Here is a 121,896-nt window from a genome sequence, read left to right as displayed (position 1 = left end):
TCCATTCCGGGGACACTGGAATCCAGAATGCGAGATGGGCTTGGAAATTTGCGAAATTTGTGAATGCCTAGGCTGAAGGCTCCGCTCACGGGGAGGAAAGGACTGGGCGGGCACAGGGGAGGAGGGAAGGAGGAAACCTAGGGGGAGGCGGAGGAAAAGTCGTATAAAAGGCCCCAGCCAGAGCGAGCGCCAGCCACTCCGAGCCTCCTGGAGAAGGCGGGAGCCCGAGCAGGACGCGCCGGTGCTGCTGCGGTGATCTGAGCCCGGCACCGGACCCGGTTCTCTCTTGCATCCGAGGCGAGGACCCCTTGCCCTCTGCTCGACCCTCGAGCCCTTCCACTCGCCGGCTGACCCCTGCAAGGCATGAGCTGCGCGCGGGAGCCCGAGGCTTCAGCGCGGTCATGAGGCGCTGGCCCGGGAGCGGCGGCTGTGCGACGGCAGCCCCCAGGTCCCCTCCGGGCGCGGCGCCTCCGGGATAAGCCCCCCGACACGCGACTGCCTGAGCTGAGATTTACCCCCAGTGCCCCACCTCCGTTCTGCGCGCCTGAGCCCGCGGGCACTCGGCCCCTGCAGCTTCCCGCCGAGACACCTGCGCACTGGACCAGACGGACGCCCAGCGAATCGGACTCGCCTGCCTTCCCAGGCTCTACCCCGCGCCGCGGGCGCCTGAGCAGAGGCGCTCAGAGAGCGGGCGGCCCACCGTGCGGGAGCGAGTGTCAAGACCTTTCTGGAACGAAACTCTATCTTCCCCCTCATACATACGCACGCCAGCTTGAGGGAGGGGCGCACAGTCGCAGACAGACACCTGGCTGGTCCGGCACCCTCTCCGTCTCCAACACCACAACTCCCAACTCCACCTTGTCAATAAAGGTTTCTAAACTCGTCCAGGCACCCCCCCTCCGCCCCCTACCCACAGCCCCGAGACGCAGTGCGCACAGGGCTCGGCCCTCGCCGCCCACAGCGACCTCGGCAGCGGTGGCGCACAGCCCGGCAGGCGGACGCGGACTCTGGAGGGGCGCGCAGGTCACCTCCAGATAGTGACAGCCCCCGGGTCCCGGAGCCCCCATCCGGAGCCGGCTCACCCTAGGACTCGGCGGCGGGGCGGCGCGGCCCGCGGCCCGAAGGAGCGCAGGGAGGAGGGGAGGTGGTTCGTCGGGTGAGTGGCTCCGGGCGGCAAGGGCGGGGGAGCCCAGCGTGGAGGTAACTCTGGGCCGCCACTGAAGCCCTCCTCCTCCTCCTTCTCCTCCTCCTCCTTCTCCTCCTCCTCCTCCTCCCCGCGCTCCTCTGGCGGCCGCTCCCGCTCCAGCTGCGGCGCCGCGGCCACATCTGGGGCGCCCATGTGCGCTCGGGGGCTCGGCTGCGCCCGCCCCGCCGTCGCCCCCGCTGCCCCCTGCCCGCAGGGTGGTCCCCGGCCCGGCCCGGGCCCCTGGCGGCCCGCCGTCCCCGCCGCCGCCGCCGCCGCCGGGGAGCGCCGGGGTTTGCTCCGCAGCCAGCTTGGACGCCCCCGGCCCCGCCGTGGCTCCGCCGTGGTGCGGCGGCGGCGGCGGCGGCGGCTCCTGCTCCCCCGGCCCGGCGCGCCCCGCCGCGCCCAGGGCCAGCCCCGCGGGCTCGGGGAGCGGGGCCCCGGCGGGGGCCGAGGCGGGAGCCGCGCCGCCGGGCTCCCGGGCTCCGACTCCTCCTCCCCCGCCGCCGCCGCCGTCCGCCGCGCCGGGTCCTAAAGCCGCGCGCCTCAGGAGGATGGTACGCCTGGCGGCCGAGCTGCTGCTGCTGCTGGGGCTGCTGCTGCTCACGCTGCACATCACGGTGCTGCGCGGTTCGGGAGCCGCCGACGGGCCGGACGCGGCCGCGGCCAACGCCAGCCGGACGCAGCTGCAGGTGAGTGCGCTGCCGGAGAGGGGCGCGCGTGGCCGCGGGGACCCGGGTGGCGGGGAGCTGACCTAGCTAGCACCTGATGGTAGCGAGGAGGCGGGTCCCCGCCCCACCAAAGAGCATCTGTTTTGGCAGCAGTTTTGCCGGGACCACCGATCTCCGGCTGAGGCGGAGCGGGGTACGTGCCTGGAGGCTGGACCGCTTTCGAGGTCTGGCAGGCACGCTCCTCCAGGTGGTCTGTCACCAGGTACCTGAGGGTGCTAGCTTGAGATGAGCGGAGGAAGTGCGGAGTATGTCTGGGTTTGCTTTGGGGTGCTGCCACTCTTTGGTTACCCTTTGGAGACTGAGTAACCTTACTCTGGGAGGAGGGGGGAGCGGAAGGAGACTTTAGGATAAATCCCCAAACTGGGTTTGGTTGGAAGAACCCCAGTGAATCTGCCCCCTCAGAAAGCTACGCAAAGGTCAGGAAATAATTTCCCGAAGAGAATGGCCAGACATCCCCTGTTCGCCCACGTGGTACCCGTGCCTCCCTTATACCTCCCCAGCCGGGCGGAGGGCGTGGAGTCAAGCCACCGGTTGTACTTTGGCCCGGCGTTACCTGGGGCTTTTAAACTTACAGCAAAGACTTCTTCCAGCATTCTGCCCCTGTTGAAGGTCGCCTTAGGAATGGAATTCTAATGATCTGTGCAGCTCCAAGGCAGGGGAGGGGGACACAACTGGGGAGCGGGTAGTGGGCGTCAGACACAAGAGGAATTCTCTGGTTTCCAAATAAAGGATTGTCCAGGTAGGGATTTCCTGCCGCTGTCTTGGGAAGAAGCGCCTTTCCTTGGCTCTATCAGGCGTGTGACAACTGTCAACTTGGGGCATGGGTAGAAGTCAGCAGGGATTTTCCCAGGAAGCAGCGGGAATTCTCTCCTAAAATCTCCTCCTCAAACCAGCCCCTCTAAAACTCTTTATGTCGAGATAAGCATTATTCATTGTTCCCAAAGGGCTTTAAGACCATTGCCCCTATTAGTTCATTTCTCACATCTTTATGTAATTTGTTGCCTGAAAACCCTACTGTTGTAGAGAGAAGGAATTCACTTAAACACTTCCACAGTGCTTACCATGTGCTAGTTTTAAGTGCTTTACAGAACTTAACCGATTTAATGATGTACTATGCTGTTAATATCCTCCCCTGATAGATGCAAAAACGGAGGTACAGAGGTTAAGAAACTTGCAAAGTTTACACATTCCAAACTCTTGATTAGTTACACCATGTTTTCTCTCTGCCAGGATGTTATAGACTAAAGCAAGGTGATCCTTACACCCAAATGCAAAACCAGGAATGAAAAAGTATGCGCCCCAAAGCCTAAAGTGCTTTTAAATTGGGAACATTTCTGAAAATGTCCTAACTTTATGAGACCCTCTTCTCTTCTCCTGTGGGCAAACAGGTACAGTGACAGCCTGACAGGATTCCTTTGGGGAAATTGAAGACACCCCATCCTGTAGATGGTGGTACACCCACCCGCTCTAACCCTGTAAGAACAATTCCTAATATCTTCGAGATTTCTGGAAGTCACATTTTATACATGATGCTTTCTTTCCTCGTGGACTCATGAAAAGCTGTAAAAACGATGTTCTATGGAAAAGTAAATCTGGCAGATTCCTTTATGAGGTGTCTGCTATCATTAGAATAACCTAGGCTTGGCCTTTTCCGTTTGACTGGTAAGGTGATGAGAGAAGCAGCTGGTGGAAGCGGCAACTGCAAAGCGGAAGTGGATTAAATTCTCAAAAGAGCCTGTGGCTGAAGAACTGTCCCAAGAGGGCAGAAGAAATGGGGGATTTAGAAAGAGTAATGCTCCTAGGAGTATCTTGGGTCGCAAGTAGCTGCTAATCCATCAGCTTTCAGCTTGTTTTGTAATCGTGTTTGGTTATTCTGTCCACTCAATGAACTTATTCAGGCAGAATGATGAGTTTAACAGTTTAGTTCATAATTTTACTCTCTTTTGTAATTTGTTATTATAAAAGTTTTATAGTCTTCCTGACTAAAGTTATTTCTTTGACCCTCTGACTCTCCAAAGGTATTATGATTCAAATGGAGAGAATATATTCCTTCAAGAGAGGAGGTCTGCAAAAGACCTTTATTAGTGTATCGTTTTCAGGGCCCAGGATGTGAATTAGCTAGTAGCAGGTGTATTTGAAAACAAAACTGTGGGTGCCATGTTCTTTCTGTTTACTGGTCATGTTTAACCTATCTTTTTTTTTTTTTTCCCCCCACTTCATTGGGTCTTTGTTGCGGTGCGCAGGCTTCTCACTGTGGTGGCTTCTCTTGTTGTGGAGCATGGGCTCTAGGCGCATGGGCTTCAGTAGTTGTGGTGCTCAGGCTCAGTAGTTGTGGCCCGCGGGCTCGGGAGTACAGGCTCAGTAGTTGTGGTACCCGGGCTTAGTTGCTCCATGACATGTGGGATTTTGAACCCGTGTCCCCTACATTGGCAGGTGGATTCTTAACCACTGCACCACCAGGGAAGTCATAACCTATCTTAACCAACTACATTTAAACTTAAGTTTGCTGCCTCTGGGATATCTTAAGCTGCTAAAATCATTCTTTGTAACCAGAAAGTTCGTCAATCCTTATATTGCATTATTTGTGTTGTTATCTCTGCTTAAAATATTCTGAAATATGAGGTTGGAGTCAGAAATACACAATGGTAGCTTTATTTTCCCAAATTGTAGTGTATTTGGGAACATTTAAAAGAGATGCACCTTTATTTGAGATCTGGCATATCAAGGGCACCCAATAAAATAGTAAGAATAACAATAGTAGCTAAGATTTGTCAAGTGCCTTTTATGTGTCAGACACTGTTCTTAGCACTTTTCATGTATTTTCTTTTTAAATCCTCACAAAAATCTCGTGAATTAGGCATTATCGTTATCCCTGTTTCAAATGAAAAAACTGAGGTTGGGTAACTTGCCCGCAGTTGCAGAGCCGGAAGCTGCTTAATTTGTTGTTGCTATTTTATAAGTGTAAAAATCTTTGAAGAATATTTGTATTCCAAGTTCTTGAGAAAGTCATCCTGCTGGCTACAAAAGAGAAAAAGGCTTTTAACAATTTACATTTTCTTTCTTTTCTTTTTTTCAGGGCTTAGGTTTTTTGGGGTTTTTTAAATTAATTAATTAATTAATTAATTAATTTTTATTTTTGGCTGCATTGGGTCTTTGTTGCTGTACTCGGGCTTTCTCTAGTTGTGGCGAGCGGGGGCTTGTGGCGCACGAGCTCTAGGTGAGCGGGCTTTAGTAGTTGTGGCTCGCAGGTTCGAGAGCGCAGGCTCAGTAGTTGTGGCACCCAAGCTTAGTTGCTGGGCGGCATATGGGATCTTCCCGGACCAGGGCTCAAACCCGTGTCCCCTGTGTTGGCAGGCGGATTCTAACGACTGCACCACCAGGGAAGTCCCTAACGATTTACATTTTCAAACACATCTTGACAGTCTTATTGTGTCAAATATGAACGTACCTATCTATCTATCTATCTAAATTATATATACATACATAAACACACATATATAAACATGATCTAATATGATTTTTTTGGTAGTTTCAACATAGTAGGACATAGGTTTTTTGACTCTGTAAGTGGCTGTCCCTGTACTGTTAGGTATGCTGTTATGAGGTGGTAGTAAAATGCTTTGAACACACTATTTCTATTGGTTATGTGGCTCATAAGAATAATAAATAATGATGTTAGTCTTTGTACTGTTTTCAGTATTTTAAAACATCTAATAAGAAATTTTACAGTGGTCTGCAACAGCTGTATAAAAATGCACAGAAAAATCAACTTTTTTCACTTTCGAATGAAATCTTATCTCCTCTTGTGTCATGTTGATCAGATCTCAGATTAGTTCTTTCATATGTCTTTAATTGATAATAGTAAGAAAACAATTATATATTAAAAAAAGCAGTCTGGAAGACAGAATACCCCAAAATGTAGAACCACAGGCAATGATAAGAAGAATGATAATGATAATAATAGTATCTCTTTTACTTGAAATTCAAATGAGTGTTCCTCTACTAAATCTCAGTCAGATTCAGAAGCATGAATTTCTACAGATTTTACATAGTAAAGTTAGAATTCATTAAAACAATGAGATTTAAGGAAGTGTTAGAAATCATCACATTGATCATTTTTACAATAACATTAAAGCAAACCAACTCTGAAATGTAACTAAATGTCTTTGTTCTCTAATTCCTAACTACCATCTTTATCAGTACATTCCTCCTTCATCCCTCTACTTGCCTTCAACAAAACTGCTTAGCATCTTGCACTCATTGCTTCAGACTCACCAGTTGATCTGAGCTATTAATAGCAGTAAAAGCAGAAGCAACATTTATTTGTACTTAATGCTACTGAGTTTCCTTACAATGACCCTATGAGATAGATAGTATTTATATACCCATTTCACAGCTGATGAAATTGAGACCTGGAGAGATTTGTGTAACTTGCCCAAGGCCACACAACCATGGTTGGCAGGGCCAGGATTCAGACCCAAGGAGGCTGGAGTTCTTGTTCCAGTTCATCAACAAGATGCCTCCAGCTCTGATACAAGTCAACAGCCATTGTGTTTCTCGTTTCATGACTTGCCTTGCCCATTTTCCAGGCAGGCTGTCTGCTTTTATCTCAGGTATTCTTTGTAAATTATGAATAACTGTCCCACTTAGCTATTGCTATATAACAAACCATCTCAAAACACAGTGGCTTAAAACAATCACATTTTATTTGCTCATGAGTTTGTGTGTCAACAGTTTACTCTGGGCCCAACTGGGTGGCTCTTCTGCTGACCTTGCTTAGGATTATTCATGTGGCTATAGCTTTCTGTTGGCTTGATGTGGGCTAGATGGTCTAAAAGGGCCTCACTCCAGACACTATAAAACTCTTAGAGGAAAACATAGGCAGAACAGTCTATGACATAAATCACAGCAAGATCCTTTTTGAACCACCTCCTAGAGAAATGGAAATAAAAATACACAAATGGGACCTAATGAAACTTAAAAGCTTTTGCACAGCAAAGGAAACCATAAGCAAGACGAAAAGACAACCCTCAGAATGGGAGAAAATATTCACAAATGAAGCAGCTGTCAAAGGATTAATCTCCAAAATTTACAAGCAGCTCATGCAGCTCAATATCAAGAAAAACAAACAACCCAATCCAAAAATGGGCAGAAGACCTAAATAGACATTTCTCCAAAGAAGATATACAGATTGCCAACAAACACATGAAAGGATGCTCAACACCACTAATCATTAGAGAAATGCAAATCAAAACTGCAATGAGGTATCATCTCACACCAGTCAGAATGGCCATCATCAAAAAATCTACAAACAATAAATGCTAGAGAGGGTGTGGAGAAAACAGAACCCTCCTGCACTGTTGGTGGGAATGTAAATTGATACAGCCACTATGGAGAAGAGTATGGAGGTTCCTTAAAAAACTAAAAATAGAACTACCATATGACCCAGTAATCCCTCTACTGGGCATATACCCTGAGAAAACCATAATTCAAAAGGAGTCATGTACCACGGTCTTCATCGCAGCTCTGTTTACAATAGCCAGGACATGGAAGCAACCTAAGTGCCCATCAACAGATGAATGGATAAAGAAGTTGTGGCACATATATACAATGGAATATTACTCAACCATAAAAAGGAATGAAATTGAGTTATTTGTAGTAAAGTGGATGGACCTAGAGTCTGTCCTACAGAGTGAAGTAAGTCAGAAAGAGAAAAACAAATACCATATGCTAACACATATATATGGATCTAAAAAAAAAAAAAGGTTCTGACAAACCTAGGGGCAGGACAGGAATAAAGACGCAGATGTAGAGAATGGACTTGAGGACACGGGGAGGGGGAAGGGTAAGCTGGGACGAAGTGAGAGAGTGGCATGGACATATATACACTACCAAATGTAAAATAGGTAGCTAGTGGGAAGCAGCCACATAGCACAGGGAGATCAGCTCAGTGCTTTGTGACCACCTAGAGGGGCGGGATAGGGAGGGGAGAGGGAGATGCAAGAGGGAGGAGATATGGGGATATATGTATCTGTATAGCTGATTCACTTTGTTATAAAGCAGGAACTAACACACCATTGTAAAGCAATTATACTCCAATAAAGATGTTAAAAAAAATAAAATAAAATAAAAATAAAAAATAAAATAAAAGGGCCTCACTCATATGTTTGATGGTTGGTGCTGGCTGTCACCTATGCTCTCTCTTCATCCTCAAGGAAGTTATTCCACATGTCTTTACATGGTGGACTCAGAGCAGCAAGAGAGTAAAGTAGAAATTGCAAGGCCTCTTGATGAACTTGTACAACTTCAGCCACAATCTATTGGCCAAACATATCACTTGGTCAGCTCAGATCCTAGGGGACCAGAAATAGACTCCTCTTGATGGGAGGACCAGCAAAATAACATTGCAAAAGAGCGTGTGTTCAGGGATGGCAGGAGTCATTGTAGCTGTCTTTGCAAAATAGCTACCATACTGACCTTTTATCTCATATACTTTGCAAATGTATAACCAATCTTTCACTCATTTTTTAACATTGTTTATGCTGCTTTGGGCCATGCACAAACTTTCCATTCTAAATATAATCAAATCTGAATCATTTCCATTATGACTTTTTGTTTTCTTGCCTTACTTGAGAGAGGGTTACTCAAATAAGGATTGTCAGAATCTTTAAATATATTTTGTTCTAACAGTTTTATAGTGTTTTTGTTGTTGTTGTTGTTTAGAACTACAATCTACTTTGAAGTTATTTGTGGGTTTTAGGTTTAAAATAAAGATATAACTTTGGTTTTTGTCCAACTGAGTAGCCACTTCTCCCATCATATTTGGTAAATACTCCATTCTATATTTGTTGGTAAAAAATACCAGTTTTATCACATATTAAAATTTTCACATATATGTTAGTCTATTTCTTGACCTTCATTTTTCTATTCATGTACCAACGCCACACTCTTTTATTTCATGTAGCCTCACAGTATTTTTTAATAGGGCAAATGCCCTGTCATTAACATTCTTTTTCTTAGAAATTTTTATAAAATGTTTTCTTTCAAACAGACTTTAGAATTATTTTGTTTAAAAATTCATTGAGCTTTTAATAGGAATTGCTATATATATTGAGGGGGTAAGTTTAGAAGAATTGAGAATTTTATAATATTTAATCCTCTCATTAAGGACATGTTAAGGTATCTATTTCCTGAGTAAAGTTTTAGAATTTTCTTCATCTTTTCACATTTCTTTTGACAAGCTGTTTTCTAGGTTTGATTGCTATTGTGAATTTTCTGTTTCATTTTCTGTTATATTCTCCAATTTGTTAGTTCCGGAATCCAGGAAAGCTATACTTAGCAATATATGCTTACATTTTTCTTGGTGTGTACATGAGAGCTAACAGTATCCATTTCAGTAGTGATATCATTATAGTTCCATGGCATTAATTGAAAACCCTTCTTTTTCCACTTTTGCACTTTAAATAATAAGAATTATCTGTTTCTTATAAGATTGTTAGAATTCACTCATTTTAGCTGTCTTGGGCTTGGTACCTCTTTGGTTGAGATCTCTGATTAATGTTCCATGTTATTCCATGGTCAATAGCCTATTCAGATACTATAACTTTTCTCTAGTCATTTTTGATAATTTATATCTTCTCAGAAAATCATACATTTTACTGGATTTTTACTTTATTAGTATAAAGTTTGTATGTAATACAAGCATATTTTGAAACTATTTCATGACTGCATATTGTTTATGATGTACAGTCTTAAATCTCTTTATAAGACCTGTCAGATCAAGATGGTTAATTATATTATGAAAACCCTTCAAATCTTGATTTATTTATTGTTTACTTAATCTGCTGATTCCTCAAAAAATTTAATTGCATTCTGACACTACCATTGTGGATTTGTTTGTTTCTCCTTATTATCCCCTTAATTTTCGCTTTACTTGTTTAGAATCCATGGTGTTAGGACATAAAATGTCTTTTTTTGATGGTTATATTTTTATCAAGGTGAAATTCCTTTATATGTATCTTTTTATTGACATTTGTCTTGAACACTTTTTTTTGTTTGATAGTAATTTTGCATCTCCTGCTTATTTTTTTTTCTCTTGCCATTCATTATGTGTCTTTTTCCAACCTTTATTTTCAACTTTTCTCTGCCTTTTTTGTTTGAATATCTCTCTTATTAATAACCAATAGCCAGGGCTTCCCTGGTGGCGCAGTGGTTAAGAATCTGCCTGCCAAAAAAAAAAAAAAAAGAATCTGCCTGCCAATGCAGGGGACACGGGTTCAATCCCTGGTCTGGGAGGATCCCACATGCCGCGGAGCAACTGGGCCTGTGAGCCACAACTACTGAGCCTGCGCATCTGGAGTCTGTGCTCCACAACAAGAGAGGCCGCGATACAGAGAGGCCCATGCACCGCGATGAAGAGTGGCCCCCGCTTGCCACAACTAGAGAAAGCCCTCGCACAGAAACGAAGACACAACACAGCCATAAATAAATAAATAAATAAATAAAATATTTTTTAAAAAAATAACCAATAGCCAAATTTTCTTTTGCCATGTAATAGGTCAATGAATATAACCCATTTATATTTATTATGATTACTAATAGATTTGAAGATGTATTTTCAATTTTATTTGGTGTTTTCAAATTTCCAATTTGCTTCATTTTGCCTCCCACCTTCCAATTTATTATCTCTCACTTTGGCAAGAGAGTTAGCCTATGTCTAAATTTCCTCATCTGTAAAATAGGTATACAAAGACTGTTTCCCAGTGTTGTTGTAAGGATTAAAACACTGAATGCATGTAAGTGCTCTGTTAGAACTTGGCACTTAAACATTTAATAAGTATTTAAATATTATTTACTTTGCTCATTACCCCTCAAGTTTGGAAATTGTTCTATTTCTCTAACTCTTAACATTTTAACAAACAGATTTGAACTTGCATTTTTCTATCAATGCTGAGAGTCAGTCAGTATTTATAACCTAAACCTCCCCAAAACAAGATTCTAACATGCTTTTTTTTTTCTCTTGTCTCTCTCTCTCAAATTTTAATCACATTATCTGAACATTTAGTGCTAGATCATTCCTTCGTCTTTGTTTCTTTTTTTCTTCCTTTTTTCTTTCATTCTTTTTCATTATATCTATCTTAGGAACAATTTCTTAGCAGTAGTATATTCTCCCAATACTTATTTAGACTTAACTATAAGATTTATTTATTTATTTATTTATTTATTTATTTATTTATTTATCTATCTGCTGCTGCTTCTGGAATCTCATATTCTCATCTTTTATTTTGCTGGAATACATTCTCAAAAAGTTCTCTCAGAAAGGTTTTATCAAAGGATAAACTCTCTGAGATCCTAAATTTTTAAGCACATCTTTATTTGCTTCTCACATTTAAATGCTAATTTGGCAGTTGGCTATGTTCTATCTTGTTTCCCCTTAGAATTTTGAAGATATAATGCATTTTTTTTTTACACCGTCTCATGTTTCAGTGAAAAGTCTGATGTTATTTCTTTGCAGGTGATTTTTTTTTAACTGGAAGACTTTAGGATTTTTCTCTTTATTCACAATGTTCAGAAATTTTATCTGTTTGTGTTTAGATTTAAGGCTTTAGTTGTTAGTCCTGTTCAGCACTTGGTGGACCCTTTCAATCTGAATCCTCAAGGTTGTCTTCAGCTTAAGAATATTTCTTCAGTAATTTCTTTGCTTATTTCCAATATCCTTGTCCTCTCCTTCTGGAACTCCTATTAGACTTTGAAACTAATGTTGATATTTCAAGATCTATCAGTCTTCCATGTCTCAATTTTTTTCTCTTGTAGTTTTATCTCTTTGCATTTTTCTAATGTGTTTTATGTCTTAGCTTAATCTTCCAGCTTTTGCCACCCTAGTGCTAGCTTTTTCACTCTTTATCAGTTTTCTGTCCTCATCCTTTTCACCCAGCTTCTATAGCTTCTTCTCTTTTCTTCCCTTCTCTTCTCTTCCTTCACCCCTCCCCCTCCTATACTCCTCTTCTTTTTTCTCTTTACATTTTTAAAAGTTTTTAAATTATGAATAATTTACATACAATAAAATGAATGCATCTTAAAGATTCAGTTCCAGTTTTTCACAATTATATACACCTATGTAGCACCATCAAAATTAGAATATAGAACATCTCTATCATCCCAGAAAGGCTTCTAGTGCACCTTCGTATGCAATTTACTCCTCCCACAGGCAACCAGTCTCTGACTCCTATCACCATGGATTAGTTTGCCTCTTCTAAATCTTCATGTAGATGGAATCATACTGTGTGCATTTGTGTGTGTGTGTGTATGTGTGTGTGTCCGGGCTTCTTTTTCTTCATGTAGTATTTTTGACATTCATTCACATTGCTGTGTACATCAGCAGATTTCTCTTCTTTATTGTTGAGTGGTATTCCATTGTATGAGTATGCCACAATTTATTTATCCATTTCCCCATTGATGGACATTTGGGTTGTTTCTAATGGTTTGGATATTATAAATAAGATCATGTTAACTTTCTTGTGCAAGCCTTTCTGTGGACATAGGTTTTTATTTCTTGTGAGTAAATACCTGCTAGTGAAACTGACACAGGCTCAGTTCTTTATATTATTATGGGAATTCCTCTAAAGAAACTCATTTTTTTGGTGATCTTTCTCTCACTTTCTCAGCTCTGTAATGTTTCACTTTCAATTGGTTACCATTGGTTTCATATCTACCAGAAATCATTCCTTCTTCTGTAGATGTTCCCCTTGCAGCTTTCCACTTCTGTTGGGGATTTATTTTCATATTTCGTCTCCTTTTTCAGTAGAATTTGGAGAAGGAAAAGAAGTAAACAAAAATGCTTAGTCTGCCACCTTGAACAGAAACACTATAATTTTATTCCTTCCTTTTATTTTCCTGTATACAAACCAGAAGAAATTTCTATTATTTGTGCAGCTGCTTCATTCATTCTTTTCCAGCCATGTTCTAAAAGGCATTGATTTTTGAGGCCTGGGGACACCGTCAGAAGTCATGAGAACTATCCATTCAGTAAAGAAGAATCTATTGTGGTTTTAAAGCCTCCAAAGGAAAGAATCCCACTTGTATTGATTTGGCCAAAAAGTTCATTCGGGTTTTTGGAAAAACCCGAGCAAACTTTTTGGCCAACCCAGTACCTGTACGAGTACTTTGTAACAACCTTCAATGACAGAACATTTTTTTCTCTGATGTGTCCTTTAAATCTTTTATGATACATCTTAATTTCATGTTTGCTTTTTTTCGTCCCACTATTCATTCACTTTTCAAGAAACATCTCATGCAGGACTTGAAGATTATTATTTAATAGTTCCTCTGTCTTCTCCAGATTTGATTATCTCAGTTTTTTAATTTGTCTTCACTGATCTTATTTTACAACGTTTTAATGGTTTCTGCGGTCCTCGTATTTCTTTCTCATCTGAGAACATCTTTCTTCTGCAATCCTTGGCTCAAGATTTTATGAGTTATAAAGAAAAGGATGGTGATGAAGCCCCTTTCTTCAGTGACAGCTAAGGGTGTCCCTCTGTCTATACTCATCTCCCAAAAGACAGAAGATAATTTAGGGTGTGGGAATGGGGTTGTCCATTTAATTCCTGGGATTGTATGCAATGATGTTAAAGAAATAGCAAGGGAGTGTGTTACTTAAAAAGTCTCATTTTGCATTTTATTTAAACTTTGTCTGTACTCCTCTTCCATAAGAACTTCATAAGATGCCCTGAACATAAAAGATATAAAGCTTAATTTCTTTCTTTCTGTGGTGTATCAGTGCAAAGGTTGGATGGGGCACAATGCTAATAAAATGAAGTCAACATGCTAGTGCCCAGTGTTCCCTTTGGGACTAAGCACTCACGGCCCACTCTAGTCACTGACTTGATAACATAAACTTATGGCTCTTTACCTTCCCTACCCTCTTTCCCTTTCTCCTACCAGAGCTTCCTGGGGGCATCTCCCAAGTATACCACTTCCTCTTTGTCCCAGGGTTTGCTTCTGGGAGAACCCAAACTAAACAAAGCACTACTCAAACATTCGCCATGGGAACATGGCCATTTCTCTAGGTAGTGATGATGTAGGAAAGGTACAGGGTGGAGTTTCCATGAGGCACCTGCTGCTTCTTGTCGCTGTTAACAAAGCTGAAGTCTGTTAGCCTCAGAAAGGGATGTGCTGCAGCAGCAACAGAATCAGGTTATGCCATCTTCTCCCAGAGCAGCTGGGAAGAGAGGAATTCCAAAATTGTAGGAATGGGAAAGTTCAGGCCTAGGGAAAGCCTACGAATTGCTGGTGTTTAGAGAGATGACTGTTGTTTTTCTCCTGAGAGCCTCATCCCGTGCTTGTTTGCTATTTTAAGTGGGAGGATGAGCGACGATGGGAAGTTATCAATGGTGTGTGGGACTGTCTTCTAATGCCTAAAAAAGGCAGAGGCCAGGGTGCTTTGATAAATGTAGCTTTGCATCAACTCCCCAGGCACAGACCAGCATGTGTCACTGGAAAGTTGTTTCTGTAAACTGAGTAGAAGTAAAAACAGTAGGTTAACTACCCCTTCTTCCTGTTGACCTGACCTATGCACATTTTAGTAAACCAAGTCATCTTACAGAGAGCATTGTCTGTGGCTGATATACCTCCATTAGAGAGCAACACCCCTGGGCCCCCTGAAAGGAACAGTGCTGCAGGGCCAATGGAATAGGAGAATTCCAGCTTCAAGTTTGGGGCTCTGGGCTGCCAGACTCACAGTTTGGGGCACCCCAATCCCCAGATGTGCACCAGAAGTGACCTGGAAAAAGGAAGGTCAACTGTGAATTCAATAGGCTACTTCCTACTGGATATCTCATCTCTATTTTTAAAAATAACAAGGTGTGGCTAGAATCTATATGAAGGATACAGGGAGGCTAAAAATGTTGTCATAGGCCACCCAGATGTTACCTTACTCCCACCAGCATCCAGAGAGAGTATTCGCGCCAAAGCCAATGAAACAAATAAAACACATGCCTTGGCGCCCAGCCACCTCTTAGAGATAGCGATGGGGAGACAATGAGGGGGAAAATGGCAGTTGTGTTATTATTTTTTAAAATACAGCTTTACTGAGGTGTAATTGATATACAATGAACCGTGCATATTTAAAGTGAACAGTCTGAGGAGTTGACACCTGTGAAACCATCACCACCATCAAGATGATGAATAAATCTACCATCTCCAAAAGCTTCCTTGTGCTCCTTGGGGATTCCTCCTTCATTCCCCAGAAATCTCTACCACTGATCTGTCTTCTGCCATTATAGATTGGTTTTTGCATTTCCTAGAGTTTTATGTAAGTAGACTAATACAGAACGTACAGTACAGTGAGCTCCTTTGCTCACCATAATGACCTTGGGATTCATCCATGTTGTTTGGTGCATAAGAGTTTGATCCTTTTATTGCCAGTTATTGCTCCATTGTATGCACATACAATATGCTTTTCCATTCACCCAATGAAGCACATTTAGGTTGTTTCCAACTTGGGCCTATTAAAATAAAGATGGTACCAACATTCAGGTATAAGTCCATGCATGAATATATGCTTTCATTTCTTTTGTGTGAATACTTAGGAGCAGAATGGCTGGGTGTATGTTTAGCTTATTAAAAATTGTGGCGATCTTTTAAAGGTACTCACATAGCATGTTTAGGATCTACAACAACCAAAGACACTGTTAGAAAACTTCGGAGAATTTGGAAGTTGAGTCTCAGGATGATATCTTCCTACAGCTAATACATAGGTGTATAATCTATAATATATTATGAAACGCTGAAGGAAGGGGAGAAGATACTCTTTCCTTGGAAAGAATTCTCCTATCTTTTCAGGATTCTCCAAGTACAAAAGTCTCATGGGGCTCAATTCTCCAGGTTATCGTGGTGCTGGTGGTGGTGATGGTGATGGTGGAAAGAAACATAGTTGCTGGACTATGTTTGGAACCAGCTGGAAAAGTCTCCCAGCAGAAGACTCGGCTTCCTCCGTAAGCTGCTGTCTGATGTTCCAAGCCCTGCCTGACTGGAAATTAAGAAAACCAGAAATAGATTTTGTATCTCTCCTGCCTAGAGACTCAATTACATTGTGACCTGGAAATCTGGTATTGGTTATGAGCCCAAAATTAATTGGAAGCCAGGTTTATTGCTGGGAACCTTCAAATTCCAGGAGGGGCAAAAATTACAAAGGGGAGATCTCATCAAGTGTTCCTAATCCTTAGCCCATGAAACAGGCTGCAGAAATGTTAACATGAGCTGACCCCCTGACCACACTAGACATGAGGAGAGTGATGATTATTAGAAACCCACAGAGGATTCTCACTGGAGGGCAAGAACTGTCCTTCCCTTACACATAGGTGGCTCATCCACTGCCCCGAGTTCACCAGGTGCAGTCGTGACCCACAGGTACAGGTGAGAAGCTCGGGATGACTTCTCTGCACTTGCACCCACGGTGTGGTCCATGGAGTAGCAGCGGCAGCGTCTCCTGGGAGCTTGTTAGAAAATAAGAATCTCAGGCCCCACCCAGCACAACTGAATCAGGATCTGCAATTTAATCAGGGCCCCAGGTGAAACGTATACACAGGTTAAGAAGCACTGGTTGAGATGCATGCTTTTCTTGCAAGTTACAAGTCCCAGAAAGCACTCAGTACAGATCAGGTATTATTTAGCTATTATCCAATTATGCTTCACAACAAACTATCCCAAAACTCAGTGGCCTGTAACAATAAACATGTGTTCTCACGCTCGTGGGTCTATGGGTGGCTGGGGTTCAGTAGATCTAGGCGGGCTGGGTTCCAGGCTGAGGTTTGGGTCTGGGTTTCTTCTGTGCATCTCCCAGATTCCTGCAACCAGCAGGCTACCTGTCCTGCATTTCTCTCACGGTGATGAAAAATCACAGAAAGGCAGAGGCAAGCCCGATGGACAAGCACACTCCAGCCTTTGCTTGGGTCACACCTATTAGCATCCCATCAGCCAAAACTAGTCACAAGGCCCAATAAAGTGGCCAAAGGCATGGGCTTTGGATTTGTTTCAACTCAACATCTGCTTCTTATGTGTGTGCCCTTAGGCAAAAGTCTCACACTTCTCTGGGCTTCTGTGTCCTATTCAGAAAAATGGGATAAGGAAAGTTATATCCCTGGGAGTTTATAATGTTGTAAGGACCATCCTTGGTGCATAGGAATGGTTGCTGGTATTACAGAGCAGTGAAACCTTGGACAAGTCACTTCAACTCTTTGCATTTCATTTTCCTTATCTGAAAATAGACATCCTAAAAAATAAAAATAAAAAAATAAAAAGAGACATCCTAATGGGATAATTCTACTGATTTTTGAACTTCACCTTCAAACCTGGTGATAATGATGGTGATGGTGATACAGAAGCTAACGTTGAGCATTTGTTCTGTGCCAAGCACTGCTGTAAGAACTCTAAATGTATTTGCACCTTTAATTCTCATTATAGCCCAATGAAGATTCTCTTCATTTTGCAGCTGAAGAAACTGAGGCAGAGCAATGTCAGGAAATCAAGGTTTAATGTCTGATTGTTCTGAGCACCTCCTATGCGGGGAAACATATCACAGAAGGGATGCAGTCCAGGCTGGCTCCATGTGCTGACACACACATTGTGCCTCATGCTAATCAGCGATGCTTCTAAAAAAGGTTATTCCTGGCTTCTTCTCTCATGTGGGACAAGGAAAGGAAAGAACAGGGACAGCTAAGTAGAAGAGACTGGGAAAGAGCTGGCCTCCTGGCTAAACAGCCCCCTTTCCCACCCCACCCACCATGCGGCCACGTCCAAGTCCACGTCCCGGGAAGCGGATGCCAGATGGACATGCGAACATCTCCAGTGGGATCCAACCATTGCCCAGGGCTGTGTTGTGGAGCTGCTCAGCCTGACTCTGGGCTGGAGTCGGGCCGAGGGGAAGGGTGGGGCCCAAAGGACCCTGTCTTTGAGAAATCACACCCAGAAAGGCCATGGGTTGCTTTGTCAGCACTGGATTCCACCAAAGGTTGTTTCTGAGTCAAGATACACACGTCCCTCTCTTTCCATCTTCCTTCTGAATGGTTTCTCTTGTGCAGTGTTACTGCTTAAAAATCGTGTGTTCCATGGTAGGGATGGAACCGTGGCCGCAAATATGTTATTCATCACCCACTGAGCTTTAACAATCGAAGCCTGCAACCACTTTCCCTGATGAAGGGGCACCCTTTCCTACCTTCCTTTCCCAGACATAACAAGAGAAACAGGACATGCCTGGGGACAGGAGTTTCACAAACTCTCTGAGCTGTATATTCTGCTTTCTAATTATGGTTGCTGGCCAGAAGAATCTCTTCCTTGTGACTAATCAGATTTTCCCTTTCCTCGGTGTGTCACAAAGTCTATTTCCTCAAGGTCTTCTGAGGAACAAGTGGTCAGGGTTTTTAAAATGTTTCCCATAGTTGAGAGGAGTATCATATTTCCTTTTTTGGTTATGGCATTACATTGCTAATATCTGATCAGCTTGTGGGCGACTCTGGTTCTAGATCTTTCTCTGTCATTCTTCCCAAGTCTCTGACTGCCCTGTACCCCCAGTGAATTTTATCCTTTCTTTTGCTTTGGTTCTGACAGAACTTGTCTCATACTTTGGATATGTTCTATAACACCCTCTCTCTTCTCCCTTTGCTCCCCAAATGTTGAGTTGGGACCAGTCTCATTTCAACGATCTTAATAGCTTATTAATTTTGTGATTGTCACAGATTTGAGCACTGACTGGGTAGATCGCTAAAATAGAAAAAATAACTTTTAATACCTTATGACCGCTAGAAACATGAAATCACTATATTATCCCACCATAACGGCAAATTGAAAACAAAAACAAAAACTGAAGACACCAGATGTTGGCAAGAATGTGTAGCACCCACAGGGAATATAAACTGATATGAACACTTTAGAAAGTTGTTTTTCCAGAGTAACTACTAAGACAGAATATATACATACCCTCTGACCCAGCAATCCAATTCTGGGTATATACCCAATAGAAATGTATTCATCTGTGGACTTAAAAACTGGAAAAAGAATGCTCATAACAGTGCTAGTTAAAATAGCCCCAAACTGGAAACATCCAAAATGCCAATCAACAGTAGAATGGCTAGTAAGGCAGTAAGTGTAAACACTGGGAAAGAGCAAACAACTGCACACAACATGTACAACTTCACAAATGTAGTGTCGAGTGGAAGAAGCCAGCCACAAAAGAGTACATGCAGGATAATTCTGTTTATGTTGAATAACCAGGAAAAGCTAATCTATGCTATTGGAAGAGAGGACACTGGCTACCCTTGCCAAGGAAGTAACTAGAAGGGAGTACAAGGGAGCCATCTGGGTGCTGGTAATGTTCTGTTTCTTGATCTGAGTGTTGGTTACACAGGTGTGTTCAGTTTGTGAAATCTCATTGAGCTGTATGGTTACATACGTGCATTTTTCTGTATGTATATCATACTTCAATTAAAAATACAGCAAAGGATGCAGCAGGCAGGGTAGATAGTAGAGAAGAGATGGCCATTTTTCACTGAGAAAGGCACCCGGCAGCCTGGAGTCCACTCCCTGTGCTCCGTCATGTGTGCTACCCCGCAGACTGGTCTCCAAATTTTAATGAGTGTGGACTAGTTTCAGTGTTAGGGGGCATCCTCCTCTGCCTCCGTAGCCCAGGGCTATTGTTGTGACATCAAAGACCAACTGCTGGCTAAGATACAGTCCGTATGAAAAGAGTGACCAGCAAATTTACTGCTTGACTTCACTCCCTTTAAATGGAACTGGCCCCACGGTCCTCTTTCAAAGCTCAGTCGTGAACATATATCTTCTTTATAGGACATCGTGTACAATAAAGCGAGGCAGTAACTTAAATTTTTTTAAAAAAGAATACCTTTGAGAGCACTGCAAGATGGGCATTCCATCACTGTGGTTACATGTGCCCAAACACTCCCGAAAGTCTAACCATTGGTCTGAGAGCCTTCTATTCAATATGGTGACTTTTTTGACTAATTGAGCTATATTTTTATGCTCCAACCCTTTCCCTAGGGTCTGCAAGGTCTTGGGAAAGTCATTCAAGAGAGGGGATCTGCCTCAAATCAGAGGGCCACCTCACCCAACTTGGGCAAAATGGCAAAGTTCATATCCCATTACTCATTAACTTATTTGAAGTTATCCTTCATGGAGTAAACATTTTTTAAGGACTGAGGCCAAACTAAGCTCCTGGATCAGTTCTATGCAGTCCCCCAATATCTACACGGACAGCATTTCTTTACATCACCCTGGTGCGGAAATCTCAGGGAGTTGTTAGCATTTACACATACTAGAACTGGGCAAGGAGGAATGGAGCTGTTTGTACGACTCTCAGAAAAGGAAGCACCTTATTCCCTAAGAGGGAAATATAGAGGGAAAATAACTCCAAGCATACAAGTAAAATGACTTATAATTTAAAGGATGTCTTTGGCTTGACTTGGAGTCTTTCTCCAGGTGGTGGAGACTGAGGCATCTGCAATCAACATTACCAGCCCAAACGGAACCATCCAGAACGGACCTTCCAATATGCGATCACTTATTACAGCAGCGAATCCGTCCTCGGAGGATACAGCATTTTAAAGAATGGCCAAGTCAACCTGGCTCAGAGCTTCCCCTTCTGTTTAATCCATTACTCTTGAAAAGTTCAGCACGCCACACTTTGCTGGAAAAAGGCTAATGACTGCGCAGAACCTTTGCTTTCTGCTCCCCTGGCTGGCACGTTCAGGAAGACATGCCAACCGTATGAACGGCTGCAATCTTCCTGCTGAGATTTTGATGGAGGCCAAATACTCAATTCCAAAGACACCTAGGAAATGAGATCAGTCTCACCTATAAATGAGAATGAGCATCAACTGGAAGACATTGGAAATATTTGGAGAGGCCGTGGAATCCCAAGAAAGTGACTGTCATATTGAACTTCAGGTGGGAGTGATGAGAGCCAGGCTCCCTGGAAGGCACCTGCGCAGGCAGCTTTCCTGTTCCAGGTTCTCCCCGCTGGCCTCGCCGCCCTGAAGCGCCATCCAATGCAGTCCCCAGGCCCCACAGGGCTTCTGTCACTGCGTATTCTCTGCCCCATGCTAGGCTCTGCAATAACCCCAAAATGAACGTCAATGTCCTTGGCCTTAAACTTGCTCAGAAATGGGGAAGGAGAGGAATAAGAGAAGGGAAGTGGGCCTGATTAGACCCAGCAAACTCAATTACAGAATGATGTGGCCCCGAGTCAGGGGAGACGTGTGTGCTGCGGGGCCAGGAAGAGCATGATTCACATCTTCCTCGTGTGAATGAAGGACGGGGATGTGAACACAGGGGAAAACAAAGAGATAGAATCGCAGCTTCAAAGAGCTACCCTCTCATTAAGGAGATGCATCTTTTCCCTGGGCCTCTGAATCGTTGCTCCAAGATTGCTCAAACCACTAACTCAATTTACTTTGCTCGGAGGGCTCCCGGGTGTGTCCGTTGTTCCTTTGGGTTGGGGTTCTTCGTGCCACTTAGGATGGGGTATAAAAGAAGCACTGTGGAAACCTGCCAGTGCAGTGGGGGCTGCGTGGATGCCGGGAGCTGCCAGAACACTACGCAGACTCCCTTTAAAAGAAAAATTTGGCGCCCACAAAACCCCACGTGTTCAGCCTGGAGTGACCTCGGGAGGCCATCTGCGGGCTCCCCCTTGAGATCCAAGGAGAGCTGGATGTTGGCAGGGAAGGGCTATGGCTGTGCCCCTGGAAGTTTCTGTCTTGGTCCTACAATATGACTAGGATGTCTTTTGTGTCGACAGGACATGTAGGCACATGGCAGGTGCTCATGTATACAAGGGTCACTACACACGGCTGTGCACACGCTCAGCGCCCTGCTCTCTGGGCTGAACGGGCTTCTCTAAGCTCAACGCCATCCCCACCACCACGGCGAGGCACTCTGCTTAGGAGGCAGGTTGCAGACACTCACCAAATCCTAGAATTTCGTTGTTGGCAAGAAACCTGGAAAACTGAGTCCTGACATCTCTTATATAAGAGGAATCAAAAACCCAGAGAAATGAAAGGACTTGCCCAAGACCATAATACTCATTCCAGGGTGACTGACCCCGTTCCTCCTTCACAAAGCTGCACAACCCCATTTCTGAACATCTGTAAGAGTTTTCATGGTCTTTTTTTTTGCCAAAGGGAATTGGAGCAAATGTCCATCTCAGATGCCCAGATTCTGCCACGTTACAGCTGCTGTTTGATTGTTAAGGGTGTTGAAAGGAAATTAAATGAACATGAATTGTGTCTCTTATTTCAGAGACAACCAGGTGGCAGTTAAGGAAATGAAATAATGTACATATAAGTATAGGACACGACCCAACTGTAGAGTAAGCATTCCACGATTCCGTTCATTCATTCAGGACTCACATATTAAGTGCCTACTGTATGCAGGTGTTGCACCAGACGCTGGAGATTAATAGAGAACAAGCATATGTTCCAGATGGGGAGATTGAAAAAAATTAATTCATAAAAAAAGTAATTATTATAGATTGTGATAGGTGCTTATCAGGACATAAACGGGAGCAAAGATATAAAATGCCTGGGGGTACCTACTAAAAGAGGGTGGCTAAGGAAGGACTTGGTGGAAAAGTGACACCTAAGTCCTGAGCTGGGGAATAAGAAAGAGCCAGATCTTCAAAGAACAAGGGGGAGAGCAGGTCAGGCAGGTGGAATCACAGGTACTGAAGCCTTAAGGTGGAAAGGACTTCAGCTTGACTAAGGGACAGAAAAGAGACTGAAGAACACCATGTAAGGGAGAAAGTGGTTTAGGAACTTGCAGAAGAGGGTGGGGCCTTGTAGGCCATGGTGAAGAATCTGCCTGTTCTTTTGAGATCAGCAAGAAAGGAGCCATTAAAGAGATTCTGAGTGATGGCTCTGTCTGCTTTGTGGAGAAGGGAAGGAAGGATGCAGACATGTCAGTAGGCAAGAGAGGAAGGGACATGGACCAGGGTGGAGAAGAGTCGATGGCTAACAGATGCAAGACACAGTTCTGACACAGAGCCAACAGGATGTGCTGATGAATCAGGACTTCAGAGTCCCAGATAACTTCCAGTTTTATGGAGGGGGGGGGGGTGCAGGGGGGGCGTACATGTCAGTGGATCTATATTGGACATATGGCATTTGAGATATTTGTGGATGTCTAAGTGAAGGTAATGAGCAGTGAAGTGGTCAAATGGACCAGGAATTGAGACTGGGATGTCACGACCAAAGTGGTAGGAGGAAAATCAAGGGTTGTGTCACAGAAACCAAGGGAGGAGAGTGCCTTCAGGAAAGAGCCCTCCTGTTGAATGCTGTTGTCAGAGCAAAGAAGCTGAGGATAGAGAGGTGCCCGTGGGCAGCATGGCCATGGCTGGCATCCTTGATGAGAGCGGTTTCAGAGGCATTACGGGACCAGATGTCAGCCTCTACTGGGTAAAGGACACATGGGAAGTGAGGAAGTAAAAATAGAAACTAAAGGAAAGTCTTAGGAAAGTTTTGCTCTGAAGGGGAAACATATGGACATGGGATTGAAGGAGGGGTTTTTGGTTCATTTGTTTTAAGATCAGAGATACCAGGGCATCATTGATGCTGATGAAACTGAGCCAGTAGAAAGGGAGAAATTAATGATGCCAGATAGAGAGAGGAGGGCTGTAAATTCCTCAAGAAGGCAAGATTGTGAGTGTGGGAACTGGCCTTTGATAGAAGCAGGGATGATCATTCCATGTAACAGTTGGGATGAGGGAGAAGGTGAGCGATGCCGCTGGGAGTGCAGACCTAGTGGCGGGAACGTGAGCGTTACCATCCAATGGGTGACTCCTGTTCCCTCAATGAATATGCAGTGAGGACAATGAGGAAGAGTAGGAAATTTGGAGACAGAAGGTACTAAGCAGTCATCTTGGATACTGGAGAAGGCGAGGTTCTCAGGAAAGGGCAGTGGGCTTTGGAACAGTCCTGAGTGCTCACTTGAGGTCTGAGAACATGAATCCAAAATGGACCGAGGTTTTCAAGTGGGGCTATTTTATTTTTCCCATCACTCATCTGCTTGCCCACTAACCTAGAGAAGTTGAATAACTGGGTTCAACCAGAACTGAAGTTTTGCTGGTGAATAGATCAGAGGGAGAGAAGGGGGCAAGGAGAGTTGAGGGCAGTTGCAAAGGAATGGTTACAGTAAAAGAACACGTGTTGTATAAGCACAAGTAAGAGAAAGCTGAAGGATGGTGAGAAAATGGTAGTGGAATGAGGATCTCGTTGAGTTTGAAAACTAGGGAAATGAGCTGATAGAGCCTCCGATGTCTTCTTAACAATATCAGCTCAGAAGGGACACACATCACTTCTGCCCACATCAATCATACTTGAGGCAAGGTGGCTGGGAAATTCATTCCCTGGGGGTTGGGGCGGGGGGCTGCCTCTATTTTGGGGCAGGAGCGCCTATGTTTGTTTGGTGGACAATTGGCCCTCTCTGCCTTATTGCTCACGGTGGCTTGTGCTTTCAGGACTTTGTATGTATACTTCTGGGTACCACACCTGGGCCTGGGCTGTCATCTGTTTGCCTTCTTCCTGCCTCACCTCTCGGTTTTCTCATCACATGACCAATAACTGACTATTACCTGCCGTGCAGCCCATCACTTCTCAGAAAACAAGGCCTGAGTCAAGAAAAAACCTAGTCCTTCCCTAGTGCCAAAACCCAGGGGAGAAATTAAGCATGCCCAGAATTTGAAGCCATATTCATCACCTGTAAACAGCTATTTGCACTGTGAATATTTATCCGGATACTAATCAGCAAAACACAGTTTGGGTAGGACTTGTTACAACCCATTTGACAGGGAATACAAGACTTGGAAATTCACAGTATTTCTGCAGTTAGAGTAGCAGGTGCAGTTTCCCTGAATTAGTCAGGTGTTTGAAGGAAAGATGGACTTATTCCCTCAATTATCCAGATAATAGGTTTGCTTTAGTGGAATGGACAGAAGCCTCAGAGCTCACGGTGTTTGCAGAAGGCAATGTTTATCTGTTACCACAGCTGCAGTGGAGGCAGTGCTCATCCCCCACAGGTCCAGAAGAGAGATACCCCCTTAGCCAGTTTAAAAAGGTAACACTTATGAACAAGCGCAAACAGGGTACTTTTCTCTTTTCCTTCACTCACGGACAGGGGAGGTAAACTCAGGCAGAGAGAAAATTGGCCTCAGTCCTGGACTAAATGCAAAGATCTGCTTGCCCCTTCAAAGGTTGAAAAGTCTACAGGAGCAGGAGATGATTCAGAACAGCTTGCCTCTGACTGGTTTGCAAGTGACAGTTTCTCAGCACTGAGAGGACCACCAATGTCACTGAGGTGTCAAGCTCAAGTACGGAGGCTCTGTGTTCCACTACCATGCAAAACCAGCCTTAGCTGATAAAGAGAGTGTGGTTCATTATTTGGACGTTACATATCTTTAAGTTCTACAAATTATGTGGCAAGACAGTTCTTCAATTTCTTTTACTCACAGCAAGAAGATGGGTGAAAAGAATTTAACTACAACTAATCATGCTTCATATAAAAATGTAATAGAAAGGTTAGCATGGAGGTTTATCTCACAGTTCACAGGCACGATATTTTCTAAATACGTCCATAATTCAAACATAAATGAAGAGATAATGAGATTTCCTAAAAATCCCTTGGCCAAGTTTTTTTTTAACTCTCATTCAAGTATTTTGGTGCCACTCATGCATTTCTGGAATGACTCATTTTATATTGAGAGGATGTGTTCCCCTTTCCCAGGCCCCCCAAAACAAATACCAGTGTAAAATCAAAAGAGTGTAAGATGTGTACAAAGGAAAGGTGTGCTTCACCTACGTGTCAGCTTCAGAAGCATCTGCCTTGCCTGGTGTGTATGGGATTAATTTCCTGACGCTTTTCTATTGGAATGCCCCCCTGAGTCACTTGAAATTGAAAATCAAGTCATGTTTCTTTAATCAGCCCTAGGAAACAGTGAAAGAAAGGGGTGGTAGAGAGGTTTCTTTTTATGAAAAGTTTCTAAAATCAACAAAGCCTAGAAGAAAGAGTATGTACAACTTTGGCCCATGAGTCTGGGATTTTAATCTCAGAGAGCATCTGTTCCTCAACATCCAGGTCAGTTAAGTATTTTCCTCCCTGTATTAGTTGTCTCTTGTTCCAATATTTAGCAGCTTAAAAAACAGACATTTATAATCTTAGAATTTCTGTGGATTGGGGCACAGTTTAGCTGGGCACCCCCGGTCCAGGGCCTCTCCCAGGCTGATCCAGTGTATCAGTTGGGGCTGCAGTCATGTCCAGGTGTGGCTGGTGGAAGACTGGCTTCCGAGCTCACTTGTTGGGTGAGGACTCATTTTCTCCATTTTCTTGAGGGCTGTTAGCCAGAGGGTACCCTCAGCTCCTTGCCAAATGGACCTCTCCATGGGGCAGCCCAACTATGGCAGCTGGCTTCATCAGAACCAGAGAGTACTAGCAAGATGAAATCCATGGATTTCTGCTGCCTAATCTCAGTGACCTCCCATCACTTTTGCCTCATTCTGTTTGTTAGAAGCAAGTCACTTGCTCCATCCCACACTCAAAGGGAGTGAACTGCACAAAGGTGTGAATTCCAGGAGATGGAATCATACTCCCCTCCAAACAGACATCGGTCCCTACCTATTTCTCTTGTCCCAATGGTGACAATTCCCCTTCACTCTCTGGTGTGGCGACCTGTGTCTTTACTTTCCCAGATCTCCTTTTCAATTCCAGTGTCTCTCTTCTCATACTCATCAAAATATAATAAATACTCAGCTTCATCTTCTTAAAAGTTGTTGGCCTCCCTGCTTAAGAAGTCCAGTGGTTCCCCCCGCCCCATTTCTTGCCTGAAAACATGTATTGAGGAGCTGCGTATCTGGAATTAATCAACTTTTCTTGCCCTTTGCTTTATAGGCTGTATTTGCAGCCAAATTAGACTCTTACTAGTCCTTGTGCCCTCCCCATGCTCTTTTGCCTCTCTGCTCAGGCTACAACTAACATCTCCCTCTTTCCAGCTGCAAGAAGTCTGGACAAGCCACAAAAACTTTCCTGTGAACTGTCGACATAGAAATGGCTCATTTCTAACACAGCATTGCACATCCATTAAGCGAGGGTTACATTCCTCCTTATGTACAGTTATCTATCTGTCTAATCTATATCTATACAATGCAATCATAGGTATAGATATATGTGTATATATAGTTGTATATATACACATATATATGTATATACACATATATACATATGTATTATACATATATATGTGTATAGATAAAATATACAAAACATCCCTACTCCCCACTCTGCCTGCCAGAATGGAGTAAGGGAACAGGATGGTAACTTACTTCTCTTTCATACCCCACGGCACATACTGTAGCCCCCAGCATATAGCACCTGTTTGGTAAAATCTGATATGTCACTTAGTGTTGTGCTTTCCAAAATGCCTTCCCCACATTTGGGGAGTGGATATTGTTATTTTCATTTTATAGGTAAAGAAACTGAGACCTGGAAGGTTTACCTATTTGCTAACAGCAGACTGAGGCAGAGCCCTGATTAAATTCCCAAGTTCCAAGGTATCACTCAATCTCCCAGTGGCCTGGCCTGTAAGCAGGAAGTGACTAGTTTGGGCTTCTCTGTTCATATTTGTTTTTTTCTTCTAAATGTAAAACCACCTAACTTGACCCGATTTTTTAATGGAACAGTTCAGTCACTCACCAACCCCTGCACTGTAATGAATATCCTACTCTTTGATTTTTTTAACCTCTCCAGGGCAAAGGATGGAGTAGAACAGAGATTTTTTTTCAATAAATAAGTAAAAGACCATCAGGGCAGGAGGAGGGCCTGGATCTGCAATTCTTGTTCTTCTGTGAATTAACCATTTCAACTTACCCAAAAAAGCAATGTCAGGAAACATCATGTTTTAAAATGTCACTTTGTATGTCTCTTGCTGTCCCCTGATTCACTTCTGACCATGAGATGAAGTAAGGTGTCATGCAGCTTGTAGCCTGCACAGGTCAGGAAGGTTCTAGTGACTTAGGATCCCTTTGCCAGATGCCTTGGCAGGAACCACAGGCATTTTTGCAGGAAAGTGGTGTGTGTGTGTTTGTGTGTGTGTGTCTGTCTGTTGGTGTGTGTGTGTCTGTATGTGTCTGTTGATGTATGTGTGTGTGTGTGTGTGTGTGTGTGTGCATGCATGTTCACAGGAGGAAGAGTAATTTAAAAGGGGGACTAAGGCATGAGGGATAATTATTTCTTAAACCCCACTGTCCAGACTCTGTGGGCAACATTCTGAATTCAAAATGACTTTCAGTCAAGTCATCTTTGCACCTGGGAACTGTGAAAAGGATTGAAAGCTTCTAGAGGAAATGAAACTTGACCACGACAGGAAGTGACTTACAGCCCCAGAGGCTCAGATGTATTGACATAAGGTAGTGAAGTAGGAAAGAATTATGGTTTTCAAAAAGAAGTCGCTCTTAGCCTTTCTTTTATTGCAATATGATGTGTGTGTCCTAGAATAAAACCCTCTAACCACAGTGCAGAACTGACATTCATGCAGCAGGGATGGTTTGAATCCCTTGCTTTTGTGCGTCTGACACTGAGGAAAGCCGGAATTTCCTCTACGACTTTTTCATCCTGTGTCAGTATTGTGGTTTCCAAACACCGTGTGAATCTGATTTTCCAAGTTGCAGGTGGGCGATGTGTTGCTTATGGCAGTGGCTGAAAGTGCTGAAGGAATTATCTAGAGTCGCTGGGTTACTCGGAGACTGAGGCTGTGGCTGCCCAGTCCATATTAGAATCTTTTTTTGTACATGAATCGTCAGAAACCTTTATTCTCCAGCACTTCTTCACTCCATTCTCCTTCGAGAACATTTCTTATTGCTCCACTTGAATTAGGGGCCTGATGTCCAGTAGCAGGTGATTATCCAAAAAGCTGAACATGAGCTGTGTAGCTGGTGTATGAACTGACTCAGAGTGGCCATGGCCAACTGGCAAATTAGATATAATTTTGACAAGTGGGTGGATCATTCATCTTAGCAGTGAGACATCTACACGCCATAGGAAGCTATTTTTATGTTACCTTTTGCCTGACATACTGCTGATGTCTGTTTCAGGAGGATCTCAGGTTTAGCGAAAGTATGCTCCATCATTTCCTGGCAGGTGACTTCATGATACACGACACCGTTGAACTTCACCTCTTGAGCCAGGTCCCGTAACCCTAATAATTTCTACCACTGTTCTTCTCATGCTCCCTGGGTGAACTGCATTGATTTTGTTTCCCCTTTCAGCCCACTTCTTTCCCCCTCCTTCACCCAATCCCAGTGTTAGAGGAACAACTTCTGATATCCTAAAGGGATGTCACATGATGACTTTTGATGCCATCCCTTAGATCCCACAAGATGTTTTCCTGTTCTGCATTACCAGCTGTTTGGAAGGAAAAGAAAAAAAACTGTGGAATAAATATATTTTCATCTACAAAGCATAGCACTGGCTTTGAATTTGATGTGAAGATGCAAATGGAAGGCAGGTTAAAAGTATATGACGTAAGGAAGAGGGTTGATAAACATGAAAACGGTAGCAAACCTTGTTATTTCTTAATCTACTTGTATAGGAGAGAAAGCTATTTATATTTGGGTGAGATTGGCTTAACACCATGGGCCAAACTCTGGTCCCAGGTACGTGTGGTAAGCCCATGAGCCCTGGAAAGAAGCTGGCTTTACCTTTATCCAAATATTAGTCATTTCTGGGTGGATTTTTTTAGCATGATTTTTTTGGAAAAGATCAACAAAATAAGGATGCAAAGACCTGGAAGAAAACCCACGTCTCACAGGGAACAGCGTTCCTAAGGCCCTTCCACTCTGCCCACCACTGAGAGGGATGGGAACAGGCCTGAGTGGGAGCCAGCAGTGAACCCGCCCACTTCACAGATGGACCAGGACTTGGGAGTGGGTGCAGCCAGTCCAGGCCCAGCGCCTCCTGCTTCCCCATCCCTGGTTCTGTCCCCTAGACTGCTACCGCCAGACCAGACATGAAGCAAGAGTGGACCTGCTTGAACCCCTCCATGCCCCGAGTGGATGGACACGGAGGGACCACACAGAGTCCATTCTTCCCCAGCAAAGCAGTGATGTGTTCCAGGCAAAAACCCAATCTGGGATGTTTTGGCCCAAAGGAAACATTTGCAACCAAATTATACACCTCAGAAAATAAATGAGCTTTCATTTTGGAAGGAAATCCTGCCAGGCTCTTTATTATTTGCACCACAATCATAAAGTTGGTTTTAATCTCTATAGTGGAATGCTGCTGAGTTGGCCAACTGGCAGGCTCTGGTGGTTTGAGTGGAGACCACTTCACGCTTAAGAAGGCGCGACGGGAAGCAGGGGGACGTCCTTCTCCTAAAACATTTTTCTCAAGATCCATCTTTGTTTTGTTTTGTTTTATTTTGTTTTCTGGTGTGGTCATTGCAACTTCAAAGCCGACGCCTCTTTTCTTTCTCTTTTCCTTTATTCTCATTTTTGAAAATTCCTGGGGACTTCCAGGAAAAAAAAAAAAAAAAAGAATGTAACATTTCCTTTCTAAATTGATGAAAATCCAGGAGTAGGTCCAAGAAAGTCTATAATGGATTTCCATTGATCACTTGAAGGATATCAAAGCTCAGAGAGAACGGAAGGCAAAGGCTTAAGAAGCAAGTTCTCTTTTTCAACCTTAACAAAGAAATCGTGTGATTTAAGCCTGCTGGGAGTCTGCTTCCAGGATTCATGCCATGAAATGACCTTGTCAATACGGGAGCCAGGGGGCTTAGGGCTTCTGGGATGGCCTGGGTTTCAAATATTTTATACCATTATCAGATCAGGTGCAGGGTAATGTGTCCTGATTTCGGGTTTGGATTAAGGAAGTTTCCCTACCAGCGTGTGAGGATGTGGCTATTCCTTTTAGTTAGGAAACTCCCTGGGGAGAGCTCAGACAGGATTGAGCTGACAGAGAATTTTGCCCTTGCACTGAAGATGTTAGGATGCAGTCTTTGCGGGCACGTGTAGTTTCACAGAGCTGAGCAGGAGCTGCTAAGGTGAGCCATGGGCCAGGCTTCCACGCTCACTGATCGGGCCAATCGTGTCAACACAGTTAAAACTCCTGTGTTGTTCCCAAACTTTGCTGCACATTGGAATCCCCTAGGGATCTTTTAAAAGTGCTAGTACCTGGATCCCACCCAGTCACCTTGATTTAAACGGCATGGGGTGTGACCCGGACATCAGGAGGTGAGCAAAGTTTGAGAACTGCCGCTGGAGACTATTAAACCCCATGAGGGCAAGGACTGTCCCTGTCTCCCCTCTGTTGTATTCCCAGCACTTGGAACAGAGCAATTGGCTCTCAGTGATTATATGTTGCATGAATAAGTGAGTAAATGAATAAGGGTTCTGATGCTCATCTGCCCACACACCATCAAAATAAATCCCTGCTAATTAGATGATTTCAGCACATAAATATTTGACATGGTTGAAGGTGGAGTGTGGCTGAAGTTCAAGGTCTTCCTTGCCTCCATCTATTTCACCCTCTGCTTCTTCCTACTTATAGCATCCTGAGAATGATTGTATAACCTCTTCATGGACCACTTTTAATTTCTGCGATCTCACAACTTAGGACCGTTGATGGCTTTGTGTTTTTCATAGGTCAGAAATTTATACCTGAGCCACCCTGCTCCTTGAATTTGCCTGTCTCTCCCTGTAATCCTTTAAGTATCATCCAGGGATGGATCCACACAGGTCTTTGCCAGCCACGCCATGGGGGCATCCTTCACCCAGCAGTTGGAAGTTCAGCACTTGTTCTCTTGTTCTGATGCTCAGGGTTTCCACGTCCCCCTCCCGCAGACACCGAATGCTGGCAGTGGATAAGTCGGCTTTTACTGTAACAATGTTTATGGAGACTGTCAGTTCTTAACCTTAAAACTGAACCATGCTGTTTGTATTTTTCCAAGTGATGGAGAGTGTGAAGGACTAATGAGAACAGAGCGTGAAGAGATCAAACGTGTGCCGGGGAATCTTTGTTCAAGACCTGGAACGAGCAAAATTCTGCTTGGGGCGGGGACGAGAATTCCGAGGACAGGGATCTTTTATTCCTGGGGCTTCAGGCCTGAGATCATGATCCGGCAGAGAGAGAGCAAGGTGTGAGGGAGGGAGGGAACCAAGACTGGGCAAAAGATGCTTCCTTTCTCCTTGGAAAAGCTAGAAACTATTTCCTTTGGTCAGAGAGGGAACAGATCCACTTGTAACAAACTGTCTCCTGACCTTCTGGAGGCTGCTTTCAAAATCAGGATTTTGAAAGAAGCCATTCATAAGTTCATGAAATGGGCCACGGTGGAGAACTTTCTGCTGACAGTGTGCCTTTTCTGTAGGCCCTGGAGAGGGTGTTTGGAGCTTTTAGTGACTGAATACCCAGGGCTCTGGTTAAAAATGGGTTTGGCTCTATCTAAAAACCAGTCCCTCTATGTGCAGACGTGGAGAGTAAATAGGAAAGATTTGGAGTTAAAGCAGATACATGGTGTTGTCAATGAACGAGGGATAAATTTGCTAGCGGAGAGCAAAGCTCTGGTTGCTACATGAGCCTTTCCAGTTGGGGCCTGTGTGGCTTGTTTGAAGAGACCATTTTGTAGGGTTGGATTCCTGGCAGGAGCGGACACTGCCTACAGGGACTTCAGACCCCCAGGGTGAAGGCATCCATCAGGCTTCTGTTTTCTGGAAGATTACCCTGAAGAACCAGGAGCAGGTGTGCAAGTTGGTGAATGAACGCTCTCCCTTCGAGAAGGAACCTTTGGCTTAGACGGTGACTGCTGTGGATGTGTTGGGAACAGATAGATTTTTGCTTCTTCAACTTCACACGAGTCTTTGCTTAAATCTCCCGGAAAACTGCAAGTTAGGAGTTGGATGGTCTCTGATTGATCCTTGCTGATGGGTTTGCGGGTGGAAGGGCTTGATGGGCACCACGGAGCTCTCAGGTGAAAGAGGAGCCATCTGCAAACCATGGGAACAGTCACCTGGCATCGGGGCACCTGGAGAAACTCTTTGTCCGACTCTCCATCTCCCATCATCTCTCTTCCACATGTCTCATAAACTGATGGATAATTTCTCTCTCTTAGGCCTGCCTGAGGGCCCCCTTCCAGGCCCTGTTTAATCCTCTGCCAGCCCCCTGAGCTAGAAAAGTTTATCCAGTTGCCAATCAGGACACAAGCCTGTCCTTCCCCACGGACCCATGCGGCTGGTTCGGAGACAGACACACAGTGAGGGAGAAATCAGCCAGAAGCCCTCTGCTGCCCCATGGGGGGCACTTGCTACCCAAGCGAGCGTGATGAGACAGGAAGGCACGGATACCGGGGAAAGTGGGAAGCCGGTCGAGTTGTGCGGTTCACCCTCCATCTTCAGGGCTTGATCTCTCCACCCTGTGTGTCGGTGTCGAATGTCACTTGACTCGGGGACCCTGTAGGGCAAGGGACTCTGCCCTTCCCCTCACAGTGTCCTCATCATGGGGGGATCCCTGACTGCTCAGAGGGTCTCCCCAGGCCAGACTTGGTGCTTGCGGCTCATTTGCTGTTTCCCTGCTTACATTTCCCCTAAAAAATGTATACCAACCCTTTGAGAGCCCTTCGTTTTCTGGAAATCTTTCCCTTTGCCAAAGCAACCCTCAGAAGAACAGCTCCTAACTACTGCTCAGACGCCCGTTCCTCGTCTTCCCCTGGTTTGAGCTGAGGGTCTCAGATGTCAGCCTGCATCAGAATCACTGGGAGAACTTGTTAAAACACAGGCTACTGGGCCCTACGCCAGAGACTCTGATTCTGCAGGGTGACGGTGGGTCCTGAGAATCAGCATTTTTAACAAGTGGCCAGATGCTGCTGTTCTGAGGACGGCACTTTGAGAACCACTCAGTTAAAGCGATAACTCTGCATTATTACCATATTTTCTCTGAGCTTGGTTAGGAGAGAATGGGCTACTTAGGACATCTTTAAATTAAAAATTAAAACAGAAATTAAAATTAAAGCACACATCTCCATATGTGTATATATAAATATGTGTGTATATTTATACACATATATATATATATTTATATACATGGTTATATACACAAATATATGTTTATATACACTTATGTACACATAAGAATGTGCATTTATAAATAAATATGTATATAGATATATATCTATATAAAGTCTTTGAATTATTTGACATTGAAGAGAAGCAAGTAGACTCAGAGAATGTTCAGGGTCAGAAATGAGTTCCAAAGAGCAAAATACCCGGGTCCCTGTGCTTCGTCTCCTTCGGAGTCTCCTTTTGGCCCCTGCTTCCCAATCCCACTGTCCCCTGAGCTCCACCAGGGCTGCTCCTTGCTGCATTGGCTGGGTGTTGAGCAGTGAATTGGTTCCACCCAGGTGGCTGTCACCATTGGTACCCCCAGCGCAGTCTCCACATTCTCTCTCTGGGCAAAGGGAGGCACCAGGCATTGCTCATGACACGACTTGGGGAGAAGTGACTGTGCCAGGACTTGCAGTCACCACGCAAATGCAGAACAAGCCAGGAACCAAGCCAGGGAGACCTTCCTCACTCCCACACCCCGAGACCCAGATGTGGTTCCAGACAGGTAGGGAGAGTAAAGTGTGCCTAGCCTCTCGGACTTTGAAATCCTGTTTGTCCATTTATTCATCCATCCATCCATTCATTCAGAGGGCAGCGGTGAGGTCCTACTGTGTGCCGGGCTCTGGGCTAAGTGCTGAGACATGGAAGTGACAGAACAGACACAATCCCTGCTTCAAGGAGGTGACACTCTGAAGGGAGCCGACAACAAAGTAGAAAGCCTATAAATGGAAATGTTTTGGCTTGTGACAAATACTATAAAGGAAATAAGCAGAATGATGAAAGGGAACTGTCTGGGGGGAGAGACACTACTTAGATGATTAGGGAAGTCCTCCCTCTCTGGAGGTGATATTTAAGCTGAGATTTGAAAGACAGAGGAGAAAGTGATGATGGTAGCCGGACTAGGACGACGGCAGAGGAATTTCAGAAATAGACAAAATACTCTTTGTGCTGTCAGCAGGGATCAATGGACTTGAAGAAGCTAACATGGCTAATATAGTTTACCTCTTGTGCAGCTGAGTTTGCAGTTCAATCACTTTTTGTGTGCCTTTATTAGCCAGAAACTGGACAAAAATGAAAAAAATTCTAATAACGTATAAAAATACCATTAAAAAAAGTATGTATAAGGTATGGGAAGTAATGCAGAGCAAGGAGAGACTAATTCTCCTGAAGCTCAGAGAAGCTTCACAAAGAAGGCAATATCTAAACAGGGTTTTTAAGGATGCGTAGGAGTTTTCTATGTAGCCAAGGGAAAGAAAGTCTTTGCAGCTAGAGGAGACAGAGAGGTTTGACCCAAAGGTATCTATGAGCACCTCTTAGCCTCTATATGAGTTACAGCAAGGCACTCTGTCTGGGCAGACGACACCCCTTCCTCCAGTCTCAATTTCAACCCCTACTTGCCCTCCACCAGACTCTTTTCTTCCATGCACAGATTACACCACTTGCATGGTGGCCCTGAATGAAACCACAGGGAGTCAGCTGTGCCCACACCCATCAGGCTTTGAAATTCTGGTTTTTCATCCATCCATGGATGGATATCCATCCATCCATTCACTCAGAGAGCATTTAGCGAGGTCCAGATTTTTTGGTGTGACTGCAATTCTAAAGGGAAATGCTAACATTTTGTAATTCAATCTCGGGAAAGTGTGGAGGGCAATGGGACAGCCAGAGCAGCCAGTTCAATAGGAAGAGCACCAGGCTGGAAGGCAGGAACCCTGTATTCCGGGGCCAGGCCAGATACCCTCTCATGTGCCGCCCCCACCCAACGAACCCCTGCACCATGTTCTGTAAAGATGGGGCATTGAATCCTGGGACCCACCTTGTGTCCTGCTCCTGCCTGGCAGGTCTGGTGTAACTATTCTCAGGACTAGCTGTATTTTAATATGGATTGTAGAGATGAAATGGCTTTAAAACTCAAAAGACTAATGCACCGGCCTCCCCATCCTTCCCGAAGTCGGGCCTCTTTGGAAAGGCTGCTGGCCAGAGTCTAGGTCCTGCTTCTGTATCCTGGCCACTCTTGACACTGCGGTGGTTGAAAGAGGTATTGACATTCTTTCCCGTGGCTTCAGCCAACACAGGCTGCTTTCCCTTGTCTCCACTGGTCCAGCATGAACCCCATCAGCACCTGCCTATCTGCCAGATTTCACAGTCATGGTCAGTCCCCACTGGACCCTTTAGGAGCTGGTGACTTTGGTAACATTCTCAGCTTTGGTTTTCTCATCTGTACAATGGGGGTGATGATAATTGTACCCATCTGGTGGGGAGCTTCGGGAGACATTGATTGAGATGATCCATAAAGAGTGTTTGGACAAGACTATGGCACAACACTGGAAAAGATGGTGGAGGTGGAGGTGGAGGTTTGGACTAGGGAAGGTGGGAGCTGGGCCTGAGAAGAAAACATTCAAGAGAAAAGATAACAAGGTAAGAGTGAGTCCTAGGAAAGACCAATGGGAGAGGGGATAATAAAGGGGAGAAAAGAAATGTTTTTATTACAGAGATGCTCCTCATTTTAGAGGTGAGAACACTAGGTCACAGGGAAATAATGGGCTGAGTGGAGGCCCTCGTGTTTCAAATACCATATTTTCCTGCATCGTTTAATTGTTCAGAAAATAGCAGTAACAGAAGCTTGGTGTCTTTAAGAAATCTCTGTGACCTTGCCAACTGCCATTTCTCTATGATTCCCTTTCTATTTTATTATTTTCCCTTGTGTTCTTGGTAGTTATATAAGTTCCGTAGATAAGTTGCCTGCATACAGAAAGGGGCACGAATCATACGTGTACAGCTCAACAAATTCCCCTAAGCGAACACATCATGTAACCAGCTGCCAGGTCAAGAAACAGAATATGGCTGCTCCTTCCAGACACCCCCCTCCCCGGGCTCCCCTCTGGTCACCAGCACCCCCAGGGTCACCACTGTCCTGACTTCTAACAACATTGGTTAGTTTTACCTGCTTTTCAACTTTATATAAATGGAATCATATGTTTTATCTGGATTGTTCAACATTTCATTTGAAAACTTCATTGATAATATTCCATTCTATAACTATTGTATGCATACACCTTCCTTATACGTTCTACTGTAGATGGCCATTTGGGTCCCTGTCACTTTCAAAGTTCACCCCAAATGCTTAGCAAATCTCAGGAGGAATGTGATGACCCCAAAAGCTAATATCCAAAGCGATAGTTTGGAACCTGGCTCTTTGTGACCTACTTTCTCCATTCTCTGCCTCATCTGGCCCATCGAAATAACTCCCATAACGTTTGCATGAAGTGCTATGTGCCATTTCATTCCTGTCTTCTTCCATCACGAGTTTGCTGTCATTATTGTAATTCAGCGTCATTATACCAACTGTTTTTGTTGACCAGCACTAACTGGACCTGCGAAGTCATCAGCCTGCACAAGCCAAGCAGCTTTAGGCTGGACTGGTATCTAGATAGGAGTTTTCCTAAGAAAATGCGGCCAGGACCCCCTTACCAAACAAAGTAGGGGAGCAGAGTTGAGGATTAAATCAACAGTGCACTGCAGGCCAGTGTGCCTGAACCAGGCCTCTTGGACCTGTTACCTGGGCGAGGGCTGCAGTTGGGGGAAGATGGGAACTCCAAGGTGGCTGCAGATCCTTTTACTCTAAATAAGACCTCCAGGAGAGAAATTAGGACGGCACCGCGCAGTGGAAGGAACGGGGCTGTGGTGCCTACTTGCCAGCCAGGGGCCTCTGGGATTCAATTTCTTTCTCCCTGGAACACCAGTGCTCACGTCTCCTTCAAAGGGATGTTGTGAAGATTAGATCTAACTTCCAGTGCCTGGCCTGGGTGATAGTGTGGTTTCTCCCAGACATGTCCTGTGTGCTCAGTATCTTCCATTCACCTCTCGAGATCCACCTTTCACCCTTCTCCATCCTAACTTGTGCCTCAGATGTGTGATCGGAATGTATCCCATCAACGGGCTCCCTTGCTCTTGAACTTCTGTTTGGACTTGGCCAATGGTGAAGGTGGCAAGAGAGGAGAGGAAGAGGAGAGGGAGGTTGCAGTATTTAGTAAGGCCCCCATGCACGTGTGCGTGCACACACACATACACAGCCACACCTCTCTCTCCCTTTGGGGAAGAGTAACCTCTCCCTTTCCTTGCCTCTTCAGGCCTGGGAGTGTAAGATCTCCCTGGCTTTCCTGGCCATACTGTAGCATCTTTGGTGGTTTCCAGCCTCTTTGTCCAGACATCTGTCAATTGTTCTTTCATTAAGCTCCCTTGGTCACCCATACATACCTCAGTGCCATCCATTTGCTGCCCAGATTTGGATGGATACACCCTAGTACCGTGATGTTTATCCTGGGGAGAGTAGTAACATGTAAGCACGTGCTCTATCGTGCCCCCCTTTCATGACCATCCCCAAAAGAAAGCCCCTGAGAAACTTGCTCTTCTCTTTCTTTGAAGCTCAGCTAACTGAGTTCTAGTGGAAGAATGATCTTTGTTGAGAAAAAAGCTAGTAGGTGCTTTGTTTCTCTAAGGTCAGAGTAGGAAATTGTATGGAGGAAGGGAGGTAATAAAATGGTTGAAAGCGGGGAGGGGGGGTGTGCCCTCTGCCATCTGACACTTGGCCTTCTGCCCTCCCCAGTAAAAGGAGAAACCCACAAAAAGTCCTGCTCACAAACTGTTCTTCTCCATACTTATTTCAGCTTGTTAGTGCATTGGACCGGTATCTATTGATAGATAGGGGTCTTTTAGAGAAAATGAAAGAAGAATATGTGGTGATTGTTAAAGATTCAGTAGACGGTGAGTTGTGGAATCATAATTAGAAGTATGGATCATTTTACTTCCTGACGCTGAACTCTTTCACTCCCAGAGAATTTCCCACTTTCTACCTGGCATTTTATATGTAAGCATTTCTTAACTTCCCCACTGGAGTCTGAAGTCCTTCAAGACAAAACCTTCTCCAAATATGACTTTCATAATGTTAAAAATGTCTCATATAAAGTGAATACATATCAAAGGTTTATTTAACTAATTAGTGAGGGAACTAGGGACATGCTAATTCTAGTTCAAAGCATGTGAGGAACAGATATTTATAAAATTAGTGGGGAAAATCATGACAAAGTAAATTTGCGAGTTAGAACCAAAACTGGTTAATGTCCTATAGGGCAATAAAACAGTAAACTTTGAGTTATGGTTTCTTTTTCTCCCAGTTTTATTGAAATGTAATTGATATATAACATTGCATAAGTTGCAGGTGTACAACATAATGATTTGATATATGATTTTTTTTAATTAATTAATTTATTTGGTTGTGCTGGGTCTTAGTTGCTGCATGTGGGCTCCTTAGTTGTGGCATGCGAACTCTTAGTTGCAGCATGCATGTGGGATCTAGTTCCCTGGCCAGGGATTGAACCCAGGCCCCCTGCATTGGGAGCGCAGAGTCTTAGCCACTGCGCCACCAGGGAAGTCCCGATATATGATATATTTTGAATGATTAGCACAGTACGTTTAATTAACATCCATCACTTCACATACTTTCAATTTTTTTCCCTTGTGATGAGAACTTTTAATGAGTTATTTTTTCTACCAGACCAAAAAAAAAAAAATTTATATGTCTACAGGGTGAAAATCTCCAAGTTAGCATGTAACTTTTAGCCTAGGCCCTAAGCAATAGTAAACAATAAGTGAAACAAAGGTCCATTCTCCTAGAAAAGTAGGACAGGCCTGTCATACTATGCCCTGCTATGAACTAATCAACTTGCAATCATCCTTTTGCTTTATTTCCAAGTTTTGGATCATTTCTCTTAACAAGGTATATGCTGTTCAACTGTCTCATCCCAGCAAGGCACCTGGCACAAAGTGTTGTGTTGGTCAAAACATCCGTTTGGTTTTTTCCATAAGATGGCTCTGGTACCGTTTAGTTGTCTTTAACTTCATTCGAAACAATTTTGTTAGATTGTATTGTGACAGCTGTCATATTAGCGTGCATTTAAAAAAAAACTTACCAGAAGTGGTGAATTTTTGTGTAGCCATTTTAATATTGAAGATGGGAAAAAAAGCAACATTTTCGGCATATTATGCTTTATTATTTCAAGAAAGGTAAAAACGCAACTGAAACACAAAAAAAAGATTTGTGCAGTGTATGGAGAAGGTGCTGTGACTGATCAAACATGTCAAAAGTGGTTTGCGAAGTTTCGTGCTAGAGATTTCTCGCTGGACGAGGCTCCATGGTCAGGTAGACCAGTTGAAGTTGATAGAGATCAAATTGAGACATTAATTGAGAACAATCAACGTTACACCACGCAGGAGCTAGCCGACATACTCAAAATATCCAAATCAAGAGTTAAAAATCATTTGCGCCAGCTTGGTTATGTTCATCGCTTTGATGTTTGGGTTCCACATAAGTTAAGCGAAAAAAACCTTCTTGACCGTATTTCCGCATGCAATTCTCTACTGAAACATAACGAAAACGTTCCGTTTTTAAAACAAATTGTGATAGGCGATGAAAAGCGGATACTGTACAATAATGTGGAATGGAAGAGATCGTGGGGCAAGCAAAATGAACTACCATCAACCACACCAAAGGCCAGTCCTCATCCAAAGAAGGTGATGTTGTATATATGGTGGGATTGGAAGGAAGTCCTCTATTATGAGCTCCTTCCAGAAAACCAAACGATTAATTCCAACAAGTACTGCTTCCAATTAGACCAACTGAAAGCAGCACTTGATGAAAAGCGTCCGGAATTAGTCAACAGAAAACACATAATCTTCCATCAGGATAACGCAAGACCGCATGTTTCTTTGATGACCAGGCAAAAACTGTTACAGCTTGGCTGGGAAGTTCTGATTCATCTGCCATATTCACCGGACATTGCACCTTCAGTTTACATTTATTTAGGTCTTTACAAAATTCTTTTAATGGAAAAAAATTCAATTCCCTGGAAGACTGTAAAAGGCACCTGGAACAGTTCTTTGCTCAAAAAGATAAAAAGTTTTGGGAAGATGGAATTATGAAGTTGCCTGAAAAATGGCAGAAGGTAGTGGAACAAAACAGTGAATACGTTGTTCAATAATGTCCTTGGTGAAAATGAAGAACGTGTCTTTTATTTTTACTTAAAAACTGAAGGAACTTTTTGGCCAACCCATAGATGCCCAGAAAGTGTTTGTTGAGTGAATCTATAAACAGAACAAAACTCCATCCATTTATAGAGAAAGATTAGCCAAGCTAAGTCCAGGGCCCACAACCACATCAGCTGCCAGCTTTCCAAGCAGGGATCAAACAGTTTCCCTGGAGGAGAACAGAACAGGAGTCCAAATAAAAACAATCTGTACGGACAGGTGGGAAAGGGAACCGGTCCTGGTGGTGTACAGCTTTCTCTTCACCCCAGGCTATAGTTGGTCTATGATGGCTCTATAATTGTTTTATAGTGTCAGTAGGGTTTCCCTAATAAATGAGCATTACTAGTTTCTGAGAGCCAACAAAGCCATACAGGTGCATCATGAATGTGTGAGGGAGAATTGTTAAGTCTCAGCTCCGAATCTTTGAAACACTGACCTTGGAGCTGTTAACAGAGCAGCACATGTAAATGATGGAAGCAGTAGGCAGGGGGATGTTTTCCAACAGATTTGACCCAGCTTTGAGTCAGCAGGTAGAAGGATGGGAGAAAGAAGGAAGAGTGCTCGACATTGAAGATAGTATTTGCACTTCATGCATTTAGAACCATCACATTTTTGTTTAACTTCCCCACCCTCAGTTTGATGTTTTTAGCATTTGGTATCAGGTTTTTTTCTTTATTTGTTTGAAAACATTTTCTCCAGGACAAGTGTCTCTTGAGGCTTCCATTCCTAGGAGGTCAGAACTAGATGGATTGAGAGGTTTTCTCTAGTTCCCATCCTATGTCGCCACACCCATTTTACAGAAGAAATAACTGAGGTCCTGTTATCAGTTAGCTTTTGCTAACTGATATCAGTTAGCTTTTGCCATGTAACAAACCACTCTGAATTCATTAGCTTAAAAGCACAAATGTTTATCATTTCTCACGATTCCATGGGTCAGCTGGGTGGCTTTCCTAGTCTGGACCGGCTCAGCTGGGGCCAGATGGTCTAGGATGGTCTCCATTTGAGTGACTGGTCATTGGCAGGCTGTTCAGTCCGGGGTAGATTGTCTCTGTTCCACATGTCTGTCCTCATCCCACAGGCTAGCCCAGACCTTGAGATTGAAAAGAGCAATAAAAAAAAAATTAAAAAAAAAAAAAGCAAGCTCCAAGACACACTTATCTCTGCTTATCCATCAGCCAAAGTAAGTCACATGACCAGATGCAAAGGCAGTGTAGGAGACAACTACCCAATGCATAGATATTTACAGAAAGAGAATCTGTGGACGTTTTTACAAACCCTACCAATCTAGGTGCAAAGGTACAGGAACTTGCCTAAGCTTATAAAACTAGGTAGGGGCAATGCTGAGACATAGACCAGGCCTCATACCTCCTAGCCTAGGACCCTTCCTCAACACCATGAGCCCTTCTCTAGGATTCCAAGGTTAAGGTCCAGTTCCCTTTAAAACCTAGTTTAGAGGTACTTGGAGCAGAAAGATTGGTGGTAGGTTTCAGTGATGGGTCTTAACTTTGGGTGTTGAGAGAAATTCATCTTCTTAATTAAAACAATAAGCTGGGCAAGGGTCCCCAAGGCCACCACTCCCCCCCACCCCAGGCCAGTCTGAACTCTGCCAGTCTTTGCCCTTCAACTTGCTTTCCAGGTTCTGCCTCGTGACAGCGGACGCCAGCCTTGACTTGGCCTTGGGTGCCCCCCAGGCCATGTGTAGAGGCGCAGAATCACTGCAGGGGGCATTCACCTTCGGGGTCTCCTTGTCCTGGGAGACAAGGAGAGTCCCCAGGAGTCCTCCAAGGGAGGAGACAAGGAGTCCTCCAAGGGAGGACTTAGATAGTTGGGCCATTTAGGCACGCTAATAATTTGGTACCTCTTCAAACTGGGCCCCAGAAAAGGACCTGGATAGCTACCGCTCTGTTTTTTCCTTCCCAGATATGGAGAAAGCACAATTTGAAAAATCCACAGTAATCCACGCTCATTAAATATTTGCTCAAAGTTTGACTTAGAGGGGAGGCTGAGCTCCACGTGACTGAAGCCCCCTGGTGGCCACCCTTGACCTGTTCCTTATAGCCCTGAGCAAGTTAGTGCTGCCCTCAAATTCAAATACCCCTCTCAGCAGACAAAATCTTCCCTCAGCTTACTGGGGAGCAGGTTTGTCTCACACCCCAAGAGAATTTATACAAGCGTCCCTTCTAGGCAGTTCCACCATTTGCCCGGAGAAGGAGTCTGGAAAATATAATTTCTCCATCCCCCTCCGTTGGCAGAGATGGTTTAGATGATGGCTGAAGGTTTCTTTAGCCAAATTGGCTTTCCAGCCTTGAACTCTACTTCTCACATGTTTTCTTAGACTTAAAAGAATAATTTGTGTCTCGTTTCTGTTCATTCTTTAGCCTAACAGGACATAAAGGAAATGGGGCCTGGGTGGTTCTCACTCTGTTTTCTTGGCCAGCAGTGGAGAAAGTACAACTTGAAAAATCACCAATAATCCGCACATTTTCAAGATCAAAGCTGTTTACAGAAGTATCCGAGACGAGCTAGTGGGGCGTTGACTTCCATTTTGTCAGCCGGCCCCAAGAGACTTCGATCAAGAAGGAAGCACAGGGGTGGGAGACCCACACCAGCGGCCCCTTCCCCTGTGGAGCCAGCTCCCTGCCCAAGTGCAAGGAGTCGGCCATTCTTCATTCCTTCCAAAGCATCGCCTGAGATCATAAGCAAGGTCACTCCCAAGCCCTAGAGTAAACAGCCTTCTGATACATTCTGCCCCCATAACAGAAGATTCCTCAGCTATTAGTCAGACTTTCAACAGAGGGCTCCATTCCCAACCAAGATGAAACACTCCTGCATTCTTGAAACACGATGTGCCTATGTCACTAGCTGCCAGGATTGTCTTCAGGATCCGACAGCAAAGATTGAAGCACAATTCTGGCCACTTCCCTCTGCCAGGAATTTGTATTTTCCTGCAAAGGGGCATTGCATGTTCATGCTTGCCATAAAATAGAGCCACGGATATTTGCTCTGTTCCTGCTGCCTGAAGGGGTGTGATTACCATCACACACCGGTAGAGAGAAAAGAAGGTAGCTGACCTCACCATCGGTGTGTTCAACAGTGCGGGGACCTCCCCATGGATCCTGGTTCCTCCTCTCCAACACTGCACTGAATAAGCCTCCACCACCCCTGCGTCCGTTCCTGTGATCACCATCTCTCTGCCATCTTCCCAAGCCCTAAGAACGAGCGCACCCCCTGAGAAAGCAGGTTTTCCCGTCTGAAATTCACATTGTTCATTCTCCTGGTTTTCTCTTCCTGGGAGCGCTTGCTCCCTAGCCATGTGTAAAGATAATCAGAGTACCCTTTTATTCTTTTTTTCTCCCCAAACAGGGAAATTTTTGCTCTTCCCTTTGAAATACCACCCATGGCATCCTTGAACCTATTTTTAGACGTGTGGAAATATTCCAGACAAAAATCGATGCCCGACACAGATAAAGCCCCAAGTGTGTTTACCGTGGGGAGAAGAATATCGAGTGTTTTAATGTGGAAGGAGTGTGGCCATATGCCTGGGTGCAGCATGGCTGCCTTTAATCTGGAAAAAGGAAACAAGCATTGTCGATAATAATATGCAGATGTCCAGCCCCAAATGAGGACATATTGCTAATTAGCTATATTGTTAATATATTTTAAGGAGAGAGGCTGCAGTGACGTTAATTATAATCTTTGTTGTTTGTTGTTCAAAGTCTATGAGACCAAAAGCATTGCTAATAATATCTTCTTTAATATCCTCAATAGAAGATTCTTGGATTTTTTTTTTCTTTAGAATCCCACATAAAAGCCACATTAGGGGTAATGAGGCCTGTAGCCTGAGCCTAATTAAAACAAAACCTAACTAGGCCCGTGGCCATCATTATCATCAACTAGTACTTATTGGGTGCCCCCCGAGCTTGTGGAATTGGAGGGTGTGGGGTTTGAGATTGTAGATACGGCCTGTTCTTTGCCCTCCAGAAATTTGCCATCCCTTCTGCCTCCAAGAAGTCTGCCTTGTTGTGTTAATCTGGGAGTAGTTACCACAGCCTTAAAAAAAAAAAAAAGCACTAAAACTGTCCAAGCCAGCCACAATTTGGTACTAGCTTGTGCCTCTTCTGGAGGTTCTGGAAGTGGTCACATCAGCCCGGTTTTTCATACTCCAGCCTTTGGTTAATGTTTGCGGAACAGGGCAGGTGGCTGGCTGCAGACTTGGGACAATGACGCTTAGCACGCTTCTTCCACAGGTGGACCCATCGCCCGTTTTCACACCTTGATTGTCCCCCTCGAGCTGATCACACTAATTTCCCCTGTGACTTGGTTCTCCCAAGAACCCCTCCCTCTCTCTCGCTCCTATGTCAAATGACCAGCTGGCAACTCTGTCCACTGTGACCATGCTGACCTTGATGTGGCCGTGGTGGTCCACCTTGGTCACAAGGACAGCCAAAATGAGCGAGTCCACTCCGCAGGGGCTAAGGGCATTTGCTGGGCATCCTTGGTCTTGGGCCAGGGATGTCCTGGGGAGAAAGGACATGAATGACAAAGTGCCTGGGCTTGTTATCTTAGAAACTGTACCCGGTCTGCAGATGAGAGGTTTTCTCTTCTCAGCTCATCTTCACAGAGCTTTCCCAGGGGCATCCAGGGCCAGCCGATGAGAGCCAGGGAGGCAATCCCCACACATAAAGCTTAGCAAGCCTCCAAATGACCCAGAGAATGCCACTGGGGAAGTGGGGACCTAATGGAAAAGTCACAGTACACTAGGATAGAAAGCTTTCTGACTGAAGGCTGGTGGGTCCAGACGTCTGGGTTTAGGCCTAGCATTTGTATTATTTACTCAGTGATCACTTTACTAAGACAGCAGACTGGCACTGAGCCTAACACCCACTCCATTCCAGCTCTGATAGCCTTTGGGCCTCTGCGCCAGGCCCTGGGAGGTCTCAGGGAGTCTGCACCCACCTTATCCTTTGCCAGGATCGCAGTGTTCACTGGCCCATCTCCCCCTCTGCTCTGTGCTCTTCACCTGCTTCACGGGCTTCATTTTACCTGTGTTTTTCAATCTCAGTTCAAACTTTATTTCCTTAGACAAAACTCTACTTCTTTTTAATACAAAGGTTCAAAGTAAGGAGTTTTATAATCCCTACCTCGAATGGGGGTGATGGTTTTTCTGGCTTCCTCTCTTTTATGAGTATCATCATAGGCTCATGGAATGTCATAGATGCAATGTATGGCAGTCAACAACAACCTTTTTTTTTTTTTTTTTTTTTTTTTTTTTTTTAACAACAACCTTTTTGTTTTAACGCCCAAATTGTCTAATCCTGGTGCAGGGTGGGCCCTTCAATCTGGCTCCCGTCTTCTTTCAAGAGGACACCATTAATCACTGAAGTCCTCCTTGCTTTCTGACACAGCAAAATATCCCAAACTCCCCTTGACTTCCCTGCCCAAGCTCTGGAATCAGCCACTTGTCCAAGGAGCTCTGGATTCTTTGAGGGCAAAGTCCTTGAACTTTAATGATAGTATTTTTGGATAAATTAAAGGAAATATTACATTACCCAGTGAGTAATAGATTTGAGAAATGTAAGGTATAGATGCTGAAACAATAGAAGATTCTATACATATGCAGAGAAGGGGGTAGAGGGCAGATTTGGAAAAGGATATTATGAGAATTAGCAGCAGAGCTGAGCTGGCTGCCATTGTGAAGGTAATCGTGATGATTCACTATATGCCCTGTTGGTACCTCCTTCAGCTGAGGATGGTACCCAATCTTGAGTCACTTTGCTGAACAGGGCTTTTCCCTTTTTATTGGTGGTCATGGCTCTCAAATTAGAATCATACAGGGAACATTGCTACTAGGGCTGCAGTATTGTCAATACTACTGTTTGTATCAAGGGTACAAGAAGTTCAGAGGTGATCATTCCAGGACTAGTATGAAGGCTCTACCATGCTATCGGGGACCCCGGCTCCTCTATCTTTCCATTCAGCCACCTTTAGCGTATATCTTCAACCTCTTGCCAGTGGCATCATTTCACTTCCAACACTACTATCCACACTTCAGCCAGGAGAAAATGGAAGACAGAAAAGAGGCAAAAGGCAAACTGACTCTGCCTTCTGTCCAATAGTACCATCAGGCACCTTCCACTTACATCTCATTGGGTAGAACTGTGTCACATGGTCATCCCTAGCTGCAGTGAATGCTAGGACATGTAGTTTTAGCCAGGCACGTTGCCCCCTGAAATAAACACTGAGTAAAAAAAAAAAAGTGGGGAATGGATATTGGGGAGGAAACTGCAATATCTGCCACAATAATACTGCCATCTAAGGCAAAACACCAGGCTGCATGAGCATGGAGCCTATTTTATAATTGTATTATTATTGTTAACATTTTACAATATTATTACTTTATTCCTATTTTAAATAAGAATAAGTTGTAAAATAATGGAGGGGCAGGAGCTATGCCCAAAGATGGGGAGCATTAAGCAGCAGCTGGATAATTTGGCCACCATAGGTCACCTTCCTTAGCAGTGGAACACTGCATGCGTATAAACCCCTAACTAGCTTTAGTTCTTCTACCTCTCTTTATTAGTAGTCACAGCTCTCAGATTAGAGAGAACGTTGCTCCTGGAGCTGCAACATTGCCACAGATTGAAAGTCAACTCAAAGACACATTGTGGGTAAAGAAATATTTTCCCAAACTGAGCAGATGCCCTCATGTCACTTGAATTTAAACAAAATGAATCCTGCAGCACCTTGGAAAGAATGGTGATATTTCTTTTCTTCAATCCCTGGACTGCCCAAAGCTCACGTCTTCAGAGAAGAATGTCTGCTTTTCTGAATAACATACAAACTGTTTAAATCTTCATTTTGAGATCCACCCTTCCTGAGAATCTTTACTCTGCTAGACTAATTAAGTGGAACTCTTGGTGAGTGAGCTTGGTCCATCAACCAAGACCTCCAGTGGGGCCTCTACAAGGAAGCTGTACAGTGGGTCTTTGAGAAAGTATGAAGAAGAGGCATTTTCCTGCCTTGTTAGCAGACCCTGTCTACTGTCTCCCGCCCCAGATTTAAATTCTTGATTACCAAAATAATGGTTACTCCCTGAATCTGGTCATTGATTGAATAAAGTGGAGCTTCATTTTATATGATTCACTGTAAGGCCCCCTCCCCCTACCATAGAGCTTCCAGTTTCTGAACAGTTTGGGAGCATGCCACGGTTTGGAGGGAGCCAAGGTTTCCAGATAAATATGTTTTGGTAAAAATGCAAGAATAATTCAGATATTCAGAGATCGTGATTAGCATTTTTTATTTTTCCCATTCTCATCTTCCAAATGTTGTTTGAGGGGCTGGGGGATGAGGATCAGGGAAAGACGGAGAAATGCCACAGTTGTGTGCATAATTCAAGCCAAAACGTACTTTAGCCCCCGTCTTCGAGGCAGAGACACTTGAGGCCTGAATCGTCCAGCCCAGTTGCCCTAACTCTACATTTCTCTTTTCAAGTGTAGTCACAACCCACCCTGAGTTCTCTTGACCATCCTGCTGGGACAGCATGGGATCCTCCTTATTGTCTGCTTTGTTTTACATGGAGGATTATTGAGCCACAGAGAGTTTAAGGGGTTTTCTTGGTCCCTGTCTAAGCCAGGATCACTCTGGGGTGGTGTATCTCCTCTCAGGAAAAATTCCAGAGTCAGAGCAAAAAACCCATCAGATTCAGTCCTTGTTTTTTCAGCCATCTAAGTGAAATGCCAAATAAGCAGCACAGATACCTTTCCTATCTCTTCTTCTAAAATACAAGTTTTTCTGGAATTCCCTGGCAGTGCAGTGGTTGGGACTCTTCACTTCCACTGCAGGGGGCATGGGTTCAATCCATGGTTGGGGAACTAAGATCCCACATGCCATGCAGCGTGGTCAAAAAAAAAAGTACCAAATATAAAATAAAATATAAGTTTTCATAGTAGAAGGAGTACTTCATCACAGGGAAAAGGAAAAAGAGCTCCATTTTTAACACAGTTAAACAGTATGTCCCAGTTGCTACAATGAAGTGAGGGCTGGATTTGCAGGGGATCCCTCAAGCCATGGACAAGCAAATCCTGGGTCCCTTCTGAGACTTAGATTCCCAAAAACCTGTGCAAGAAATTCTCCATGAGAAGTCAACTGTCCTTACTAACACTGTTGAGGATCCAGGGAGAAAAACAAGGGAACAGTTGCATTCAGTTATCTTCCCCTGGGCTATGATAGAGAGGTCTTATGTTGAGGAAAGAATTATCATGTCTCTCTCTCTCTCTCTCTCCATGTGCTGGATAATACAATCTCAGCATAATACATTTGGCCTCTTTTGCACTGAGCAGTGCCTGGGGATGGCAGGGCAACTCCCCCTAGGACGATGTGCCAGGAGATGAAAACATGGCAGAAAGGTGACAGGAGAGGTGAACAAAGACACTGCCCCTGGCCACATCTCCTGAGCAAAGAGGCAGGGCAAGCAAAGACATGATGAAGAGCAGCCCGCTTCCCCTGCCGTAACTGCACATGTTAAAGAAGAGACAGCAGACATGCTTCTTTCTAACTCAGCCTCTTCTTGGCCTCTGCGAACATTCACAAACATGGTCTCTGCACAAGTGAGTTTATTCCTCGCAGTCCCATGTCTGTTTAAAGAGAGAAAAATCCATCCCCGCAGGTCAGCTCTCTAATAAGATCATTACCCACTGCATGTGTTTCATCCTCAGGCCATTCTTGACCTTGGGTACTCAGAGTCGGGAGTGTTCTGATACCAGGTGTAACCCCTTGACTGGGTCAAAGACACTGCTGTGAGAGGGGGCAGGGTGTGTGTGTGGAGGCAATGTGCTGGAATATTCACTCCAAAACCCCCAAACATGCCCAAGAATAACAAGAACATTAACCACTGACCCAAACACTGGTGAAATTCTATCTCCACATCTCCCTCCACCAGTAAACGTGAAAATGCTATCCCTGAAGGGATGGAGGAAACATCCAACAAGAGGTCCATGAAGAATGAGAGCAGAAGAAGGGCTGGTTTGAGAAAGAAGTCCAGCAACTACTACAGTCTTCAGTCACTGGAAAAAATTTCCCCTAGTGACAACTAAACACAGACATTTTTCGCTAGTTTGGAAAAACAACAGACTTGGACTTTTCTTTCCGGGATAAAGACATTCAATTTCAGAATGCCTTTTTGTCACTTTTTCTTGGCCTGTCTCCACCTCTTCATCCCCATCTTGGGTCGTTCTCCCTTCCTTCATTCCATCCCAGCCTCACTGCCCTTCTCTGTGTTTCTCAAATGAGACAAGCCATCCCTATCTCAGGACTGTCTTACTTGCTGTTCCCTCTGCTAGAATGTTCTTACCCCAGATAATTACAGGTGTTCAGGTTTCACTTCAGATGTCACCTTCTCAGGAAGGTCTTCCCCAGCTACCTATCTAATGTTGCCCTGACCACTCTCTGTCATTTTCTTCTTCCTTTTCTTCTTAGCAATCACCATTCTCTGACCTGATCTTACTTATGTGTGTATTTATTGTTTATTTCCCCCAACTAGACGTACTCTCTAAGAGAATAGGACCCGTGTCTGTCTTGTTCATGGCTTTCCTGTGCCTAGCATGTGGTTGACACTTGCTGATTGTGTGGATGAATGGATGGATAAATGGATGGAAGGATGGATGAGTAGATGAATGAAAGAACTGAAGGAAGGAGGAAGGAAAGTTAAATAGGTTAGTGAATGGATGGATGAAAAAATGGATGGATGGATGGATGGATGGATAGAAATAATCAATGATTTGGCTAAAGTATTTTACCCAGTGTGGTCAGATCATCTGCTGACCCACACCAAAGGAACAAACACTGGATACTGGGGCTGTAACTCAAGCCAGAGTGGTTAATCAATTGAAGCTGTGATAAGGAAACCATAATTTGATTCCAGTTCTAAATGAGCACCTAGTCTCCTTCAAATTAGCACTTTTTGTTGATATGCTTTGATGTTTGATTAATATCCCATCACACATTAGCCCTCAGAAAATTCCCAAGTAGCAGGCTAGGAAAATTTCCTGATGATTTAGCTTTTTGAAGACAGAAAAACTAAGCTATGGAAGGAAAACAAGTTGGGAATACCATCCTGGCTTAATTCCAGCCCCTGGAATTGTCCTTGTCCTGAATTTTTAAGGGTGGCATTTCTAAATCATGCTTCTCTTATTTATATGTTCATTTGCTTGTTTGTTTGTTTTAGAATAACCTCAACATGGAAAGTGCCTCAACATCGGAAACCAGCTCTCCTCTCTCCAAAGAAACATCAGGGGAGCATTCGGACCACCAGGCTGCACACCAACCATTCCCCAGACAGCAATTCCAGCAAGAGGCTGGGCCCCCTTCATTGCAAAGAGATGGCCCCAGATCCTTTCTCCTTGATCTACCAAACTTTCCAGATCTTTCCAAAGCTGATATCAATGGGCAGAATCCAAATATCCAGGTAATGCTTAGCAACTGAAAGGTGAAAGAAAATGAAACAGCCCATGTCTTTGTTTCCTGATCTGATTCCAAAGCAACTGCTGCCTTACCTCACTTTTCTCCTTGACCCCTTAATGAATCCTGCTGACAAGCATGTTATCTCTATAAGAGCAGTGTTGTATTTCATCTGTGTAACACCCTGGATTGTGAGATGCAGCATTATTTTATCAACCACTGAAAAAAGAAAACAGTGCTAATTAGAGTATGACACACCAATGATTATAAGATACTTCCTGATTTCAGAGCTGTTGAAATGTAAAAACAGGGACTTCCCTGCAGGCCCAGTGGTTAAGACTTCGCCTTCCAATACAGGGGGTGCGGGTTCAATCCCTGGTCAGGGAGCTAAGATCCCACATGCCTCACAGCCAAAAAAACAAAACATAAAACAGAAGCAATACTGTAACAAATTCAATAAAGACTTTAAAAATGGTCCACATCAAAAAAAAAAAAAAAAAAGAAATGTCAAAACAAAACAAAATAATATGCCCTGAAATTGATGAAATATGTTAGCTATAGGGAAAGGCCAGTCAGACACATGAGTAGATGAGGCAGATCATAGTGTGATTTCTAAGATGCTCAGGAAGACACGGTCTCTCAAATGCCTCTCTCGCTTGCCTTAGGCACCAGAAGTTCCTTTAGGCGCTGACAACACTTCAGCTGCTCTAAAGTGTAAATGACTGATAAAAAATTTTTGATAAGAGGAAAGGAGGTGATAACAGAAGTTCCTAGGAGAGAGAGGAATACATATCACTAAGATGGGATGGGGTGAAGCTGAAGGAAATGGGAGGTTAGGAAAGAGGTACCTGGAACTGAAAATAAGAACTCTCATCTGCACTGAAATAGCACAATTTACTTTACAGAGTAAAGGTGGATCCGATTTGACTCTCCCAATACCCGCATGGAGCCCACGTCATTCCTTCAATATTATCACTAATGCAACTGACTCTCAGGAAGTTCCCATTTGGTTTTCCCAAGGCCACATGGCTAGTAAACAGTAGTTGGGGCTCAAATCCAGTCTCTCAGGCTCCCAAAAATACTCACCCTACCATTTTGTGTTTCAAAAACAAAAACTCCTCATTTTGAATTTTGCTTGTGCCTCCCACTGTTTCTTCCCGGAGATGGTACCCATGGCGGCCGAGGGCACCTCGTCCCCCTGGGCAGCCTGGCGCTGTACAGCCCGAGTCCTCCAATGCCTGCTTCCATACTTTTAAGTTTATCCTCAACTCTTGTCATTGGAGGAAGGGCAGCTTGTCCTTATTCTTTCTCTGCATCAAATTCCAATTAGCTTCCATGGCAGAAAGTTCCTGAACCTGACCTTGGAACGATTGATCCATAATTAGGTTAGTGGTCTCTCTCGCAAGACTAACGCTGTCTGCGTGACACCCTTTTAGATCAGATTTCCTTGGCCAGAGTTGTTTTGCTCCTAACACCAGTGTTGTTGTGACTACTGAATGTCCCTGAGAATACACCTCAATGTCATGTTAGCTTCTGGGAAGTTAAGAAATGCAAGGTGTTCTCCCTCCAGGAAATGACGTAGGTGTAAAGATCCCGGCTACCACCCAAGACAGTGCCAAAAGGATTGTGGAGACAGAGGCAGAAAAAGCACTGCGTTCCATGGAGGACAGACCTGAATAGATGGGACATTTGGGAAGATTAGGGCAGGGCAGCGTTGAGGGTACATAAGTGAAAAATGTTTCAGAGGTCACTCTTTGACAACCCATGTGCTGAAATCACTGCATGGACCAATTAATATTTCCAATAGGTCTTGTACTGTTCTAATTGATTAATGGGGAAAACGGGCCTTTCAATCCATTGCCCTCTCTCTGGGAACTGGCCACATGGCTCTCTGATAAAGAACAAAGGATCCACTTGGGGGAGGTGCAGACTGGCAAAAAAAGGCACAGACATCTCCTTACTGTTGCTCAAAGAGGCTCCCCATCACGCCTTCATTGACAGGAAGTGATTTTTCCTTGTTGATAGATTTTACCATTCTAGGACTAAACCACCCTTATCCCAAGGATGCTTAGATCATGCCCACAACAATTTTAGGTTTGCTGTAGCTTGCATTCTTTTTTCAGAGATGGGAAATGTCGTTGTGGGGCTTAATGCTGAGCTATTAATGTAATCGATTTAAGAGTTACTAATATAAACTTACAAGAAAAGACCTGGATACAGGGAACTGGAAGGCTGCAGTCCCCTCATTAGAAATTTACTAAGCGCATGGAGCTCCACCTAGAACCGAATTTCTAACAAAATTTCTCAGGATCCCCTTTCTCTCTCCCAGATAAATCCACCCATCAGGAAGTCCTCAGACCCCACTTGGGCCTTTTTAAAACATTAACCTGACTGTCAGGGAAGAACAGTGGTGCAAAAGTGATTGGGATTCTCAGATCTGGGGAACCCAAATGACTTTTCCATAAAAAGAAAAGGGCAACCATGAAGCGATGGATTTGTGCACGAGCTCAGTAAAGCCCCCGAGCTCGCAATCCATTTTTCATCAGAATAAGCTGTGTTGTCTAGCCAGATGCGAAGTGAAGAGTGCTTTGGAACAGTTCCACTGGGCTTCCTGAGGGATGAGAGGGTGGTTGGAGTTTATGGGTGTGGAGAGACCTATAAGGTGAGACAAGGGAACAGAGGATAAGTGGAGGATGTGTTATGAGATCACCACACTTGAGACTCTCCAACAAAGCCTCTTGGACTTTTATAAAACGCAGCTTCCCCTTGTGCCGTCACAAAGGATGGCAGCAGAGATGGGACAAATGGAAATCATTCGTCCTTGTCCCCTCTGAGTCCACAGCCACCTGTTTGTATAGACTTCTAAGAGGTGCAAAGGAATCCCCACTTTGTCTTCACTCTGTCTCAGCACCGCCCCAGCACATACAAGTTGTTTGCCTCCAGGAGCTGCTTCGGAAAGGGATGCTTTGGAGCACAAGGCAGGAAGGGGACCAGGCCACTCCTATGAGGTCCCTGTATGTTTCTTGAGTTACCCTTTGGACAGAAGAAATCACTATACCTCCCAAGAGTATAGGTTCCCCCGTAGCTCCAAATATCAGGGTTTCTGGCAAAACGGACTCAAAACGAATGAGGCTCCAAGCCAGATGCCATCAGAATCAAAGACCAGGCCAGTGCTGTCCTGTTGCCCGCCGGCCAGTTGGTTCATCCCATTTCTGCCTTGCACAAGCCCTGTGTCTGTTAACCTTCCACAGGCAGTCTTGGGGGGTAGGGCAGCCTATGTTTTATCGATCTGATGATGGAACACTGAACTGCATTCCTGTCCTTTCTCTTTCTGGAAGATTGTGAAAGGGGAGCGTCAGTGACTCAGAAAGATGCTCAAAGAAAGACTGACGCAGCTGCTACCCCTGGGAGCCCCAGCCCTAGGTCTGAGTGTGAGTGTGTGTGAGGGCATGTACATACACACAAACTCACACACACACACACACATGCAGCACTGGCCGCTGTAGCCTCATGCCCCACTGCACTTGAGTAAACCAGCTCCCCGGTGGTCCTTTAAAAGATGAGGTACTTTCTAAAAGAGGGTGATGATTTTCACGTTGTCAGCCCTCGCCCCTTCCTCAGAGCTCTGGTCTTTTGTTGAAATCCACTGGTTTGACACAGGGCCGATTCAGCCAAGCAGACAGTCCCACCGGTCACCCCGGGCCGTCCAAGCATTGTCTCTCCCTGGGGAGCGGACTGAAAACAGGTGAAGGCATATCAGTGGGTCGGCTTCCGCTGCCGGGGCCCCTGGCCTGGTCTCCCCCCATCCCCTGGCAACCTGCCCCTCACCCCCACCTAGCCAGCCCTCACTGGAGCCGGGAGCTGCCCAGGAATCTGATACCCCTCTCTCTGAACTTCCCCCAGCCACCCTGTGTCTGCAAGCATTTCCCACGCTCCAAGGCTGGGGTCTGCTGTCGCCCCCCTGCCAAACCGCCCACACCTTTCCAAAGTGACAATGCTGAGCTCTTGGGCCTCTTGACTTTTAGGAAGGGAAATCCTTTAAAAAGCCCAGCTTTTTAGAGCTTGTTTTTTTTTTAAACCCCTGAAGCCAGGTGGCCTCTGTCCCAAGTGGATTGGGCTCTCCATTTGAAGACTGGCTTCAGGCTGTGGAAGTGAGTGAGGGGGGAAAAAAAAAAAACAATGCACAAAAGAGAAAGAAATAGCCTCCAACTCCTGAACCCAATCTCCATATTAAATTTAAAACAAAACTAGAAGTTGGGGGTTTTGGCAACGAATAAATAAATAAATAAATCACTCAGGAAAGAAAGTAAATCTCCCAGGAGAAGTTCAACTTGAACTTCGGTATCCTTGGCTAAGTTTCTGGTCTGCAGCTGATGGTCAGATAGCAAAGACAAAAGTCTCTAAAATAAACTCATTATTAGGCTCACTGCATCAATTCATGACCACAGTGGCTATTCACCACCAAATAGTTCTCTTTTCTGGGTCAATCTGAGATCTGTATTCATTTCAACCAATGTATTTATTTCTTTTCTTCCATTGAGGGAGACTCAAAAATAGTCATCTAAAGACCTTTTTTTTCCCCTCGCACAGACTTATTTACACGGCCGTAGACCTCTTGATACAATCAGATGAGTTGGCCAGGGCTGCAGGTGTTGTACGTGCTTCTACTTCTGATTTCCCCTCCTCCGTTTTTCCTAAAATCCTTTTGGAATGGCAGGCCTGGCCAAGTAAGAACCAAGAAATCTCTGTGCCCAAGAGATGGGCCCACACACTCCAGGGGACAAGCCGGTATTGTTCAGATTCTCATGGGGGCCCTGCAGTCCCTATCATGAGCTAAAGTACACCAACTTGCCCTTGGGCTCTGGTACCACTTTTTGTTGACCAGGCTTGGCCTCTATGGCTGCATGCAGGTTACTCAACCTCTCTATGCCTCAGTTTCCTTGTCTATACAATGGGAATGATAACACAACCTGTGAGTAGTACCTCTGCAGTACAATACTCTGTAGTAGTAGGGCTGTTGTGAGGATTACATGAAATCCTCCATGTGAAGCACTCAGCACAGAGACAGGAATATGGGAAGGTTCCCCAGACTGGTGGATGCTGGTTGGTGATGTCAGTGAGCGTGAAGATGACAGAGGAAACGTATAAAATAATTAAGAATCAGGAGTTTTGAGTCCAGCTCTCCACCTTCCTTGCTGTTCACCTCAGGAACGTGAATTCTCTAGGGCAGTTTCTATGCCTGAAATGTGGGTTTAACTTGTGTAGAACAAGCAATGATATTTGAACGAGCACGCTGCAAATCTCAAAGCATTAACCACACTTACTGGAGCTGCCAGAGTTGTTTTTAGAGCATCATTGGGTCTGAGAGGGAGGGATTATATATCTTCCTAGTCCTTTGTGTTCTTTCTTCGGCAATTGTCAAGGAAGAAGGGGTACATAATCAGGGGTCTAACCCTTTGCTGGACACTGTCGTCCTGTCCCCGGATGATCTGTGCTTTTGAGGAATCATTTCACCTCCCAGGCCTCATTTTCCTCTCTGGGAAATAAATACAAACCCAAATCTGCCTAGTCACCATAGCTCTCAAGGCTTAGAGGACCAAGTTAGAAGCTTCTAGAAGATTCTCCTGAGTTCAGAAGGTCAAGGCTTCTGTATTCCCAGTGTCATTAGTTTGTTAATCAGTTAGACTAAGAATTGTGTTAGTTTCCCAGTGGAAAGTGCTTTTCAGAGCAAGAGTAAAGAGTTTGTTTCTAATAAATGTTTAAACTCTCAAGAGGAAGAAAGAAACAGGTAATATTGCAAAGGATTTTATCCTCCTTTCCTAATTTTGGATGGAACTCTCCAAATTGGCACCTATTCTAGACTCTCTTTCTTAGAGCTGACAAGATTCTGCCAGAAGTTGGAGTTGGGTCTTTTGGAAAAGTCCTCTTTCTTTTACTATCTTGATTCATGGTACAGAAAAGTCCAGAAGAAACCAATGTACTAAAGATGCTTCAATTCTGTGTATTAAGGATGCAAAAGCATGGTAAGATCTATCAGCTTGGAAATCTGCTGTGCTCACTACCACACCTTCAGCTCATCACACCTATTATTGTTCAAGACATTTTTAGGAACAGATTCTTTGATGCTAAAGAACATGTAAATATAATAAGAGCAACAGGAAACATAAAACTAATCCGCACCATTCGAGAAGTCATGATCGTGCTCATTAAGTCTTTTTAATTGGATGCCTATGAAATTTCAGGCTCAAGATTACATTTCTTCATTTGATGTCTGTATGAGGTTTCCATATTCTTAACTGCAGGGAAGGGTGGATCCTAAGGTTTGTGTGTTTTTTGTTTTCTTTTTTTTTTTTTTAATTCAGTTGGAGCAGTGGCTAAAAATGAAAGGGGAAAAAGAAACCTCTAAACTGATGAGATTTAGTCATCAATATAGTTTTTGGAGTAAATTCATATTTTGCTACTCATTGCCTGGCCAGGCAACAAATCTATTTTGTTTGGATCTGAGCAGTAGTTTGCGGGGGGAAAAAAATCATACTGACGGTAATAGCTTAAAACATGAAATTGTTTTGATTCCCAGCTTGGAGAAATTGCAGGGCACGTTTTGTTTAGGCAATCCCTTTGACTCCAGTCTGGAAACAAATGGAATACCAAAACTGTCCAGCCCATTCCCCCTTATCTCCTACCCAGAGTCTGATTTCATTACCATAATTGCAGGCTTGCCTGGCTCTTGGCAGCTTCTCCCCTCCAAAACCCTTAATAGCCTTGCAGACGATTGTTGCGGCTCAGTTGTTCTGTCTGCAGGCACAGGAGGCCTGGACTGCTGAGGAGAAAGGTTATGTCTTCAAAGGCTCGGCATCACCGCGTCACTGCCCAGCTCGGGTCTGCGCAGCCCAGCTGTGTGTTTCTTCTGCATTGCCCTTACAGCGCTGCGTGTGGGTCCAGGTCCCCACCCCTTTCCAACAACCATCCCTCCAGCAAACAGCAATGATACAAGGCAAATGATGTAATTCATTCTTTTCTTTTTTCCTTTTCGGGGATTACTAAATGTTCCATAATTATTTACAAATATGCAAGGGATGCTTATGAGACTGGGGTAATGGTGGTGGCATGGAAGCAAGCCAGTGGTGCCCTTCTAGGCATCCCACACCAGAGGAAGAGATGCACTCGGCCTGCCACGGCCCAAGTATACTCCGGGACGGAAGGCCACACCCTTAACTTTGTGTCTGGGCCACACCCTTAACTTTGTGTCTGGACCACACAAGGCCACAGCCGAGGCCCACCATGAGCTGGGCAACTTCTTTTCAATGTCAAAGCAAGTAGAATTCAAACCTTACCATTCCTAAAACAAAAGGAAGGGTCTGTTTGTCTCAGGGATTGGCACGACCTGGTGCAATGTGGCAGAGTGTGTCAGCAAATCTCTCAGATGTCCGGTTAGGGCAAAACTGGAAAAGCATCTGCCCAGTACATCTTGCGCTGATTACTTGGAGCGCATGTTTCTGATTCATTTGCACATAACTTATCCAGGGGGTGTTGCAAGAGCTATGCGATGGCCAAAGGAACCCAAGGAGTCTTTTATTATGTTTTTTAAACAAGTTTCTCTATGTTGATTGTCTCTCGGAGCCAAGAAGCTGCATTCTTTCAGCCCCGTGACTTCCAAACTAGGCTCCATAAATCCAAGAGCAAGTTCTGACCTTGACTCTGGGACTATCTGCTCTGACCCTGAGGGTCAGTTAAGGAGTACGTGCTGGGTCTGGACTAGGGGATGAGTGAAACTCACAGCTGTGACATCCTGGACCTTGAGGACCTTGTGCTCACATCTCTACACGACTTGTGGCATCCAGTCCCACCAGCATCAGTGGCCTCTTTGCTCACTTGGTCACAGGAGGGGACACTACCTCGGTGACTGACTTTTGGAGAGGCAGTATGGCAAAGTCGGTAAGAGCATGGGCTCTGGAGCTAGACTACCCATGGCTGCCAGTTACTAGCTGTGTGACCTTAGGCAAGTTGTTAACTTCTCTGTGTGCCAGTTTCCCTGTCTATAAGAAGCTGTCTAGCAACCACTCCAAAACTTAATAGCTTAAAGCAACAACCACTGGATTGCTCATGGTCCAGTGGGTCAGGAGCTTGAGCAGGGCTCAGCCAGGATAACTCGTCTCTGTTCCACGTGGTATCAGCTAGGGTGACCCAGCTGGGCTGGAGGATCCAAAATGGCCCCCCACACAAGACCAGGGCCTCAGAGCTGGCTGGTGACTGAGAGGACTCTTTGATCTCCTCTGTGTGCCCTGCCTCTTCACATGGTGGCTCTGGGAGCAGTGGTCTAGGCTGGGCTTCTGTACGTAATGGTAGGAACATTCCAAGAGAATGAAAATGGAAATTTCAAGACCTGGTAAGGCTTGTCACATTGTCACACCTAACACATTCTACTGGATACAGTGAGTCACAAGGCCAGCCCAGACTGAAAGGGAGGGGAAACAAACTCCACCTCTTGATGAGAGGGGTGGCACACACATACCAGAATGGGAGGAATTGCTGGGGACATCTTTGGAGATCAGCAGCCATAGAGGGCCAATCAATAGAACCAACTTTATAAGGCTGTTCTGAGGATTAAATAAATTAATATATGTAGAGCCTTTAAAACAGTCCCTGGTGCAGAGTTAGTACTCAGCAAGTGTTCAGTTTTATTATAATTATTCTTGTGCCACTTCAAGAACATACACGGTACGTGTTTACTCCTTGAGTTAAAGACTTCCCAGCAACATAGTCGTCAGTAAATCAGGGACCCTAGTGATGCATTGCTTCCTCCCAACCCGAGGCCCATGTGCATCAGTTCCTTTGGGCGTCCCTGGAGGTTTTCCATTCTGTGTCACCGTGCAGCCTCACCTTTCCTTTGTGAGGGATGCACATTTCCCTCCGTCCTCTCAGATTGTCTTCCAAGGGTCACCCGGCTTAGAGGCTGTTGACTCCTCATTGACCCTGGCCTGTTCTGAATTCTTCAGGTCACCATAGAGGTGGTGGACGGTCCTGACTCTGAAGCAGATAAAGATCAGCATCCGGAGAATAAGCCCAGCTGGTCAGTCCCATCCCCCGACTGGCGGGCCTGGTGGCAGAGGTCCTTGTCCTTGGCAAGGGCCAACGGCGGGGACCAGGACTACAAGTACGACAGTACCTCAGACGACAGCAACTTCCTCAACCCCCCTGGGGGGTGGGACCGTCCGGCCCCAGGCCACCGGACTTTTGAATCCACAGAGCAGCCAGAATATGGTGAGTCTACCACCCAGTAATATAAAATTGGTGGGGAGAATAAATGAGACGATGAGGCCCAGCGGACGTGGAGCCAAACAAAACTCCGTTTACAGTGTGTGGCTTTGGGTCTTCAATGAGGCAGACCTCATATAGACTCTGTCCGCTCTGTCCACAGAATCCCCGAGAGGCCCCCAAAGCCACATTTTTCTAGAAAGACTATAATTTTAAAATAATACCAATTATCCTAGGAGAGAATTTTTTTTTTCAGTTAGGGGTCTTAGAGGTTCTGCCTTATTTTTCCCAAAAATTTTCTTTTCTTTTTTCCCAAAATGACAAAATCACCGAGTTCACTTCCTCATATGTTTGACTGTAAAAATTCATACTAAAAATCAATTTAGTAAAAGAGATGTACCCCGCTGTCTCCTTTGACCAGGCAACTGTGTTATGTTTATCGTAGGCAGTGGAGTGGCCCTTGGAAAACCTCATGGACATGTATGTCACGAGTTGTCAAAGCAAGGCCTCCGCACCAATAAATTTCAGGACCCCAAATTGGGACTTATAGTTTCCCCTGCTTTTAGAGTAGGATAGCTGAGATAACAAGCAATTTCTAAGTTCAATGACTTAAAATAATGAAAGTTCATTTCTCACTTAAGCTGAGATGGGAGACAGGGTCGGGGGAATTCTGCTCCACTCAGTCATTCAGGGACCCAGGCTCCTTCCATCTTGAAGCTCCACCAACTGTGAGGGCCTGCAAATTATCCACTGGATGCTCTGCATCTCATTGGCAGACAGTAGAGAGATAGAGCCTAGAAAAGGCACACACGATCTTAACCCCCTCAGCCTGGAGATGACACACATCACATCTTCTCAAATTCTATCGGCAAGACCTCATCATACGGCCCCACGTAGATGCAAGGGAGGCTGGGAAATGTTTTCTGTGTGTCCTAGATGAAGAGGAAACAGATTCAGAAAGCATCTGGCCAGGCTTCATGAGGAATCAGGCAGTGTGCCTTGTGTTATAATAAGAGTATTTGGTATCTTACAAATGCATCCACCATCGTGATGTTCTTGTGGTTCAGCCTCAGCAGACTTAAGCGAACACTCTATGAGGATGACTTGTCTAGCACCATTTGCATTCTCACCCTTACCCCCATTTTTCAGCAAAAATACCAGTTGTATATTGGAGAGTCGTTTCTACCTGCTAATAGATGATCCTAGGCAACTTCCAAAAGAGTAAGACTATTTTTTTCCCAGCCACATCATTTAGTTCTTCAACTGACATTGAACATGTCTGATGCCTATCACTGTGCTAGGTGGTGGGAATCCAAAAATGATTAAGACACAGTCCTTCCCTAAAAAGCATCTCATCTATCTATGGACAAAAGGAGAAAAGTTAACTGATAGAGCAAAGGGTGCCACAGCAGAGATATACATCAAATGCTAGGGGAGCAGAAAGAGAGCTCCCAGACCCCACCCAATCAGGAGGCTCATAAAACCTTCTCCTTTCCCAGAAGAAGTCCAATTTATTTTCCAAGACAAAGGATTGGGAACAGTAGCCAACCTTTCTACAGCACTTGCCTTTCACAGTTCCTCTTCAGAGCAGCTCTCACAGATTAGCTCATTTCATCAGCTCACTGAGGCAGGGACCCATTTTACAGATGAGGAAACTGAAGTCTGGAGAAGTTAAGCAACTTTGACCTCAAGGGTCAAGACCTAGGATCCATCTCAGACAGTCTGGGTCCAGAGTCTGTCCTCTTAACTACTATGTTATTCTGCCTCTCTGGAAAAATAAATAAATAGCACATCTTTTAGGACAGTAAAGTGTATCTAGAAAGGGACAGTTAGATTGGAAGATAGGAATGGGAGGAAAAGGCCAGGGTGGAACTGAACCTGGGTTCAGGACTAAAGCTGAACCTGTCTGCCCAGACCACATGGAACAAGGTCTCTCTGGGTGGGGCTCAGACCCTGGACCTCAGAATCCCTCCTTTGCCAATTAAAATTTAACACCCATCCTGGGCCCCAGCCCCTTCCCTATATACCAGTGGTTTTCCAGGTGTGGCTCCCAAGCCAGTTGATCAGCATCACCATGATAGAAATGCAAATTTTCAGACCCCACTCCAGGCCTACGGAATCAGACTCTCTGGGGTGGGTCTCAAAACTCTGTTTGAACAAGCCCTCCAGCAGGCTCTGATCTGGAACAGTGGGGCCCAAAGCACCAGTGTTTCTTAGTATGGTTGCTCATACTCACCTAGGCAATTTTTTTTAAATCCCGATGGCTGGACTTCTCTCTAGATCAATTATCTTGGGATCTCTGGGGGTGGGACCCAATCATCAGAGTTTTTTTAAAGCTCTGTGGGTGACTCCAATGTGCATTCCCCGTCAAGGGTCACTACTGTCCTTCTTCTGAATCAGAATGTGCAGGAGTGAGACCTGGGGTCTTTCTTGCCTTCTTTGTTTCTTTCTTTTTTCAACCAAGGTCAGCAGGTGATTCTCATGCTCACTAAAGTTTGAAGACCACCACTTAGAAACAACTTTTTCATCTAAAGCTTTCACAGAATATATTCTGCCAAATTTATGAACATTAAGAATACTCCCTCCGTTTCAGTCTTGAGGGTAGAATTTGCTTCTGCTGGGGCAGTTACTGTGGCTACCAGAGCCACCTTCACCCCAGCTTTCTAGATCTATAATACCTAGGGAGTGAGTGCCCTGCATCTGGATCTTACAGCATCCCTGGGTCATGGGGAAACTCCCATCTTTGATGATTTTAGAGTCTCTCTTAGTAACATCACCATCATTAGACTAGACATCAGGATTGCTACTTCATAAAGAAAATCTTGTCCCTTATGATACCTCTAAAGCAGTGCTTCTCAGACTTTTATGTGCACACAAATCACCTGGGATTCTTGGTAAAGGCAGCTTCTGAAGCTGTAAATGCCGGAAAGGGCCGGGAGCCCCGGTGAAGCTGACACTGCTGGCCCTCGGACCACACGCTTTTAGAAGCGAGACCGTAGGTGTGTAGCTCACACGCTACAGTAACTCAGTAGCATTTGCAACATGGATGAATAATTACTGCTTCTCAGTCTGACTCACAGGGAACATGTGATTTCCAGAATTCTTTACAGCATCAGATGAGCTAAGTCCTCTTTTATTTCAATCAACGAGAAAGTATAGAGCAATTTCTAAGTATTTATCCCTGTGTCGGGTGCTGTGGAGGATACAAGGAGAGAATATACAGCCCAGGAAGGTGAGGTCCATGCAGTGGCAAAGCAGTGCACATCACTGAACCTGAGGACTTGCTGCCTCGTCTGAGACCAGCTACAATTGCCACAGGAACTGGGCTTAGTGGAAGATGTTGATCTCAAATATTTGAAGGCAGGATTTTTAATAAGAATGTAAATGTCTGTGGCTAAAGAGTATTTCAAAAAATCCTAGATGAATAAGTAGAACGTAACAGCATCTTTAGAATAAATTATAAAATACACAACAGAAGATAGTTAGACCTAGTTTGTGATTGAGTCAGCTCAGCTTTGGACCGTATGTGTTTGAGATACTTAAGGTATCATCCAGGGCAAAGAAAGAGTCCAAATAAATATTTTTCTTTCACATAGTAGTATACCATTCCCCAGATTGCTCTGAATAACCTGCATAATGAAATCAGATGGACATGGCTTAGTGTAACTGGGCTGGGACTCAGTCCTTTGCAATTCTCTGACGGGTCATGGTCTTATTTTAATAGATCCCACAGTGATTTTTTGCAAGGGTTTTTCTTTGTAATGTTAAATTATGGCCACATAAGTGAGTATCTTAAGGAAGGGCTGCTGGGGTTGGAATCAAAGTTGCTGGAATATCAGGATATAGAACAGGGTATGGCCAGAGCGGGCAGATCTCAGATCTACTCCCAGCTCTGCCAAGTTTGAGCTGGGTGACCTTAATCAAGTACCTTAACCTCTCTGAGCCTCAGTTTCCTTATCCATAAAAGGAGAGTGTTTCTACCTACCTTGCAGGATTGTTATAGGAGTTCAATCAATCAGGGTGTGTAGACACAGGAGCTGGTTAAGGCAGGCCCTCAATAACTGGCAGCCACTATCATCTAGGATTAGGGTGGAGGCTCTCCAGTGGCCGAGCCAAGACCCAAGTCACTTCAGTTGCCCAAACACTATAACTGGCCCACAGAACTCTAGTGCCCTGAAAGTATATAATGACCACTTTAAAATTTCAAACAACTTCCCTGTAACCCGGGCCTCAGCCCACTGCCCTGTGCATTGTTCTCTGCCCTCACCAAGCTCTTTTATGTCACAGATAGGGGCTGTCCAAGCACCATGTAAATGTTCACAGGGACTGTCTTCTGCTGTCTTTGTTGTCATCTTTGTAATTACTGCTGCTCAAGTTCATCTTCTGCTCTGAGTGATGCCCTGGTAGGTGAGCCAATGAGAACAGGCTTATTTTATTATAGCAGAAAGGAATACTGCCCTCAAAGCTTTGTCTCCCAGTCAGAAATTCTCTTTCTCTCCTGCAAACACATTAAACAAATAGAAATCCCCACGAGGAGGGGCTTGGATGGAGTGTTCATCGGGGGCTGTATGCTACAGACGCTTCCGGAGAATGGGCTGACGTGCCCACTTTTCCCCAAGAGGTTGTTTCACTTCGTTGCTAGCCCAATAGAAATGATCAGCCACATGGCTGTATACATGTTCTGTGCCTAACTTTGGGGGACCAGTATTTTTAAATGTTTGGAAAATAAATGGCTTTGTGAGCATTTAAAATAAAGACATGGCCTTGGTGTGGTCTTTTTCATGCTTCTTGTGCTAGGGGTTTGTTGCATTTCTTGGATCTGTGGGTCTACAGTTTCCATTATATTTGGGAAATTTGGGGCCATTAGTTCTTCAAATATTTTTTCTATAACCCCCACTTCCACCCCTGCTCTCCCATTTTGGGGACTATAATTACATGTGTATTTGGATGCTTTAGGTTGTTCCACAATTCATCAGTGCTCTGTTCATTTTAATCCATCTTTTTCTCCCTGTTTCATTTTGGATAGTTTCTATTGTTATGTCTTAAAGTTTACCAATCTTTTTTTTTTTTTGCCGTGTTGAATCTGCCATTAATCCTATCCATTAAAAAAAATAAATAAACCTCAGGTTTAGTAGTTTTTAATCTCATTAAATGTGATTTGGATCTTTAAAAAGAAAAAAAATTTTTTTAATAAATAAATAAAATAAAATAAAGACACGGAGACAGCCACTTAGTGAAGTAATAAATCCGTCATGGTTCCAGGGTCTGCTAGCCATCCAGAGAGCATAGCATAGGGAGGGTTGTTATAGTGTATTTGTGACAGTTAGCTTTTGCTGCTTTAGAAACCACCCCTAAAACTTAGTGGCTTAAAAGAACAAATGTCTTCTCTCTCAAGAGTCTGCAGATTGTCTGGACTGTTCTTCTGCCCAGGGCTGGCTTGGCTGGGGCTGCACAGTTTAGCATGGCTTCATTCACAATGATGGGGTCCTAGCTGGACAGCGGGGGGTGCTGGGATATCTGGGCCTCTCTCCTTCTGGTCCCTCACCCTCCAGGACGCTAGTCCGGGCTCTTCATGTGGTGGTGGAAGACTTTTCTACAGTGAGAAGGCAAGCCCTAATGCACAAGCACTTTTCTAGCCTCTGTTTTGCATTATATTTGCTATTTTCTCATTGGCCAGAGCAAGTCACATGGCCCAGACTGGGGTTGGTGTGAAAAGGTAGTAACCAAGGGGGTGGATACAGGGAGAAGAATTATGGAAGTCATTTTTCACATCATCAGACACAGTATTAGCACTCAGTAATTCAGATCCAAGAAACCAAAACAAGAAATTACCTCCGGCAGAGATTCCAAAATGGTATGTTTAATGCTAAAATCTCAAAGTTCAGGGATGATATTTCCCAAAATTATTGCAACAGGGAGGAAAGGTCGCCAGAAATTTCTAGATAGTTGAGGCCCCATTGCTTCTACTGAGCCAAGCAGGACACCTCTTGGCATCATTAGATCATGTCTTAGGCCGGTACCCACCCCACAGGTGACATGGACTCTACCTGTGTGATTTAATCAGCTTTTTCCAACTGACCCACTGCCCCCTTCTTATGAGTCTAAAAACAGTACCATCTTTACTGGTGACTTTTTGGTCTGGTGGTTGTTCCCTTTAACAAAATCTGGTACAGGTGATTCACACAGGAGGCCCTGAGTGTGTTCACGTGAGCGTATAACCCGCTACACATGGATACACCGGCTGACAGGAGTGCTATCCTGTGATTGTTCCAGGCGCATCCCTCGTGTTCTCGGAGAGTTTACCAAGAGGTCTGGGAGGGAGTAGCCACGGCCCCCTCCTCAGCGGTCTGTCCAGTTCCACTGCGTTGATGCCCAGGAGGAGATGGGAGAGGTGGAGGCAGCTGATGGGGGGAAGAAGGCCCACCTCCCTCACAAGAGGCAGTAGTTTCAAACATCTGCTTGGCCCTGTGGTTGGAAAACCATGTCTTAGAAGGAAATCAAAGTTTGGAAAAATCCCTTTGGGGAAGTGGGGAGAAATGGATGGGGCCCCTGGGAGCAGGTGAGGTGTGAGCAGACTCTTGGCTCTGGGTTAGGGAAGAGGACCAGGAATCCCCCCACCAACTCTGCATGATGGGCTGAGACTCGGTGGCCCTGGGTTTGCCTGAGCGGCATTCAGAGTGATCACCATGTAAACAACGGCCTGGGAGCCTGGCACAGGGCCCGCGGTTCAGGTAGAAACATGTGTGGACTGCATTCTTGCCAGGCCTTCGTAATAACGATCACCGAGACCTGTTCTGAGCAGAGCGGACCCCTTCCCTGCAAGGCACATGTCTGGGGCTCTGTGCTTGGCCCTGGCAGAGGCCCCAGGTTTGGAGGAAGATTTGGATAAAGCAAGAAAAATTAGTTCAGAGAGGAGACGCTGCAGAAAGGGTCAAGCTTTAGAGAGCAAAGATTTAGCACTAGGGCCCAAGCTTTCCTTCCTCTTACCCTTATGACCTTGAATGGGTCACCCAAGCACTCCAGGACTTAATTTCCTTACTTTTAAAAAGAGGAAGTTAGTCTAGATAACATACCAACCTGTCTCACGGCTCTCACACTCCCAGGCCCCCCTAGTCTGGTCCACTTCTCCTTTTTCCATACCACTCATCAATTTCTGATATATTGTATAATTTACTCATTTTTTTGTGTTTATTGATTATTGTCTGAATCTTCTCACAAAAATATTAGTACCACAGGGCAGAGATCTTTGAAAGCTTTATTTAATGATATATCTCACATACCCTGATTTGTGCCTGGCACATAATAGGGGCTCAGTATTTGTTGAATGGATGTTGAGTGATGACCTCAAGGACCATTTCTAGCTTTACCATTATGTATCAGTTATCTACTGCTGCATAACAAACCATTCCAAAACTTGGTGACTAAAACATCAGCAGTGTATTATTTCTCATGATTCTGTGGCTCAGGAGTTCAGATGGGGCCCCACTGGGCATCTCTTCTACTGCCAATGGCATCAGCTGAGTTCAGCTGTCCACTGAGAAGTGCCTGGAAGGTCCAAGAAGGCTTCATTCCCATGTGTAGTGTTTTGGGGGCCCTTCATGTGACTCCTCTCTTTGTGTATGAAGGAACTGATGGTGGTCATTTTGGAAAATCCCTACCATATTATTCCATGGCTCCACACTCTGTGAATGTACACATTCTCAGCAAGCACTTATTGGGCACCTTCTAGGGGGCAGGCCCTGGCCATGTGCCCAAAACCTCAGACAGAGTCCCTGCCATTACTAAGCTAATCCCTAAAATGAACCCTGGAGCCATAGGCTTTTGACTCCAGCTGGCATCTGGCCCCCTCTAACGGTGGGAACGTCAGAAATGGACAGTTGGCTGGCAGTTCAATGGGGAAGATTTGGGGACTCTTTGGCCAAGGCTGGTGACCACCTCCCTGGTTCTGTTCCAGATTCCACAGACGGTGAGGGAGACTGGAGTCTCTGGTCTGTTTGCAGCGTCACCTGTGGGAACGGCAACCAGAAACGGACCAGATCTTGTGGCTACGCGTGCACTGCAACCGAATCTAGGACGTGTGACCGTCCAAACTGCCCAGGTGGGTTTATGCAGGGGTGTGGCTCCACATTTAAGGGCAGCTTTTTATTTTATTTTATTTTTTTATCTTTTTATACAATTTTTAAGGGTTATACTCCATTTACAGTTATTACAAAATATTAGCTATATTCTGCATGTTGTATAAAATACATCCCTGTAGCTTAGCTTATACCCAATAGTTTGTACCTACCACCCCCCAACCCCTATATTGCCCCTCCCCCCCCCCCCCCCACTGGTAACCACTAATTTGTTCTCTATATCTGTGAGTCTGGGGAAGCTTTTAGTTTATATTTAAAAACTTATAGAAATTGACTTCTTACAGGGCAAGCATTTTCCTAAGAATTCTGACCAGACTGGGACAAGAGATGAGTAATGAGCTTAGTGGATGAAAAGATGGATTTTCTGAGCCTTATACACAATTACAGTAACTGTGACTTAGAAGACAATGCCACCATGTACTTAATTTAAAGGAGGGACTCTGGTTAATTTGAGCCTTTGATGTGGGATGGGTTGTACCTTAAAGAGACACATGAAGACAGGCGTTCATGGTCTAATAAGAAAGCCAGGACCAGAGGCTTAATGGCCGTCTACAGAAAAACCATGTGTTAGCCTGAGAGTTGCTGAAGGCTCCAGAGGGAGCAAATTGGGGCAACTTGGCAGTTAAGTATCACTTTAAACTGCATTGTCAGTGTTTTAAAAACTTAACTGATTACAAACTTGGTAAGAGGCCATATTGGGGTGAAAAATAATAGTGTCTATAGCAGTAGTTATCAAACCACGGCCCATGTCAGTATGGCCCACACATTTTTAAAGGGTTATGAAGAAGGAGGAAGAGGAAGAAGAGAGAGAGGAGGAGAAAGAATATGCAAGCAAGACCGTATGTGAAATGAACTTATTTACAAAACAAAAATAGACTCGGAGACACAGAAAGCAAACTTACAGTTACCAACAGGGAGGGATAAATTAGGAATTTGGCATTAACAGATACAAACTACTATATATAAAATAGATAAACAACAAGGACCTACTGTATAGCACAGGGAATTATATTCAATATCTTGTAATAACCTATAATGGAAAATTATATATATACATATATATACATGTATATATATCTGAATCACTTTTCTATACATCTGAAACTAACACAACATTGTGAATCAACTATACTTCAGTAAAAAAAGACCATATGTGAACCACAAAGCCTAAAATAGTTACTTTCTGACCCTTTACATAAAAGTTTACCAACTCCTGGTCTATAGTTTTCCATCTACCATGTGTTCCCCATGGTCAGGTAGAAAACCAGCCTAAAATACTATCTCGGGCTCTTCCAAGAAATCACACACTCCAGATGGCTTCCTCTGAAAGAAATTTCAGAGGCAGAACATTTGATCCCCACACCCCAGCCTTCCTTTTTCTACCCCTAGAAACTCTGTTCTAAATCTCTCAGGCTGAGATTTAGAACAAAAAAGTGGAAGAGCAAAGGGATTTCTGCGGAGAGAGATCAGATTGGCGACGTGTGTGATAGCAAAGGGGTGTATGCAGAAAACAGGGCTGATGGTATGAGAAGAGGTAGTTCTAGCCCCCGTCAGCCATGCAGGTGGATTTCCAAAAGTGGAACAACCATCAAGATGCTTGTCCTGATCTTTCCGGTGTTCATCATAATGAAGCTGAGTTAGAAGTCTGGTGGGATGGGATTTGAATGGGTAGAAATAAACCAATAAATAATAATAATATGAGAAGGGAGAAGAGGAGGAAGGCAGGAAGAAATGAAGAAGATAAGGAGGGGAAGAAGAAGAAGATGATGATGAAGATAAGATGAAACAAAAGAAAATGAAGATAAAGATGAAGATGAAGATTGGGAAGATGAAGAAGGGAAAAAGATGATACCGAGGTTCATGAAGAGTAGGACTTTTTGAGTATTTAAGTATCAAGCAAACTTCTAAGGTCTTTGCATGTGTTACTTCATCTAATCCTCACAATAACCTCATGAACTAGCTATTGATGATGGTACTCATTAGGCAGCTGTGGAAACTGGGGCACACAGGCTAACTTGCCTAGAGTCACACAGGCAGCAAGTGGTCCAGCTGGGATTTGAATCCAGGCAGTCTGATTCCAGAATCCATGTTCTTAACCATTAGACTCTTACACCTCTGTCAAGCGGAAGGGTATCGGGCTCAGCCACAGGTGAATACAGACAGCATTTAATGTCAGGGCTTGGGCGGGCTTGCTTATTGCTTTCTCTCCCAGAGCTGGCACCCAGACCTAAAGCAGTAGACCTAGATATCTTGATAGCAGGTATCGTCCCTGCCGCCATTTTGAATGTTTCCTTCTCGTTTTCTCTCACCACTGAGAGCAGAGTGGCCAGCAGCCCTGTTCATACATTTTCTTCTCATCTGAACTTGCCCTCCTTCCATCCTTTCTGCCTTTCTGTTCTTGACTCTTCCAGCTTTTCAGGGCTCCCTTGAACATGAAGGATCTCCTTTTGCAGGATCTCTTTCCTTTTTGGTGTCTTGATTCTCAGCTCTACTGGAAAAACTCATGGGACAGGCCATCTCCCTGGCCTTGCAGTGATTACACTGTAAAAGTTTGTCCCTTAGGCTGACCATACAAATAAGTGCTAGGGGCCTCACATAAAACCAGAGAGAGCCCCTTAAAGGAAATCAACTCATGCTTAGCAAGACAGTCAAGGTTCTCCAACAAATAATCCACGTTCCACTCTCCTTCCTCTCCTGACTGCCCCCATTTACAGGGGATTCCTGTTTGCAAAGGAAGCCTGGGTGGGGGTGGTCATTTGAGGAGGGGAGGGAGCCAGGAAGTTTGAGGCAAGCTAGGTTCAGTCTCTCAGAGCAAGTAATAACAAGCCCAGGTTATTCTTTTTTTTAAATGTTGAATTTGGGGGTTTAAAAAAAATTTATTTCATTCAAGTATAGTTGATTTACAATGTTGTGTTAACTTCTGCTGTACAGCAAAGTGACTCAGTTATACATATATATATACATTCTTTTTCATATTCTTTTCCATTATGGTTTATCACAGGATATTGAATATAGTTCCCTGTGCTACACAGTAAGACCTTGTTGTTTATCCATTCTATATATAATAGTTTGCATCTGCTAATCCCAAACTCCCAATTCATCACTCCCCCAGCTTATTCTTTTTGAAACATCATCAGTAATGCTAAAAGTCCCAGCATATGAGAGATCGGGTCTTTGGCTATGGACTGCTGCATCCTCAAAATGAACTAGACAAATATTCAAGGGAAAAATGTCAGCCAACACTTACCACTTGGTACTCTATGTGCTTTCTTTACACATAACTCATTTAATTCATTCAGCACTATGAGCTGGGTCATTGGTCCTCCCCATTTACGGATGTGAAAACTGAGTCACACAGATGTTCCAGGGCTTGCCCAAGGTCACACAGCTAGTAATGATTTGGACCCAGTGAGTCAGTCCTTAAGACGGGTGTTAACCATGAGACAAGTTGTTAACCACTACGCTCTACAGCCTCTAGTTTAGTTTGCCATCCTGACACCTCTAGATAGACAGCCATCCTGACGTGTGTCCCGCACGGCCCAAAATCCCATTCCTAGGCCCAAGGAATGAGTTCCTTAGGCACATTCAGGCACATTTGGATCTGATTTCATGCTGCAAATGGTATCTGGGGTTTTAATATATTTTATGCTCTCTACCTGCTTTTTACTGTTTCCTCTGTTGGCAAGTTTCTGCCCATGAGTAGTAATGAATACAAAAAAGGCTTTATTCAAGTGTATTTGTTTTTTTTATTTGCCAGTGGGGCGGGGGGGGGGGGGGGTAGGGGGTGGAGGGCTGACTTTTTCCATTTAACTAGGGAAAATGAGCTCCTGTCTGTGTTTAGGAATCGAAGACACCTTCAGGACAGCTGCCACCGAAGTGAGTCTGCTTGCAGGAAGTGAAGAGTTTAATGCCACCAAACTGTTCGAAGTTGGTAAGGAAAGTTTTGGTTTTTTTTTTTTTTTCTTTTCCATCCAAATATTGATCTAGCGTTTTGGAGATTCCTTCTGCCTTTGCCGTGCCATCCTTGGATCCATTTAAATGTTTCGTTTTCCTCTTACGGGGTCCAATTTTCTCAGCATACTTCTTGCTCGCTGAATATACACCAAGCAAGAGAGAGCAGCCGCCCCGTTCCTCCTGCACCAGACAGAGCCCAGCAGCCCTGCTGTATCTGCCCCGCCAGCCACGCTGCATCCATAGCACGCGGGCGGGGCGCCCTGCCCCTAGCTCAGGATCCGTCCACACTCGGGCCTCGAGCCTCAGGGCATCTCTTCTCCCAGCTCTCACCGAGTGTCCCCAGTAAAATCAAGATATGGTGATGTCAGTTTTCCAGCAGAAGGATGGGGGGAGGAAGGAGGAGAACAGGAACTTTCTCGACATTATGCCTCCCCCATCTCACTCCCCGCCACGTGAATCTTTCGTAACCCTTTGGTACACCCTGCTACTCATCTGCTCGAAAATGCTAGAGCAAGTACAATGAACGTGGACCAAACAAAATTGAAAGTGTCTACTCAGCAAGGGGAAAGCTTGCTGAATAAAAATAGCTCCACGTGCTTCTGGATGTAATTCTATATTACAGAGCGGTAAGACTCCTTCTGCCCCATTTCTTTTTGCCACACCCCAAAACCCTTTCCTCACCTCTTCACTCTGCCCTCCTCAGCCACACTGGAGTCAGTTTGGAAATTCTGTTACCCGGGGTTTCCATCACAGTCCTTCACATGCAACCAAAACGCTGTTAGCAGAAGCCTTCTGCACACACAATGCATTTGACCAAAAAAAAATAAAAAATTAAAGACTACTTGCGGGAATTTTGCATAAAATGATAAAACAACAAGATGGGCTTTTGGGGAAGAGAGCGTCTCAGGCCTCCCTATATCTCACCCCACAGGCAGGCAGCTATTTGCCCTTTCACAGGGGATGGGACCAGCTGCACCCAATGGGCAGCTGAGGACACACAGGGATGAGGGGGGATGGCGAGTCAGGCAGGTTCTGGGCAGGAGCAGACAAGGCTCACACGCAGATCAGGTAATAGAGGAGCATTTGATGAGGGCCTTTTGGCAAAGGTGTGAGCAGGTGGATGGAAACCAAGAAGGGCTTGTACAGAACCCTGGGGCTGGCGAGCGTGGGGAGCCCTTACCACCCACTGGCCTGAAGGACCAGGGGAAGGAGTGGTTCCCAGAACCACTGTGTAGAGAGGGCTGCCTGACAGAACTTCTGGCTTCCAGAAGGAGGTAGCCAACCTGTAACAGTGAGGGAGGAGCCTCGGGAATAATACCCTGACTTCGCTCCTCCCTCCCTCTGGTCCCTGACCCGGTCCTCCCATTGGCTCACCCCAATTAGAAACCAGGGCTCAGGGAGCCCACAGATCTGGTGCATACAGGGAAGCCTTCCATGGCAAGGAAAAATGTGGAATAAGGATGTAGAAGACAAATGGAAGATGCCCAGCAGAGATGAGAAAAGCTTGACTAGCACAAGGTCAAGTTTCTTAACCTACTTCTGCCTCAGTTTTCTGATCTGTAAAATGGTCTAAGGTAATGGTGCCTACCTCCTAGACCTATTGTAGAATGAAATGAGTTAATACTTGTAAAGCACTGAGAACATTCACACTGAATACTCCATGTAAATTTGATAAAAAATAAGTCAAAGGACCTATGTCCTGTACATGAATTATGATGACCTTCTACTCTGTAGGAAAAATACAAAGCTATTTTCTGGGGCCTCGCTGAATTTTATTTCTGAAAACCCTGCCCTCTGAGGGAGACCCCCACTGGCTTACAGACACACACATCCCAGGATGGACCCTCCAATCTCTAAGCAACTGCCCAGTCAGGGGCTCTCAGGGGTGGAATCATAGCACTCAGCCCATCCCCGCAGGCAGCATCCTCAGCCCTGTTCTGTGTACTCCCCGCTTTCCCTCTGGTTTAATCCTCATTGCACTTTTTGAGATCGGTGCAATTTTTATACCCAGTTTGGAGATGAGAAAACTGAAGCACAGCGAGGTAGAATACCTTGCTCAGGGTCACAGAGCCACTAAATACTTGAGTTGGGATTCGATCCCAGGCAGTCTGGCACAAGAGCCCAGGTGTTTCATCTTAGGCCAGGCCTTTCCGAGCTCCTGGGAGGTGCCCCAGCTCTCTCTTTCTCATATCCCTCAAGAGAAACCTGAGCACCCCTGCAAGCTGCCCCCCAAGCCCGACCGTTTGATTTTCACTCATGACACCACCAGCCTCCCAGATACCTGGGTCAGAGCTGGAGAGTCACTTCTGATACCTTCCTCCCTTCCCCCCAAGCCCACCAAGGCCTGGCAGCCCTACCTCCCCTACTACTCTTGATCCCACCCACTGTTCCCTCCCAGAGTATCTCACCTGGGCTCTTACAACTGGCATCAGCACTGAATCTTTCTTCCTACTGCATAGCTCAGTGAAGAGCTCACCGTCACTCAGAAACCTTCAGTGGTTCCCTAGTGCCCTCTGAAACGAGGCTAAACCACACTGAAGACCCCATGACCTGACACTAGCAACCTTCCTTCCCTATAGCCTCTGCTCCAGGGAAACTGAACATGCACCCTGCCCCCAGACTTCTTCTGCTTAACTGTGGTTTGCACACTTAATACCAACCTGGATGGCCCTCCCCTCGCCCAGCCCATCTCTGCTCTTGTATGTAGTCTGAGTCAGGTCCAGCCTTCTGAGGTGGGATTGGACATTCAAGAGAGTCACTGGGGAAGTGCCCGGGAAGGATAGAGGGGAAGCAGCAGGAGTAGGCAGGGAAGGCTTTCAGACCAAGATGCAGGCCTGACCCCTGCAAAGGGAGGGAGGGAAGGAAGGAGGACTGGGAAGCAAGGGCCTCAGAGCAGCTTGCGGAAGTCTCGGCCATGCCAACGGGGACCCCCAGCAAAGGCTGCCTGACAAAGGGGTACCCCGTTGGGCAGCACCCGCGCCAGGCTCAGTCATCGACCGAGAGCAGCCCCGGGGGAGCACAACGTGGATGTGAAAACCACGGCAGATCCACAGCGGCTACAGCTGGAGGCCACCAGCAGCAAAGTGCCCCCAGCAGGCTTCCTTGCCGGAGCTCTGAGCAGGACACTTGTGGCCACCATGCAGCCCTGAAGAGCCCCAGGGCCAGCCCGGTGTCACACACTCCTTGAGGCACCCCCTGACTTGCACTGATAGAAATGACACTTTTTAGCACCAGTGGGACTTTTTTTTTTTTGGGGGGGATTTTTTTTTTTTTAATTCAGACAGAAAGTCACAAAAATTATACTCATCCTCATCAGTTCACTCAGTCCCATGTAATTAATTTTTTTTTTCATCTTGATCTTTTGTTAGCACTTTTATGAGTTCATCAGTTTTTCATTAGAGTTCTGAAAATGCTTATTCATTCAGTTCAGCAGTACAGTCAGTTACCAGAAACCTGTACTTGTCAGAGTCTTTTCCATGAATTTCTTGAAGATGAAACCTTTTTATAGGAACATATTTGCAAAATCATCAGAGTACACCCAGAACTGTCTGTAAATGACAAAAGACTTAAAAATGACCATGGTTAAAGATTTGATGAAGGTTCATAATAATGCAGTTGACAAGAAAATTAGTTATTTCTGAGATATACATTTTAAAGTAATAACTAGGATTATTACTTATAACATTATACCAGAACATATAAGATTTTTAGAAGTTTCCTGTAATGTCTGAAACATTTATATTAATATATTTCCATACATATTTCCATACAAATACAAATATAAGATTTTTAGAAATTTCATGTAATGTCTGAAACATTTATATTAACATATTTCCATACATATTTCCATACAAATACAAATATAAGATTTTTAGAAATTTCATGTAATGTCTGAAACATTTATATTAACATATTTCCATACATATTTCCATACAAATACAAATATAAGATTTTTAGAAATTTCATGTAATGTCTGAAACATTTATATTAACATATTTCCATACAAATAACCCAATGAAAGTTTAGTATTAGTTGTTTTGTTTGTTTTTTTATACTGCAGGTTCTTATTAGGCATCAGTTTTATACACATCAGTGTATACATGTCAATCCCAATCGCCCAATTCAGCACACCACCATCCCCACCTCACCGCAGTTTTCCCCCCTTGGTGTCCATATGTCCATTCTCTACATCTGTGTCTCAACTTCTGCCCTGCAAACTGGCTCATCTGTACCATTTTGCTTTGGCCACCTTAACCCACCCCACATTCCACCATGGTGGGCGGCCTTAGATATGGCTCACCTTACCCGCTGCAGCCTCCTGAGCCACACGCGATGGGAAACCTGCCACTGCCCACACCACGTCCCTACACCCCAGCAGCCCCTGTGGTTCTTTGCCTGACAGCGTGCTCTGGCCCCCTGAACCACCAGCCCATGAATCCACGGTCATCCAGAAGTCCAGGAGCAGCCCCCTATCAGTGATTGATGGGAACTGGTGGATAATACCCAGATCCCCGCCAAATAAAATAAAACATCCCTCTTCAAAGACTGTATTCAAAGGATTATTGCAAAAGGGAAAGGGCCTATTTGCAATAGAGAAAACACTGTGTCTATAGGCCTGCAAGCATCTCAAGGGTTAGGCAAAAGGGTTTTCTTTTACAGAGGAGTAAATAGGCTAGAAGAACCCCATGTGAGGCAGTGGGTTGGAAGGCTGGTGAGATCAGATAGGGCATCAGAGAATGTTCTGCCCTGAGACCAGCCTATTTTCGGTAGGAACCCCTAAGGAGAGGCTATATGCTGGCCCAGGCAGAGGGTAGGTCAAAGTTCAGGGGTTTGAGAAATATAATGTGATATCGCTTATATGCGGAATCTAAAAAGAAATGATACAAATGAACATATTTACAAAACAGAAACAGACTCACAGACTTTTATAGAATGAACTTATGGTTACAGGGGCAGAAGGGTGGAGGAAAGGGCTAGTTAGGGAGCTTGGGGTTGACATGTACACACTGCTATATTTAAAAAGGGCAACCAGCAAGGACCTTCTGTATAGCACAGGGAACTCTGTTCAATGTTATGTGGCAGCCTGGATGGGAGGGGAGTCTGGGGGAGAATGAATACATGTATATGTATGGCTGAGTCACTTTGCTGTGCACCTGAAACTATCACAACATTGTTAATTGGTTATACTCCAATACAAAATAAAAAGTTAAAAAAAAAAGTTCAGGGGCTTGAAAGAAGGGGAGAATATTAACTAAAGTTTAGTTGGGATGCGTTTTGTTCTGATTGGGAATGAGCAGTTTAGCTAATCATTTATGAGACCAAGAAAGGGAATCTGGAGGGTCTGTGTCTGGTTTTGTCATAGGTAAACAAGGCGGCAGCTGTGAGTCTTATCAAGTCCTGCGGGGAAGAGGGTTCTTACAGTAAGTGGTTTTCCAGAATGCTCAAGGGTGAGGGAAAGTCTTAACCTTGGCTGTTTCCCAAAATCACGGGGCTTGGGTAAAGTTCCACCCTGTCACTGGATGGGTTTCCCAGGTCCAAAGGGAAGATGCTCCAGTTTCTACAGTGGTTACTTGTTTGATCTACATCCCATATTGCCACCCTCCCTTCCCTGTCCCACCTCCCTGCTCCCTGCTGGTGTTTCCCAGAATCACTTCCCAAAGAACCATTTTCACTGGCATCTTTGTCTCAGGGTCTGGGAAAACACAAACTGAGACATTCACTAAACCAGAGGTCCGGACCTCTCATGACTAAGGGGCCAAGAGCGAACACCCATGAGTGACGGGATCAGGTAGGGACTGTGGTGAACTGGGGACCTCCTGTCTTGACCAAGAAGTGGTCACTGGTTACCCGTTCACAAGGCAATGCAGGACTGACGTCAACCTATCTTTGGGTTTTTCAAATGAAACCAGGAACCTACATTAATAAGTGGAATCACATAATTCTTAAACGTTGGCAATTAATTCAATATTTTTTAATACCGTAAGGCCAAACACTACACGCCTCTTGGGGTAGGTTCTGGCTCGAAGTCTACAGGTCAGTGTCCCCTGGCCTAAATATTAAATTCCCTAAAAGCAGGGACCACCAGCCTCTTCCTCTTTGAGACCTCTTATCATAGGGATTTGCATGTAACGGTTGTTAACTCTTTCCTGCCTAAGGTTAAGAGGTTAGGCCACTAGCCTAGTTTAAACCAGTCAGTGAGTGGCAGAAATAAAACTTAGTCCTACAAATATCCCTTTGAGGCATTTTCTGCCACTCATCGCTTATTTAGAGAGGAGATTCAAAATGGCCCTCTGAATTATTGTTTGTTTTGTTTTGGGTGATAATGGGGTTACGGTTATCCAGGAAAACATGGAAAATATGGTTTAATTATCCTCCTTTTTTTGTAGACGCCTACTAAAACTTAGGGGTAATAATATCATATCTTTCCACAAAAAAATTTAATGAGGGAAATACAGTGATGATTAAGTCTAGGTGATGGCATCTGGGTAGTCACTGTATACGTATATTCTCTCCACTTTTCTATGTACGTGAAAAGTTTTCATAATATAAATTAAGGAGTTGGTGGGGCCGAGAACAAAGTTCCCAAGTTCAAGGGCCATGATTGTGTTCACCCATGGCCTGGGGGGTTCCAGGGGCTGCCAGTCAGGGAAGGGAGAGGTTGACTTTAAAGTCGTCAAGCAGCCGGTTTTGCATGAGATCAGAGGGTTTCTCTGGCCCGTTTCAGACACGGACAGCTGTGAGCGCTGGATGAGCTGCAAGAGCGAGTTCCTAAAGAAGTATATGCACAAGGTGATCAACGACCTGCCCAGCTGCCCCTGCTCCTACCCCACCGAGGTGGCCTACAGCACGGCCGACATCTTCGACCGCATCAAGCGCAAGGACTTCCGCTGGAAGGATGCCAGCGGGCCCAAGGAGAAGCTGGAGATCTACAAGCCCACGGCCCGGTACTGCATTCGCTCCATGCTGTCCCTGGAGAGCACCACACTGGCCGCCCAGCACTGTTGCTATGGCGACAACATGCAGCTCATCACCAGGGGCAAAGGGGCGGGGACGCCCAATCTCATCAGCACTGAGTTCTCAGCGGAGCTCCACTACAAAGTGGACATCCTGCCCTGGATTATCTGCAAGGGCGACTGGAGCAGGTATAATGAGGCCCGGCCTCCCAACAACGGACAGAAGTGCACAGAGAGCCCCTCGGACGAAGATTATATCAAGCAGTTTCAAGAGGCCAGAGAGTATTAAAGAGACACCACCTCTGTTGTTCATGACAAACACACTGCACTGATCCGCCACCTGGCACAGAGTCCCTCTTACCCGCATACATGTATGTGTACATATACCATGTGAGTATTTGTCATAAGTTACACTAGGGGTGTGCGCCAGGCCCTTGTGACTGCCATCTGAAGCCACCGTTGCCTCTTCAATGCCAACAGCTTCCTTGGAACTCTTCCTAGGGGGGATGTCCTCAGGAGGATGGAGAGAAAGAAGCTGGAAGAAGAACCTGGAGGTCATAGCAGGTGGGATTCAACTCACACCCCGGATCCAGCATTTCCGAGAGAAGCAAACGGGCAAAGAGAACGAAGTTGTAAACGTGATAAGCAGTTTTTATATGTAACTTATTTAATATGAATGTGACTTATACGTCACCTTTTCTCTGGAGTTGTCATCGTGAAACTATTTAATCACTTCCATGAGAGTTCAGAAAGGGGCTTAGGGAGATGGAAGAGAAAGGGAATTTTGTAGTAATGACTTCTTTAAAAATAAAGAATTCAACAGAAAGATATCAAAACAAGGAAACACCCACCTGAAACCAAGTGTTAGTTAGCCAGTGAGGTACCTTGATGAAGTCTCAGCTTCCAAAATGCCCTTGCCTCAGCCTGGGTAGGGAGTGGGGGGCAAATGGGTATTTTAGGAGAAAATCTGAGGCCTGGTTTTAAATGGACTTTAAAACAAAGGCCAATATTAACACAATGCTATGTTTCTACTAAAAGACCCCAGAATAGAATTTCTGCTCATGCCTTAATAGGTTCAGAAGGCTACAGGAAGGTCAGACATAAAAACAAGGAGTAGCACTTTTCCAAAGAAAAAATGCAAAACAAATGGGGAGAAATCATGAACTTCATTTCATCTATTTTATTTTAATACCAGCTTAACAATTTTTTTTCTCCACAATATAGTCTCAGTAAATAAATATAAAAACAAGGAGAGGAACTCAAGTCTAGGAAAACCTAATTTTTTTATGTTTTAAGAAAGAAAAAAAATACATTATTTTTGTAAAGTATTTATTGAGTCTTGTGCATCAAGCAATTGTAATATGGCCTGGTTCTGTAGGGTGGAACTTAGGACAAATAAAAAGTTGGTTCTTATGCAATCTTTACTTGCAAAACTCCAGGAAAAGAGATTACATAATAAAATCATAATAAAATGTGTTACCTACAGTAAATGTGTTACCTGCAAATATTTATGATACGAATTCCATAAATAGCCCTGGTAAAGCAGGGCTTCAAGGCAGGGGAGAGGAAGGTTCAAACCAGGTAGAATAAAAGGCTCATTGATTGATGTGATGGTGGGTGGTATAAGTCATAGCATCTTTGGCACCAAGAATATCAACCCTGCCCCCAGGAGGCTAGAGCTCATTGATACACGTGCAACTTTTTGCCCACCCAGAGCTAAGAAAGAGCTAAGAAATCCAAGCCAGAGCAAAGGCTTAAGACAGCCCAGGTGAGTGGGACTGCTTCCAGACAAAATTCTGCAATTACAGTAATAAGTAGAACTCCTCATTGTGCAAATTATTCCATTTCCAGATGAGGAAACCAAATCTCAGAAAAAAATAGATCACATTGGATCTATCCTTCATTTCCTAGTCCAGTGCTCTATCTACTCTATCAGCCTACCTTTAGGTTCTCATAATAAAATCTTGTTTTAATGGAAAATCTCTTATCAGTCATTTACACTTTAGAATGAGTTATCCATGTATTGCCCACTCTCAGGATATTTATATTTAAGACCTATTTCTAATTATGGAATGAGAATCCTTATTCACACCTGAAGGAAGTTTAGGCAACTGAACTGGTAAGGAGAAAATCAGTAGGTCCGTATATCAGGGAAGCAGATTTGGTTCCTAATAATAGGAATACCATTTTTGCCAAGAGAGTTGGTTGCAATGGAATGCATTGCCTTTGGGATGGTGAGTACCCTGTCAGGACAGGTATTCAAGCAGAGCTGGAGATGAATCACATGAGAAGCTCATTTTAGTGAGCAGGAGAGACAAAAATGTACAGCAATAACCCCCTCCGATAAGTGTTCTATAAAGGGTAAGTGGAAAGTACTCTGGGAAAATAGAGGCAGGAATCAGGGAAGTACCTGCTAGACCTAATAGAGGAGTGGTATTTCACAAAGCAGAGAAGAGGGAGGGCAAGTAGATGCATTTGGAGTAAGAAAACAGTATGGGCAAAAGCAAGGAACTACGCAAGAGCTTGGTGTTTTCCGAAAACTGGGATGTTTACAGTGATGAGCCAGAGGGACAAGAATGGCAAGTTATGGAGTTGTGTCTAAGGTGTTTTTGTTAAGGATTAGCATGGAAAATTCAAGCTGTTTCCTAATACAGTGAGAATGACTGATATGAGCCATGTTTCCAATGGGCTATTTGCCTCTTTATATCAGACCTTCCTGACATAACGAACTGAGAGTTGGAAGGTGGGGTGAATTGGGAGCTGGGGAGGGCTCCTGGGCTCTTGGCCTACTGAGAACACCGCTAGCTTCCCATCCATCATCCAGATGGTGCCACCCCTCCGGAAATTTGCTGAACTATAACCTGCCTCTATGCAGATGTATCTCATTTACTATAGGGCCCCAAGCCAGCCCCAGGGTAACCCTGGGTAATTCCTTCATGGAAAGGGGATCATGTGAGCAAGGGCCAACTTTGCCCACCGCAGAGTAGGCTGTTTGCCCCCTCACCTGCAGCACCTGTTTATAGGACCCCTCAGCAACTGCTCTACAGACGCCTCTCATAGAATGCTTTGCTCCTTTGCTGCTCCTTGGAAAGAGATCCCTTTTTCTAGTGACCCACTGGGCCTCTCAGGTGCCACGTCTGAGCAAGCCAATAGTGGCAGACAGAGAAGCCAAGGCCCTCTAGTGGCCACACATGGGAAGGATGAGGGCAGGGCCCCAGAAGAGCTGGGCATCCTCCTCACCCCATTCAATTATTATCCACCATAATTAGTCTCCAAGCCTTTCCATCTTTGTAGCTCAGTGGCCAGGGGATAGATTTCCCCACCCTAAGACCCGGGAGCAAGGATCAAAGAATAGGTACGATACCAGCCACGCTTCCTGAGCACACACTTTGTGCCTCTGTGCTAATCACTGTACCATGGGAGACAAGCAAGTTACATCCATTTTACAGATAAGGCAAAAGAAGCCCAACAAGGTCTTCTAACCTGCCCAAGTCATAAGGCTCTGTACATGGCAAAGCTGGTTGAAGACCGTGTTCTTAACCTTACCCTCTACTCAACTCTCTTCCTAATTCTTCCCAACACACAGGATCAGGATTTTGCCTCCGACTCACTCTGCCTTTGCTCCAATTGTTCAAATCCACCAAATGTCCCTGCACCACCCTTTACGTGTCTTGTGTTGGTGACAGTGGATCTGGCTTTAGCTCTATATAGTCTACTCAGTTCTCTCATATTCCATAAGAGGATTTGAATCCTGTATCTGAGCCCTTGCTCAGGTTGGCTGAGTAGCAGAGCCTAACTTTCTAGAAGATAGCCTGCTCCATGGATAAGAATGAGACTGGTCTGTTTTCCCTGCTGCACTCAAGCTCCACGCCAACTGTCGCCTGTTGGGTCGACCTGAAGGGCAGGTGCCATGTCTCATGCTTTCTACACCCCCAACCCCTTGCTCTGTACCTGGCAGATGTCATCAGGCAAGGTACAGAGGGCGGAAGAATTTGAGGGTTGAGTCAGACTGCCTAGATTCCAATCCTGGCTCCCTCAGTTGCCTGCTGGGTACCACTGGATAAGTTAATCAGCCTGTGTATATTCCAGTTTCCCCACACAGTTGTTCAGAAAATAAAATAAGAGATATGAAGTTCCTAGCATAGGGCCTGTCATGTACCATGTGCGTCAGTGTTGAGTCATTGGAGAAATATTTATTGAGCGTACACTAGTTGCCAGGCATTGTTCTAGATGCCAGAGATACAGCAGTGTACAAATCCAAGTTTTCCTGGTGGAGGGGAGACGGCTGATAAATAAATAAGTACATAATCTGAAATAATGGTAAGTGATATCAAGAAAAATAAATTATTTGATCACACGTGTATGTTGCATTATTTAAAGTAATGCTAGATGCTGTAATAGATAAGCCTCAAAATCACAATGGCTTAACACAAAAACCTCTAAAGGTATGTTTCTGGTCAAGTGGCTCTCCTCTAAGTGATGACCCAAGGACCCAAACTTTCCATCTTCAAGGCTTGACTTTCTAGGGTGCCCTGCGGGTCATCTCTATTCCAGGAGGCTTAAGGAGTAAAGAGCAGGGAGAATATGGGCAATGACTTATATAGGTGGCCCAGGGAAGTACAGCTGTTTCATGCCACACTCTTCTACAAGGGAGACTGGGAAATGGAGTCCAGTTGGGGGCCCAGGAAGCAGAGATCGGCTGTGTGAGCACCCGATCAGTCTCTGCCACATAGGTAGACCACCAACTAATTAATTACACAAGGCAAGAGAGAAAGCTAGTGAAAGGGGTTCTGGATGGGCCCAAAGTTAGTGATCAAAGGGAGCAATCCTTCTCATCTCATTTAGACCGGCTCAACTTTCAACTGGCAGCTCCTGCAAGTCCTTCCCTGATGGTTTTGTCTAACCAGGGGCCACGCAGCTCTCACAGATGGGGCTGAAGTGCCAGGGAGTAAACAGTGCCTCCCAGGAGGCTTAACAGGACCTTGGTGGATGAATACCCCATCTCTCTCATCCCTCGAGTGGGGCAATTCTGAAGCGTGTTTTATACCATTCCCGAGTTCCCAGTGAGACTGAGGTCCTGCCACCCTCGGTGGGGACCTGCTTGCTAACACGCCAATTACTGGCCTCCTTCCCTTCCCTGTCTTTCCTCCCCACTTCCCTACTGTCGCTCACTGGAATTGTCTCCCAAATAAGCTACTTGCCCAGATCCTTCTCTCTGGATCTGCTTCTGAGTGGTCCCAAACCAAGACATCATTTCGTGCTTTAATATTCAAATATAAGTTCATTATTCAAATATAAGTGTATAATAATATTATTGCCATCGAGCTCATGTGAGACGAGGTTTTGTGTTGCTGACAGCTCTTCTAAAAAAGAAAATTCACTCTCAGTCTGGCCAGAGATAGAAACTCTATTAGATTTCAATTCCATTTAGTTTTTACAAAATGAAGATAAACCCCCAGTTTTTATGATTAGGTTCAACAGGCAGAAAAGGATTCCACCAAATACCTCTAAACATTTCTGAACGTCTTTTCTTAATTTTTGACTTCATCTCCTTGCTGACTAAAGACCAGTTCTGCTCTAAGGACCACACTTGGAGTCTCACTGTTCTAATTACCTGAGCGACAGTGATCAACAGCCCATGAGCATTGAGTTGATTCTGGCCTGATGGACAAAGAGTCATGAAAAAGCTTCCCAGGAAGGGACGGGGGGTGGGGGGTGGCCTGGGTTCTTTCTTTGTCATCCATTTACAATTTCCAATGGAAAAATGTGTGGGTTGTCACCATTATGCCTGCACGGTTTCAGACAAATTGAAGGCTTGCCTCAGTAATTACTGGGTGGGTATATACAGAAACATACATCCATGTCTACAGATCCTGAATACAGTAGTGTAAATGAAGGCAGAAAGCTTACAGCCAGTTGATTTTCTGAGGTTTAACATTGGTTTACTCTATGAGATTAGAAGAAGAGGGGCATTTTCCGGGACCAGAAGGTAAGACTTGTCAGGAACAAATTTATGGGACCAGCAACTTTTTGTTGAGCCAGAAGAACAGATCCTTTTTTTTCCAGACCTTCATGTAGAGATTTAGAAAGCCAACATACAAAGACCAGTGCCTTGCCTGTAATGGCAAAAATAACATCATCCTTAACCATTTTAGTGGCAGGGGAATTGGTGGGAGACTGGATTGAGATACAGCTGCAATAGCAAAGCTGGGTAAAAATTTTATGACTTTGCTAATTTTCTATCTGTTCTGGGAGTCATAAATGTGCCCTTATAGATATTCATGATTGCCCTTAAAATGAAAAAAAAAAAAAAAACAACTTTTAAATGGCACAGAAAAGCCTTTCATTCCCGAGGCATGTAATTCATGGATGATTTTCAAAATGTCATGTTTGAATTGGGAAGGTAACATTTCTTGAACTAATCAGCCAATTGCTTCAAGAATATGACTCAAAGGATATAAAATTTTCAAGGCTGACTTTTAAAAAAGAAAGAGGAATTCTCTTTTCTATGCAAGTTCCTAAGTTATTTTTTCACAAAGGTCATGGTTAAATGTTAGGTTTATTTGCTATGGAAGAGAACAGTCTAAGTAAAGTAAACTTTTAATTCTTTAGTGACCGGGAATGGTAGCAGATCTTGAAAAGCACCATTTTAAAATTTTACACCATTAGCCAGGGAGTTTCTATTTGGTTAGCTGTAACCCCTTTTAGACCCCGCTTGGCTGTGTTTTTGGTTTGTTTGGGGGGTTGGGTTTTTTTTTTTTTCTTTTTTTAATCTTTGGAGAGCTGAACAAATGGAGAAGGGGAAAGGCAAGAGAAAAGAAAAGAAAAGAAAAACCCAGGATCTCCCAGGATGAAAGTCTGTTTGGAACCTCTAAAATAACTCACTGTCCCTGTTATTAACGTAACTAAGGTGGGATCTTCACAAACAGGGGATTGAAGAGACCCACACCATTGATGCTCCTGACCCCACAGAGCCTTCCAATCTCCCCTCAGGGATGGCTGGGTCCTGCTCAGACAAGACCAGGAAGAGATTTCCAAAGACCTCATGACTTAAAGTCACATGACCAGGATTCCTCCAGTCAAAAGAGAGCAAGGTGTCCTATGCTGATTGGCTGTGGAGGGTAGAACTTTCTGAGAGGAACATTTCAAGTCCCCTTTCCTGGGGACTCCTCTGAGTCAGGAAGAATCCTGCCTCTGAGCCACTGTTGAGTTCTCCCTCCTACTATTACAGGATATTATAAAGAGAAAAAAAAAAAGGAGGAGGGCAGTGATCCAGTGCTAGAAATATAAAGGGTGGTTCACCACTCACCAGCAGCAAAGGTAAGAAGCTAAAGCTTGAGATAAAACTGCAGACGCACTGTTTCCCTTTCACTGCTTTTTCTACACTGCACAGCCCAGTCACCTTCCTGACTGCTCCTCTCCCATCCCCTCTGCCACCCAGTTGGCCACCTTGCAGCCAATTGCCATTTTTGTAGCCAATCTTATGTTAAAGATGCTCTGTGAACACTATTACAATAAAGCATGCATTCAGAAAAAAATGCACACATATCATAAGTGCACGGCTCAGTGAATTTTCACAAAGTGAACAACCACATGTAACCAACACTGTGACAAAGGTCAAGAAATGGAGCATAAGGCTCATGAGAGGCTTTCGGGGATGATAGAAATGTTCTAAGTGTTGTCTATAGTGGTAGCTACACCACTGTATGCATTTGTCAAAGCTCACTGAATTGTGCGCTTAAGAAAATTGAATTTCATCATATGTAAATTTTACGCCAATATAAAATAAATAAATAAAATATTACCAGCACTCTGTCCCCTTCCAGTCAGTACCCACTTCCCACCAAAAGTAATCAGTATCACAACTTCTGCACTAGATTAGTTTTGCCTGATTTTGAACTTCAAGTCAGTGGAATCACACAGCATATGCTCCTTGAGATCTGTCACCTTTTGCTCCACATCGTATTGTGAGATTTTCCCACGTTGCTCCTTGCAGCTATAGGTCTTGCTTGCCCATCGCTGCCAAGTGTGGCACATGTCTATTTAACCGTTCTACCATGGGTGGGCATGTGGGTGGTGGCTGGTTTAGAGCTCTTACAAATAGTGCTACTATGAACACTCCAGGGTGTGTCTTTGGGGCTCACACACACAACATTTCTATTGGAAGTGAAATGGGTAGGTCAGAGGACATGCACAATCTAGCAGATACTGCCCCAGGGTTTTCCAAAGTGGTTACATTGGTTGACACTCTATCCAGGAGTGTTTGAAGGTTCTGTTCTGTTCTTTGATCTCTTTATTCTCATATTTAAGTCAACACATGTGTACTGAACACTAAGTAAGTGTGTGCCAGTCACCATTCACCTGCTGGGTACCTACTGGATATACAAAAAAAAAGACAGACAGGAACCCTGTCCCGTGGGGGTGACTAACTCAGATGACTATAATACATTGTGATAGGTGCTATGGGGACAGATGAGGACATGATTAACCATGGCGACTGTAACTAACAAGCCAGAGTTGCCACATTTTATTTAGGAAAACAAGTCTGATAATACCAAGTGTTGGCAAGAGGGTGTGAAAACAGAAACTCTTTTTCACCTCTGCTTGTGGTGATGTAAACTGGAGAATAATTTGACTATACCTAGTAGAGTTGAAGCTGAAATGTAGCAAAATTCACTAATTTCCCTCCTGAGGGTCTTTTTTCTATTATCAAAAATAAGAGGGACTTCCCTGGTGGCACAGTGGTTAAGAATCTGCCTGCCAATGCAGGGGACATGGGTTCGAGCCCTGGTCCGGGAAGATCCCACATGCTGTGGTGCAACTAAGCCCATGTGCCCAACTACTGAGCCTATGCTCTAGAGCCCAGGAACCAGAACTACTGAGCCTGCGTGCTACAACTACTGAAACCCATGTGCCTAGAGCCCATGCTCCACAACAAGAGAAGCCACAGCAATGAGAAGCCCATGCACCACAATGAAGAGTAACCCCCACTCGCCACAACTAGAGAAAGTCCTCGCGCAGCAACGAAGATCCAATGCAACCAAAAATAATAATAAATTTTTTTTAAAAAAATTAGAAAAAAGTAAAATTGTTCACTCATCAACAGAGGAATGAACAAATACACCATGTTACATTCATAGGATAGAATACCATCCACCTATTAAATGATCTAGAGCTAGGCATAGGCTCACAGATGTGTCATAAAAATATAATGTGTATAAAAGGAAATTGCAAATGGATATGAAAGTATTATACAGTCTTCAATCATTTAAAAATTCACAAAACAATATTGTATTATGACTGGACACTGACACAGCGAATTAAAGTTTTAATTATTCATGGGAGGACTAACAACCAACCTCAAGATAACAGTTACCTCTGGGGATGGCTGACAGTGAGTGGGTGGGGAAGGAGAGAAACTTTACAGATAATATTTTATTTCTTTTTTAAAAAAGAAACCAAATATAAAACCATATATATAACCTAAAACATGTATATGTACATATGGCAAAATGCTAATACTGGTTAAATCTGAGTATTGGGTAAAGCTCAACTGTTACATTATTTTCTGTATATGTGACATATTTAAAACTAATTACTGAGATTGGTTCAAGATGGCGGAGTAGAAGGACGTGCTCTCACTCCCTCTTGCGAGAGCACCAGAATCACAACTAACTGCTGAACGATCATCAACAGGAAGACACTGGAACTCACCAAAAAAGATACCCCACATCCAAAGACAAAGGAGAAGCCACAATGAGACGATAAGGGGGCACAATCCCAATAAAATCAAATCCCATAACTGCTGTGTGGGAGACTCACAAACTGGACAACACTTATACCACAGAAGTCCACCCACTGGAGTGAAGGTTCTGAGCCCCACGTCAGGCTTCCCAACCTGGGGGTCCGGCAACAGGAGGAGGATTTCCTAGAGAATCACACTTTGAAGGCTAGCGGAATTTGATTGCAGGACTTCAAGAGGACTGGGGGAAACAGAGTCTCCACTCTTGGAGGGCACACACAAAGTAGTGTGCGCATCGGGACCCAGGGAGAAGGAGCAGTGATCCCATAGGAGACTGAACCAGACCTACCTGCTAGTGTTGGAGGGTCTCCTGCAGAGGTGGAGGGTGGCTGTGTCTCAGCGTGGGGACAAGGACACTGGCAGCAGAAGTTCTGGGAAGTACTCCTTGGCGTGAGCCCTCCCAGAGTCCACCATTAGCCCCACCAAAGAGCCCGTGTAGGCTCCAGTGTTGGGTGGCCTCAGGCCAAACAACCAACAGGGAGGGAACAGAGCCCCACCCATCACAGACAAGTGGATTAAAGTTTTACTGAGCTCTGACCACCAGAGCAACAGCCAGCTATACCCACCACCAGTCCCTCCCATCAGGAAACTTGCACAAGCCTCTTAGATAGCCTCATCCACCAGAGGGCAGACAGCAGAAGCAAGAAGAGCTATAATCCTGCAGACTGTGGAACAAAAAACACATTCACAGAAAGATAGACAATATGAAAAAGCAGAGGGTTATGTACCAGATGAAAGAACAAGATAAAACCCCAGAAAAACAACTAAACGAAGTGGAGATAGGCAACCTTCCAGAAAAAGAATTCAGAATAATGATAGTGAAGATGATCCAAGACCTCGGGAAAAGAATGGAGGCAAACATTGAGAAGATGCAAGAAATGTTTAACAAAGACCTAGAAGAATTAAAGAACAAACAAACAGAGATGAACAATACAATAACTGAAATGAAAACTACACTGGAAGGAATCAATAGAAGAATAACTGAGGCAGAAAAACGGATAAGTGACCTGGAAGACAGATTGGTGGAATTCACTGCTGTGGAACAGAATAAAGAAAAAAGAATGAACAGAAATGAAGACAGCTTAAGAGACCACTGGGACAACATGAAATGCAAAAACATTTGCATTATAGGGGTCCCAGAAGGAGAGAAGAGAGAGAAAGGACCAGAGAAAATATTTGAAGAGACTATAGTCGAAAACTTCCCTAACATGGGAAAGGAAATAGCTACTCAAGTCCAGGAAGCGCAGAGAGTCCCATATAGGATAAACCAAAGAAGAAATGTACCGAGGCACATAGTAATCAAAATGGCAAAAATTAAAGACAAAGGAAATTTATTGAAAGCAGCAAGGGAAAAACGACAAATAACATAAAAGGGAACTCCCATAAGGTTAACAGCTGATTTCTCAGCAGAAGGCTACAAGCCAGAAGGGAGTGGCATGGCATATTTAAAATGATGAAAGGGAAGAACCTACAACCAGGATTACTCTAACCGGCAAGAATCTCGTTCAGATTCCATGGAGAAATCAAAAGCTTTACAGACAAGCAAAAGCTAAGAGAATTCAGCACCACCAAACCGGCTCTACAACAAATGATAAAGGAACTTCTGTAAGTGGGAAACACAAGAGAAGAAAAGGACCTACAAAAACAAACCCAAAACAATTAAGAAAATGGTCATAGGAACATACATATCGATAATTACCTTAAACGTGAATGGATTAAATGTTCCAACAAAAACACACAGGCTCACAGAATGGTTACAAAAATACGACCCATATATATATGCTGTATACAAGAGACCCACTTCAGACCTAGGGACACATACAGACTGAAAGTGAGGGGATGAAAAAGATATTCCATGCAAATGGAAATCAAAAGAAAGCTGGAGTAGCAATACACATATCAGATAGAATAGACTTTAAAATAAAGAATGTTACAAGAGACAAGGAAGGACACTACATGATGATCAAGAGATCAATCCAAGAGGAAGATATAACAATTATAAATATATGTGCACCCAACATAGGAGCACCTCAATACATATGGCAACTGCTAACAGCTATAAAAGAGGAAATCGACAGTAACACAATCATAGTGGGGGACTTTAACGCCTCACTTACACCAATGGACACATCATCCAAACAGAAAATTAATAAGGAAACCCAAGTTTTAAGTGACACAATAGACCAGATACATTTAATTGATATTTGTAGGACATTCCATCCAAAAACAGCATATTACACTTTCTTCTTAAGTGCGCATGGAACATTCTCCAGGATAGATCACATCATGGGTCACAAATCAAACCTCAGCAAATTTAAGAAAAGTGAAATCATATCAAGCATCTTTTCTGACCCCAACACTCTGAGACTAGAAATGAATTACAGGGAAAAAAACGTAAAAAAACACAAACACATGGAGGCTAAACAATACGTTATTAAATAACCAAGAGATCACTGAAGAAATCAAAGAGGAAATCAAAAAATACCTAGAGACAAATGACAATGAAAACACGATGATCCAAAACCTATTGGATGGAGCAAAAGCAGTTCTAAGAGGGAAGTTTATAGCAATACAAGCCTACCTCAAGAAACAAGAAAATTCTCAAATAAACAATCTAAACTTACACCTAACGGAACCTGAGAAAGAAGAACAAACAAAACGCAAAGTTAGCAGAAGAAAACAAATCATAAAGATCAGAGCAGAAATAAATGAAATAGAAACAAAGAAAACAATTGTAAAGGTCAATAAAACTAAAAGCTGCTTCCCTGAGAAGACAAACAAAATTGATAAACCTTTAGCCAGCCTCATCAAGAAAAAGAGGGAGAGGACTCATATCAATAAAATTAGAAATGAAAAAGAAGTTACAATGGACATCGCAGAAATACAAAGCATAATAAGAGACTACTACAAGCAATTCTATGCCAATAAAATGGACAACCTGGAAGAAATGGACAAATTCTTAGAAAGGTATGACCTTCCAAGACTGAACCAGGAAGAAATAGAAAATATGAACAGACGAATCACAAATAATGAAATTGAAACTGTGATTAAAAATGTTCCAGCAAACAGAAGTCCAGGACCAGATGGCTTCACAGGTGAATTCTACCAAACATTTAGAGAAGAGCTAACACCCATCCTTCTCAAACTCTTCCAAAAAATTACAGAGGAAGGAACACTCCCAAACTCATTCTATGAGGCCACCATCAACCTGACACCAAAACCAGACAAAGATACTACAAAAAAAGAAAATTACAAACCAATATCACTGATGAATATAGATGGAAAAATCCTCAACAAAATACTAGCAAACAGAATCCAACAACACATTAAAAGGATCATACACTATGATCAAGTGGGATTTATCCCAGGGATGGAAGGATTCTTCAATATATGCAAATCAATCAATGTGATACACCATATTAACAAATTGAAGAAGAAAAACCATATGATCATCAAAATAGATGAAGAAAAAGCTTTTGACAAAATTCAACACCCATTTATGATAAAAACTCTTCAGAAAGTGGGTATAGAGGGAACCTACTTAAATATAATAAAGGCCATATACGACAAACCAACAGCAAACATCATTCTCAATGGTGAAAAACTGAAAACATTTACTCTAAGATCAGGAACAAGACAAGGATGTCCACTCTTGCCACTATTATTCAACCTAGTGTTGGAAGTCCTAGCCACAGCAATCAGAGAAGAAAAAGAAATAAAAGAAATACAAATTGGAAAAGAAGAAATAAAACTGTCACTGTTTGCAGATGACATGATACTATACATAGAGAATCCTAATGATGCCACCACAAAACTACTAGAGCTAAGCAATGAATTTGGTAAAGTTGCAGGATACAAAATTAATGTGCAGAAATCTCTTGCATTCTTATGCACTAATGATGAAACATGTGAAAGAGAAATGAAGGAAACACTCTCATTTACCATTGCAACAAAAACAATAAAATACCTAGAAATAAACCTACCTAGGGAGACAAAAGACCTGTATGCAGAAAGCTATAAGACACTGATGAAAGAAATTAAAGATGACATAAACAGATGGAGAGATATACCATGTACTTCGATTGGAAGAGTCAATATTGTGAAAATGACTGTACTACCCAAAGCAATCTACAGATTCAATGCAATCCCTATCAAATTACCAATGGCAATTTTTACAGAACTAGAACAAAAAATCTGTAAATTTGTATGGAGACACAAAAGACCCCAAATAGCCAAAGCGGTCTTGAGTGAAAAAAACGAAGCTGGAGGAATCAGACTCTCTGACTTCAGACTATGCTATAAAGCTACAGTAATCAAGACAATATGGAACTGGCACAAAAACAGAAATATAGATCAATGGAACAAGATGGAAAGCCCAGAGATAAACCCACACACCTATGGTCAAGTAATCTATGACAAAGGAGGCAAGGATATACAATGGAGAAAAGACAGTCTCTTCAATAAGTGGTGCTGGGAAAACTGGACAGCTACATGTAAGAGAATGAAATTAGAACACTCCCTAAAACCATACACAGAAATAAACTCCAAATGGATTAGAGACCTAAATGTAAAACCAGACACTGTAAAACTCTTAGAGGAAAACATAGGAAGAACACTCTTTGACATAAATCACAGCAAGATCTTTTTTGATCCACCTCGTAGAGTAACGGAAATAAAAACAAAAATAAACAAATGGGACCTAATGAAACTTAAAATTTTTTGCACAGCAAAGGAAACTAAAAACAAGACGAAAAGACAACCCTCAGAATGGGAGAAAATATTTGCAAACGAATCAATGGACAAAGGATTAATCTCCAAAATATATAAACAGCTCATGCAGCTCAATATTCAAAAAACAAACAACCCAATCCAAAAATGGGCAGAAGACCTAAATAGACATTTCTCCAAAGAAGACATTCAGATAGCCAAGAAGCACATGAAAAGCTGCTCAACATCACTAATTATTAGAGAAATGCAAATCAAAACTACAATGAGGTATCACCTCACACCAGTTAGAATGGGCATCATCAGAAAATCTACAAACAACAAATGCTGGAGAGGGTGTGGAGGAAAGGGAACCCTCTTGCACTGTTGGGGGGAATGTAAATTGATACAGCCACTATGGAGAGCAGTATGGAGGTTCCTTAAAAAACTAAAAATAGAATTACCATATGACCCAGCAATCCCACTACTGGCCATATACCCAGAGAAAACCATAATTCCAAAAGACACATGCGGGGGGCTTCCCTGGTGGCGCAGTGGTTAAGAATCTGGCTGCCAGTGCAGGGGACATGGGTTCGAGCCCTAGTCTGGGAAGATCCCACATGCCGCGGAGCCGCTGGGCCCATGAGCCACAATTACTGAGCCTGCACATCTGAAGCCTGTGCTCCGCAACAAGAGAGGCCGCGATAGTGAGAGGCCCGCGCACCGCGATGAAGAGTGGCCCCCACTTGCCACAACTGGAGAAAGCCCTTGCACAGAAACAAAGACCCAACACAGCCATAAATAAATAAATAAAAATTAAAAAAAAAAGAATGGGATTTGCTTTAAAATACAGCAGGAAAAAAAAAGTAAATTAAAAAAAAAAAAAACAGACACATGCACCCCAATGTTCATTTCAGCACTATATACAATAGCCAGGTCATGGAAGCAACCTAAATGCCCATTGACAGATGAATGGATAAAGAAGATGTGGTACATATATAAAATGGAATATTACTCCGCCATAAAAAGGAACGAAATTGGGTCATTTGTAGAGACGTGGATGGATCTAGAGACTGTCATACAGAGAGAAGTAAGTCAGAAAGAGAAAATCAAATATCATATACTAATGCATATATGTGGAACCTAGAAAAATGGTACAGATGAACTGGTTTGCAGGGCAGAAATTGAGACACCGAAGTAGAGATCAAACGTATGGACACCAACAGGGGAAAGTGGCGGGGTGGTGGTGGTGGTGTGATGAATTGGGAGATTGGTATTGACATATATACACTAATATGTATTAAATGGATAACTAATAAGAACCAGCTGTATAAAAAAATAAATGAAATAAAATTCAAAAATTAAAAAAACTAATTACTAAAGAGGAGCAAAAAACTGAGAAGGAAAACTAAATGAAGTGGTGAGTTTAGAAGACTTCCTACACGTTCATGACTCTAACACCCCTTGGCATCGGTGGGTGCACACACGTAGCAGGAGATGGCCAGCTGTGCGGGTTGACGGCAATGATGCTGAGGCTGGGACGCTGCATTCACCTGCTCCCACTTTCCTTCCTCTGCCGACTTCTCCCTTCCTCTCTCACACGCACGTTCTGGGGTAAACAGAACCCTGGACTGGGAACCTGGTCCCAAATCCAGCATTTTCTGGACGGAGGCCTCGAGCCTGTCCCACCTTGTTGAGCCCCCTTTTCCACTCCCCCCTGCTGTCCTGCTCCAGGAGGAGCCTGGAGACGATAAAATCGCCAGCTCTGGAGCCATGGGCCCCCACCTGAGCCTGAAACGCCCGGTTACTGAGCATTTCTTTCGTGTTGGATACCGGAGTGGGAAATCACCTCCATCACCTTTTACAAATGTCACAGGTGAGGACCCTGAGGACCCTGGAGAGATGCACCCTCCGTCTCACGCGTAGATCCATATTTAAACCTGGGTGTGTGGCTCCAAATCCATCTTTCTTCTCACCATTTGGGCTTCAGACTTGGAGATGGTATCTCTGTCCCATCCTGCCTGCACCAAACCAACCTCTGGCTGGAGTGTGAGCCAATGAGATTTGATTCTCATTCGAGCACCTTCCAAGTTCAAGCAGAGGCCCCTGGCCCCCATGGTCCTTCCTGCCGCCCATCCCACAGGTCACCGTGGCCTCAGCACTCAAGTCTGCCCACAGATTTCTCCCACAGGCTGCTCCCCTGAAAATCAAACTGCAGAAATGCAAACAGGGTAAGAACTAGACTATGGGCACCTTCTGGATTCTGCTGGGTGAACCAGACATGAGCCCCGCACGGCAGGTGTTTCTGCTTCTAGTCAGAAACTGGAAGTTATAGGAATACCAGGCACTGCCGGTCCACATCATGTCTGGGTCTCCCAGAGGCCAAGGGCTGAGGACTGAGCCTCACTTAATCCTAACAGGGAACAGTCCCTCGGAGAGTGGGAGAGGAGAAATGGACAAGGCACAGAGTAGAGAAGCGAGAACTAAAGGGAAAAAAAGTTGAAACATGCCTTGAAAATAACATCCCACATTCTAGCTCATCTATTTGTCAAAAAAAAAAAAAAAGGGCTGGTTTTCAGAGTTCTAAGCCTGCTATAGTGCCTGAAGATATGAAGGGGTTAAGTGTTATCTACAGGAAACTGATCACCACAAGTTAACCCCCTCCCTACCACACACACGCGTGTGGGCACACACACACACACACACACACACACACAGATGTGGGAGAGGCCCACAAGGGCATCAAGGCCTGTCATCCCCTGGCCTGTGGCCCCAGCAGGGCGCCTGGCACAGGCCTGGCTGGAGTCGGCTTAGAGGAAGGGGCTCTCTGACCAGCATCGTTCACATGGAGATGGTTCAGGGCTCTTCCAGTGAAAGCACTGGCTGTTCTAAAAACCCCACCTAAGGATTGGGGGCTAGAAAATCTGCCCAGCCTGCTGTGAGGAGGTGACCCAAGTCCCCAAAGTCAGAGGCTGGTGGGGTAGCCGTAGGTGACGCTGCAGGGAAAGGGCCCGGGGCTCCCCTTCCCGTGGGAAGTGACCCGTACTTGGACCACTAGCCCCACTAATCCGGCCCTGCAGTGAAAGCCCTCACCCCACTCACCCAACACCACTGCTGAGGGGCTCAGGGGCCCTTGAAAACGAAGTTTTTTTTCTAGGAGCGAAGACAAATCCTTGGAAAGGATGATAGAGCAAAACGACTTTCCAAATTCCCAAGAGAGTTCAGACTTCACTAGCAGAGTTGTGTGTGGTACACTGGCTGTGTGTTTAAGGAGGTGTTTTAACCCTAAAATCATTGGCATCATCCTGTGCTTGCAAACCCTAAGGCAGAACTTAGAGACAGATGGTACCAGTCGGGGCTCAAGGCTGAAAACGAGAACTCAACTCTGTTAATTTAAACATAATGAAAGCATATTGGGCAGATACTACGTAGCTTTAGAAGATTCAAATGAATAAAACCACATCACATGTTAATGAAGAGGGATGCTATATCATTTAGGATTAGGTTTAGCTGCATTAGGTTAGAGAGAAACAAGGTAACCATGGCTTAAATAAGATAGAATTTTATTCCTCTCTTGTGAAAAATACATCGGGAGGAAAATAGTCCCAGGTAGGTATGGGGTCCAGGATCCCTCAATCTCACTGTTTTACATTTCTATGCCAGCAGTCTCACTTCATGGTCTAAGATGACGTCCCAAGCTCCAGCCATCACGTCCATATTCCTGCCAGGAAAAAAGAGGAAGAAGTAAAACAGGACTTCCCAGAAGTTGCAGACACCATTTCTCTTTGCATCCCATTGACCAGAACTTAGTCATCCAGCCACACCTAGGTGCAAGAGATGATGGGGAATAAATATCATCTTCATGTGTGGCAGCCATGTGCCCCAGCTAATGCATAGGGATTCTATGATGAATAAAGAAGATGCTGAAGAGAAAATTAGCCGTTTCTGCCACAGGGGCATTAACCATATGAACCCTGAAGGTGACAATTGTAGGTAAAGGGTCCCTCTGCAGCACACCGCCGGGAGCTGGGCTTCTCTCTGGGGAAGTGATGATGGCTGCTTGGATCCAAGGAGAGAAATGCTCTGTTCCAGGAAGTTCCAGAACCCTGGCCCCACAGCACCTAAAGCCTTCAGTAATGTTGCAGCGTAAACGTGATGCTTGTCTCCTGGCCCAGACCTGGTGTCTTGAAGCCTAAGTTAAACACAGGGACCTACCACCTTCCAGTCACCATTCAAACCCCAACACCGAGCCCAGGGCCTGGTTGGTTCTCAAAGAAATGTTTGTGAAGCTGATGAATAAATCGCTACATTCAACTGCCTCCCACATAAAAATGTGACTATTTTTCATGTGTATGTAAATATTTTTAAATATTCTTGAATTCATAAATTCATAACTTTTTTATCCATGTGTGTTTTCTTAGTGAATTTCTAAGTGTGTGTGTGTTGGGGGGTAGGGGGGTGTGGGCAGGCAGCAGAGTCAGATTCTTGGACCTGACTGCCTGAGTTTGAATCCTTAATCTGCTGCCCCACTAGCTGTGTGACTTTGAGTAAGATATTTAACTTCTCTGTGCCTTAGTTTCCTAGTTTATCAAATATGATTAGCAAATGGAACTGTTGGCAAATGCTAACAGCAAATGCTCATCGGGTTGTCATGAAGGTTTAATGAGCTAATATTTATATTATGTAAACTGTGAGTGTGTGTGTGTGTGTGTGTGTGTGTCACTTAGTGATCAGCACAGATGGTTAAGTAAAATAAAATATTAAAAGTGCAAATCCTCTTGTGCAAAGTCTCATTTTTTAATGTCATAAAGAGATTCTCCTCTGAGCAAAGCTAAAAAACTGTGATCCAGCCTAGAAGATTTTCAACCTGGTAGCTTTTAGGTTCAAGCATTTCTTAAAATTGCCCGACTCCTAAGAGCAATTTACTTCATCATCATCGAAGATGGTTTCTGTTGCATCTGCTGGGTGACCAGCTCTAGGTTAAAGAGTCACAGAGAAGACACTCTCCTCCACACCCCTCACAGCCTGCTGTCTTGGCTGATGAACCCAGTGCAGGGACTGATGGTATTTCTCTCTCCAAACCCTCCACCTGCCAACTCACTCTCTCCATAGCATACCAGCAGCTGACCATGTTGCACACAGAGATCAATTCCCTTTGATGCCCAGGACCAGACGAGGTCCATATGAGGCTCTCGAACAAAGCTTTTGCTTTGTTTCTAGACAACTTAAGAAGAATTAAAGGAGAAGAAGTGCTCTATTTTCTCAGCCTCCTTTTCCTGCTCAAACAGAAAGAAAAACCCAAGACCCAGGAAGGAACCCACTGAGACAGAGAGAGACATACTTTGAGAAAGAGACAGGAGCCTAGGACAAGGAATGGCTGCGGAGTTTAGATTACTGCCTAAAAGATGATGGGGGTGGGGCTGGAGACGTGATCTTTATCTAATCAGACAGTCTACCCAGGAAGTCCCTGAGATCAAAGCCAGGGGGCTTTTTATTTAGCCCTGTGTCAACTTAAAAACAGTTCTGGCAAAGCCACAGATCTGGACAAGCTCACACCTCTCCCTACCCCCACCGCCCTGACCTGTCTCTCCACATCTGAACCCTCTTAACATTCCATTTGGAATAAAACCCTGGGATGAAAAGAGTCCCCGGGATTACTGTAGGAAGAGACAACATTTGATAAAGCCAGGGCAGAAAACGCTGAGCGAAGCCGCAGTCCTTCCTGGCTCCTTGGAACAACTAGGTGTACACTCTGGGAAAAGGCGGCACCATTTCATTTCTCTGCATAGATTCCCTGCCACCCACCATCAAAGTCCTGAAAGGTACATGGCCACTTGTCACAAGCATTTTCCCCAACCTGCCAGGCGTTGTGTCAGGACAACTCTGAGGAAAAGCGGCACTAAGGGGGAGCAATCGGACTGTGACATGGGAAGCACAGCTATGGTCCCCAAATCTTCCTTGGTCAAAAGGAGGAGGGGATGGGCATGGTCGAGGGGAGGTGTATTCACATAAAGCAGGAGACACACTCGGACTTGCCTGCTGAAAATGTAGGTGCTGAGGAGACAGGGGACTGGTCCAAAGGGAATGGGGTCACTTCTCAGAAATACAGTGGCTCAAACAGGACAGGAAAGTTGGAATCACACTACAAAGGTAGAAAGAGCTTATTGTTCTTATACATGCTGTGGACTGCTCCTAAAGTTGATTATTAAAATAAATATTTTAGAAGAGAATTTAACATTCATCTTGAGAGAAAACCTTGTTCTTCAACCACAGTAGCGTGAAATGGAGGCTTCCTCATAAAAGAATGGAAAAACCTTTTTCTGTCCCCTCCTCTGGACAAAATTTATTTTTTAATAGCCAAATTGATGAGAAATGCATTATTTCTTGTGAGCCTTTCTGGGTTTCTATGTGGTCAGTTCATCACTTTTAGGATGAGTTTTTCTCTAAGAAATGTTTTCTGTTTCTTGCTTCTAATAAGGACAACAATTTGCACTGAAGAGGAATTATCGTTTTAAGCTAAGAAACATGTGAAGTAATTGACTGATGTTCTGTAGGAAAACAGTGCAACTTTCAGGCACCATCTCTGGGATCTGGCTGTGAAATCAGCTTTAAAATCACTCCCCAAAGCTTGTGTAACACTTTACAAAGCATGTCCCCATGGGCTGTCTCTGACTTCCACGGCCCCAACTCACAGGTAAGGAGATGAAAGGTGAGAGCGATTAAGTGACTGGATTAAAAATACACTGGGCATTGTAGGGATCAATTGCCTCGCTCTCTGTGAAATGTAAGTAAATGTGAGGTATGTTTGTAAAATATAACTTCTAACTTCAGGACTTATGAAGACTTAAAATGATGGGCAGGACCCAAAGGTGTGCAAAGAGGGTCTTGTCTACATTTTTTGCAGGAGCATTGGATTTAGACTTACATCCTCAGTTCTCTCTGAAGACTAGTGTGTTTTCATCATGACTGGATGAGAGCCTTTTGGAAGAAAGTAAACTAAGTTTCAATTGGCTTTACTTATGCTCTAATCACAATCATCTATTTCAAATCGTCAGAAAGTGTGAGCTGCCACAAGTAGAAAGGGCTGGATGATGGAGGTCAAAGAGATATCTACAAGATGTCTTTCCATTTTCTTCAATTTTCCAGGCACTGATCTCTTGGCTTGTGCCAAGTCAGGTGGTGGAAATAGGATCCAACACCTCTGCAGAAGACACCTCCTAAACACATATATACATATGTTAGATAATAGACAATTTAAAGCTGGAAGCACCCTTAGAAATCACCTAGTTTAAATTTCCTGTTTTCCAGATGAGAAAACTAAAGCACAAGGGCAGGGGGTGGCAAAGAGTCCTGTTCATGGAGCTGAAGAAAACACCAGGACTCCTAGCTCTGATGATCACAGTTAACACCATTTGGTCAGATGATACTTTGTTTTTTTCTGCTGCTTCTTCTCTTGGTGGTCAGCTATTTCTTTCTTGCTACTCCAAATAAATAAATCGGAATGTTTCTCTTTGTTTTATACCAGGGTTCCAGCCTGAGAGCGGCTAGAGGCAAGGAACAGAGAGACACTCCATCTAGGTGACCACCAGGGGGTGCGCACAGGACAGCCTGGCCACTGGGGGGTGACCCTGGAGAGTCTCCCTTCTCATGGGAAACACATGTGATACCACAACTGAGACTATTATCTTTTGTTCTTAGCGAGGGGTTAGAGGTCTCAGGTCCCTTCTGAAAAGCAAGGTTGCACATCTGTACTGGGAACGCAAATCTGCAACATATGTAAACCTTGTGCTTGGGGTTTAGAGCTCTTGTTTGCTTGCTTGCTCTTCTGATATCTGTCTCCATAAATAAAATGGGGAGAAACCTGTCACTTTGATTCCCAAACAAGACAGAAGAGAGCTGTGATTAGATGCTATGAGAGGGCTCACAGGTCTGCTATGGGAAAAGGGATGGGGTGGGAGGGCTCCAATGGAATTCACCACTCCCCAAGCTGTTTCCTGAAATAGTCATCTTGTTGTCCCCAGAGACATGTCGGTGGACAAAACCCCTCTGCTGCCATCAGAGGACAAAACTCCCTCCAGGAGAAGCCAGATCCAAAATAATCAGCCCTTCAATGAACCCCACCTGCATCAAAACACTGAAGTGTGGTTAATATGTATTTATTCATAATTCATTTGATGAACTGAGAATTTGGGCATGATTTTTCTCCTACCTGCCATGAGCTACTCATAGAGCTGCTTATTAAAAGAAGTTTTTAAAAGACAAGTATTTAACATTCACCTTCAAAGAAAACCCAGCAGTTTGAAATGGAGGCTTCTTTATGGATAAAAGTTTCATCAACCCCACAAAAACTCTCTTAACACCTGTTGTGGCCACTTCCTCCACCCCCACCCTACCAGCCCCTGGCAACCACTGATCACTGATCAGGCTTCCCAACCTGGGGATCCAGTAACCGGAGTAGGAATTCCTAGAGAATCAGATTTTGAAGGCTAGCAGGATTTGATTGCAGAACTTTGACAGGTCCAAGGGAAACACAGACTCCACTCCAGCAGGACACACACAAAGTAGTGTGTGCATCAGGACCCAGGGGAAGGAGCAGTGACCCCATAGGAGACTGAACCAGACCTATCTGCTAGTGTTGGAGGGTCTCCTGCAGAGGCAGGGGATGGCTGTGTCTCACGGTGAGGACAAGAACACTGGCAGCAGAAGTTCTGGGAAGTACTCCTTGGCATGAGCCCTCCCAGAGTCCGCCATTAGCCCCACCAAAGAGCCCATGTAGGTTCCAGGGTTGGGTCGCCTCAGGCCAAACAACCAACAGGGAGGGAACCCAACCCCACCTATCAGCAGACAAGCCAATTAAAGTTTTACTGAGCTCTGCCCACCAGAGCAACAGCCAGCTCTACCCACCACCAGTCCCTCCCATGAGGAAATTTGCACCAGCCCCTTAGATAGCTTCATCCACCAGAGGGAAGACAGCAGAAGCAAGAAGAACTACAATCCTGCAGCCTGTGGAACAAAAAACACATTCACAGAAACACAGACAATATGAAAAGGCAGAGGGCTATGTACCAGATGAAGGAACAAGATAAAACCCCAGAAAAACAACTAAATGAAGTGGAGAGAGGCAACCATCCAGAAAAAGAATTCAGAGTAATAACAGTGAAGATGATCCAGGACCTTGGAAAAAGAATGTAGGCAAATATTGAGAAGATACAAGAAATGTTTAACAAAGATCTAGAAGAATTAAAGAACAAACAAACAGAGATGAAAAATACAATATCTGAAACGAAAAATACACTAGAAGGAATCAATAGCAGAATAACTGAGGCAGAAGGACGGATAAGTTACCTGGAAGACAGAATGGTGGAATTCACTGCTGCAGAACAGAATAAAGAAAAAAGAATGAAAATAAATGAAGACAGCCTAAGAAACCTCTGGGACAACATTAAATGCAACAACATTCGCATTATAAGCGTCCCAGAAGGAGAAAAAAGAGAGAAAGGACCTGAGAAAATATTTGAAGAGATTACAGTTGAAAACTTCCCTAACATGGGAAAGAAAACACCACCCAAGTCCAGGAAGCACAGAGAGTCCCAGGCAGGATAAACCCAAGGAGAAACATGCCAAGACACATAGTAATCAAATTGACAAAAATTAAAGACAAAGAAAAATTATTGAAAGCAACAAGGGAAAAATGACAAATAACATACAAGGGAACTCCCATAAGGTTAACAGCTGATTTCTCAGCAGAAACTCTACAAGCCAGAAGGGAGTGGTATGATATATTTAAAGTGATGAAAGGGAAGAAACTACAACCAAGATTACTCTACCCAGCAAGGATCTCATTCAGATTCGATGGAGAAAGCAAAAGCTTTACAGACAAGCAAAAGCTAAGAGAATTCAGCACCACCAAACCAGCTATAGAACAAATGCGAAAGGAACTTCTTTAAGTGGGACACACAAGAGAAGAAAAGGACCTACAAAAACAACCCATAACAATTAAGAAAATTGTAATAGGAACATACATATTGATAATTACCTTAAACGTGAATGGATTAAATGCTTCAAGCAAAAGACACAGGCTCGCTGAATGGATACAAAAACAAGACCCATCTATACGCTGTCTACAAGAGACCCACTTCAGACCTATGGACACATACAGACTGAAAGTGAGGGGATGGAAAAATATTCCATGTAAATGGAAATCAAAAGAAAGCTGGAGTAGCAATACTCATATCAGATAAAATTGACTTTAAAATAGAGAATGTTACAAGAGACAAGGAAGGACACTACATAATGATCAAGGGATCAATCCAAGAAGAAGATATAACAATTATAAATATATATGTACCCAACATAACAGCACCTCAATACATAAGGCAACTGCTAACAGCTATAAAAGAGGAAATCGACAGTAACACAATAATAATTGGGGACTTTAACATCTCATTTACACCAATGGACACATCATCCAAACATAAAATTAATAAGGAAACACAAGCTTTAAATGACACATTAGACCAGATAGATTTAGTTGATATTTATAGGACATTCCATCCAAAAACAGCACATTACACTTTCTTCTCAAGTGCGCACAAAACATTCTCCAGGATAGATAACATCTTGGGTCACAAATCAAGCCTCAGTTAATTTAAGAAAACTGAAATCATATCAAGCATCCTTTTCTGACCACAACGCTATGAGATTAGAAATCAATTACAGGGAAAAAAACGTAAAAACACAAACACATGGAGGCTGAACAATACGTTACTAAATAACCAAGAGATCACTGAAGAAATCAAAGAGGAAATCAAAAAATACCTAGACACAAATGACAATGAAAACACGACAATCCTAAAACCTATGGGATGCAGCAAAAGCAGTTCTAAGAGGGAAGTTTATAGCAATACAAGCCTACCTCAAGAGACAAGAAAAATCTCAAGTAAACAATCTAACCTTACACCTAAAGGAACTAGAGAAAGAAGAACAAACAAAATCCAAAGTTAGCGGAAGGAAAGAAATCATAAAAATCAGAGCAGAAATAAATGAATTACAAACAAAGAAAACAATAAGAAAGATCAATAAAACAAAAAGCTGGTTCTTTGAGAAGATAAACAAAATTGATAAACCATTAGCCAGACTCATCAAGAAAAAGAGGGAGAGGACTCAAATCAATAAAATTAGAAATGAAAAAGAAGTTACAATGGACACCACAGAAATGCAAAGCATCCTAAGAGACTACTACAAGCAACTCTATGCCAATAAAATGGACAATCTGGAAGAAATGGACAAATTCTTAGAAAGGTATGACCTTCAAGACTGAACCAGGAAGAAATAGAAAATATGAACAGACTAATCACAAGTAATGAAATTGAAATTGTGATTGAAAATATTCCAGCAAACAAAAGTCCAGGACCAGATGGCATGACAGGTGAATTCTATCAAACATTTAGAGAAGAGCTAACACCCATCCTTCTCAAACTCTTCCAAAAAATTACAGAGGAAGGAACACTCCCAAACTCATTCTATGAGGCCACCATCACCCTGATACCAAAACCATACAAAGATACTACAAAAAAAGAAAATTACAGACCAATATCACTGATGAATATAGATGCAAAAATCTGCAACAAAATACTAGCAAACAGAAGGCAACAACACATTAAAAGGATCATGGACCATGATCGAGTGGGATTTATCCCAGAGATGCAAGGATTCTTCAATATACGCAAATCAATCAATGTGATACACCATATTAACAAGTTGAAGATGAAGAAACATATGATCATCAAAATAGATGCAGAAAAAGCTTTTGACAAAATTCAACACCCATTTATGATAAAAACTCTCCAGAGTGTGGGCGTAGAGGGAAACTACCTCAACATAATAAAGTCCATATATGACAAACCCACAGCAAACATCATTCTCAATGGTGAAAAACTGAAAGCATTTCCTCTAAGATCAGGAACAAGACAAGGATGTCCACTGTCGCCATTATTATTCAACATAGTTTTGGAAGTCCTAGCCATGGCAATCAGAGAAGAAAAAGAAATAAAAGGCATACAAATTGGAAAAGAAGACGTAAAACTGTCACTGTTTGCAGATGACATGATACTATACATAGAGAATCCTAAAGATGCCACCAGAAAACTACTAGAACTAATCAATGGATTTGGTAAGGTTGCAGGATACAAAATTAACGCACAGAAATCTCTTGCATTCCTATACACTAATGATGAAAAATCTGAAAGAGAAATTAAGGAAACACTCCCATTTACCACTGCAACAAAAAGAATAAAATACCTAGGAATAAACCTACCTAGGGAGACAAAAGACCTGTATGCAGAAAACTATAAGACACTGATGAAAGAAATTAAAGATGACATAAACAGATGGAGAGATATACCACGTTCTTGGATTGGAAGAATCAATATTGTGAAAATGACTATACTACCCAAAGCAATCTACAGATTCAATGCAATCTGTATCAAATTACCAGTGGCATTTTTTTTACAGAACTAGAAAAAAAAATCTTAAAATTTGTATGGAGACACAAAAGACCCTGAATAGCCAAAGCGGTCATTAGGGAAGAAAGACGGAGCTGGAGGAATCAGACTCCCTGACTTCAGACTATACTACAAAACTACAGTAATCAAGACAATGTAGTACTGGCACAAAAACAGAAATATAGATCAATGGAACAGGATAGAAAGCCCAGAGATAAACCCATACACCTATGGTCAAGTAATCTATGACAAAGGAGGCAAGGATATACAATGGAGAAAAGACAGTCTCTTCAATAAGTGGTGCTGGGAAAACTGGACAGCTACATGTAAAACAATGAAATTAGAGCCCTCCCTAACACCATACCCAAAAATAAACTCAAAATGGATTAGAGACCTAAATGTAAGACCAGACACTATAAAACTCTTAGAGGAAAACATAGGAAGAACACTCTTTGACATAAATCACAGCAAGATCTTTTTTGATCCACCTCCTAGAGTAATGGAAATAAAAACAAAAATAAACAAATGGGACCTAATGAAACAAAAGTTTTTGCACAGCAAAGGAAACTACAAACAAGATGAAAAGACAAACCTCAGAATGGGAGAAAATATTTGCAAACGAATCAATGGACAAAGGATTAATCTCCAAAATATATAAACAGCTCATGCAGCTCAATATTCAAAAAACAAACAACCCAATTCAAAAATGGGCAGAAGATCTAAATAGACATTTCTCCAAAGAAGACATACAGATGGCCAAGAAGCACATGAAAAGCTGCTCAGCATCACTAATTATTAGGGAAATGCAAATCAAAACTACAACGAGGTATCACCTCACACCAGTTAGAATGGGCATCATCAGAAAATCTACAAACAACAAATGCTGGAGAGGGTGTGGAGAAAAGGGAACCCTCTCGCACTATTGGTGGGAATGTAAGTTGATACAGCCACTATGGAGAACAGTATGGAGGTCCCTTAAAAAACTAAAAATAGAAATACCATATGACCCAGCCATCCCACTACTGGGCATATACCCAGAGAAAACCATAATTCAAAAAGACACATGCACCCCTATGTTCATTTCAGCACTATATACAATAGCCAGGACATGGAAGCAACCTAAATGCCCATGGACAGACGAATGGATAAAGAAGATGTGGTACATATATACAATGGAATATTACTCAGCCATAGAAAAGGAATGAAATTGAGTCATTTGTAGAGACGTGGATGGATCTAGAGACTGTCATACAGAGTGAAATAAGTCAGAAAGAGAAAAACAAATATCGTATATTAACGCATACATGTGGAACCTAGAAAAATGGTATAGATGTACTGGTTTGCAAGACAGAAATAGAGACACAGACATAGAGAACAAACTTATGGACACCAAGGGGGGAAAGTGGTGGGGGCTGGGTGGTGTGATGAATTGGGAGATTGGGATTGACATGTATACACTAATATGTATAAAATGGATAACTAATAAGAACCAGCTGTATAAAAAAATAAATTAAATAAAATTCAAAAAAATAAAAAGATTTCATTTCTCTGGGGTAAATATCTAGTAGTCAGATAGCTGGGTTATACGGGAGTCTATGTTTGACATTTTAGAAACTAACAAATGATTTTGCAGACTGACTGTACCATTTTGCATCCCCACCAGCAATATATGAGCATTCCCCTTGCCATCCATCCTTGTCAATGCTTGATGTTGTCAGTAGTTTTTTTTTTTTTTGTTTTTTTGTTTTTTTATTTATGGCTGTGTTGGGTCTTCGTTTCTGTGCAAGGGCTTTCTCTAGTTGCGGCAAGTGGGGGCCACTCTTCATCGCGGTGCGCGGGCCTCTCACTATCGCGGCCTCTCTTGTTGCGGAGCACAGGCTCCAGACACGCAGGCTCAGCAATTGTGGCTCACGGGCCTAGTCGCTCCGCGGCATGTGGGATCTTCCCAGTCCAGGGCTCGAACCCGTGTCCCCTGCATTGGCAGGCAGATTCTCAACCACTGCGCCACCAGGGAAGCCCAGTAGTTTTTATTTTAGCCATTTTAATAGGTATATATAGTACCTCATTATGTTCTTAGTTTGAATTTCCTTAATAGTTAATGATGTTGAACATCTTTCATGTGTTTATTTGCCTCCCATATAACTTCTTTAATGGAATGTCTTTGCAAGTCTTTTGCCTATCTTTAAATAAGGTTTTTTGTTTCTGTTGAATTTTGAGAGTTCTTAATATACTCCAGATACAAGTTGTTTGTCAGATGTGTGATTTTCACATATTTTCTCTCAGAATGTAGTTTTTCTTTTAATTTTCTTAAGAGTATATTTTGCAAAGCAAAAGTTATTAATTTTGATGAATTCTAATTTGTCAATTTTTTTTTAATCTATTGAGATTTTTGTGTCATGTCTAAGATGTCTTTGTCAAAACCCAGGTCAGGAAGATTTTTCTCTTTTGTTTTCTTTAAAATTTGGATATGGTTTTGCATTTTATATTTAGAGCTATGATTCATTTTGAGTCAACTTTTTTATAAAGTGTAAGTTTTAGGTTAAGGCTCCCATTTTTGCATAGGATATTCAATTATTCCAACATCATTTGTTGAAAAAACTATCCTTTCTCCCTTTAATTATCTTTACACCTTTGTCAAAAATCAGTTGATTTTACTTGTGTGGGTCTTTTTCCAAGTGCTCTATTCTGCTTTGTTGATCTTATAGATCAATACGGTCTTGATTACTGTAGCTTTAAGGTAAATCATTAAATCAGGTTGAGTTCACCAACTTTATTCTTTTTCTCAGAATTTTTTTTGGCTATTCTAATTCCTCTAGTTTTCAATATAAATTGTAGAATCAGCTTGTCCTTACCTACAAAAAAATCCTGATGGCATCTTGATTAAAATTGCATTAAATCTATAGGTCAATTTGGGTAGAGGTGACATTTTACTACGTTTAATCTTGCAATCCATGAACATGATATGTCTCTCTGTTTATTTAGGACATGTTTGATTTCTTTCATAATATTTTGAAGTGTTCAGCATACAGATTCTGCACATTTTTTTAGGTTTATAAGTTAAGCATTCCTTTTCTTTTTTTTTGAGCTATTGTTTTGAGTAATTGTTATGGGCTGAATTTTGTCTCCCCAACATTCATATGTTCAAGTCCCAACTCACAGTAACTCAGAATGTGACTGTATTTAGAGATAGAGTCTTTAAAGAGGTAATTAAGATAAAATGAGGTATTTAGGGTGGACCCTAATCCAATAGGACTGGAGATTAGAACACAAACACACACAGAGAACATCATGTGAAGATACACAAGAAGATGACCATCTACAAGCCAAGTGAAAAGCCTCAGAAGAAACCAACACCTTCAAAACCTTGGTCTCAGCCTCCACAATTGTGAGAAAATAAATTTCTGTTGTTTAAGCCACCAAGTCTATGGTACTTTATTATGGCAGCCACGGCAAACTAATACAACCCTTTTTTTTTTTTCAAAGTTCAGTTTCAGTTGTTCATTGCTAGTATATAGAAAAATGATTGGTTGTGTTTACCGTATATTCCATAACCTTGTTAAGCTCACTTCTTAGTCCTATGAGCTTTTTCTTAGAGATACCTCGAGATTTTCTACATAGACAATCATGTTCTCTCAAATAGAGACAGTTTCATTTTTTCCTTTCCAATCTGAATGCCCCTTATTTCTCATTCTTGCTATTGCAACGGCTGGGACTTCCAGGATAATGTAGAAGAGGAATAATATGAGTACATATCTTTGCCTTGTTCCCAATTTTATAGGAAAAATGTTCAGTCTTTATCCATTAAATATGATGTTAGCTGTAGGATTTTGTAAAATATCACTCTCAAGTTGGAGATGTTTGTTTTATTCCTTGTTTGTTAAGACTGTTTATCATGAATGAATGATAAATTTTGTCAGATGCTTTTTCTGTATCTATTGATATGATCGTGTGGTTTTTCTTCTTTCAACTGTTAAAACATTGGATTACATTGATTAATTTTAAATATTGAATCAGCTTTGCATTTGCTAGAAAGCCCCAATTAGTTATATACATTGTTAAATTTGATTTTCTAATATTTTTGTAGATCATTGCATCTGTATTCATTAGTGATATTGGTCTGTAGTTTTCATTTCTTCAAATGTCTTTGATTTTGGTATCAGAATAATAATGGCTACATAAAGTGAGGTTAGAAGTGTTGCCTCTTCCTTTGTTTTCTGGAGGAGATTTTATAGAATTAGGATTATGTCTTCTTAAAATAACTAGTAGACTATGCCAGTGAGAAAAATCCAGCCTGGAATTTTCTTTAGTGGAAGCTTTTAAACTATGGGTTCAGTAGATTTACTAGTTATAGGACTATTCAGGCATCTCTTTTATCTTGGGTGAGTTTGGTTGTTTGTGGGTTTTGAGAAATTTCTTCATTTCATGTAGACTGTAGAATTTAAGTGCATTGAGTTGCTTACAGTATTCCCTTATTATCTTTTTCATGTTTGTGGAGTCTGTATTAACCTTTTTTAGTCCTGACATAGGTCATTTCTGTCTTCTCTCTCTTTTCCTTTAACAGTCTTGCTAGAGTTGCTTTATTTTATTGATCTTCTCAAAGAACCAGCTTTTGGTTTAATGAATTTTCTCTCTTGCTTTTCTGTTTCAGTGTCATTGATTTCTGCTCATATCTATATGATTTCCTTACTTTTGCTGCTTTGAGTTTGTTTTCCTTGCCCTCGTTTCTACTTTCTTAACCTTGAAGCTTGGATTGATTTGAGACCTCCCTTATTTCCTAGTATAAGCATTTAATGCTTTAAACTTCCCTCTAAGAACTGCTTCATTTGCATTCCACAATTTTGATATGTTGTATTTTCATTTTTGTTATGTTTTATATACATACTAATTCTCTGTTTGTCTCTTCTGTTTCCTTATTCCTCTGTTTCCTCAATCCTCTTTTTCTACTCTCCTGCCTTCTTTTGACTGAACCTTTTCAGTGTTCCAAGACGTTTTACCCACATCTCAGACAGACATTCCCAACAAGCCAGTGTCCTCCCAACTCAAAACACAGCCCAAAATAACAAGAACATTCAGGAGTTTCCTGCTTTATGAGAAGCCACCATGCCCACATTTTAAAGCACATATTCCCATAGAAACCGGAGTGATTATTTATATTATCAAAAAAATTATTTTAAGAGTCTGTAGTGGAATATCCAGTCCCCCTGTTCTGATAAAATTGATTCCATTTTCTGTTGGAGAATCACTTATGCCCGCTCATAGTTCATGTGACTTGGGTTGTATGAACCTACACTTTTTAATTTTTGCTTAAGCCAGTTTGAGGTGAGGGCTTCTTTTTTTTTTCTTTTGGTCACTTGCAAAGAGAGATCCCTGATGACGAATACAAATTCCTGTACATAGGAAACTCCACTGTGTTTTCAAGTTTTGTTTTGTTTTTTTTACTTTACTCTCACTTCTTTATTGGCTACATTCCATGACACGGGTCTGTGAATTCCACAAGGACCAGGACTGTGGCTCTCTTGTTCACCATACAATGGTTTATGACCAGCACGCATTTGTGGAATGAATGAAGGGCCACTGGTCTTCAACTGGAGTTAGCTGGTGTCAGGGTGCAAATGGTTGGTGGACTCCCTGAAGGTAATGAGGCTGGGACACGTTTCCTGACCATGAGTGGGCTGATCTGAGTATAAAGGTAACTCCCCACATTACTTCCTCCCTTGGGCCATGGCCATAACTGTACACTCATTCACTGTGTCCCTAGAGATCACAAAAAATATTATCCTATCCTGGGCAACTTCTGACAGTATTCTTTGTAGTTCTTGAGATAGAGCTCACTTACTTCAAAATTGCATTAGCCTGTGATTTTGTGGGTCAAAGTCCATACTTGGATACAGGGCGGACTACATAATTTGGGGAGCCTGGTGCAAAATGAAAATGTAGGGTCTTTGTTCAAAAAGCAGGAAAAAAGTGCCATTAAAGCTACTAAGCTATAAAGTGTTTCCCTCTCTTCCACAATAATTCTTGACTTGTCATGGTGTTTTTTATTTGCTGTTTAATGTTATTCAAAGTAAAGAAAAATTAAATTGAAATTTTAAGTCAGTAGCATGAATTTCACCATTCATCTTTACATTGCACACCACCAGTTTTAAGTACAAATATAAGAGCATTTAACCTGTGTGAAGAATCACTAAAATTACACATTTTGCATTTCATAACTCGTACATGTGTATATATTTCATTCTTATCAGAACAGTGGAAATGCTGCAAAAACTAACTCAAACGTTTAATTTCACTTCTTCATATACTCACATTCTACCTACAGTCTCTGTTTGGGGCTTACTGATGAGTTAGGAAGGACAAGAGGAAAAGGAGCTATACATTGTCCAACCTTTCCCTTCCCTTTCATGTCACTTTCAGCATATGCAGTTGGCTAATAGAGGATGTGATAAGATTTCTTGATCATGCATGTTTCTTACAATGCCATTTTCTTCTTTATGTATTCTAAGCAGCTTCTGGTTTGAACAGCAAGTGTAGCCTCCCAGGTGTCGGTGCTCTGACTTGCTTTGTATGTTGTAGACATGCATGCTTCCAGTCTAGCTGAACTCCCATGCATCACGGGCCCACCAGAGTTCTGTGGTCCTGGGCCATCACAAACACTCTATGGGAATGAACAGGAGACCCACATGTTGTACACACCTCTTCTGCTCACGTACATGCTCCATTACCCTGCCAGACTTCACTTACACGGGTTAAAAGATAAAATTATTAAGAATGTCAAGATAGCAACAACAGAGCATTCAACCAAGCATGGGGCCCTTCGAAGCCCAAACCCGTGCAGCTGCCCGAGTCATACACCCATGAAGCTAGCCTGGCATGGGTGTTGTAGAAATTGCCAATAAGATGATTCTGCATCTTTTACTTATTTTATTGCTCTACTCACACTTGACCTCCTGGGAAATCTGCAGAATCCAGTGTGACATTTTGAGATCATTAACTGCTTGACAGGGGAGGAGAGAGAAATTTAAAGCAAATGTGTCAGGAGTCACACCTAATCAAAGATCAATCCAAAACCAAGATAAAAGCACCTTGGAAATTACAACATGAGTCAATAGCAAGATAGGGTTTGATCCCAAACATTTTGGGGACAGGTCAGTTATGTCAAGGAGCACATAGCTGCTCTCCAAAACATCTTGAAATGAAAATATTCATTTTTTCCACCTGCTACAACCCCTTTACCCTGCCTCTTTTCAAAAAGACATAGTTGATGTTCCATATGTAAGCTATAACGTTCAAACTTAAACAGCTTGGTGATATAACTGGATTGTAGTCCACGTGGAAAACAGTACCTCATTGTTCTATCAACAAGAAATAAATCTTATGATATATTAAAGGTAATATACCTTTTATACATTATACAAATATATTTCTTGTGTCATTTTTATTTTTGAAATCTTTTAAAAGAGTATTCAGATTCTATTTGACCTTTCCTAGAGGACTAAGGATTGTCATGTCAAACATCAGTTATCATACTTTCAATTGGATTCAACAAACATTTATTCAGGAGCATTTATAGGCAAGGCATTATGCCAAGACTAATGGCTGTCTTAGTCAGTCTGGGTTGCTCTAACAAATATACCACAGACTGGGTGACTTATAAACAACAGAAATTTATTTCTCACGGTTCTGGAGGCTGGAAGTCCGAGGGTGCCAGCGGGTTTTGGTGAGGTTTTTGGTGAGGGCCTTCTTCCTGGTTTGCAGACAGTCAACTTCTCCTTGTATCTTCACATGGTGGAAAGAGGACGAGCTAGCTCACCAGCCTCTTCTTATAAGTGCACTAACCCCGTTGATGAGGGCTCCACCCTCATGACATCATTACTTCCCAAAGGCCCCACCTCCAAATATCATCACATTGGAGTTAGAGTTTCAACCTATGAAATTTGGGGGGATACAGTCAGTTCATTGCAATGGCCCTGCTATTTGGTTTTTATGATCCAATTGGAGAGGTAAGGCAGATGCATAAGTTTAAAATTCCTCTCAAAACACAGCAAGTGCTATTACATAAATCTAAACAAGTACCATGGGGACACAGAAGGAGAGGGAGAGAACATTATGGGATTCAAAAGTGTCTTGAAGGATGACTTGTGATAGCAAGAAAGGGTGTGCCATACAGGAATTTCACAGGTAGGAAATGGAAATTCCCGAGTGTGAAATAGAGCAGGGTGTTTTGTTGGAACCTCGGGTCATATGTTTGGCAATATATGAAACAGTGAGAGAATATTAAACATATCTACATATAATGGGGAGCCATAGAAGGTTTTGTCATAGAAGGATGGCCTCAGGGTTACACTTTAGTGCAGCTATGCCTTTTGAAATGTGTAAGACTGTTTGTACTTATAAAAACTGTTGTACTACTATGTGTTATTTTAACTTGTTATTATAAGTTTTCTGTCACTTTTTGGTCTGCCAGCTATTCTCGATACTATCAGGATATATGACTGATAGTACATTCAGATCTAACTTTCTATTATAATTCTGTTTCTAGTCTACTAAAAGCTAAATAGCCAAGATTATTAGAATTGTATTTAAATAAGCATAAACAGACTATGAGTAATTGACTGAAATTAAATATTTCTCCAGATTGCTTATTATTTCACTTGGTAAACAGCAAGGATTCGCCTTTTAATGCATGGGTTTCAGTTCCAACAAAGATTTCTAAAGGAAATGCTTGATTGAAAATAGTGGAATAGAAAATGACTATCTTTTCTTCCTACCCAAATCTTATTAAAATGACAGCCAAGGAATTTTAAAAAACAAATTACTCAACAAGGTTAAAAAGAAGGAGAGACAATTTGTTATAAATGCTTTCAACAAATTTTTGGAAGGTGAGAAATGGATGGAGGAATGGTAATTACCTTGGCAGAAAGAAGAAAAGAGAAAGCCAATTGCTTGCAGACAAGTGGGAACATAGCTGCTTCACCCTGAAGAAACTCTGAGTGGCTCAGGGTTTATAAGCAATGAAAATTCTAAAAGGAAGGCGAGAATAAAGCCCACTGTGGAAAAGGGCATTTGTTGGAAGTCTGCCCATAGCGTGGTTGAGCCCATAACGTCTCCTCTCCCATCGTGTGCATCCATGCAAGTATGCTTTCTTTGCTTCGGGGCAGAAAGTTGGAGATTTATTCTTCAAAGTAGCTGGACTTGGCCAGCAGGCCCCGAGAAATGCAGATATGAAGTAAGGGTAAAGTAAAAGTCTGTGTGGCATACTGTGGATGCCCCAACCCCCCTTCCCCACCTGGCTTCCAGAGCTCCTTTTACCCATGCAGGCACACACACACACACACACACATGCAGGAGATACAGGTTACCCTCTAAACAGCCCAGAGAAATGACCTACAGATGATGACATTTGGAAATTCTTCAATGAACCAGTGATTCACATCCTGATCACCTTATGGTAAACTTTACCATATGGTAAAGTTTACCCTATGGGTAAAGTTTCCCCATCCATGGTCTCAGTGCCACCAATCATCGTGCCTCACTTCTGAATACAGACTGAGCAGTATTCTTCCTCCTGACACCAAATACATGGTGTCTTTTCCAACACCGTTTCTCCAACTCTCTGACATCGACTGGGTGTCCAATAACTCAATTCAGTTCTGGCACCATCTACCTGGAGTTAAGGTCCAATCCCACAAGTTAAAAGGTTCAGTCTCACAAGACCGCCCCACTGTAGATGCCAATCACAAGTCTCAGGCCACCCGTACTTTTGACTGACCAGCTATAAATTGGGTGTTCTCACAATCACCTCCTCTGGTTTGATCATTTGCTGGAGCGACTCACAAAACACAGGACATCACTTTACTTACTATTAGTGCTTTACTATAGAGGATACAACTCAGCACAGCCAAATGAAAGAGATGCTCAGGGTAAGGTATGGGGAGAAGGTCACAGAGTTCCCATGCCCTCTGCGGGCACACCACCCTCCTAGCACCTTCATGTGTTCACCTACCCAGAAGCTCTCTGAATCCTGTGGTTTAGGGGGTTTTACGGAATTTTCATCACATAGACATGATTGGTTAAATCATTGGCCATTGGTGATTGAACTTGATCCCCAGCCCCTCTCCCTTCCCCAGAGGTCAGAGGGTGAAGCTAAGAGTCCCAACCCTCTAACCATGGCTTGATCCTCCTGGGGACCAGCTACTATTCTGAAGCTACCTAAGATACCTCATTTCAAAGAGGAAAAGAAATGGAACAGAATTAATGTAGGAACGAATAAAAAATTGAAAATATTAATATTCTCAAATAGAAAAGAAAAGAAAGATTTCATCCAAAAAGAGCAGGTTGCTATGAAAAATAAACAATTAAAGCAAAAAATAAGCCCTTGAAAAAAAAAAAAAAGTTTGCAGACATTTTTTAAACTTCATAGAAAGTTGACAACGTTGAGGAAAATTCCCGTAGAGAACAGAATTCCCAAAAGTCAAGGAAATAGAAACTAAGAAAAGAAAGGAAAGCAAATTAGAGGATTAACCCAACATCCACCAATAGGAGTTGCAAAAAGAATGGAAGAAAAGAGAGAAGAGAAAATTATCAAAGAAACAGTACAAGTTCCCAAAACAGAAAGACATAGGTTTCTACTGAAAGGGTTCTCTGAAGATTCTAGACAATAAAGGATGAAAATTTTACACCAAGGTGCACAAGTGGAAAATGTCTGAATAGTAGGGTGAAAAGCTTCCAGGAATTAAAAACAGATTATATAGAAAAGAATGGCAATCAAACAGTCATTATTTAAGAAGGGTCCAGATGGACATTGAGTTATGTCATGGCTTTTGCAATCCTGAGAAAGAATGAGTTTCAACCAGGACCGGTTTCACGTATGTGCTACCCGGGAAGTCACACAGGGCTCTGAACTCAGAAGGGCACCTCACACTGGGGTCTAATGTTGTGGATTTTAGATCTTAATAATTTTAGATCTTAATAATTTTTTAGATCTGAATAATTTTATCTTTGAATTTGTATTTTCTGAGTCTGATAGGACAGTGGTGCATGTCTCCTGGCACCTCCTCACTTCCCTGATGTGGGTTCCTTGCTATCTGTTCCCTGACCCCTGCCAAGAGATTACTACACTCACCCCACAAGTATCCCCATGCCTGAGGGAGTGTGACTTTAAAACAGCAAAGAAAAAACACCATGAGAGGTTGAGAGAAAAAGGCCACAAAAGAAAGGAAAAAGCTTTTTTCCTGCTTTTTGGGAAATAAAAAAGGGCCTCACATTTTCATTTTGCACTGGGCCCCATAATTATGTAGCCAGTCCTGGTTTCAATTTAGCGACTGCTTGAGAAGCAAGAATTTTTTTTGTACCTCAAAAGCTCAACCGTGAATATCACCAAAAGATAAAAAGAGCAGGTACTCCTAACATTGGTTGACTTTATAACGATGTCAGGATGGTTCCACTGTGGACCAGCATCCTATGTTTGGAAATTCCTGGTATCAATGTGTCTTTTCTGAGCCACACCCTGACTACAGAATTAGGGTGCTGACACTGGGTATGTGATTCAAATTAGGACAATTTCTGACCAAAGGAAAAAAAAAAAAAAGACAGTTTCAGACAGAACTAGATTCTCCCAAAGAAATCTGTGAGTGAATTTGGGGGGTCAGCGGAGTTTTTGCCCTACAAATAGAGGCACCTGTATTTGGGGAGTATCTTGGGGTCTTCGAAATTCAAGTTAAGGCCAAACCATCTCAAGGAGGCTGAGACTCTGAAAATGACCACCAAGAATGGAAAGGAATTCCTGGTCTGGGGAGTTTTAAGAGGAAAAAAGATTCCTGCTCATCTGGACAGGCATAGTTGGTGTCAGAAGCAAAGGGCGGAGGGGGTGGGAAACTCAGACAGACCCTCCAGGGCCTCCCACCTCCTGAGTCTTCGATTTTCATTTTCTTAGACACCAAAGTCACTGCCAGCTGTGAGAATAGCCAAGTCAGACCTTGCTTTTGAAGTCAGTACTGCTACTTGCTTCACAAAGATCCACATTCCCGAGGTGCTGAATTCTCCCCCCATCTTCCCCCTGGCTGCCACCCCTGTAGCCTCAGGTCTCACTGGATTTGGTGACCTGACAACTGCCCTTTACACAGGGATTCGTATCGTAAATTGTCACTAAGAGGCCTCTGATACACATCTTCGTCTTCCTCACAAATTTCTGCTGTCGTGATTTCCAGGCATATACACATGTGGCGGGCTTGGGCCTCATTAGACAGGTCCTATTACTTGGTCGCCAGGTGGTAACCATATTATTTCATGCTTCTCGGGAACTTTTGTGCAACACAATTACCTTTGACAGTTCTTGAGTGGGACAGCAATTTTCAGCACGTGTTCTCAGTAACCAGAGGCCAGAAGGAAAGGAAACATGAGGGCTTCAGTTAAGCTCTGAGTGTGGCTCTGACAGCTCTCAGCGCCTCTGTGGTGTTAGAAATCGGAATTCTCTGGAAATTCGGGCACGTGGGACTTGATGGAAGGTGGCTGAGCAGGGCCAATGGTTCCCACTGTATTTAAGAAAATATTTGTCCTTACGCGGGATAAGAAGTTCTACCTGGCGGAAGTTCTGCTGAGCTGAAGGGTACAGTAGAGTTTTCTTTCACTGGGGTTTCATGCTAAAGATATCTTGTCCTCCTTCACACTAATTCCACACTGCAAAGACAGTGACATTCACTTCTTGGACTTGCCTGAATTTATAGCACCCTCAGCATTCCTCAAGTTATCCAAGAAGATGCAGGTCAATTCACCCTCCACGTATTAGTTTCTAGTTTCAGGAAAAAGATACTAAGTCATCACAGGTGGGTTGTTCAAAATCTGGCCTTACAGAGTGAGAATATGAAAGTCAGTTGCTTCTCCTCACTCCCCCACCCCCTCCAGCATTACCAACACACACGCACACACACACATACACACACGCGTGTCACTTTCTAGGATAATACAAAACAAAGTACCTGCAGTCTCTAGTCACACATCATAGAAAATGAAAAGAACCGACTGGTCCCCAAATCATCAAGTATTAAAAGGGCTGATTACACATAATTGATAACTGCAGAATTCAAGGCTGGTGGGGTTGAACATGAGGTCACGTGGCCACGACCACATCCCAGAGGACGGAGTCCAACTCACATCCCGCTGGCCCGGTGCAGAGCAAAACTTCCCTTTGACACACCCAAAGGAAGAGCCTACCCTTTGCTCCAATTTCATTAGCAGTGTTTTATAGACAAGCTTTCTTTTGATCTCCAATGATGAGACACATGATACCATCAGCTCTAAATCAAGCCACATTTTCCCCCTCTCCCTAACACTGGTCTCATGGGCAAGGAAAACACCAGCTAATCTGTAACATGTTGCAGGTTGCAATATCACCGGGTGCCATCATTTGTCACCTTCTTTTCTTGCTTACCAGCCGCTTTGTCAATAACAGTTATTCAGGGAACCAACTTTGATTATAAACTTTTCCTGCATACCTCGTCCTGACCAGAGTTTGACATTTGGCCATTATGGCTTCTGAACTTGTTTCCATGTGTCTCTGAACTTTGTTCTTTCCTTATATGTGAACTTTGGGGCGTATAAGGTAACAACAAGTCCAAAAAGAGATCTGCAGAGGGTGTAATAGTGAATAACTCAATTAGACACGGTCCTTGTTTCCCAAAGTCACAAGTGGTGGTTTGTCAATGTTTTACAAGAGTTGAACATGAATCTGCTGCTTGGTTTGCAAGATAAGAGGAGACACCACAGCCAGGCAATATGTGTGTAATCAAGCCCTTCCCACATCATGCCCAATAGGAAAACAGTAGGTTGAGGTCTCTTATTTGATTACTTTTAAAATAATAGCCCTAAGCAGTTTCTTTCTTGTTATAAAAACATGAAATGTGTCTGTTACGTAAATATCAGGAAGTACAAAGGAGCAAAAAGTTTTTTAAGAAAAGGAAATACTCAAATTTCTCTTGTGGGATCACTGTCAGTTTGTTAGGCCAACACTTTCTCGTTTGGATGTCTCTATGGCAGAGTCTAAAGAAGATAAATATTATCCGGCCTCCTTTGCAACTTAGGTGGTCATATGTCACATTTCTAGCCAATGAGACCTAAATAGAAAAAAAAATCCTCCTAAGGGAATTTCTGGGAAAACTCTGGATTCTCCCATCTTCCTCCCTTGATTGGAGCTGCAGCATCTATCCTGGGACCCTGAGACAGTCAGCATGAGGATGAAACCCAATATGCGAAGGGTGACAAAGTGGGCACCTGGGCGTCATTGAGCAACTAAACCAATGCCAGCAACCTCCCACCACCAGACTCCTTATCAAGTGGGAAAATAACTGCCGATTTATTTAAGCCACTGCTAATTGCATTTTCTGCTACATGCAGTATGCCTAAATGATACACCCAATCAGCTAGAAAAAGCTTCGTTTTATCAGCATACATTGTTCTAAGGGCTTTCGTTTTGAAAGAGATAAAATACATGTCTTTTTGTTGAACCCAAAACTTTTCAAATTTGCCATTTAAATCAACATCAGTAATAACTTTACTTGTGTAATAATAAAAGTAATAACAACTGATGCTCTTATGGCAACTTAGCTTTCATTATCTCATCACTCTTACCCCCATTTTGTTTTGGTTTTTTTTTTTTTTTGGCCGTGCCATGCGGCTTGCAGGATCTTAGTTCCCCGACCAGGGACCAAACCCCAGGCCCACAGCAATGAAAGCACTGAGTCCTAATCACTGGACCGCCAAGGAAGTCCCCTCTTATCCCCATTTTGAAAGTAAGAAAACTGTGACTATAGTTAACAATACTGTATTCTATATTTGAAAGCTGCTAAGAGAGTAGCTCTTAAAGTTTTCATCATGAGAAAAAAAAATTTTTAACGATGTGAGTTGATGGATGTTAACTAAACTTAATTGTGGTGATCATTTTGCAAATACATAAATCATGTTATTCACTTTAAACTAATACAGTGTTATATGTCTATTATATCT

The 121,896-nt window shown here is 43.4% G+C and overlaps 1 protein-coding gene across 1 annotated transcript; it reads left to right on the top strand.

Moving 5' to 3' along the window:
• The first annotated feature begins 1,628 nt into the window (after positions 1-1,628).
• ISM1 (isthmin 1) lies at positions 1,629-82,631 on the top strand. Its single transcript, XM_007165263.2, has 6 exons — positions 1,629-1,875; positions 51,361-51,600; positions 60,590-60,854; positions 68,803-68,946; positions 72,825-72,914; positions 79,662-82,631. The coding sequence occupies exons 1-6, from the start codon at positions 1,738-1,740 to the stop codon at positions 80,177-80,179; spliced, it is 1,395 nt and encodes a 464-aa protein (XP_007165325.1). The 5' UTR covers positions 1,629-1,737; the 3' UTR covers positions 80,180-82,631.
• The last annotated feature ends 39,265 nt before the right edge of the window (positions 82,632-121,896 follow it).

Source organism: Balaenoptera acutorostrata, chromosome 15 (assembly GCF_949987535.1).
Source record: "Balaenoptera acutorostrata chromosome 15, mBalAcu1.1, whole genome shotgun sequence".
Classification (NCBI taxonomy): Eukaryota; Metazoa; Chordata; class Mammalia; order Artiodactyla; family Balaenopteridae; genus Balaenoptera; species Balaenoptera acutorostrata.
The sequence above is the reverse complement of the archived record's forward strand: the minus strand, read 5'-3'. Positions and strand labels throughout refer to the sequence as shown.

Bases quoted from the DNA above. Each gene is read 5' to 3' on its own strand.
- ISM1 (XM_007165263.2), top strand. From the start codon at position 1,738: ATGGTACGCCTGGCGGCCGAGCTGCTGCTGCTGCTGGGGCTGCTGCTG. The intron at 1,876-51,360 runs GTGAGTGCGCTG...TGTTTGTTTTAG, and splicing joins CCAGCCGGACGCAGCTGCAG to AATAACCTCAACATGGAAAG. The intron at 68,947-72,824 runs GTGGGTTTATGC...GTCTGTGTTTAG, and splicing joins TGACCGTCCAAACTGCCCAG to GAATCGAAGACACCTTCAGG.